Source organism: Ochotona curzoniae, unplaced genomic scaffold (genome assembly GCF_017591425.1).
Source record: "Ochotona curzoniae isolate NIBS_2020 unplaced genomic scaffold, NIBS_Ocur_1.0 contig_2294, whole genome shotgun sequence".
Taxonomy (NCBI): Eukaryota; Metazoa; Chordata; class Mammalia; order Lagomorpha; family Ochotonidae; genus Ochotona; species Ochotona curzoniae.
Genome location: NW_024465405.1, coordinates 804,680 through 945,780, shown reverse-complemented (window position 1 = coordinate 945,780; position 141,101 = coordinate 804,680). Strand labels below are relative to the sequence as shown.

At 50.9% G+C, this 141,101-nt stretch overlaps 3 protein-coding genes across 10 annotated transcripts; 1 reads left to right on the top strand and 2 right to left on the bottom strand.

Annotated features, from left to right (window-relative positions):
- Window positions 1–38,992: 38,992 nt before the first annotated feature.
- Window positions 38,993–65,389, bottom strand: COPS7B (COP9 signalosome subunit 7B). Of its 8 annotated transcripts, XM_040972293.1 has the most exons (8): window positions 58,655–59,097; window positions 54,917–54,992; window positions 53,463–53,551; window positions 51,651–51,853; window positions 47,342–47,455; window positions 45,334–45,362; window positions 44,307–44,322; window positions 38,993–40,086 (listed from the first exon to the last, which is right to left on the bottom strand). In XM_040972293.1, exons 1-8 carry the CDS (start codon window positions 58,859–58,861, stop codon window positions 39,954–39,956), a joined length of 867 nt encoding a protein of 288 aa, XP_040828227.1. In that variant the 5' UTR covers window positions 58,862–59,097; the 3' UTR covers window positions 38,993–39,953. The 8 variants fall into 8 exon arrangements, with proteins under 8 accessions (XP_040828227.1, XP_040828229.1, XP_040828228.1 ...); XM_040972295.1 differs by lacking the exons at window positions 44,307–44,322; window positions 45,334–45,362 and adding an exon at window positions 65,212–65,389 and having other exon boundaries at window positions 47,350–47,455; window positions 58,655–58,832; XM_040972294.1 differs by lacking the exons at window positions 44,307–44,322; window positions 45,334–45,362 and adding an exon at window positions 60,578–61,570 and having other exon boundaries at window positions 47,350–47,455; window positions 58,655–58,832.
- A 437-nt stretch (window positions 65,390–65,826) lies between these two features.
- PDE6D (phosphodiesterase 6D) lies at window positions 65,827–118,735 on the top strand. Its single transcript, XM_040972290.1, has 5 exons — window positions 65,827–66,041; window positions 114,425–114,513; window positions 115,081–115,206; window positions 115,840–115,945; window positions 118,199–118,735. The coding sequence occupies exons 1-5, from the start codon at window positions 65,992–65,994 to the stop codon at window positions 118,278–118,280; spliced, it is 453 nt and encodes a 150-aa protein (XP_040828224.1). The 5' UTR covers window positions 65,827–65,991; the 3' UTR covers window positions 118,281–118,735.
- A 10,064-nt stretch (window positions 118,736–128,799) lies between these two features.
- Window positions 128,800–131,284, bottom strand: PTMA (prothymosin alpha). Its single transcript, XM_040972289.1, has 5 exons — window positions 131,093–131,284; window positions 129,915–129,986; window positions 129,726–129,819; window positions 129,574–129,647; window positions 128,800–129,459 (listed from the first exon to the last, which is right to left on the bottom strand). The coding sequence occupies exons 1-5, from the start codon at window positions 131,135–131,137 to the stop codon at window positions 129,412–129,414; spliced, it is 333 nt and encodes a 110-aa protein (XP_040828223.1). The 5' UTR covers window positions 131,138–131,284; the 3' UTR covers window positions 128,800–129,411.
- Between the last annotated feature and the right edge of the window lie 9,817 nt (window positions 131,285–141,101).

Genomic DNA, 141,101 nt, shown 5'->3' with positions numbered 1-141,101 from the left:
TGAATGCTAGGATGATTCGGAAGCTTGGTGAAGTTCTGCGGAAGGAACAAACCATCAGCAACAGAGCTTTGGAAAGCAACACATGTATAACCAAGTAGAAAAGCAAAAAAGGTAATAGAGGGGACAGCTGTTGTGGCACAGTGGGTTAAATCACCACCTGCAGTGCTGGCATCCTATGAGATGCAGGTTTGAGTCCCCTCTACTCCACTTCCCAGCCAGCTCCCTGCTAATGCACCTGAGGAAGTAGTGGAGGACGGCCTGAGGGCTTGGTCCCTGCATCCACATGGGAGACCTGGAAAAAGCTCCTGGAATTGGCCTAGTCCAGCCCTGGCCATTGCAGCCATTTGGGGAATAAACAGGGCATGGAAGATTCCCTAACTCTGCCTTTCAAATATATATTTGTAGAACTAAAAGCCACTTAAAATTATATATATGTATATACACATATGTATATTATGCATGTGTACATATACATATACATATATATATCATATATAATTTTTAAATATATAAAAATATATTATATATTACAATATATATAAAATATAGTATACGTATATGGCTTTTAGTTCTACAAATCCAATTTTCCTGCACGACCCATTACTCCATGCTCTGTGGCATGGCTGGGCCCTCATGGGCCTGCCTGGGGCTTTACAAACCAGGTGGGGACATTGTTGAGGTCTGAGTCGTCAGTGAAGGACGTCAAAGGCCATGAGGGAGGAGAGGGGAGAAAGGTGGATGTCCCTGGGCTAGAGCTGCCTCCCAGACTCACAGGCCTATGCCTCCGGGAAGGCCTCCAGAAGTGCCCCCCCCCCCCCACTAGGGGCGACAAGAACTGCATTTCCACCTCCCGGCCTTGCAGGCAGCTGAGTCCGTGAAACAAGCTGTCGGTGGCCAGATCCAATCCTTGCCCATTGGACAGCACCCCCGTGTGAGTCCCAGCCGCCCCACTTCCCACCCAGCTCCCTGCGGGTCTGCCCATGTAGCTGAGTCCCTGCCACCCGGGAAGGAGTGCCAGGTGGAGTTCCAGGCTCCTGCTCAGCCCCCAGCTGGCTGTCACCACGGGCATGGCAGATCCCCCCACCTCTCTCTCTCTGTTGTTCTACCTTTCAAACCAATCAATCAATTTTTAAGAAGCAAAGAGGGCAGCCCACAAATCCCTTCATGTGCAAGCACATGGCAGCTACACGAAGCCAGAACCCAAAAGGAGGGGGCAGCCACCTGGCACTGGGGTGGAGACACTGCTCGAGGTAGCCACGTCCCATTCCAGAGGGCCTGGCACATGGCCCGGCCTCACTCCCAATTCTAGGCTGAGGCACACAGGGGGTGACCAGCCGAGCATTTGCAAACCGCATGCGGGGCCTGGATACCATGCCTAGCTTTGGCCTAACCCAACCCAGCTGCTGTGGGCACCGGGGACTGAGCTAGTACACGGGAGAGAACTCCCTCTCCGAAATAAAAGGAGAACTAAACGCTCCTCTGCAGAATGAAAGAAATTCAAGGAGGGGACAGGTGGCTGAGGCTTGAACACCCCTCCCTCAGGGAGGTGGGGGCGCTGCAGGCACCTGCAGAGGAAAAACCAAACATTTTCCTAGGGATGGGGGTGGGCTGGGCGACTCCCTGGGCTCCACGTGTGACGTCCACCCTTGTTTTTCTTCCTGTGAGTTCACCCTGTACACAACCTGGTTTCGAGGAAGGCGGGGGAACTTGAGTGGAAGCCGCTTATCCGGGTGAGAGATAGGCTGCGGGGGAGGCCAGACACCCCGTGGGCTCGGCAGGTGGGAGCGTCACACCCAAGGGCTGTCTGGATCCCTCGCCATGTCCCAGACCCTGCCTGTGTGGGCAGCGGCAAAGCTCGGAGAACCCCTCCAGGGCTGCGCCCGGAAGCAGTCCACAGGCCTGCTAGCCGGACAACAGACAGAGGCCACGCAGGCAGCGGCTTACAGGAAGGCCAGGCAGAGCCTGCTCTGAGTCACAGAGGGGCAAGGCCGGCCTGGCAGAGATGAAAGGCCCACTGGGCAGATGGAAAGACCAGGAACCCCATTGCGACAGCTCAAGGCCCACCCCTAACCTACGGGGCCTCCGTGACTTCCCGCTGCCTGCTCCTGCCGCCCAGAGGGGCAAGACACAAGAGGATGGATCGGGGCTTAGCATCCCGGGAGTGAGCCAGGCTGATGCTCTCCAGAAAAACAAAGATTTCTCCTTTCCCGCAAGTTTTCCGCTACACGCCTATTGTGTGTCAGCGATACCCAGGATAGCTGATGCGAACAGGAAGGGATGACGAGGCTTAGGGTCGCTGAAGGGAGCCCCAGGCTGTAGAGATGAGAAGTCAGGCCTTCTCACCGGAGGGAAAGGCAAGGCAGGGACTGGAACACAGAGAAGCTGTGCCCTGAGCTGTACTAAATTTAACTTTTATTTGGGAATGACATTGTAGCATAACAGGTTAAGCCACTTCCTGCAATACAGCATCCCATATGACACTGGTTTGAGTCTGGGCTGCTCCACTTGCAATGCAGCTCCCTGCTCACGCACCCGGGAAAGCAGCAGATAATCCAAGTGCTTGAGCACCTGCACCCACCTGGGAGACCCAGAGGAAGCTCTTGGCTTCTGCATAACCCAGCCCTGACTGTTGTGGCCATATCTCTCTCTCTAGCTCTGAAAAAACATTTATTTGTTTACTTTGAAAGACAGAATTATACAGAGAGAGAATCTTCCAACCACTGGCTCACTCCCCAAATGGCCGCAATAGTCAGTTCTGAATGAGGCCCATGTCAGGAGCCGGGGTAGGGGCATCCGTGCGGGTTATGGGCACAAGGACTTGGGGCATCTTCCACTGCAGTCCCAGGACATCAGCAGGGAGGGGGATCAGAAGTGGAGCAGTCAGGACACAAAGTAGCACCCATATGATGGGGTACCAGGCACCACAGGGGAGGGGAGGGGAGAGAAGGGGAGGGGAGGGGAGGGGAGGGGAGGGGAGGGGAGGGAGGGAGGGAGGGAGGGAGGGAGGGAGGAAGGAAGGAAGGAAGGAAGGAAGGAAGGAAGGAAAAGAAGGAAGGAAAAGAGGCAGGGGAAGGCAGCATCTGCTGCAAGTCCTAGACTGAAGGCTCAATGGCAGGAAACCACGGCACTCGGTGCCCTCTGGTGGTAACAGCGCAGTAGTACATGCAATTGCAAAGGTTTTGGCCCTGATGGATCTGTTAAAGCAATTTGCCTCCTGCCTGACTTAGAAGGTCTGAGGAATCTGCACTTCTGACAGGTTTCCAGGTGGCACTGCTGCTACTGCCATTCCTGGCACTACATTCAGAGAAGCACAGTTGAGGCGACCTAGCCCATCTTACCTCCTACCACCGTCCTAGCACATGAATGAAACAAATATCTCCCTGCATTCTGTTCTGTTTTCTGCTTGAAAGGCAGAGTCGCAGAGAGAGAGAGGTAGAGACGCAGAGAGATCTTCTATCGCTGCTTCACTCCCCAAATGAATGCAAGTCCCAAGGCTGGGCCAGGACAAAGCCAGAAGCCTGGAACTCCTTCCAGGTCTCCCACGCAGGTGGTGTGGTCTTCTGCTGCTTTCTCAGACGCATGAGCAGGGAGCTGGGTGGGAAACAGAGCAGCTGGGACTCGGACTGGTGCCCACATGGGATGCCAGCACGCAGGAAACAGCTTAACCCCTGCACCACGGCGCCAGCCCTGAAGCAGTGACCTTATGGGTGATTGCTTTGTCGGTCTCAAAAAGCTGTGCAACTCGATTATAACTAAAGCAAGGCCAACACCCGTAACAGCGTGCTCCTGGAGAACAGACATGGCCCACGCTGCATTTCCAGGAGGCCACCACAGACCCCTGCTAGCAAGGCAGGCTGCATGCGTCTGAGTGGACCCCTCTTCGCTGTGTGAATCCAACACAAAGGTGCATCCCAAAACACTGCAGGCTTTTGAGGACTCTGCCTGGACCCCACCCTCCCCTGACCCCCTGTGCCCGGGAAGCCACCTCACCCAGAGCCGGACCTCCTGCCCTCTGTGCAGGGCCTTGCACCTGCCTCTCCTGTCAGTGCAGGCCCAGCGCTTGGCTGCTCCTTGCCTGCAGCCTGGGCCTGGGCCCTGGGTAGCACTGCATGGGAGGAGACGGATGCCCCTGGCTGCAGAGAGCAGAACACAGACTCCGGCAGTGCCGTAGAGGTGAGGGGGACAGGATGGGGGCGGCTCAGTGGACAACAGGTTCCCAACAGCTCGCGCCTGTCTCGCCAGCTCCCTGCTATGACGTCAGGCTATCTGGGAAAAGGAAGTGCCTGCATTCCTGGGCTCAAGGCTGTTAGCACAGTCCTCCCAGCCCAAGCTCAGTGGACAGATATGGGGCTCCTCTCTCCCCTACTGCTCTCCCCTCCCCTCCATGGACTCCCAGGACTCTGAGGTGCAAGACTGACCCCACAGGGCTGGGAGCCTGCAGGACACTGCCCTGTGACATGGGCCATGCACAGCCTGCAGATCAGAAGGGGCACAGCAGTGTGCGGGGCGGAGCTCTGGTGCCAAGGCCAACCCTGTTGCGAGCCTCCTGGAGCCGGCAGTTCCCAGCTGGGCAGCCCTTCCTGCAAGGTGCGCTCACACGCCCGCAGCCCAGGTGAGCCGGCTGCGCTGGAGCTGTTCGGAGACCCTGCTCTGAGAAGCCCCTGGACCTGGGCCATCAGAAGGCAGAGCTCCTGGCTTTGCCCTGCCCCTTCTCAGGGTAAACAGCAGGAGTTCCCTCAGGGATCCAGCAAGGCTGTCAGGCTCCTTTTGAGAAGTGAACTGGGACCATGCTCTGACTAAGCAGCCCAATCCTCCCCTTCCAAGCAGCAGAATCCCTCATGGGCGCCAATTTGTGTCCTGGATGCTCTACTTCCCATCCAGCTCCCTGCTTGCGGCCTGGGAAAGCAGTCGAAGACGACCCAAAGCTTTGGAACTCTGTGCCCACATGAAGTTCCTGGCTCCTGGCTTCAGATCAGCTCAGCTCCAGCTGTTACGGCTGCTTGGGGAATGAACCAGCAGATGGAAGATCTGTGACTCCCCTGCCTTCTCACTAAAAAATAAATCCTTTTAAAAATAGAGAAATGAACCCAGAATTCAACCTCTAACAGCCCTGGACAGCACCGTGAGCCCAGAACAATTCTGGGTGTGCACAGGGCACACTTTAGTGTTGTTTGAACTGCAAGGCATGCTCACTGAATGACCTGCTTCCGTATGCTCGTATAGTTTGAACTGCTAGTGGTGGATTCACATAATTTGCACTTCAGGTAGCACAGATATTACACCAACACAGTTCAAAAACACATTTAGGAAAACCAGTGCTGTGGCATAGTATGTTAAGACACCACCTGCAATGCTGGCATCCCACACAGACATTAGTTCAAGTCCCAGTGGCTCCATGTTTCGATTCAGTTCCCTGCTAAGGCACCTGGGAAAACACCAGAAGATGGCCTAAGAGCATGGGACCCTGCCGCCCACACGGGAGAACTAAACGACATTCCTGGCCCCTGGCTTCAGCCTTGCCTAGTCCCAGCTGTTGGAGCCATTGGGAGACTGAACCAGAAGAGAGAGGATTTCAATCTCTCTCTCTCTCACTTTTCAAGTAGAAATAGGTAAATCTTTTTTTTTTTTTTTTTTTTTTTTGGAAAAAGAAAATTAATGCATCGTATGGCAAGGCAGAGCAAGTACTCTGGTTTAATTCTCTCTCTCCTTCCCCTGAGGCCACTGAGACCTCATCAAATCCTACTTCACCACTCCTGCTCTCCCTGAACACACCCCGCTCCCCACTCCACCACCCGGGAGCTGCAAGTTCTCCAAACTGCAGCGGGACACACACCACGAAGGGCTCTTGCTCTGCACCCCCAAGGGGGTTCATTTCAGATGCTGCAAAGTGAATCCCACAGTTCAGCTGTAAGTCAGCTAGAATTGAGCAGCCTCTGTTGGGCCGTTTCCCGGAGCTGCACAGCTCATGCACACAGCTCATGCAGAAGCGATAGGCTCGCCCCCTCGCCTGGTGTGGCCCCTCACTCCTCACGTGTGGTCCCCCGTGGGAGACGCTGGCCTCCCAAGCCTTGGCTCAGCCCCTGTACCACAGCCCCCTGAACCACAACATCACGCAGGCATTTTTTCAGGATCTTTTTGAAGACTTCTGTAATACAGGGACATATTCAATGCATCTCCCTTTCTGTTTTGCACTAAAGTAAATGTATCTTTTAACACCACTTCGACAAGTGTCTTGGTGTTTAAAGTCTAGTTAATATTAAAAAAAAAAAAAAAAACAAGTACCCACTGGAATTGTGTCTTCTCAACCATTTCTTCGCAACGTCGCAGCTCTGTGAACTATTTCAGCTTTTCCGCAGTCCAAGCACGGAGCTCTCTGCTACTTCCTTTCGCACCCTCTTGCTCCCTGCTGGCACCTGGTGGACACAAGGGGACAATGACATCACCCTGGACAGGAAGCCTTCAGCCAGTGCTGCCCACCCCTCTGGCTGGCAGCCCTGGCAGCCGCTGGCCGTCCAGGTATGCGAGCCTCCGACCTCCGCAAATGCTTTTGCCACCCGCTGAGCGATCCTGACAGGGAGCCTCGGATGCTAGCCTCAGCCCCAGCCAAGAACAGTCCGTTCCATCTTCCATCTTAATAATGACGCGCTGACGGCCCTCTCAGAGATGCACAATTTATTTTAAATATCTGAATAGGATGATTGTTTTAAAAGGAGTCCCAGCTGGCCAAGCTCAGTTTCCTGCAATAACCGCTCCCCCCCTCCCGCACATTCTCTGGCTTGGGCCCCCACCGCTCAAGGTTGGGGGGAAGGGTCGAGCAGAGCGGCTGGTTCTGCACGCTGAGCTTGTGTTCCAGGTTTTTCGGGGCTGCTTTTACTGCCTGTTTAACTGGCTGCGCCGAGCAGACTTCCTCTGTAACTTGAACAATCCCTGCCTAGACCATTCTTACCGGTTGGAAAAGTTTTATTATGTAAAGTACTTGCAGTGAACCGTGCAAAAGCCCCCTGCCTTTGGCTTTTGAGTGTTTTCACTTCTTGGTGCCCCTGCCAGGGTAAGAATGATCTTCAATAGCCCAAAACTGTGGCAGAGGGCAGCCAGGACTCACACCAAGCACGAGGTGGGTAAGCAGAGGTCCGCTCTGATTTGCGCGGGCCAGCTCTCCACATGTATAACATGCAGATGGTTTTTAAATAGCCGGCCTGGCTGAGGAATGAGAACCAGAATAAAATGCATTTTTTTAAATGTTTTCCTAATTCTAGAACCTTCTGGGTTCTGGTGCGTGGTTTGGGAACTATTCTGAAGCTTGTTTTTCCTCTTTACACTTCCTCACTCAGGGCCGGAACTGGGAAGGAGAGCGGAGAAGCAGGTGGGGCCAGGGCAGCACTTTGCCCATCACAGCCAGCTTCCCCTCGGCCTCTTCCTTCTGTCCCTCTGCCTGTCCTTTCACCCAGAGCCCTGAGGGGTCGTGCTGGTTCGGGTCCCACGCCCTGAGGACTCCTTGCAGCCTGTAGTTTGTGCTGGGCTCCGAGACACCTGCTTCCTGAAGACCACACCAAAAGGTGAAAGGCAAGCCCCCCACAAAGGAGCTCTTTCTCCAAAATGGCCCCAAATCTTTAGTTTGTTGTGTACCTGCGTTGTCATGTAATTCCTTTTCCAAGCCTGCTAAAATCTTGTCCACACCTTCAGCGGGTAGCACAGGAATTGCCCAGCCATTTTCTAACTGGCGGAGAGCCCACCAATGGGGACTGCCTTTCTCACAGGTTCCCGCTCAGACAAGGAGGGGTCGGAACACTTGAGATGCCAAGACTCTTCTGAAAGTCTGGGTGTGTCTCCCTGTCTCCTTCAAGAGGCAACGCCCCTCCCCTTCTTTCCAAGTTCACCTGGTCACTTCAGAGGTAAAACTTCCCTGGAACCAATTCCCTGCTTTTTATTTCTGTACTAAGCTGAGGAGAGAACCCACTGAGCTTTTTTTAACATCCGTTCTAGATTCTGCCTCACAATCAAAATATCTGCTGTTTGTTGAGCAATAACGGAGGAACCTCAGTGTTTCCTGCCTTTGTGATTTCTGCCTTATTGCTTGCCTGGGGGCTGTGTGAACTGCAGGTTCATAGTCTACATGACACCGGCAGGACACCTGGCAGGTCACGTAGGCAGAGCAGTCCTCAGGAAGGAGGTCCCTGGTGTTAGATAAGACCCACTGCCCCACAGCCCACCAGTTTGTGCTATTTTGAAGTTGCTTGCTTCAAGGTCACCCATAGAAGCCTGCCAACTTGCTGTTTTTAAAAGTTAACAAATAAACTGACCAATCATGACTGTATGGCCTGAAATGTATAAAAACCCTGTGCTGCTGAAGCTCGCTCTTCTTCTGCCCCCTCTGCTGCAGCTTTGGCTGCTTCGGCCCTTGTGGCGGTGGCTCCGGCTGCTCCCCCGTCCTGCTGGGCTGGGGTGGCTGCTGGGAGCAGAGGTTAATCTGAATAAACCACCCTTATGCGTTTGTGTTGACTTCAGACTTCTGATGATTTCCTGGGGATCTCAAAATCTGGGCACAACATAACTATGTGCCAAACTCTGCTCCAATAATTAATGTAAATCATCTCGTGGAATCAGCCTATTTGGTGATTACTATCTTAACTTGCTAATTTGGAGAATTTTTTTTTAAGATTTATTTATTTTTCTTAGATTTACAGAGAGAAGGAAAAACAGAGAAAGATCTTCTCCCCAAATGACAACAGCCAAAGCTGAGCTGATCCGAAGCCAGGAGCCAGGAGTTTCTTCCCAGGTCTCTCACATGGGTGCAGGGTCCCAAGGCTTTGGGTCATCCTCGACTGCTTTCCCAGGCCACAAGCGGGGAGCTGGATGGGAACTAGAGCAGCCAGGACAAGAACAAGTGCTTATATGGGATCCCAGCACATGCAAGGTGAGATTCAGTCACTGGGCCATTGTGCTGGGCCCTAATTTACTTATTTGAAAGGCAACAAGACAAAGAAATATCTCCCATATCCTGAGTCACTAGCTGGGCCTGGATCAGAGACGTGAGCTTAGGCAGCTAGTTCAGGGTCACAAGTTGGAAGCCATGTCTTCCTCACCCATGGAATCCTTTCTGCCTACCAGTGATGCTTGCCTATCAGCACGTGGAACCTGCATTGTTGCGAACCACTCCGGTCTCAAGCCCCCACAAAGGCCCATGGTAGGGAGGGGCTCACTCGCTTGGTCATGTGCTTCCGTTGCTCTGGCACTCCCCAGCACCTGCTTGCTCTCTGGCTTCCCACAGGCAAGACTCCAAGGACAGACAGCCCCGAGCATGGCCCCTGTGTGTCTGTATTCCTCTGTTCACTGCTTGGGGAGTCAGCGAAGATGTTAATGCTAAGATGCTTTGTATTTTGAGTTTGTGTACTATGGCCTAGCAATAGTGGAATGCGGGCAGAGAAGCCAGGGAATGGTGAATGTCTGCAGCTTTGCAAGTGCGTCCAGGTTATTTGTTGCATGTCTCAGGATAACTTACATTGCTGGGGAAGCTGGGACAAGGTCTTCAGCTTAACAGATGGGTTTCACAGTAATGACCTTTTGTTCCTCTCAGGGTTTCAATTCAGACTGGATTGCCACGTGGACTTGTCATTTCTTCATTTCTGTTGGGTCCTGTCATTGCCAAGCTTGGTTAGACTCCTAATACGTTCCAGATTTGTCTGGCGTGACCTCTCTCATACCCCACAGCACAATGAAACCAGGAGCCAGGTCTCAGTCTGCATCTCCCAGGTGGTTAACAGGGACCCAGGCACGTGAGCCATCATCTGCTGCCTCTCAGGGTGCACGCCGTCGGCAGGAAACTGAATAAGAAGCGACGCTGGGATTTGAACCCAGGCACTGTCATGAGGAATACAGCATCCTCAGCATCACCTTAACCACTGCCCAGCATCTGTCCTGGGTCGGGATTCTTGACCTCATTTTACAGGCAAGGAGACCAAGACTCAGAGGCTTGGAGCACAGCTGGTGAGAATTAGAATGGGGATTCAAATCCAAGTGGTCTGCAGACTTCATTCTTTCTCCTGGAAAAGGCCAAGGTCTGGAGTGCTCTGTGCAAAGTCTTAATCCAGTAAGACGGGGGGCTCCCCTGCAGGTGCCTGGGACAGGAAGTAGCCATGATTCTACAAATACTTACAAATTCAAGGACAGACTGCTCGGCACACCCTGGAGGATTTCTCCGGAATATTGGCTGGTGGTGGCGTAGCAGGAGCTGCTGACATCATCACATTCCTCCTTGGGCGCCCACCTGGCGAGGCCCCGTACGTCCTGTGGGTTCTGGGATGGCTCTGACTCCATTCCCAACTGTCTCCTCCACGGCTCTGCCAGCAAGAAGTGCCAGGTGTCAAGCAGCGTGCAGCTGGCAGAGGCATCTTTAGCCAGCCTAAGGTGACCTCAGCCCAGCGCCTTGACTTTTTATTCTGTAGTTTATGCCACTTGTGCAAATGTGGGACAAAGAAATAAAAAAGAAAAGAAAGCGCGGGTAATAACTTGTGAGTTTTATGTCTAGCAGGAAGTCCGTAGTGTGGGGAAGTTTTCTTGGGTTCAAGAAATGATTGTCCTTGATAGGACTTGACCCACGAAAGGAAGAACCAACAAATCATGTTTGCTTATTTCCACTTTTCTAGCCCGGTTTCCGTCCTGACCACAGGGCTCCTGCTCCCCTGCCTCCTTTCCCCACAGCTGCCCTGGGAGGGTCAGTGTGGATGGAGGCAGGGGTCAGCGTTGTGATGTAGCAGCCAAAGCCACTCTCTGCAACACAAGCATATGTGTGCTTGTTCAAGTCGCAGCTATTTTGCTTTCAATCCAGCTCCCTGCTAATGTACCTGGGAAAGCAGCAGAGAATGGTCCAAGTGCTTGGTCCCCTGCATCAACTTGGGAGATTCAGATGAAGCTCCTGGCTCCTGGCTTCAGCCAGCAGTCATTTGGGGAATGAACCAGTGGATGGCAGACAGTCTCACTCTTTCTCTGTAATGTCTGCCTTTCAAATCATCTTTTTTTTTTTTTAGAGGTAAAATGAACACATTTATTAAAAACAGAAAAATTGGGGTGAGGAAAAGTTACTGCTAACAGAAACAGGCCATTTTAAAATAGATTATTTTCTAAATGTGTTGATGAATATCATTGCCGATGCTCGATGAATAGTTATTAACGTCTGAACTAATAAACTGAGTCATCACAAAGAATATAATTAGACCAATGGACACAATGAGTCACAGAGGTAGTCACGTCCTCACTCAGTCACAAAACAATAATAATTCTATTAAAAATGGACAGTACATCCAAACAAGCATTTCTCAATGAACAACGATGTGTAAATGGCCTACAGGTAAATAAAAAAATCTTCAACATCAAGGAAATGCAAATCTAATTCACAATGAGGGGCTGGTGATGTGGTTTAGCACATCTATGCTGTCTTAACCACCTGGACCCCCCTGAGCGAGTCTTCTTTCTTTTTCAGCCTCTGGCACTTCACAGAGATGTCCTTCCTCAACCAGTCACATCCTTTCCAGCAGCCTCCGTGCCTTTGGAGGCGCTAATAGGCAGTCAGATTCTAAAGAAAACCATCTCCAACCATGAGAAATGTGCCTGCCCTTCCCGAAAGCCTGCCTCGTGGGGCCAGCCCAAGGGCCGCTCACTGTGTAACACATGGATTCTTGGGACCCGTGCTATGGCATAGTGCGTTAAGCCATTGCCTTGCAGCATCAGCGCCCCATGGAGGCCCAGCTGCTCTACTTCCCATCCAGCTGCCTGCGAAGGCACCTGGGGAAGCAGCAGAGGCCAGCCCAAGGGGGAGACTCAGATGAAGCTCCTGGCTTCTGCCTGCCCCAGGCCCCACTGCTGCAGCCAAGTGGGCAGTAAACTGGTGGATAGAACAACTCTCTTTCTCTGCCTTTCAAATGAATAAATCTTTTTAAAAAATAGTCTAAGTAGAATTTGCTCCCTTTGGATTATTTCCCAGTGCTCAATGGGAACCACGGAGCTTTTGTCACTCATGTTCTGCCCTGAATCAACCTTATGTCAACCTTATTTTTGTATATAAGGATTTATTTACTTTTATTGGAAAGGCAGAGAAAGAAAGATATTCCCTCCATTGGTTCACTCCTCAAATGACCGGTAACAGCTACAGCTGGGAGCCAGGAACCTCTTCCATGACTCCCAAGCAGGTGCAGGGGCCCAAGGACTTGGGCCATCCTCTGCTGCTCCAGACCACAAGCAGGGAGTTGGAATGCCGGCACTGGCAGGCTGAAGATGAGCCACTTGAGCCATCGTGCCAGCCCCTTACATCAACCTTCTCACGGAGCCTGCAGATTCCCATCCACAGCAGATACAGACCGACCGCTCCAGGAAAATGTCATGCTGTCCTGCAACTTCGTAAGTCAGACATGTTTGCAGTAAATATATTTCCTTTCTTAAAGCTGCCCAGCCTAGCTCAATGTTGCAGATTGTGAATGTTGTTAAACCAAAGCTTATACAACTTGGAGTTCTCAGAAACGGAAATAAGAGAGTCTACTGAGGGGTCACAGGTGCCAGCCTGAGCAGGACCGGGTCCCTGCATGAGTCTCTCACCTTCCAGCGGCAAGAGGAGCGAGCAGTTGGGAGAACATATGCTCCACCTGAAGCCGGGAGTTCTAGAGCGAAGTCCTAGGGGAAGGGAAGCCTCCGTTGAGCCGCCGACCCCCTATGAGCATGGCTGGGGGGAGGGAAGGGGGAGGCAGGGTAACTGCAACGAACCCATGCAATGGAGGAGCAGCCCTTGTTCCTGGACCCGCAGGTGTGTCCTGTGAAGCGAGAGCTGGCTTCTCAGACTCAGATGGAATTTAAGGTTTTTACCTACCTCCCAGAATGCAAACATCTCCTGTTGTTTTGGGGGTGTAACTAAAAATTAACTTCCACCCCTTCTTCGTCTCCACCCGTGGGTCCTTGGATGGAATGTGAGGACATCTTTTCAACCTGCTAAGCGCACCGCTCCACCAGCTGAGCGTAGAGTCGCAGCTCCAATTTCAGCTGCTGCTATGGGAAGCTTCCATCCTTCCACCTTGCGCTCCCCAACAACCAGCTGCCACCTTTTGCCCCTGCTATTGTCACACAGTTTGCAGGATGCCTACTGCCCAATCCTGTGGTGCCCCTGCTGGTTCTGACCAAGGATGCCTCTCCGACCGCTCCTGGGCCTCGGGCCTTGATCTCCTGAGCCTACTTTTGTGAGTTTGAGTTTGTCCCCAGACCCATCACACGGGCAGGCTGGAACCCACAGGCTCAGCTTACGCTGTGCCAGCCAGGAGATCTTGCCAGAGCTTTGCTGATGACCCACAGATTGCCGGCGGAAGGGGCTCCCCCCACCACTTCCTTGCAGGAGGTTCTGACAGGTCTGGCCAGATCTCAGCTCACCAGGGAGGCCACCACCTGCTAAGCCCCCCATCTGCATCATGCAGTCAACCCCCTCCTTCCACAGGAGGCCTCCCAGGGACCCAGCAGAACCAAATCCACTCCAACATGTCCTTCCTTCCAACATGTCCTTCCTTCGCCCTTTCGAAAGAGCAGCTGGGGGCCTTTTTCTCCGATTAGAAACAACTGCTGCAGGGACACTGAGGTGCGAGGAGTTCGTGATGAGCCCCCGGGAGGATATTAATTTCCATTTGGTTATAAAAACACACGAGGGGACTGCTGAGCAGCTGAGCCCTTCATTTGCTTGTAAAACATACGTTGTATTAGCGTGCTCCTTTTGCCAGAGTACATCAATTTGCATTTGCTCCTTTTTAGAATCTGGCTGGTAGCTTATTAATTTTTTTTTTCAACTGACTGCAGGGAATTTTCAAATAAACACAACGGTTAAATCCTCCAAGCAGCAGGGACACAAAAGACCAACCAGAGGTGGGGGCAGCACCACCAGTATTCCCATGCGGGGTTCCCCTCTGGCCGCCTGCACCCCACTCTATCAGCCTGGGTAGACTGTGGCCTGAGAACAGATTCAGCAAGGACCACCCTTGCCCTCCAACTGGTGATGGTGGCAGGGGGAGGGGGACTAGATTTGGTAAGGAATGTCACCACAAACCAGAGACAGAAGGAAAGAGGCCCTCAGCCCAAAACACTGCCCAGGGCAGGGTGCAGGTGGGAGGCCCCAAGCTTTGCACCGCCTTCTCCCTGCACCCGGCTCTGTGAGGCGCGTTCCTGATTGAGAACAGTCCGCACCCCGTCAAGTTTTCCCAAGGCACAGTCTGGGCGCTAAGGGGCTCCTGAGGTGCCCACAGTCAGCAGTTGGTCCCTGGGTGAGCAGAGCCCAGGTGGCTGATGAGAAGGTGGAGCCGAGCCAGGGGCAGGGTCCTCACCTCTGGGTCCTCACCTCCGGCCAGCCCCTCCCGGCTCCCGCTCTGCGGAGGGATCACTTCCTCCCATGTGCTATCAATTAAGTGCATCAAGTTTCCCTTCTTCCTTCCCTGTATTTGAATTTATTACTTCCTTTTTCTTCTTTCTCTTGGTTTGTAGTTTAAAGGGAACAAAGTTCATTCAGGTATCAACTTGATTTAGCCTTTCTCTTTTTTTTAGCTTCCCTAATGTAACTACGGGGAGCAATAACTCTAAGGACAGCCGGCCTCCCAGAAGCTGTGATGTGTCGCTTTCATGGTGACTCGCTTTAAGTATTCCTGGAGTCTTGAACATCTTCCCTAATGCAAGGCTTCTGCAAGAAACAACCTGCCTGCAGCATGCGTGAGACACAGCCAGAAACGAAGTAGGAAGATTAAAACAATCGTCTGTTGATAACGTTGATAATTTGATATTCAAATAAAAAATTCTCAGAGTTAGTTAGGGTTTAAAAGAAGTGGGCTCGAAATAAACACACACATAAAAAAAAATAATAATAACCATTCCTTCCTTCTATACCAAGAATTAGAGAGCCTGGGGGTGGGGGAGGGAGGAGAACCCTCCCCCTACTCCGTCACAGCAAATGCACCAGAAAAATCAGCCTTGACAATTAGCAGGTGGAGAGTAGGCAAGAATTACAGGATGTTACCAAGCTGAGCGGCTTAAGGGGGGACAACAAACACCTGCTGGAGGTGAGCTGTGCCAAGCCTGGGAGCTGCTTCCTCCCCTCCCAACAGATGGCTATACTTAAAGGAATGTTGATTAAAATGGTGATGGAACTTTTCGGGAAATGTGCCCAGATCTGAAGTCCATGAGCAAAAGCAGACAACTGGAGGAGTGGAGGAGGCCTGGGATCCTGAGGGGGCACAGATGGTGGGCCAGGGGCTGCAGGCTTCCAGGAGGGGATTGAAAGCCAAGCACAGAAGGCCATGGGGACTCTGGCTTGGCAGAGCCGCTGGAAAGGGCAGCTGTGGGCAAGGTCGGCAGGAATTCCTTGGGATGGGCCTGGACCTGCAGGTTGGGCAAAGCCAAGCTCCTCCAGCACCAGGTCAGTGGGAAGGAGTAGGGGAACCATGTAGAGCAAGCCCTCACAGTCATGTCGGGGCCCCAGATTGAGTGCTGGCCACTCTGCTTCCAGCACAGCTCCCCACTACTGTCCCGGGAAAGCAGCAGCAGAAGACTGGAGCGTTGGGGCACCTGCGTCCCTTGTGGGAGACTCCATGGAGTTCCAGGTTCCTGGCTTCAGCCTCCACTGCGGCCATTTCAGGACTAAACCAGTTAATGAATAATTCTCTCTCTCCTTCCCTCCCTCCCGTATCACTCTGACTTTCAAATAAATAAAACTTTTAAGAAAAAAAAGAGCCTGCGTGGGGACAATTTTCCCTCTTGAGATTGTCCACACTCACAGGTGTGAGTGTATATACCAAATAATAAGAGAGCAAAAGAAGGAGGAGGAGGGAGGATCCCCTACAGGTAAATCTGCATCCGCGGGGCACGGAACCAAATAATTATGTATTTTTAAAAATAAGATGGAAATGAAGAGACAAAGAGAGCCACAGGAAGCAGAGATCCACAGACAGACAGGAAAAGGGCAGAAGGCGGCCTTCCAGGGCCCCGACACATCACTATGGCTCTCACAGTAAATCCTGGGGAAGCCATCATCTGTCTGTTGCCACCAGGTGGCCGACTCACCCAGCATGGCTGGCACCTGCTTTTCCAGACACCACTTTGAAGAATATGCTTTTAAGAGAATTTAATGTCCTTTAATAACTCACCAGCCTCTTCAGAAATGCTCACGTTGTTGAAAGCGAGAAAGCCCATGTAGCCTTTTTTAGGACTACGGTCTTATTATAAAATGACACTTCCAATTTATAACCTCTTGTAGAAGAATTGCTTGGTTTATGCTGCTTTCTCTGGAACTCTTTTTAAGAGTCATTTTCTGGTTTGCTAACATGTAGCATTTTTAGCATTCTTTCACTCGTTTCTTTGAATGACCAGTGTGATAAATTTAGCAGAAGTTCAGACGTCACCAATGGACGGCTTCCGCTATTTATAAACTTGACAAGCCATGCGTACTTGATGGAATGGGTTTAGAAGACTGTGCAAGCAGTTTTGATTTTTGTCTTCAGATGACAACTGCAGGAATGCTCCGTTTGTCTGGGGAGTAGAGAAAAACAGACCTGTAACAAGCCCCACGTGCCACCAGGAAACACAAAGTGGGGAGCAAGTCAAACCCACGCACCTACAAGGAAGTTGCTTCTGGGTTCCCTCCCCACCCAGTAGAATGAGGTTATGTTGGGTGTTAAGTAGGCTAAAGCTTTCACCTTGCTTAGAACCTACTGGGTCAGGAAGCAGCCTCTTCATGTCAGGGAAAGAGGCTGCTTCACTCCCCTGTGGCAGCAAGTCACGGAGCTGAGCCAATCAAAGCCAGGGATCGCCCACATGGGTCTCCTAGTGCGTGCAGGGTCCCAAGGCTTTGGGCAGTCCTCCACTGTTTGCCCCAGGTCACAGCAGGGAGCTGGATGGGAAGCAGAGCGGTACCCATTGCAGGGCCCGGCACTTGAAGGGAGAGGAATAGCCAGTGGAGCCATCCCCCCCCCGCCCCGGCCCAAAGCCACTCTTCCTGAAAGGCAGTGTCGTAGATGTTTTTTTCTGCCAATTTTTTAGAAATGTTACCGTTCTTTCTTCCTACCAGGTTCTTTGTCTCACGTCCAGGAAGATCTAGGCAGCCAGGGGGAAAAAAGGAAAAAAAAAAAAAACATTGATGACGCAAACAAGAAAATTCCTGGCAATATCGGGGTAGCCAAGGAAGAGATCTTGTGCATGGGGGACTTTGCTGTCTGTGCTAAAAAAGACAGAGCCCTGTGAGTCACTCAGGAAGAGGCTGCCGGAATCAGGTGCACTAAGGAGATGAAACTCCAGCTCTCAGTCCTGGGCCACTGGGGTGTCAGAGCCAAATCCCCCGCATGCAGAGTGGAGGCCAGGGCAAACGGCAGCCTTTGGCTCCAGTGGGTTCAGTCGCCACCCGCAGGGGAGGCATCCCGTCTGTCCGTTCTGAGTCCTGGCTATTCTACTTCTGAACAAGCTTGCTGCCAATGTGCCCAAGGAAGCAATGGCCTGAGTCCTTGGACCCCTGCCACCCACTAGGAGACCCAAATGAGCTCCAGGCTCCTGGCTTGGGCCTGACCGAGCTCGGTCAGCTGGGGAGTGAAGCATCTCCTTTCTTTCTGGGAATGTGTGACTCTGCAGGACCCGGAGACAGAGCCGTGGAAAAGCAACTGGTAGTTAGCATGGATCATTCCAGGTCACTTATTTTGCGTGAGGATTGAAGCCGAGGAGCTTCATTATCATGTTAATTGAATCGGCCTGTGGGAAATCAGGACGCACCCTATGGCTCTAATCCTCACCATCTCTGGACTCAGAGAAACAGCTTTGTCTCTGCTGAGAAGGTAGAACTTGAGCGTGAGTGACTCCATTTTGACCTTTAGCCAAAGCTCCTGGGATCACGGATTCTGAGAAGGAGCTGGAAAATGGGCTGGAAGACAAGCCAGGGGCCACAGAGCAGGCCTGATTCAGCCAGAAACCCAGCACTTTCCTTAGCCTCAGGTCACCTTGACCCTACTGTAGTGAACTGAAACAGTACAAAGCTGTGTCCCTCTCACCCTCAGAGATGACTCAGTGGGGTCTTTTCATAAAAGTCTAACTTAGCCTCACCTTGGCCCTGATCACGAGCCTCAGCAGGACTGGAATTACAGAAACCTCCCAGTAGGTTAGCTGCTGGACTTGCTGACGGCTCTGGCCCTCTCCTGGGACCCCCTCCCGACTTCTGCAAGTCTCAACATCCAATACTTCCCCTTGGAGAAGGCAATCTGGCACAGTGAGCGAAACCACTGACTGCAACGCTCCGCGTTGGACCCAGCGCCCTGCCTATGGCCTGGGAAAAGCAGGCAAGGATGACCCAGGCACTTGGGCCCTGTCATCCACGTAGGTCATCTGCAAGAAACTGCTGGCTCCTGGCTTCAGCCTGGACCAGTCCTGATTGCCGCTATCTGGGGAGTGAACCAGCAGATGGAAAATTCTCTCCCCTTCTCTGAGGAACCTCAGTGACTTCTGCCTTATTGCTTGCCTGGGGGCTGTGTGAACTCCAGGTTCACAGTCTACGTGACACCGGCAGGACACCTGGCAGGCCACGTAGGCAGAGCAGTCCTCAGGAAGGAGGCCCTTGATGTTAGATAAGACCCACTGCCTCACAGCCCACCAGTTTGTGCTATTTTGAAGTTGCTTGCTTCAAGGTCACCCATAGAAGCCTGCCAACTTGCTGTTTTTAAAAGTTAACAGTTGGGCCCAGTGCGGCGTGGCCTAGTGGCTAAAGTCCTCACCTTGAACACGCCAGGACCCCAAATGGGCACCAGTTCTGGTCCCGGCAGCTTCACTTTCCCATCCAGCTCCCTGCTTGTGGCCTGAGAGGGCAGTTGAGGACAGCCCAAAGCCTTGGGACCCTGCACCCACATGGGAGACCTGGAAGAGGCTCTCGGTTCCTAGCTTTGGATTGGCACAGCTCAGGCTGTTGTGGCCACTTGCGGAGTGAATCATCAGACAGAAGATCTTCTACTCTGTCTCCTCCTCTCTGTATATCTGACTTTCCAATAAAAACAAATAAATTGTTTAAAAAATAAAGCAGCACTTCAAGCAGAGCCACCAACACAGCTCAATAAAGTGAGGTTTATTGAGAAGGTGAGGACTACAGACGCACGTGGGTCATGTGCAGGGCTTGTGGGCTGGAAAGGAAAGTGGGGAGGAAGAGAGAAGTAGCTGCCGTTAGTGCTCAGAGTCCATCCAGAGGGAGAGAGCCGGAGCAGCTCCTCGGCACGGGCTCCTCAGGGCCGTGAAAGGGCAATGGCTCAGTGACACTGCCCCCCTCATGTCCCAGGTAATGGGAGGCATTCACCAGAAAGGTGGCATTTGATTGACAGGTGGGCAGAAAGGATTTCCATAGTGTGGTTTCCAAACCCGTGACCTTGAACCAGCTGCCTGCCTATGTATATCAAACTCATGATGCCTAGAAGTTACCCCCCCCCCGGTCCCCAAAATCAGGTGAGGACCCCGCCCCGGGAGCTCACAGGGTGCTTCAGGCTGTGGAGTGGCTGGCTCTGTCCTGCTTTGTTTTCTTCACAGAATATTTATTTGAAAGGCAGAGTTATATATAGAGAGAGAGAGGAAGAAAGATAAACTGCAAGAGATCTTCTATCTGCTGGTTCACTTCCAAAATGGCCACAACGACCAGGCTGAAGCCAGGATCCTGGAAATCAACACATGTCTCCTGTGTGGGAACAGGGGCCCAAGCACTTGAGCCATCTTCTACTGCTTTCCCCGGGTGCTTTACAAGAAGCTGGGTCTGAAATGGAGCAACTGGGACTCCAACCACAGCCTGCATGAGATACTCATAAGTGACAGCTTAACCATTGTGACCCAGCTCCAGCTCCAGCCCCAGCCCCAACTCCAGCTCCAGCCCCAGCTCCAACTCCAACCCCAGCCCCAACTCCAACCCCAGCCCCAACTCCAGCCCCAGCTCTAGCCCCAGCTCTAGCCCCAGTCCCAGCCCCAACCTTCTCTGTCTGCAGAATCCTCTTGCTTCTTGCCTTGTGGGCTCAAGGTTGCAATCTTACTGTTACCAGGGTAGAACATGAAGAAGACAGCCTCAGCTCTTATCTCATAGGACAGAAAACTCTCCATTTGAACAAAACAATAAGTAAGGCAAGATATTCTTAAATCAGAAAGCCTCCTGCTGCAGCAGCCAGGAAGGGGGCACCAAGCGGGGGGGGGGGGCGGCGGGGGGGGCGTGGATCAAGAAATAGTGACAATGGAATCTTCTAAGCGTTCTAAGCAGGGGGTAGGGGGGAGCTTAATCTGATCAGTTAGAGAGTGGGACAAAACTCAAAAAGACTAGAATTATAGACCTGTCTAATCCTTAGTTCTTGGCTAATCCTCTGCTTGAAAGTTCTGGCACGGGTGCTGGTTTTTGTCCCAGCTGCACCACTTTCAATCCAGCTCCCTGCTTAGGGCCTGGGAAAGCAGGGCTTCTTAACAACAGCATTTTTAAGGCATAAACAAGAGGCAGGGGAAGTTAGGAAGGAAGTGGACTTAGTTGTAAAGTCGATTTCTAAGATAACTTGAAACCGGCTGAGTGCTAACCACAGCCACTGAAGGCCTGGCTTTTACAGCCAGTGGTCACAGCTCCTGCCAGGCTCTGTGTCTTGCAATTTCCCCCACAGTCAGGCCCTGGGGTTCTTAAGCAAGCCTTATTGGTCTGTTTGAATGGATTTCTGATTAGGCACAAGATTAGCCATCCGCTTGGGTTCCTCAGAATGTGTAAAGCGGAGGGCTGAGTTATTTTAAAGAGACAGTGATGGTTCCCTGTGTCTTTGGCAGATTTCAAGTTGGCAATTCAGATATTTGCAGACGCAGCAATGACTCTAACGAGCCGCCCTTTTGCTACCAGGGATGTTCCCTTGGGTTTTCTTGCCTTCACACAGGAAAGAATTCCAGCATGGGACAGAGGACATGGCAACAAGCATGCTAGTGATGCTCAATGAAGATGCTGAAGCCGAGAGCAGGGGGCCTCCCAGGGAGGAGCCGGCAGCCCTGCCTGCCCCGGGACCCAGCATCCATGGTGCTCCTCACTCATACCCTTTCTGGAATATTGCTGAGTGGAGGACTTCCTGGGTGTGGAATTTCAGAAATTCCCACAAGAACTGAACAATGCCCCTCACAGCCCCTTTGTAGGGACAGGAGGCTCTGTAGGTCATGGAGCAAAGACCAGATTTTCACGCCTGCTTCTACTTTACTTTCTTCATTCCACCAGCCATTTTCCTCAAATCATACCCAGTTTTTTCAGCCCCTCTGACACATAGGCTAACATCCAATCAGCTATATGAACACTTAAAAAATTTTATTGATTTTTATTGGAAAGGCAGATCTATGGAGAAAAGGAGAGAGACAAGATCTTCCATTCACTGGTTCAGGAGTGCAGGGTCCCCTGGACTTGAGCCATCCTCTGCTGCTCTCCCAAGCCACAAGCAGGGAGCTGAATGGGAAGTGGAGCAGCTGAAACTAGAGCCAGCATCTGTGTGAAATGCCAATGCTTGCAGGAAGAGGATTGGCCAATGAAGCCATCGTGCCAGCCCCGGCCCTTAACACTTTGGCACGAGTAAGCGTTCATCTCTGTGTTAGTTGAGCAACAAGAGCTGCAGGCACAGACCTTTCTCAGGCCTCCCCCAACCCCCAGATCTCCCACAGGAAGCAGATCGGGGCTGCTGCGGAGACCAATGCAAGCCTCCTCTGCTTGACTAAGCAGGCCTGACTCACAGCGCGCCTCACCCCCGACCTTCCACAGCCTCTACCACCTTCCTTTAAGCATCAGACCAGGGCCTGACACTTAGGTCTTAGCTATCGACCAAAATGGTCACGTCCTAGGGGGAAGAATACCCCTTGCATAACTATATTCTTGGGCAAACAGAAAAGGAGCAGGCTGGGCTGGGAGCAGCCCATCAGAATATTTTCAAAAGCAGCAGGTCTGACAGGGGAGAGGCGACCACCAAGTCTTATACACACAAATGATCCCACAGTAAATTGCACCCCAAAAGATGGCACCCTGGCATGCAGACTATTTTTAAAGAAATAGTTTGTAAAATAGATTTCTGGAGCCAGAAGTCCCTGTGGGCTGCTTTACTCAGCTTTTCTTGGCCTACTGCACAGCAGACCGCAACCGGGTGATGGCAATTACCCACCCTCCTCTCCCTGAAAGGCCTTCATCTTCTGCAGAAAAGCTAGCACCTGCCGGGCCTGGACACAGCACCTGCCGGGCCTGGACACAGCACCTGCCAGGCCTGGACACAGCACCTGCTGGGCCTGGACAGAGCCACTGTCTCTCAGCTCATTCTGATGCTGAAGAGAACCATTCAGAAGAGAAGAGCTGTCTCGCCATCTCCCTGGCTCATTCCGAGGCCAAAGAGAATCACTTGCAAGCTGATTTCTGTCGGCGCTTCCATTCATCTTCGCTCACATCATTTCCTGATTCCCCCAAATTACCTCTGTCCTCGCGTCTCTTGCTGCGTCCTGTGAAGGCCGCCCTAAGCCTCACAGCTGCATGGGCTGCTTCTCACCTGTGGTCTCCCCTCCATGAGAAGTGCCCATGCCGTCAACCCACAGATGCAGCCCACCAGAGAGGCCTGGCCGCAGGTGGGAAGTGAGAAGAGTGGACAGAAACTCCTGCAGTGTCTCTGCACCCAAGGGGAGAACGAGTGCTTAACGGTGCAGGGGTAGGGCTAGACGGTGAGGGAGGCAGGCGTCAGGAGCGGGGAGAGGGCTGGGATCCCGGGGCCTCGGTACAAGCAGCTGTCCTCCGACACACAACGGGCACGTTCAGAACTTACCTGAAGTGTCAAGCTCAAACCCATATTGTTCTGCTTTGAAATGCTCTTCATTTCCTAGACTGATAGAAAATGAGAAAACGCAAATTAGTGTTCAGGCAGTAGTTTTTATCTGAGGCCAGTGTCAACACTGCAGGTTTGAGGTGACTCAGGAGAAACACTCAGTGCAATCCCTGGATCGATGAGAAAGGAGATGCAGGTGCGTGGGGTGGGGGCAGGGAGCAGTTACACACTCAGCCTTGTCACTTGGTTTAGAAACCATCCTTACTGGACTGGGAAGAGGGAACTTGGGGAGGGGGCAAGGGAAATCCCAGAGCCTATGGAATTGTATCACAAAATTTAAAAGAAAAAAAAAATCCTCATGTTTTAACAGAAGGAGAAAATGACCCAGGAAGAGGGCTGGCCCTGTGGCATAGCAGCTAAAGCCACCAACCTTCCAGAGGGCTATCAGTTTGAATCCTAACTGCTCTACTTCTGAAACAGCTCTCCTTTTATGGACTGAGGAAGCAGCAGAGGATGGGCCAAGCGCTCGGATCCCTGCCAGCACAGTTAGACGAAGCTCCTAGATTCAGCCTGGTCCATCTCTGCATCCCTGGCTGTTGTAACCATCTGCAGCGTGAACCAGTGGATGGAAGATTCTCTCTCACATACACACATTGCATTAAAATTTCCCCTGATGCCAAGAGAAAGAAAAGTTCCTTCTTTTTCTAGAAAAATTCAATGGCTTTTGGGGCTCAGCATGATAGCCTAGTGGCTAAATCCTTACCTTGCACATACCAGGGTCCCATATGGGTGCCAAGTCGTATCCTAGCTGCTCCATTTCCCTTCCAGCTCCCTGCCTGCAGCCTGGGAAAGCAGTAGAAAACAGACCAACTCCTTGGGACCCTCACCCACGTGGGAGACCTGGGAGAGATTTCGGACTTCTGGCCCCTGGCTTCAGATCAAACTGGATCAGCTCAACTCCGGCCACTGCAGCCACTAGGGAAGTGAAACAGCAGGTGGACGATCTTTCCATCTCTTATTCTCTCTATAAATCTACATTTTTGATAAAAATAAATAAATCTTTAAAATTTAAAAAAAAAAAAGGAAATCCAAGGCTCTGTCACTCCAAGTTGTATATAGATGTTTATATAAGCTGAAGGAGCCTCTGGCCCCACAGTGCCTTTGCTGGGGACCTTGGAGATGGGAACACACAGAATCCCTGCCTCCATCTTCCCGTGTCTGAGATTTCAGACCTAGGAGCTGGCTGTGGGATGCTGCCTCCTGCCCACTGAAGAGACACAAGGGTCTGAGGCGGTGAACAGGCACAGGCTGGTGGCTTCTGCCCAGCCATAGCCAGGGGGGCATTGTCTGTCTTTGCTTTCTCTTCGGTGGCTTGCCGGAGATGTGCAACAGCGCCCATTTTAATTAGCTCTCTTATCTGTAGGAGACTGGCCAGGAGATCAGAACCATTTATCTAGCTATCACCCTAGCGACAGGGGAGAAAGCCATGAGAGATGGTCGGCCTGGGGCAGAAGGCAGACACGTTAAACACGGCAGGGAATGAGTGTGTAACTAGGATGCAGATAGACCTGAATGGAGGGGGACGAACTCTCTGGACCCTCTGTGGCGGGAGGGTACCCCAAGCCTGCTTCCCTGAGACTGCTCTGGGCAATTGGCCCATCAGTGCTTCTGTGGTAGTGTTACCCAAAATGCAGTGGGACTGGACAGGGAAGCACAAAGAGGGTAAAATTGACTATTGGGGGGGGGTTGGTATAAATTTTATTTTTGACAATTTTTACATATTTGATTAAGGTATGAAGGGTCAAGGGCTAGAGGAAAGTGGGTGAGACCATTGTTTTCACATTCTCTTCTTTCCTTCCTGTATCTGGGGGAAGGGGAGAGATAAGGGCCGGGGTAGTTGATTGGTTTGTTCTGTCTTCCATCCTCTGCTATGGTACCAGGTGTCCTCTGCGGGCTCCAGTGTACTGTCATATCCTCCACGTGCACCTGGATATGCTGCCCACTGCTCCATCCAAGCCACTGAGGAGGCCCAGCTCTGACACATGCACTCCACAGTCAGACCATGGAACCTGCAATTGTCTCCACGGTTGGAGCTCTGGGTTCAGTGGTTCAGTTAGGGGGGTTCCCAAAGAAACTTCATCTGAGGTGATCCCTGACCTGATTCTTGTGTGCACATGCCAATACAGGGCCTGGCACAGTCCATCTCCCAAATCGGCCTTCGCATACATTGTTAGTTGCATTTGCTGGGTCAGTTGTCTTCTGGTGTGCATGGGGCAGGATCTGACTGGACTGCAACACCCACTAGTTTGCATAGAAAGACAAGGCCGGAGACAACTGAAATTGACTATTGCAAGCTGTTGGTGGGAGAAGGAACATACTAAGCAAAGGATGGCGTCACAAAGGAAGAACTGACAGAAATCTAGCTATACCTCCTGCAGCTGTTTGTTTTCCTTACCCACATTTAGAAGTCTCATCCCAGCATGAAAAGCACTGATGCTGCTATTCATCAAAGAGTCCACAAATGTTGGTAGGGAAGACACAAGGCCTTGAAAATAAGTGTATAGGGCCCTGCACAATAGCCTAGTGGTGCCTTGCATGCACCAGAATCCCATACAGGCACTGGTTCTAATCCCAGCAGCCCCACTTCCTGTCCAGCTCCCTGCTTGTGGTCTGGGAAAGCAGTCAAGCACAACCTAAAGCATTGGGACCCTGCACCCATGTGGGAGACCTGGAAGAGCCTCCAGGCTCCTGACTGAAGATTAGCTCAGTTCCAGCTGTTGCAGCCACTTGGGGAGTGAATCATTGGATGGAAGATTTTCCTCTCCGTCTCTCCTCTGTATATTTGACTTTCCAATAAAAATAAATCTCTAAAAAAATTTCAAAAAGAAAGAATAATTGTGGAAGTATATTGTTCACGAAGGAATGTAAATAGGGTTCTCTCCCTGCTTCGCTGTGTAACAGGGCTGCGACTCCGCGGGCGGCTAGCCGTCAGGAGCCAGCGCAGCACTGCGCCATCAACTTGGTAACAGATCAGGGAGTGTTCTGGCGGCAGTGTGAAGGTCTATGCAATGGATTGTACCCCGCAGGAATTCGGATTGAGGCCAGGTTAATTTTTTTTCTGGCATTACCTAGAAATGAGAAAAGGGTTATTTGCATTTTTATGAGGTCACGGAGTGTCCAATCTCGGATGCATCCTTCACTCATGAAAGTTAACCCCCTCCTAGCTGCCTCTTGGATGAAACATGAAACGGGCAGAGCTGAGTGCCACCCACAGGCTGCCATCCCTGCCTAGGGGCCTATGGACAGACTGAGCCCTCGTGGCACTGAAGGACTAACAAACTGCCTCTCTATCCTCTGGCTGCTCTGCTGGACCACGAGAAGGGCACGTGTCCGGGCCGCAGTCACTGTCTGCCTGGGTGAGTGGAGACCCTGCAGGCAGCAGGCACTGAGTCAGGGGGCTGGGCCGCACAGCCAGGCACTCTGATGGGAGATGTGTCCGGCCATTCTGCCTGCCTCCTGGCTCACCACGTGATTGTCCTCCACACTTGTTCAGCCTCCATCAGACACGACGAGGGGGTCGGCTATTCCTGAATGTGTAACCTCCAAATTATATGCCAAAGTAAACCTTGACTTGCCCTGGAAGGGCCTCTTAGGTATTTCAGTGGGAGTAACAGAAATCAGACTAACATAGTGTCCGTTCAGCTTCCTTACCCATTCTTAACGTTGGGTTATCTTTTTATTATTGAGCTGTAGGAGTTCTTTCCATACTCTAGACAACCCCTTTATCAGACATGAACTTTGCAAATATCTTCTCCCATTGGTAGTAGCACAGTTGAAAGGACTATTCTTTCCTCCTGGGGGTGGCAATCTGCAGTTCTAGACATTCATGTTCACGGCCCATGACCACAAAGAATGAGGAGCAGGGACGAAACTGGATTACGGCTGAGGATCCTTAAATCACAAGCCCAGTATCACTATATTATCAGAACTCTGTCTATGAACTGCATCGAATCCATTCTCTTTGCATCAATATTACATTAACATTGATGAGAATTGGGTTGTAATTATCATGCCTTTGTTGTGACATAGAATCTAATGCATTAGCAAATTCCCTTTTTAAAAAAAAAACCCCTAAAATTAAATAAGAAAAAAGCCACAAGCCCTGTAACTTTGAGGTCTGAAGGAAGTCCCAGCACTGTGCCAGCCTGATGAGAGCTGCCCACCACAATCAAGGGCCATTGCTTCCTTTCCAGCGTCCCTCGTGCGCCCCCTACTGACAATGTTTAACATCGGGCCTTCTGGCAAAATCCAGGAAGTCTGATTTCAAGTATAAAAGATTCCAGGAGCAGGTGCTGTAGTGCAGTGTGTTAGGCCGCCACTTGTGACTGCAGAATCCCACACAGGAATGCAGGTTCAAGTCCCAGGTGCTCTGCTTCCAATCTAGCTTCCTGCTGATGTGCCTGAGGTACTTGGGTCACTGCCATCCATGTAGGTGACTAGGATGGAGTTCCTGGCTCCTGGCTTCAGCCCGATCCAGCCCTGATTGCTGCAGGCATCTGGGGAGTGACCCAGCACATAAGCCATTTCTCTCCGAGTCTCTTCTCTTTGTCTTTCAAAAAAATTTAAATAAAAATACAGTTATCTATGAGTAAGATTTCAGGAAATATTTTCCCTTGAGCCCTTCATAGCAAACAAGCCTCAAACACCAGCTGGCAGATAGCATCAAATACACAGGTTCTGATCAAACCACAGTGCAGAGAGGCCGAAAGGAGGAGAATACAGTGTGTGCTGGCTAGAAGCCCCACAGCACACGGATACATGGAAGAGCTTCTTCCGGATCTACACAGGTGCACACCCCAAGGCTCTGGGCTATCCTGTGCTGCTTTCCCAGCAATGAACACAAACAGGGAGCTGGATAGGAACTGGAGCAGCAGGACATGAAATCGGTGCCCTTATGGGATCCCGGCAGATGCAAGGTGAGAATTTAGCCACAAGGCTATTGCGCCAGACCCTACTTCACATCCTTTTAAAACACACTCCTGAGTAAGCGTCTCAAAATTACATAGTTAGATACTTTTACAACTTTTTAAAGGATTCTATAATTATTTTGAAGGAAACATTTTTTAGGAACTTGAACTTTTTTTTTAATTGATACATTTTTTTATTGGAAGGCAGGTTTAGAGAAGGAGATATAGAAACAAATATTTCCCATTTGCTGGTTCAGTCCCCAAATGGCCATAATGGCCGGAGCTGAGCAGATCTGAAGCCAGGAGCTTCTTCTGGGTCTCCCACACGGGTGCAGGGTCCCAAGGCTTTGGGCCATTCTCCACTGGTTTCTCAGGCCACAAGCAGGGAGCTGGATGGGAAGTGGAGCTGCCAGGATATGATCTGGTACCCATATGGAATCTTGTTGTGTGCAAGACTAGGGGACTTTAGCCACTAGAATATCACACTGGGCCCAAAGCTTTTAAACTTTTCAAATATATATGTATTTATTTGAAAGGCAGAGTAACAGAGAGGAAGATCTTCCATCCCCAGTACACTCCCCAGATGGCCACAATGGACAGAACCTGGCCAGGCGGAAAGCTGGGAGCAGGAACTCCATCCAGGCCTCTGACGCGAGCCATCCCCACTGCAGTCAGCCAGGAGCCAATCAGAAGTGGAGCTGCCGGGATGAGACAGCCCGGCCAGGCCAAAGCCTGCAGGCAGTTCAAGCAGCGGCTGAACCAGCTGAGCCCCGGCACTGGTCCCAACACTTTTTATGTTTTTAAATGATGGGAACACATTCTGAGCAATGTGTCATTAAGTGGTTTCGCCCTTGTGTGACCACCATAGCACGTACTTAGACCCCGTGCTGACGTTACGACATCACCACGTAAGGGAAGCTGACGGGATACCTTGTCCGTGTAGCTCATGCCCGAGTGCACACTTGCTTCTGCAGACGTCTTCAGAGGCTGAGCTCGGCCCCAGCTTCACCCGGACTCCTGGAAGGAGAACGGAGCTGCCTTCCCGGCCCTTTCCCCTCCACAGCCCACACAGTTGCCTGACGTCCTAGGCAATGCCTGTGCAGCGGTCTGAGTTTCCCAGAGAGGCTGAACGCCACACAGTTCAAAGACACAGCTTATAGAACCCATATTCTGCTGCCTTCCTGCGCGGTGGGTGGACATTGGAGTATGTGCACGTGTGCACGCGTGGGAACGCACACTCTGGCAGCAGATTGGGACTCACACCTTGTCACAACACGGGATTTGCAGTCCTAACCTTTGGAATCATCTTCTTCGTCCCATCCTGCATCATATGCTCTCAAATAACTCCAGTTTGGAAAGGAAATGACCTGCCTGTGTTTCAGGACACCCGCCACCCAGGCACTGCCCCTGCCCAGAGGAAACCGCGGGCATCAACACACTGGTGCGCTGCTGCCCTCTTCTGGTCACTTCTGATAGCACTTGGAAATCGGTACAAAACAGCAGGGATTAACCTGGAAAGGCTTCAGAGTACAGAACAAGGAAGTTGTGGAAAGAAGGAATACAATGGAATGGTCAGCAAACGAAAACATTGGCCCAGATGGGCATTTGGCCAGTTAAGCCCCTTGTTAGGACACTCGTGTCCATAAGCAGAGTTCAAAGGTTCAATCCCCATTCCGGCTCCTAGTTCCAGCTCCGCGCTGCTGCAGGCTCAGAGCAGCCATGGCTCAAGTGATTCTCTTGCTGCCCGCGGGGGTCACTCCTGGGTATGCCTCCCTACTGAGTGTGCTGCAGACGTTCAGGGAATGAACCAGTGGGTGAGAATTCTGTCTCTGATTTCGCAAATTTAAAAAAAAAAAATTAATGTGACCTAAAATACCAAAGGGATGCTTCCATCAGATTGGTGCAGATGGAAAGGACGACGATGCCTCGTGCTGCTCAGGGCTGGTGACACACACAGGGCCCTGGGGTCAACAAGGCGGCTGCTTTGGCCCAGGAGTGAGAGTGACCACCATGCCCTTTGCACCTGTAACCCACAGCAAGGCTGTGGCTTGCACAGCTGGGAGGAGCGTAAGCTGACAAAGCCTTCTGGGAGAGTAGCTCGGTTCCTCACACACACAGCTTCGAGAATCGCAACTACTCAGCATTCCTAGCATTCCACTTAGTAGGCAGCTTCCCCAGATGGATCACTGGAGACAAATGGTGACCTGGAGATCAACTCTGTGTACCGCATGTTCTGTGAGGAGGTCCTCCATGCGGCTGGCCAACTCAGGCCTGTCCCTGGGCCAAAGCTCACCTCCAAAGGCTGCTTCCACTGCCTGGAACCTTGCCCCCCAGCCCACCACACAGCCACTGTAACGGGGCCCATGTTGCCCCCCTTGGCCTTTCTATTTATTGTCTATTTTCTCATAAAAAACAAGCTCTCGAAGTCAGATGTCACGTCTTGTTCGGCTTTTAGGACAACATCTGATATGATGCTGTGCACCCTTTTCTTGCTGAATGAATGAAGGAGTGAATGAATGAACTCTGGGATTAGGCCCAGCATAGAGGCAAGGGGGTGAGCACTCATGACTTGCCACCCACGCTGGAAGTGTGCTAGGCTCAGGGAAGTATGTCTGTTCATAGCAGAGCCCTCAGGCAGGCAGCACCGTGGACAATGGAGGGCAGAGCCCTCAGGCAGGCAGCACCGTGGGCGATGGAGGGCAGAGCCCCCTGCACCTGCACCTGCACCTACAGCCCTTTGGGAAGTTGTGCCACACCTCTCTGACTCTGACTCCGCACTGCATGACACATGCCTCGTACGGTGAATGTGGGACCTGAGTGATGTGATCCATGGAAAGGCGGAAAGACCAAGACAGTGCTCTGGACACAAAAACCTATGCTGGGACTTCGAGCCTCGGGACCCTCACCTGTGTGGGAGGCCTGGAAGGCGCTCCTGGCTCCTGGCTTCACATTGTCTCAGCTCGGGTTGTTGCAGCCATTTTGGGAACAAACCAGTAGATGGAAGGTCTTTCTCTTTTCTCTCTTAAAATTTACTTTTCCAATACATTTTTTTTAATCTTTAAGAAAATAGTATGATTATAAAGGACAATTCATAAACATTAGGAAAAAAACCCTATACTCAAATGAGTGGGTTTTTCACGATGGTAATTTCTCAGCACACACCACCTTGGGTGTGCTATAATTGAACTCATTTCTGACGCCCACTGTCAGAACACGGCCCCACAAGACACCCTCACTTCAGACGTCAGTCACAGTGGGTCCCACGTGGCTCACACACTTGGACGTGGCTACAACTCGAAAGCTCCCACAGACCCCTCCTTAGGTCTACTAATCAGTTCAGCCAGTTCAAATTCGGGGGGGCACTCATTTATTTTCTTTTTTTAAGATTTATTTTTATTGGAAAGGCAGATATAGAGAGAAGAGGAGAGACAGCGAAGATCTTCCGTCTGCTGATTCACTCCCCAAGAGGCCGCAACAGCTGGAGCTGAGCCAATCCAAAGCCAGGAGTCAGGAGTCTCTTCCAGGTCTCCCACACGAGTAAAGGGCCCCAAGGCTTTGGGCCGTTCTCGACTGCTTTCCAGGCCACAAGCAGGGAGCTGGATGAAGTGGGTCTGCCAGGATTAGAACCGGTGCACACATGGAATACTGCACATACAAGGCAATGACTTTAGCCACTAGGCTATCGTGCTCAGCCCAGTCCACAGACCCCATTCATTTAGTTTTACCAACTTACCATGAAAGATGCAAATGCAAAGTTAGGGTCCCAGGTCTCTGACACTCCTGGAACATGAACCACAGCTTCCATAATTCTTCCACTCGGATTTTACAGAGGTTTCATTGCATAGGCAACCAGAAGTAGGTCACTGGCCATTGCTTAGCCTGATTCCCAACGCCTCGTCCCTCTCTGGTGTCTGGTAGCGGCAGACTTAAAGTTCCAGCCCTCTCATTGTGTGGTTGACTCCTCAGAACACCAACCACCATGCTAAAGATGTCTACGGACTCTCAAGAATCGCATCATTTCATAGCATATTAAACATCAGTCTGCAGTGCCCACAGACAGGAGAGACAAAGAGGGAAAGATTTCCATCTAATTCATTCCCCAAAAGGATGCAACAGCCAGAGCAGAGCCTATCAAAAGGAAGGAGCCAAAAGCTTCTGCCATGTCCCCCACACAGGTGCAGGGTACAAGGCTTGGGCCATCCTCCACTGCTTTCCCAGGCCACAAGCAGGGAGCTGGACGGGAAGTGGAGCAGCCAAGGACACAAATCAGTGCCCATATAGGACACCGACACGTGAAGGATCCACAGCGCTGGCTCCAGTGCTCTACTTCCAATCCAGCTCTCCGTTTATGTGCCTGGAAAGCAGGTGAGGACGGCCCAACTGCTTGGGGCCCTGTACTTATGTGGAAGACCCAGAAGAAGCTCCTGGTTTCAGCCTGGCTCTCTGCCTTTCAAGTAAATAATAAATATTTTTTTAAAAAGAAAAGAAAAGATCAAGTCATTAGCATAAGTCAGACTTAGTTGCAAGGAACCTGGTAGGAATAAAAACAGATGCTTGCCTTACTCCACTTGTGCCAATATAACTAAAATACCCAAATGGACAGAGGAGGTTTGCCTTCACTGCTTCTTTCTTTAATACTCACTTTTTTGGGAAGGCAGAGTTAACGAGGAGAGAATCTTCCGTTGCAGGTTCACTCTCCAAATGGCCACCACAGCCAGAACTGGGCCAATCTGAAGCTAGGAATTTCTTCTGGGCCTCCCATGTGGATGCTTGGGGAAACTTCTGCTGCCTTCCCAGGCCATTAGCAGGGGACAGCACCACAAATGGAGCAGCCAGGGCTCGAATTGGCGCCCATATGGGATACTGGTACTGCAGACAGAGGCTTAGCTTGCTACGTCCCTGCGCCAAACCCTCTGCTCACGGTTTTCTAGAGGTACACAGTCTGAGAGCTGGTGACTCCACTGCCCTGACACACACTTAGTGAGGGCGTGGAGGCTGGAGGCATGATCACATGGCAGGCAGAAAGCTGGGAGACAGCAAGCACCAATTCCCGCAAGTCCACATGTCCCTCTTCACAAAGCCACCAGCGCTCAAGCAGGAGTCCAGTAACTCAGCCCAGTCCACAGATCCCACCAGCCACAACTGGAGCAAGTCTCTGCCCTGGGTTCATTAAAGGATCCAAGCCCCAAACACATGAGCCCCCTGGGGACACCCAACTAATATCCAAACCTAGCAATGCCCCTCTGGGCCTCATTGAGCTCTGAGCCAGGAATCAGCAAGGAAGCCAAGATCACAAGAGCCAATAACAGAAGGGACTCTCCATCCTCCCCAGGCAGGGAACTCTCACGGGACATACCATGGGAAGTCCTCCAGCCTGGCTAGCCAGGTATTCTTCCCGCACCCCTGCATCTCCCCGGGAGGTCAGAGGCACATCTAGAGGTGGGATGTTCACCCTCAGCTCTAAGGTACTTTGGACCAGATGGTTCTTCAACCTGGGAACTGTCCTATGTCCAGACGGGTTTAGCAGCAGCCCTGGCCGAAACCTGCTAGGTGTCGGTGCCCATCCTTACCGTATTCCCAGATCTGACAAAGGTCTACCATCTACAAAGAACTTAAAAAAGTCAACAGAGGCAACTCAACTAGGAAATGGACAAAAGACATGCACACAGTTCATGCAGAAAGGTCTTTAAAGGCACGAGCTAGGGTCCAGTGTGGTAGTCTAGTGGCTCAAGTCCTCACCTTACATGCCTAGGACCTCATATGGGCATTGGTTTGTGTCCCAGTTGCTCTGCTTCCCATCTAGTTCCCTGCTTCTGGCCTGGGAAAGTAATGGAGGATGGACCAAAGCCTTGGGATCCTGCACCCGCATGAGAAACCCAGAAGAAGCTCCTGGCTCCAGATCGGCTCAGCTCTGGTCGTTGCAGCTACTTGGGGAGTAAACTAGTGGATGGAAGATCTTTCTCTTTCCTTCTCTCTGTAAATCCGACTTTCCCCCCCCCCCAAAAAAAAAAAAAGCCAAGCGAGGGGCAAGCAGTCGCTCAGCTCTGCAGCTAACACACCACTGGAGATGCCCACGTTTCAGATCTGAGTGTTGCGTTTGGGCCCAAGTTCCAATCCTGATTCCAACTTCTGGCACAAGCACACCCCACCCTGGGCAGCAGCAGGTGTGGGCCAAGAAGCTTGGTTCCTTCCGCCCACGTGGGAAACCTGGATTGAACTCCTGACTCCTGGCTCAGCCCTGAGCACTGTGGGCATCTGAGGAGATTCAGTGGACAGACTTTCCCTCTCTCTCGTAGATATTCGGGAAACAAACAAGTGGATAAACTTCCTTCTTTCTCCCCACCCCCTTCAAAAAAGCATCTAAAAGCACAGCGGGATACTACCATACGCCTATCATAATGGCTAAAAGCAGCAATACCAAATGCTGGCAAAATGTGCAAAAACCAGACCACACACGCACTGCTGGGGAGAATGTAAAATGTCACTCACTCTGGCAATGTCCAGTAGTGTCCTACAGAGCTAAACAGGACTGAGCAGTCACACATCTGGGCATTTATTCCAGGGTCTGGCCTGGCCCAGCCCTGGCTGTTGCAGCCATTCGGGAAATGAATCAGCAGATGGAAGGTATTTTTCTTATTCTTTCAAACAAATGAATAATCTTTTTTTTTTAAATAAAATCTGATCAGTTACAATGAAAAGGAATCACTGAATCTCTTCATGAAAAAAAGTTCTTTCAGTAAAGAAAATTAATCCTGAGCCTTTGTAGAGGCGCTTTATTATTTTAGAGGTATCCAGGTCTTATTTCATTTTTTTAAAGATTTATTTATTTTTATTACAAAGTCAGATATACAGAGAGGAGAGACAGACAGGAAGATGTTCCATCCGATGATTTACTCCCCAAGTGAGCGCAACGGCCAGTGCTACGCCGATCCGAAGCCGGGAAACTGGAATCTCTTCTGGGTCTCCCACACGGGTGCAGGGTCCCAAAGCTTTGGGCCGTCCTCGACTGCTTTCCCAGGCCACAGGCAGGGAGCTGGATGGGAAGTGGGGCTGCCAGGACCAGAACTGGCACCAATACGGAATCCTGGCGCATTCAAGGCGAGGACTTTAGCCAATAGGCCACGCTGCCAAGCCCATTATTTCATTTTTTATTAGGCAATTCTAGCATTTTCTCTTATGAATTATGATCATTCATATCTTTCCAGAAAATTATATTATCTGATTAATAGTTGGTAGCATTTTAAAATATTAGCTATTCTCTTTACTCATTTATTGCCTTTCTTAATTAGGTTTGGCTGGTATTTTTCTTGTTCATTATATCACAAAACCTTAAATTTATAGTCTTCATTTTGTCAATTACTTTATTTCTGCAGCTACCTTTTAATTTCCTTCCATTCTTCTTAATCTTGCATTTCTAACCTTCTTTGCATCACAAGCACATAACATATATCCTAAGAATTTACAGAATTTGGGAATAAATTTTCAAATGGTCAAGGTGGCAGACAAGATTGGAACGGCTTGGCACAAACAATAATAGAGGATGAAATATGTTCACCTTAAAAAGAAATTTTAAACACTAAAGTTGGGCAGGCATGACGTCTCAGTTGGCTAACCCTTGCCTGCAAGCACTTGCATCCTATATGGGCATTGGTTCATGTCCCGGCAGCTCCACTTCCCATTCAGTTCCCTGGTTATGACCTGGGAAAGCAGTGGAGGACAGCTCAAAGCCTTGGAGCCTTGCATGCATGTGGGAGGCCCGAAGGAGGTTCCTGACTTTGGCTTCAGACTGGCTCATTGAAACCATCTGGGAGGTGAACCAGTAGGTGGAAAATGCTTCTTTCTCTCCCTGTCTATAACTGTTTGAAATAAATAGATCTTCAAATAAATAATTGTCAGAATATGCTGAATTAGGTAAGTGATGAGGAATTAAGAATGAAACTGAATGTCTGGACTGTCAGGGGCTAAGCTGTGGCTCCCCTCCCCCAGTGCAATGTTCAGAGTGCTCAGAGGTACTTAGGTCAATGAGATCAGGACAGGATCTTAACCCCATCTGGCCAGCATCCTGATTAACATAAAGACATTAGAGACAGACGGCCAAAGACCGCAGGGGACTTGGTGAAGACTATGGGGAAAGGGCGGCCATCTTCCAACTCAAGCCACCCAGTCTATTATTTTGCACATGTGGACACACACATTAAGTGACCACATGGTGGACACAGAGAAGGCAACCACAACTCCACAGCTGGCTGTCCTGTTTGGCGAGTGAGCCAGGGACAGATGTGGGAGATAAAAACATAAGTGGAATGATGGGAGTAGACCATATAACCTGTGGGGAATGTGTCTAAGATACAGCCAGCAAGGAACCCAGGAGACACCACTGACAGTCTCAGAAGGCCTTTAAAAGAGGCAGAGAAACACACAAGAACCTGGTGAGATGAGGACCAGGAAAACACAGAGAAAAATGAAGTGTGCTCAACAGGGCCGCCTGTGACATGGTGATGAAGCTGGACCAACACCAGGAGGGGATTGTGGCCTCCTTGATGAGAAAGGAGAGCAGGGCTGGTGAGCTACAGGCAGCACAAGCCAATGGTTCAGGGACAGGAGAGGGAGGAAGGGGAGACGACCTGTAGGAAGCTGGTCATAGAAGCAGGATAAGGAAGCTTGTCGCAGAAGCAGGAAAAGGTGGTGGTTGGAAAGGGACAGCAGGTTCAGGGAGGGTTCCCTGTGGTGTAAAACTCATCACAGCCAGCCATCAGAGGAGAGGCCAAGGATGCAGAAGTGACCCTGTAGGAGAAAAGGCACACCCCCAAGGGGGAAGATGGCTGGATGGGGACACAATCACAGGCAGAACAAACTAAGGGCTCCCTGAGGCCAGTCATCCTTGGAGAGTGAGCAAGGTGGGACAGGGAAAACCAAGGCAGTGGGGAACTTTAGGTACAGGCAGGGCTCACAGCTACAGGATTCATCGTGGTCACCTCCAGGGCCTCCCTCCCGGGAGCTCAGGGACTTGCACAGCAGCTGGATGAAGAAGGGCAGTCCCTGGGTTAGTCCACAGGGCGTGGCCAGGGAGGAGCCATGCAGGAATGGGCAGCCCCAGCCACAAGGCTGTGAGGACTTTCCTCATCAGTTTCATCCTTAACCAACAGTGTGCTCCAATGCACCCTTCTCTTCACACACACCTGTGACTGCCTACCTTTACCGTCCCAAGGTCAAGTCACAGACAACCTACTCAACAATGGTCTTCACAAGATCCACTTAACATGTAGAGAAGATGTAAAATGAAACTTACTACTAAAAATGTATTTCAATCTGCATAACTACAAGAAAAAGATCTAATGAGGCCGATGTTCACAGCTACATGCAGCATCCCCAGGAAGACACAGGTGTGACCACAGAGGACCCAGGGCATGCTGCACTTGACGCTCCAATATTAGGTGTTGTGAATGGGTCCTTCCAAAATCAGTCACAAGGCTGCATGCTTTAAAACAAGCTGTCTCAGCTGTTAGAAACCTTCACATGCAGGTGTGGGCCTCTGTTTTGGTGATTAAGACACCTGTACCAAATCCCGGAGTGCTGGGTCCAAGTCCTGGCTCAGCTCATGATCCCAGCTTCCTGCTAACATTCCCTGGGAGAAGCAGTGAGGGCTCAAGTGCCTGGGATGCCATCACACATGGGAGACCTGGATTGGGTTCCAGGCTTCTGGCTCGGCCCAGTCCCAGCTACTGGGGAATTGGGGAAGTAAATCTGTGTTTAAGATAAACACATACACACACACAAAAGAAAGACTTAAGAATTAGAACATTTTGGTACCTCTGAAATGGAGAAAACAGCAAATATACAATAATATCACAAATAGTTTAACCTCTTAGTTTCTTTGGTCACCATCCCATTTACTAGGCCTCCAAATTTTGGGGAGAAGGGAAGAACCCCACAAGTGACAGAATGCCCTGTAGGGGGATGCTGTGACAGTCATCCTAGCATCCTGGTAATGAAGATGTCTCTTCTACTGAACCCTGTATTTGTGTACATACCACCACTGCACACCACAGCCCTGAGCCCAGCCGTCATGGCACGCCAGTGGGAGACCGTGGCCTAAAGGAGCCGTCAACATTCCCTCTGGGCCACAGGTACCACCATTGCCAGAGTCCCCTGGGTGGGTGCATGCAGCAGACGCCAAGGTGTGCGGGCTGTGAGTGAAAGATGAGCCCCCGAGGAGCAAGTAGGAAGAGGGTCCCCAGGTCAGCATGGAGAGCATGACACGGCCAGAGGGCAGGACCAACAAGGCAGGAGGTCTGAAGTCCTGCTCTAGCCACCTACCTCGGGGTCACTTGAAGTCTGCAAATCCGTAATCACCTATACTCTTACCAGCCTCGGAAGACTGGGTGGAAGGGACCAAAGAGCCCATGGCAGTTTCTGAAGCTCTCTACGTCATGCTGTTACCATCATTTACTATTTGAGCAGAATAGCAGAGCCATGGGAAGGATGGCCCTACAACTCTGCAGGGCCTTGGGCAGGCGAACAAGGGACCATCACACTTTCCATTGAAGTCGGGCTGCACCTCCCAACCTACCTGCTGATGGGAAAAACAAAGCTGAAAGACAAAGCTGCAGCAGCAAGCAGCTGGGAGACGCCACGGGGCTGATGTCTGCTTTCTCTGAGGGTTGCAGAGAAGGCTGTTCCCTCAGGTAGGCGCCAGAGCTGGGGGTGCGGTGATCAGAGTGGTGCAGGCTTCTGAGGCCAGGACTCGCCTCGTTTCCACTGAGGATGTGGGATAACGAAGCACCCCATTTATTTGATGGTAGAACCCCCTTTCCACAGCATAGCTGAAAAAGGTCTTGGAGACACCCTTCGGGAGTGCGCTCTCAGGTGAGCCTGTTGTGTGGGCACATGGAACAGCCTGGAAGCAGACAATGCTGGACACTGTAGAAAGCAGAAAAGCCCCTTCTCACCGCGATACACAGCCAGTGTTCCCCACCCCCTAAGATTCACCTGCTATGCAACTGTACACTCCACAGCCACATACCGCAAATCTACACTTTTATTTTTGTTGTTGTTGTTCTAGAATGTGCTTTTTCCTCAGTGACTTTAGTGTCATTTCAGGACCTCCACCTCCCCTTAAACAAAACAGAACAAAATACACGCAGACACACACATGCCACCCACCAATCAGGTGAGAACCCCGGCGATCAATCTAACAAATACTGACACGAGGGGGGAAAAAGCATGTTGAAATGTATTAGAATCATAACCTGTACAAAAAAAATTAAAATATAACCTGAAACTGTTCAAGTTCAGCAAGTCTAGTCCAGTCCTGTTCTCTCACCAGGAGAATGCATCATCAGGGGCGCAGGGTCACCAGCCAGGGACGGGTGGAAAGGAAGAAACAGAGGCAGCCCAGGCCTTCACCAGAAGGCCCAGCCGCAGCCCCAGTGCAGCCCAGCCCGGAGGCAGCAGCAGAGCCTGGAGGGCTCGAGGAGCAGCCAGCCAGCAGGAGGAGCGGCCAGTAAGGGCCCCAGGCTGGGAGAACCTGTAGCCCCTCTGCATGTGCCCGGATTCCAGCACTCCCAGCAAGTGGAAACCAGACCTGGGTTTAGAGCGCTGAAAACCCGCAGGTTTAGTAAACACAGCACAGTGTCATATCCCTCCATGGCCTGAACTGGGAGCTGCCAACAGGGAAAGGCAGGGAGGAAAGAGGCGTGGGATCGGGCTCTGGAGGCCTGCACCACAGTGGGAGCCATGGGGTTATGGCTGTAGGAGGTGTGTGCCTTCCCCATGCGGAGGGGCCTCCTCCACAGCCATCCTGTGGGGCTGGTTAAAGCTGACTCGGCCATAGCCAGCCTGACAAAACAACATGAGCAAAAGAAAAGCTGCAAGGGAGCCGAGCTCTTCTGCAGAGACAAGAACCTCCTGGAGGGAGGCCAGGCGGCGTCCACTCTGCTCACAGGAATGGCATCCGGGAACCCCTGAGTCGGAGGGAGGGGGCAGGGAGAGGAGTCCCGGTTCTTCTGGAACAGTACCGACAGGGTGGGGAGGCGCTGGAGAGGACATGGGCAGGTCTGGGACTCACTGCAGGTAAGGAGGGGAGGAGCAGGCCCTCGGTGTTCCCGGCCCGCCTGACCAGGCCTGGTGAGTGCCAGCTGCCCCAGCCAGCCCTAGTGGCGGCTGGAGACCAGGCCTTTCACTTTGGACATCTTCTTGGTGGGCTGCCTCTGCTCGGCATGAGGGGGACCCTCCCGCTCAGGCAGCTGCTGCTCCATTTCCTGGGCCGAGGAGGATGCGGTGGCTTTGAGAGTCTTCTTGATGTTGGTAACCTGGAGAGAGACAGGGAATTGGTGTCAACCTGCTCCCGCTACAAGGAGGGTCACAGAGAAGCAACCAGAATCTCATGCAAAAAAAAAAAAAAAACTAACAAACAAAAAAAACCCAGGCAGTTAGCTGCAGAAACCCCCTCCTTCCACTGCAGTTCCGATGCCCTGGGACACCCCGCTCCCACACTGGAGTGCCTGGGTCTGAGGGCCACCCCTGCTTCTGGCTTCAGCTGTCTGCTAATGTGCAGCCTGGGAAGCAGCGAGGGCTCACGGCCTTGGGCTGCTGTCACTCACAAGGGCCATGCAGACGGAGCCACGGTTCCTGACTCTGAACCGGCCCAGCCTTCACCACTGCAGAACATGCGGGGGAGCGAACTGGCAGACAAACGATCTCCCTTTCCGACTCTCTGCCTTTCAAATAGTCAGAATAAATTAAAAGCAAAGAAATCCAGATGAGGAGAAATGAGCAGGCGCCACTCCTGGGGGAAATGTGGAAATGAGTCCTGTAAAGCTGTGCAAACAATGCTTTCTTAACAGCGACCCAAGCAGGAGGTGAGAGAAACTAAAGGCTCCATGTCCCAGGAAATAGAAAGCGGGACCCAGGATTCTACACTCAGCTATGCTTTCCAAAACCTCTGAAAATACAGCTCCACATACTCTTCTTGAAGGAAAAAAAAAAAAAAAAAAAAAAAAAACAAGATTTCAGCCAAAGAAGATACTAACAAACTAACAGCTTTTCTCTTCAAGATCCCAGAAGTGGCCTCTTATTGAGCTAATTATCATCTTTCCGTTTAGCAAAGTAGCTTTACAAAAAGTTTAAAATTACAGCCCCCTAAAATAGCTTCCTTCATCTCATCTTGGCTAACAACAGCTTAAACCTCTGTTGAGTTTCTAACAACTTTGACTGAACAATAGCTCACCCAGCACAGAGCCTGCAGTAGGGACACTTTCACTCTGTCATTGCTACTGACGGCCTAGCTCTGCCCAGGAGTGGGAAAAGGCATTTTCTCAATCCCCACGCTATGGCTTTTATTTTTCCTTTTTTGAAGACTTATTCATTTACCTGAAAAATAATTAGAGATAGAGACAGAAAAGGATCTTCCATCAGCTGGTTCACTCCCCACACTGCTGCCAGGGCCAGCTGGACCAACCCCAAGGCAAGAGCTAGGAGCTCCGCCCGGGCCTCCCAGGCAGCAGTGGCCCAAGCACTCGGGCCATTTTGTGCTGCTTTTCCCAGGCCATTAGCAGGGAGCTGGACTGGAGGTGGAGCAAGTCAAGTCACAAATGCCTACATGGACAGCTGGCATCACAGGCAGCTTTACCCACAATCCCACAAGGCTGACCCACAGTGCTGTTCCCTGCTCTTGCACCTGTGTTTCTGCTGCCTAGAGCTCCAGACACTACCAGCCGGTAGCGGGCAGAGCCATCCACAAAGGCTGTGATGCCAGTCCCTGGACTGCCCCCAGAAGCACACTCTGCCCACGGCTCGTCCCCCAAGGCCACGTCCCCTTGCTGGACCTCAGGCCAGCCAACTCCCACTGCCTGCTGTGTAGACTCCAGCATCATGTCTGATCCTGGCAGAATCCCAGCCTGCTCTAGGTCCTGGGCAGCCTGCCCGTCACCCTCTCCAGCACAGAGGCCTCATTTATCCCTGCTTCCCGCCTGGACCATTTCCCTACCCACCAGGCACAGACCCCCTACCTCATGGTGACTCAGCTCGATGACAAGGCCTTTGGTCCAGGATCCTGGCAAAAGCTTGAGAGCAAACCAGAGGCATGGCCGCCCTGAAGAGGTCACTCAAAGGCCCATTTGCCACCTAGTTTTCTCTGACAGAAACTATTCTTTCAATGAGCCTTTGTGGGTGCTCAGTGGTTTTGATATAAAAGAAAAATATACGGGCTGGTGCTATGGGCAGCAGGCTAAAGCTGTCACCGCCTGCAGTACCAGCATCCCATACAGGTGCTTGTTCTAATCCCGACTTCTCCACTTGAGATCCAGCTGCCTGCTGATGCACCTGGGCAAGCAGCAGCAGATAGCCCAGCTGTTTGGGGCCCTGCACCCACACGGGGGACCCAGAAGAAGCTCCTGGCTTCAGATTTGTCCAGCTCTGGCCCTTGTGGCCATTCAGGATGGAAATAAGTGAATGGCCGATTTCTGTCTCTCCCTCTCCATAATTCTGCCTTTCAAATTAATTCATTCATTTATTTAGAAAGGAAAGAAAGAAAACAAATATCTGGCTCAGGGAAGATCTTTCTTCTCTAGTGTGGAAACACCTCCCTTCCGCATCCCTTAGCCACTACCTTGACTCAAGCCATGCTGGGCCCCTGGACCAAACTGGGAAGCAGACACTCCAGCTTTGCCTCTGTGACTTCCATTAACTTATCCCAGCCCCTCTTCCACATGGGTTCCGACCACTCCAGCCCCACAGACCCACTCGCCTAACTCGCACTGCTGGGCTGGCCTCTCACTCTCCAATGGCCTCCCCCATATACCCTGTCTCCTCTGAGCTTCCGAGCACATGTCCTGCTCCTCCCTCAGACCCCAACAAAGCTAAGTCTGCTCCCGCCATAGCCACTTTGAGGCAAAGCCCTCTGCAAAGAAAAAGGCTTCCTGAAGAAGCGTCCCTAAGCCTAAAAAAAGGAAGCCCTGGACTCTCACAGGGACTCAGCCCCATAGGGGAACACTGCTGCCTCACACTGGGTTCTACTGCCCAGATGCCACGTGCCAAGTCAGCTTTATTGCCAGCATCGTTTCAACATATACAGTACACAAAGAGGACACAGCCGAAGGGATCTCGGGGTCCATCAGCTTTTGCCGACAGCTGGGCAGGTCCATAGGTGGACTGCTCCTGCCAAGACGCACAGCAGCTGCCTGGGTCAGTTTGCCAACTAAACTCGCTTCAGTTCTCGCAACTTTCCAGAGAAGCCACGGGGCTGCCGTTCCACTGACCACTGACACCCTCTCAAAAGATTCATCTTCTTTGGCCTAAACCTGACCCACTCCCTTCTGATTTTTTTTCCAAGTGGCCTGGCTTGCAGGTTATTCCCACCCCCTTACTCCAGGATGGTCTAGACTTTGTCCAACTCTTCAAAACATGAACCTCAGGGATTTTCAAATTGGACTTCACCCACCAGCGAAAGGCTACTTAGCTCCATCAGGGACTTAAGTACTGAGGCAGAAGGAGAGAGGGAACCTCCTAAGACAGCCTGGTCTCAGCCGTGGGCAGAGCAAGCGCGACCAGCACAAGAGCCCTCAGCTGGAAAGGTGCGCCACGGAAGAGGAAAGCTGAGGGTGCATGGGGACGCCACCAAGCCTTAAGACCCATCACCACCTGCACTCCTGTGCGACTGTCTGCTTCATGGAAAACAGAGCTTCCTCTGCAGTCACAGGCGACTCTGTAGGTACAGCAAGAGCTGGATATTAACTTTCCACAGAACATCAAACATTCCAAAATCCAAGGTGCACAAGGAAGTGCTTTGGGATGCTGTGACTAACTGTTCGTCCCCTCCAGAGAGCCTGCCTGGACACAGCATGTCAGCTGGTGCTCCTGTGCTCTCGGCCCAGCATGCAGGGGCTCCATGTGGTACGTGTCCCTTCCAGGACCGGTTACAGGGGGGCCAGTGTGATGCCTTGATTAATGTGCTTGTGCTTGTAACTGCCGGCATTCCACACTGCCACTGGTTTGTATCCCAGCTGTTCCACTTCCCATCCAGCTCTCTTCCTATAGCCTGGGAAAGCAGTGGAGGATGGCCCAAAGCTTTGAGACCCTGTACCTGTGAGGGAGACCTGGAAGAAGCTCCTGGCTCCTGGCTTTGGACTGGCTCAGCTCTGGCCATTGTGGACATATGGGAATTGAACCAGTGGATAGAAGATTTTTCTTTCTGTATCTCCTCCTTCCTATAAATAAAAATAAATCTTAAAAAAAAAGAAAAGGAAAGACTACAAGGAAGGAACTCTTCACCAGACAGGGTGGGCTACGTTCTAAGGAAAGGCATTTAAAGCTACAATTCACTAGAAGAAAGCTACAGTTCTAAGATCTGGGTGGAAGGGCCCGGCACAGTAGCTTAGCAGTTAAAGTTCTCACCCTTGCACGCGCTGGGATTCCATATGGGCGCCGGTTCTAATCCCAGCAGCCCTGCTTCCCAACCAGCTCCCTTCTTGTGGCCTGGAAGGGCAGTCAAGGACAGCCCAAAGCCTTGGGACCCTGCAATCGTGTAGGAGACCAGAAGAAGCTCCTGGCTTTGAATCAGTATAGCACCGGCCGTTGCGGTCACTTGAGGAGTGATTCAACGGATGGAACATCTTCTTCTCTGTCTTGCCTCCTCTCTATGTAACTGACTTTCCAATAAAAATAAAAAATAAATCTTAAAAAAAAAAAAAACCGATCTGGGGTGGAAGAGGAATATCAGAGAGCAAGTTTGGAAACAAGTAGAGAAGGTCACCAGGTCAACTGACAGGCGGAGGCACAGCCCCCTCACTCTGCACAGACTGGTCTGTTCCAGAAACAGGTGTGTGGTGACTACTCCCGTGTGCCAGCAGCATGAGCACCTCACACTTGAGAGCCAGACCATGTGTTCACTAAATAGAAACTGACCAAGTGCAGGGCTCTGGCCATGCTCACTTTTCCCATACTGGACAATCCCCAAACCGCTAGAACACTATTAAAGCAACAGACTGAATGGCGGAAGCAGCCTTGACCTTTGCAGTGGATTTCTCTCAAACTTAATCTTTACTGCCACCTGGTGGCAGCATCATGCTCTGCCAACGGAGTAGCCCCATTTTCATACAGATAAACTTGTGTCTTGGCACACACTCTTCTAAACAGCCAGGATCTAAAACATCAACACTGTTGGGTGAGTGCAAGGTGTGCCACAGCCAAGTGCTACAGCACCTCTGTTCATGCTGGCCTTCCTTTTGTCCAATATACCGTCTGTCACAGAAGTAAACTTGGGCAGCTAAAAATTTTAGAACTGGTAACAGTCATCTTAGTTAACAGCCACATTACCGGTCCACAACCTCATGCAAGCCGCAATGGCCTGGGCGGGCACCAGCCTGCTCTGACAGTCTCCAGCCAGGATCAAGACAACAGGCTCTAGGCAGGCCTGTCCCACGGGGAGGCAGGGGAAGCAGCTGCTTCGAAGCTTCCAGAAGGAGAAGCAGAGGGTGATTAACCCTTGCTCCTTTGCTCACCCCTCCCGCCCAGGTCACAGTCAGGTGGTCACCATTGTTGAGGAGGTGACTGCACTCAACTCACCAAAAGTAGCAGCTTGGATTCCTGTCTCTGGATCATCATGTACCTGGGCCAAAAATGGATGAAACAGGCTGGCCCAAACACCCACAGAGCACAAACATATGGGGTGGGATTCAAAATACGTGCTAGAGTTCACTGGCAGCACAGCTCAGCAGGGCCACTGACACACATCCTGCTGTGTTGGAGACATACAGTGCAACTTCGGAGAGCCTATTGCACACGGGTAAGGTACAGGGCAGGAAGCTGGACTCACAAAGGCAAGTAAGTAACCTAGCAGCTGAAGTCCTCGCCGTGCCCATGCCGAGATCTCATATGGACATCAGTTCTTGTTCCAATAGCCCCACTTCCATTCCAGCTCCCTGCCTGTGGCCTGGAAAGCAATCAAGGACGGCCCAAACCCTTAGGACCCTACACATGTATGGGAGACCCAGAAGAGGCTCCGGGCTGCTGGCTTCAGATTGGCTCAGCTCTGGCCACTGCGTCCGCTTGGGGAATGAATCAACAGATGGAAGATCTTCCTTTTGTCTTTCCTCCTCTCTCTATATCTGACTTTCCAGTAAAAAAATAAATAAATAAATAAAAATTATGCATGAATCTTAAAAAAATCTTTAAAAAAATAAAAATCATGCATGAATCTTAAAAAAAAAAAAAAAAGGCAAGTAACACAGGTTTGATTTCCAAGAGGCAGGAATTCTCCAAATTTCACACTCAGCTCTTCAGTTCCTCAGCTGGAATTCTGGACCTCACTTTGCCACACTCAGACAACTGATGTGTAAAACTCGTGAGACATCGTAACACTTCAAAGCCCCATCCCAAGGTAGCGCCATCCCAGTGTTTCTGATCTGGGTTCCAATCAGACCATGAGGGCACAGCCCTTGTCAGGCTATGGGCACAAGACAGTCACCCACAACACTAAGACTGAGGCCTGCCTCCACCCAACAAGTTTCAAGTGTCCCCAACAACCAGGTGCCACTGAAGCCATATTCACACCCTCCTGAGTCTCATCCACCAAAATTTTTTTCATGAATTATACAAGTCCATAGGACACACTCGCACAGTTTAAACTCTTCTTTCCAGAAGAAGTGAAGAATCAGGACTTTCGGGGCCTGCACTGTGGCACAGCAAGTTATATGGGTGCTGGTTCACATCCTGGCTGCTCCACTTCTGAACCACCTTCCTGTTAGTGCCCTGGGAAAGCAGCAAAATGCCTGGGCTCCTGCACCCCCCATGGAACCCCTGGAAGAAGCTCCAGCCTGGATCAGCCCCAGCCACTGAAGCCTTTGGGGAGTGAACCAGAGGATCAAAGCTCTGTGTCCCTCCCTCTTTTCCCTCCTTCTCTTTCTGCCTTCCTCTCTCCTGCTCTAATTTTGCCTTTCAAATAAGTAATCTTTAAAAAAAAAATCAAATACCAAGGCCTTGAAGCTCATGCACTCATCTCCCCCTACCTGGTATCCACCATCTCTCTCCATTAAAAAAAAAAAAAAAAAAGATATTTCTACTTATTTGAAAAGCAGAGAGAAAGAGACTTCCATGTCATGGTTCCCTCCCCAAATGCCTGCATCAGCTGGGGCAGAGTCAGGCTGAAGCCAGAAGCCAGCTCAATCCAAGTCACTCACATGGGGAGCAGGGAACAGGTGTCTGACCCCCACCTGCTGCTTTCCAGGATGTAACATGAGCAGGAAGCCAAGCCGAGACCCAACCCAACACTGCAATGAGAGGCAGGGAACCAAGCCAAGTCCTAACCACTAACCCCTTGAGTCCATTTCTAAGATCCATTCCTCACCAAACTCATTTTTTTTCTTCTGTAGCAGCAAAGTGCAGCTACACTATAGAATTTCAACTCTCTGCATGCAACCACTGCCAATCAAAATCAGGAGGGAGACTGACAGAGCTAAGGGCAAGCACAGTGCCTGCCCTATCCCTGTGTAGGGGCATCAGACTAAAACCCTGGAAAAAAGGAACAGACTGGACAGGCAGGCCCCCTTAGAGAGAGGACCACACCCCTGCCTGCTTACCTCTGCCTCCACCTGCTGCTGAGTCCGCGTGTGGCTCTCTTTGTACTGGTTGGCTCTCAGGACTTGCTGCTCGATGCCCAGCAACACCGCCTCACAGCCATCACACCTGCCAAGCAGAAAGCCAGCCTCAGTGGCAGGGGCCCCGGAAGGTGTGCACCCAGGCCTCCTTGGCAACCGGTGAGAACTTGGTCTGCCAGAGTTCTTGCCCATTCTTCACCCCTGACTAAAGACAAGCGTTTCTAACTAGGGACCAACAGGTGGTTTGGGGTAGTTTCTTAGAACATGGCTTGCTTTCATGTTCAACCTTGTAACACAGAAAGCAGTTCACAAAATGTAAAAAGAAAGTCAGAGATCGATAAGGTGACACTGATGAGTCACTTTTCTCAACAAAAATAAACTTTTTAAGAAAGTGAATGCATAGTTCACATTTACTTCAAAAAGTTCAGGGAGGATGGAATTACAAGTTTCTTTTAGTATAAAATTTTTTTTGACACATGAGTTTTTTCATGATGTGAATTTCCATGAAATTTTTTAAAAAAAAAAGACTCATTTATTCCCATTGGAAAGTAAGATATACAAAGAGGAGGAGAGACAGAGAAGAAGATCTTCTGTCCACTGATTTACTCCCCAAGTGGCCACAATGGCTGGAGCTGAGCCGATCTGAAGCCAGGAGCTTCATCCGGGTCTTCTACGCGGATGCAGAGTCCCAAAGCTTTGGGCGGTCCTTGACTGCCTTCCCAGTCCACAAGCAAGGAGCTGGATGGGAAGTGGGGCTATTGGACATGAACCGGCATTCACATGGGATCCTGGGCGTTCAAGGCGAGGATTTAGCCACCAAGTTACTGGTACTGGACCTCCAACACTTTTGAAGACCCCACATGTGCATGTTTCAAGGTATTTTTGCATGAAAAAATCTTTTTAATTCCATTTTCCATGAACTTTCTTTGCAGTGCCCACCTATTCCCCTTTCTTTAAAGCTTAAGCTACATTCTAACTGCCACGTCCTCTGCTTGTTCATTCTCTCCACTTCAAAAAAAAATTTTTTTTTAATAACACTTCAGGAGCTGGTGCAGTGGCCAGCATCCCACGTGGCACCTGCCCAAAACCCACCTGTTCCACTTCTGATCCAGCTCCCCGATATTGTGCCTGGAGAAGCAGAACATGGCTCTTGCTACCCACATGGGATATGCAGATGGACTGCCAGGTTCCTGGAGTCAGTCCAGCCCAGCCCTGGTTGTTGCAGTTACTGGGAGAATGAACAAGTGAATGGAAGATCTTTTTGTCTCTCCTCTGTTTAACTGTGCCTTTCAAATAAATAAATCTTAAGAACAAAAAAGTTAAGAGAATAACGATTCAAAATTCAATCAGTCAAGATTCTAAAGTTATGAACACTATATCATATTTCTGGGTACCTCTCTACAAAACAGTTTTGTTTCTGATCTAATTTCAACCCCCTAAATGGGGGTTTTATAAATCTCTCCTAGGGGCAGACAGGCTTAGCGGAACACCCACATCCTGCCTCTCCTGGGCTCCAGTCCGGCTCTGCTTCGGACTCCAGCTTTTGGCTGAAACACACTCTGGGAGGCAAGGACATGTGTCCCCGTCCTCCACGACGATGACCGAGTTCCATGTTCCTGGCTTTGGCCTGGCTCTGTGCCAGCTGTGTGGCAATTTGAAGAATGAACCAGTGGATGGAAGGGCTCTTGTCTCTCCCATTCTTTTCTCTTTCTGTCTTTCAAATGTAATAAAGAATGCCTACTGCTGAGCAGTCCAAAACTCTCTTGACCAGGGGTCAAGGTAGCACCTGGGTTTGGTATGTTGGACCATTTGTACATTAACAGGACTTTTCTAAATTTCTTTCCTGTTTATTCTAACTGAATTCTTTTACAGTCTCCTGAATGCCTGTGTATGTATCAGACACTGTGAAGGTAAGGTGTCCAGGGCTCTATTTGGGACAGAATATGAGTTGAAGGTTGGGGGAGAGTAACAGTCACTAAGTGAGGAAAGGCAGGGGCATCAGACCCCACAGAGCCAAAGTTGGGCAGCTCTTCCCCAGATTAATTCTTTGCAGGATAAGGCAGAGACACGTTGGTTTCAAAGAAAACAGCAGGACCCAGCGCAATAGCCTAGTGGTTAAAGTCCTTACCTTGCATGCTCAGGATCCCATATGCCCTGCTTCCCATCCAGCTCCCTGCTTCCCATCCAGCCCTACTTCCCATCCAGCTCCCTGCTTCTGGCCTGGGAGAGCAGCTGAGAACAGCCCAAAGATTTGGGACCCTGCACCTGTGTGGGAGACCCGGAAGAAGCTCCAGGCTCCTGGCTTCGGAATGGCTCAGCTCCAGCCATTGCAGCCGCTTGGGGAATGAATTGTCAGACGAAAGATCTTCCTCTCTGTCTCTCCTCCTCTCTGTATATCTGAATTTCCAATAAAAATAAATAAATCTTAAAAAAAAAAAAAGAAAAAGAAAACACATCCCCAAACCTCTGCACACATCTGCCATGCACCTGCCTAGGAAGACAATTCCCCCAACTCAAAAAACTGTCCGAAGTTCAATGGCTTTAATAGTCCCAACTCTTAAATAAATCGCGTAGCAGCTGTAACAGTTCTTGGAAACATCAAATTCTGTTTCTAGCATTTATTTATTTGAAAGAGTTAAAGAGAGACAAAGAGAAAGATCTTTTATTTGCAGGTTCACTCCCCAAATGGCTGCAACAATTGGAGCTGGGCCAGGGTGAAGCCAGGGGTTTCATTCAGGTCTCCCACATGGGTGGCAGGGGTCCAAGAACATGGGCCATCTTCCACCTTCTGCTGCCTTTCCACACACTCTAACAAGGAGCTGGACCAGAAGTGGAGGAGCCAGGACTCAAACCAGCATTTGCTCATATACAGTGCCAGCACAACTAGTGGCAATTTTATCCACTTGCACCACAACACTAGCCCTTGGAGTTCTATTAACAGATAAATATAAATATTCCAAGTCTTTTAAAAAGTGTTTTCTTTTGCATTTATTTTATTTGAAAGGCTGAAGGGAACGAGAGAAACAGCCAGCCAGCCAGCCAGCCACATAGACATCTCCCATCCAAAGGTTATTGCCTAACGCCTGAGGCTGTTTCAAAGCCAGGATCTGGGAACTCCATCCGGGCCTCCCCTGTGCATGGCAGAAACCCAACCTCAGTCATCACTGCTGCCTCCTCTGGTCCACATTAGCACAAAGCTGGAACCAGGAGTTAAGAGTCAGAGATCAGATCCAGGCACTACAGTGTCTTAGCCAACAGGCCAAACATCCAGCCCCAATTCTTTTTATTGACACTCATCCTGCACCTCTCCTTATCACTCATCTATAGACAACCAAGATCTGAAACTATTAAGCAGAAAACCCCAGAAATAACTAAGTTTTAAGCTATGCACCACTCTGAGCAGCCTGATGAAATCCCATGCTATCCATTGAGGTGAATCACCCCCTGCGCACGCTGCCCACGCTGCCTGCTGGTAGGCACCTAGCAGCTCTTGCAGCTTCACAGCGCTTGTAAGGCACCCTACACTACGTCCCAGAGCCGGGTCATGCACCTTGCTCACAACAGCCTTGGTTTATCTCATATCAGAGGAAACACAGGCTGAGTACAGACAGAGAGAAGGCAGTCATGTGACTTTGACAGTACACTGTTATAATGTCTGCTTTATCAATTGTTGATAATCTTTTTTGCCTACTTTATAAATTAAACTTTATCACAGGCATGTATACACTGGAAAACCACAATGAGTATGCATATACCTGCATATACGGGGTTCAGTACAATAGTGTAAAGTGTCCTCTACAGTCCTGAAGTGGATCTCCATGGAAGAGCAACCACAGAACCAGAACAGACTGATGGAATACTCCGTGTGGACTTGTGCTCCAATTAACTAACCCATTCCTTGTCTTCAATATTTCTCACACTGTTTCCCAACACTAGCCCAGTAAGTCACGGATTCTGAACATGGGTTCCCTTTTCCACAGAATCTTACCAACAATACTTCCCCTGAGCTCAAACTGAGTCTGAGTCTGGAGAGGACAGGACTGGCGTCACCCAGCTGGGCTGCACAGGCTCCAGCAGCTACCACTGGAGTTTTACAGCTCACCACTGAACAGCCCCTAGCTGCATTCAGTACAAGCACCCTTGGGATTCCTGGAACCACAGGGCTGAAGTCACTCTGCTTAGGTCCCACCCTAAGGCTCCAGCCTCCAAAGACACCAACAGGGTTCGTTTCTGCAAGCAGAGGCTCAAAGCACCTGTTAGATACCCCATCTTTTCAGTCTCACCATTCGTGTAAGGTCTTAACAATGTTATTGATATCCTTCTTTCGGATGTCACGGCCAATGCAGAAATCCACTTCTAGCAGCTGGTTTCGCTGGTCCAGCTTGCCCTGGATGATGTCAGTGTAGACAGCCTCAATTATGAGGTCTTCTAGTTCCCGAAGATTCCGCATCTCCAGGTCTTTCAGCAGCACAGAGTAGGGAATACACTGCAGATAAGGTCATGAGAGAGTTACAAAGACTACCTGGTAAACATTAATCAAAATGCAGGCATTATCCACACACCCAATAGCTGCCTCTGGACTCGAGCAATGCAGGTAGTGGCAATTATTAATATCTAGGACACAGAGGGAACCATGAAGCCCATGAGGCAAACAAGCCCTCATGCCATCCAGGGAGGTATCCTCCTAATCCTCTACCTCCTGACCCAGTGGCCCTTGGCCTTCAGGTCCTGGAGCGCACTCGTTCAGAGTCCAGACTCCTTCCAAAGCAGAGAAAGGCGAAGGAATACTCAGAACAAGACACTCTGCAACCATCTGGAAAGTGCCAGATCTTCATCCACCTACAGCAGACCCCAGACACTGGAGAGCAGTGGCTGTTTGCCCAACACAGTGCCAGCTAAAAAACATGCATGCCAGACCACCACATACAGGCGGCCAGCGGGGACTGCCAGAGCAAAGATCATCATCAAGCCTGTACCTATCTTCAACAACCACAGCTATCTGAAAGGCTGTACTACATCCTGCAAGACACCAGGACAACAGGAGAGCAAAACAATAAACTGTCTGCAAATCCTCTAACACATTACTGCTGATTTGGACATTAACACAGCGATCAACTCTGTAGAAACAGGAAGAGAATGGAATAACATCTAGAAGGGTTTTCTAAGGCTGAAGGTGTGACACCCAGGGTCAGTGGGGTGGCTTACAATGACAGACTGCAGCAATGAGGAAAAAAGTCACTCCCAATCTTACTGGAGGGCCCATAGTCAGGACGAGAAGTGAGACCAACTCCTCATTTCCCAACAGAAACAGGCCTCCCACCAGAAATGCCAGGCTGAGAGCGAGAAACCTCTGATTAGACCAGGTAATTTGAAACAGCAGTCCCGGCACAATGACACAACTCTTCAGGCTCCAGCACCAGGGAAAGTGCAAACAGCAACCTTCTCAGCAAGCGCCACACAATTTCGGCAGGGCTGAGATTAGGCAGCGAGCCAAACTCTACTGCTCATTAACAGAACGTGGCCCTGTTTCTGAATGGCTGTGAGCAGCTGGCTGTGGCGCGCCTCTCAACGGGCTGGCCAACGCAGAGGTGTTGCACAGCGCATCTCACAAAGGGCGGGGTCCAGAGCGAACCACGAGACCTGTGAGATCCAAACAGAACCTCTTGCCATCTAAGAGGGCATCCCACGTTCTCTGCCTCCACTTAAGGGACTAACTCTGAAAATCTCAGAAAGAGGCAGCATACTAAAATCTACTTCTCAGTAAGTCCCTTCAGTAGGGCACAAGCCACTGTGCACCAAGCAACAAAGATGTGAACTTGCCCCGAGACACTGGGTTGCCTGAAAACCAGCAGCCTCAGGGGAGCACAGCCAGAGGCCCACACACACCCCAGCACACAGGGGCCGAACACAACAACCCTGCATGCATTTCTTGGACACACTGTGGAGTCACTGGCCACCCGACTTTAGCTGGTCTCAGTTTTCTTCCCTCCCACCCCCCTTTGACTGCTGTGCACTCAGGGTGTGACTGCCATGTGCTACAGGAGCGCCCTCCCTGCCTCAGGCTAGGGGCAGACAGGAAAGGGTCAGGACTGTACCTTCATTCTCGACGCCAAGCTCACGATGGTCAGGTGCTTCAGCTTGTTCTGCTGAGCTGTGCTCAGTTCTGGCAGGCTCTCCTTGTTGGCTGCTCAGTCCCACCCACCACAAGAATCAAGACACAAAACAAAATGAGCACTTATTTTATGGACTCAGCTCTCCAATTCCCCAAGCCAAATCTCCTGATACGCCACTGCCATTACACGGCATTGTTTTCCCTGAGCAGTCATCTCACGCCCCTCCTGCTTCCAAAGATGAGACTTCATCTTGCACACACTAGTCCCCTGAAACTCCAGGCAGGCATGAACAGAGTGACCTGACAGTTATCTCAACCGAGGCCTAGCTGTGCCCTTTGGAGTAAGCTCAGGTGAGCCACCTCACAGAGCGACTGCTGCACTCAACGCACTGCCTTGCAGGGATCCAGGATGCTGGGGACGGGCTTGGGCAGGACTGCTGCTCTGCACACCACCAAGCACTTGCACCAAGTCAGGGCAGGTCTCATCCTTGTCCCTGCCCTCATCCTTCCAATACTGCAAATGCAAGACAGAACTACCAGGAGAAAGTATGGAGTACCAGAGGAGAAGGAAAAAGGAATGTGAGCCAGTCAGGGTGGGAGAAGGGAAAGGCAGAGAGGAACAGAAGAACTGGAACAAGCAAGCACAACTCATGAAAGAAAGATGGGCTTTCGAGTTCAGAATGAGCAAAATGTCGGCACTAAGAGGTTAGCAGCTGCAGCCAGGGCTGCAGCTGTGGGTAACAGCGCAGGATTCCTGCAGCTCCATCCGCACACATTCCAGCTAATCCTCATGACCCCATCACGAGACAGAGCTCAATCATTAGCCACGGTTTTGGCTATTGTCATAGCACCAAAAACATCTGGGGACGTCAGTAAAAACAGTTGGGGCAGAAGGTAATTTAGGTTTGGACTTCCCGTTCCCTGTAAAGAGAATGGGCTTCAGGAGATAACAGCTTCAAATGGGAGGGAGAATGATTGTAAGAGGGAGAAGCAACATGTGAACCTGCCCATACAACATGCCTGCACTCATGTAACCCAACACACAGGCCTAGGGGAACAGGCCCAGCACCACACGGGAACGGCAGCTGAACAGGCCGCCAGCTGGGGTCACTGGCTCAGCTATTTCCCAAGTGTACTTCAACACAACCACCATGTTGATAACACTAAATGCTGAGAGTTTACACATGGCTATTCTGACCCTTCCCAGCATTCCTAGTGCCCTCCAAACCCAGGTCCTCAAGAATGTCGCCTGCAAAGCAGTCACGTCTGAGCCCACAGCCCCACCATGCCCACCGCACAAAATAAAAGGGACACTCCTGCGGGGCACTGCAAAGCCTGTGCACTGGCAAGCACTCCGTTTGCCACACTTAGTCTCACAAGCCTCAAGGATCCTCACACGGAGCAGTGCGATGCCTGTGAGAGCTCCTACCACCTCACCTATGTAATCCGGGTAGGTTCCATAGGCAAACAGGTTCAGCAACTGCAAATAGGCAGCATTTGCTCCTTCCGCCAGCTGAGGAGAAGAAAACAGCAGTCACCACAGATCGCCCTGTGCACCTGTCACTGCGGGGCTCAAACAGAAGGGGGTGGCTCCCGAAGAAGGCACCCTGGCTGTTTATTCGCTACTGCTTGGTTAGGCTGTAGCCCTGCCATCTTTCTGATTGTTCAGTTAAAACACAAAACAAGAGTCCAGTGCAGTGGCCTGGTGGCTAAAGTCCTCACCTTGAAAGCGCTGGGATCCCATACAGGCACGGGTTCTGATCCCGGCTGCCCCGCTTCCCATCCAGCTCCCTGCTTGTGGCCTGGGAAGGACAGCCCAAAGCCTTGGGACCCTGCACCTGTGTGGGAGACCTGGAGGAAGTTCCTGGCTCTAGATCAGTATAGCACCGGCCGTTGCGCTCACTTGAGGAGTGAACCATCAGACAGAAGATCTTTCTCTCTCTTTCCCCCTCTCTGTATATCTGACTTTGCAATAAAAATAAACTTAAAAAAAAAAAAAGATTCTTGGGCCCGGCGCGATGGCATAGTGGCTAAAGTCCTCGCCTTGCACACCCGGGATCCCATGTGGGCGCCGGTTCTAAACCCAGCGGCCCTGCTTCTCATCCAGCTCCCTGCTTGTGGCCTGGGAAGGCAGTCAGGGATGGCCCAAATCCTTGGGACCCTGCACCCAGGTGGGAAGTCCGGAAGAGTTCCTGGCTTCGGACTGGCTCAGCTCTAGCTGTTGCAGTCGCTTGGGGAGTGAACCATCGGACAGAGGATCTTCCTCTCTATCTCTCCTCCTCTCTGTATATCTGCCTTTCAATTAAAAAATAAATAAATCTTAAAAAAAGAAAGAAAGCTACAGGCTCCTTTCTTAAAAAAAAAAAAAAAAAAAAAAAAAAAGATTCCTGAAGCCCCAAAACTTTCCCCACCAACAGGTCATCTGATACTCCACATGGCAGGCCTGAAAGCTGCCTTTTCTCCATCGCACACACACAGCATGAAGCACTGGAAACAGTTCAAGTTTTCTCAGGATCCCCTTTGCACTAAAAGTCTGAAGCAGCCTGACCACACGCCAGCTCAGCAGCTGCAGCATGAGTCACCGCGAACACAAACTGCAGCAAGCTGAGGGTCAATTCCAAGCGTTAGGCTCGTGTGGACTATAACCCCTGGGAGATCAGCACAACATAACCTGTGGCAGAGAAGCCAGGCTGCGATGGAAACCAGCATGTCAGGCTGCTGCTCTCAACAAAGTTCATGAAAAGGACTTACTCTTCGCCGGTGCTGATGGCAAGCAGCCATTCTGTGGAAGAAAAACCACCTACCCGCTGCCCTGCCTGGAATGGCTCTGCCATCGCCTACCATAACTGAGTACCTCCTTCTCTCACAAAAATGCTCCCCTCCTCACCTAACTAGACACGCTCCACAGGGTCCACACAGGACACCGAGCGGGGTTCTGCAGATACCATCAGCAGTATTACTGCACTGTAGCCATTAAAAAAGTCCCAAGAACTGCAAGCATAATTTCAGACCCTGAAAAAGCAACTAGTTGTTTACTTCCAGTTTACATATGGAAAAGAAGTGTGATGAGACAAAGGGGATTTGCTAAGCATCTCAACAAGAGTTCTGGCTTCCTGATACCTCTGGCTGCCTTTCCAAGAGACCACAGACCTCAAGAAGCCCCGGATGAGAAGCGGATGAGAGCTGGCCAAGAGCACCCAATCCAGTCCTCACCTTTCAGGCAACATTACTAAGCCAGTCTAGGCAGATCATTAATTATAGCACACACATTCTAGAATTTCTTCTAGTTGTCTAAGGCAGTAAGGTCTTTCCAGATTTAATTTTTTAAGAGATTTATTTATTTGAAAGGCAAAGTCATAGAGAGAGACAGACAGAAAACTTTCATCTGCTGGTTCACTCCCCAAATGACTGCAAAGTCCACAGCTGAGCCGATAAGAAGCCAGGAGCTTCTTTAAGTCTCCCACACAGACACAGGAGTCCAAGCACCCGGGCCATCGCCAGCCACCTTGCCAGGCACAGTAGTAGGGAGAGGGAGAGGGAGTAAAACAGGGCCCAAAACAGAGCCCAGTGGGGTGCAGGTGCCAGAGGCGGCAGTTCTATCCATTGTACTGGCTGCGCAGTTTTAATTCTCAATTGTTTCTCTCAGCAAATCTTCCATTTAAAAGCCTGTGCAAATTCAATCAGGCCTTTTATGAATATGAAGGAATATTACTACCCCCTCTGTCATTTCTGTTGAACAATGAACTCATGTTCCTCAACTGCTTCTCAAAGGAGTCATTTCCCATCTTTGGTAAATTGAATTTTTATTGAAATTCCCATTGTGTGTCAGGCACAACAGATCTTATCTGCACAGAACTCACACCTTAGTAAGCAAGACTAATATATTAAATAACAATTTACCAAGCCAGCACTACGGCATAAGGGTTAAGCTGCCACCTGTGACACCAGCATTCCAGATTGGAATGCCAGTTCAAGTCCCGGCTGCCCATTTCCGATCCAGCTCACTGCTAATGTGCCCAGGAAAGCAGCAGATGATGATCCTCGTACCTGCACTCCCTGCCCCCAAACGGAAGACCCAGACAGAGTTTCTATCCCCAGTCCCAGCTGTTGTATGTTGGGACTCAACAAGTGGACGGAATTTCTCCCTGCCTTTCAAATAAAGAAAGAAAATCTTTTTTTTTTTTTTATAAAAAAGTAACAATTTAGAAGGAAAGTGCCTCTCCCCACCTCCCAGGGTGAGCAGGCTTGGGTATGTCAAGAGGAAGCAAGATACAACCCAGAGCCCAGACAGACTGAAAGTCCACAGGTTGTAGCCACAACCAACTGTGGGCTAAGGCTGACTGCTGGTCCTGCAGGTGACGGACTGCCCGGCCGAGGTCAGCCATCTCCCACATGGACGCAAACTGCTCCTCCGCCCTGCACGGATGCCAGGACCACTGTCAGCGCATCCAGTTCACGATGCGCGGAAGAAGTGCAACCTGCTGAGTCTGGGCCTGGCGGCCAGCCCACATACACAGAGACAACAGCCACACCCACCAACACGCCAAGAACCCCTGGCACCACCTCCCAAGCAACAAAGACGCCTGTAGTCTTCTCTCAAATAAACAGACAAACCTAAGTCCATAAAGTGAAAGAGGCTGGAAGTGCAGTACAGGCTGCTCTGCCTCATCTCATCTGGTCATTTTTAACTGGGACATGATGACCAAGCCTGGAAACTCAAGGTCTTAACAAAAATCAAATAAGCCAAGAAACCCCAACAGCTCGTCAGCTTGGCCTGTTTTATCTTCCCAACATCTCCTTTAGCTCGACAGCCCAGCTCAACAGCAGTAACCTCTGCTACATGTGTCCCAGAACAATCTTCCTTATCTAACTTACACTAGAGGTACAACTTTTGTCCACAGAATCCCTGACACTCCCCATATTAAACATCACTCCATGCTTAGGGCACTTTATCAGGATTTATCAGGATAACTGGGTCTTTTCATTCTCTTTCCAATTCCTAGCAACTCAATCTAACCTTTCCCAAGTTCAGATGAAAACATTCAATGACACAAGCCCAAGACATCACCTAGGGTCCTCCCCCAGCCCCCATTCCAACCCATCCCCTAGGACTCCAGCACTGAAACCCCTTGCAAGTTGAGAGATAATGAAGAAGCTGTCTGGGAGCACACCTACCTCTTGCACATTGGCCAGCTCCAGCAATTCTCCAAAGACATACACTCCAGGAGCCTCCAACACCTGGCTTATGAGTGCAGTGAGGGCTGAACCACTGGTCCCCTTGGCCAGCAAGATGAACTGCTCCAGGAGGTTACTTGAAGGTTTTTGTTCACCTGCCATTCTCTGGCGTTGAGGTCTGTCCAGAAGAGAAAGTGTGTAGGTCATTCTGCATCTACTTTGCAATCTGCACCTACTTCCCACGGGAATCTTTGATTTTCTAGCATTAACACAGGAGAAGCAGCCCTTTAGTCCGGGGATGCCCCCACTTGGTAAGACAAGGAAGGTGTGATCTGTAATTCAACCTCCATGCTGAGTCTGGAAACATTCCGTACAAGTCACTGCACCCCCATCCGCCCCGCCTGGAGACACAAGGGGAAAAAGGAGGGGTGGGGGGAGAACAGGGGAGAGGAAAAGTGAGGGGAGAGAGGGTAAGAAACGGACATCTATGTCTGCTGGTTCACTCCCCCAATGGCCACAACAACCAGAGCTGGGCTGGCTGAAGCCAGGAGCCAGGAGATCCCTGGTGTTGAAGAGACACCACCTTCTTAAGTGCTTAAAATTGCTGCAGCAGAGCAGGTTAAGCCAGGGCTCGGAAAGCCTGTGCGCCATGATGGAGGGCCGGGGGTTGAGTCCCCACCTCGACTTCTCATCCACTTCCCTGCTGACGCACCTGGGAGGCAGCCGCCCAGGGCCCACGTCCTTGGACTCCTGCGCACAAGGGACACGCAGCTGTTGATCCTGACTTGTGGTCCCCAGCTGGTCCAGTTCTAGCTTTTGCAGATACTTGGGATGTGAACCTGCAGCACGAACACTCTCCCTCCGTCACCGCCTTTCACGTAAACAAATGGCTTTCAAAAACCAGAAATAATCAAAAGAAAAACAAAGGAGTTTCTCAACAGCTGTCCTACACCCTCCTCACTCCCAGTCTCTGGGACCACCTGCCACACAGAGGCAGCAGACAGAAGCAAAAGGCATCAGTTCTAACTCCCAGTACGCCATCAAGGTCACATCTACATCCCGCACCGGTAAGCAGCAGACCAGAAAGACATCTCGTGTATCTGAAGGGAATGCATCAATGCTCAATGCTAAGCAGCAACATATTGACACTAGCAAAGCCTAAGCTCCAGGGAGGAGAGCCACTTGGGGAACACCAAGAAGGTGCATGGCTACCCTGAAGTCAGGTTCCCGCACCTGTGCAATCCAACCACACGCTGCGCGTAAGAGGACACACGTATGACGATTCTACAGGCGTCCAGGATGGCACCAGCCGGGGTAATGCAGCAAAATGAAGCAGACAGCAACCCAAGCAGGGATGTCTGGACGTGAGAGAAACCAGGTTTTCCCACGGGTGCGTACACAGAAATTCACAGTGCTAGAGAAATACGTTTGTTGCCTCGCTTAGGGTCACCTGAGAGATCCCGGCAGAAACCGGAAAAAAAAAAAAAAAAGAAAGAAAGAAAAAGTGACGTGCAGGGAAAGCGGAGAGAGGAGAGAGAGGGAGAAAAGACGAGACAAGCGGAGGGCAGCAGAAGACGCCTTTGCAAATGGACACAGGGGACGCTGGGCCGGCAGTCAGCAGAGGGTAGCGACCTGGAGGGCCACTTCAGTCCTACGGAGGGGTAGGCGGGGACCAGCTCCCGTCCGGGGACGGTGCTGTTCTGAGGGACGGGAGCAGGGCACGGGGGCAGCGTGGCGGCCAGGGCCGGCCCGGCGCGGAGGCCGAGGGTCGCGGGCTACGGCTGCCCTCGGTGCGGCGGCATGCTCCACGCCTGGGCCGCGGGCGTGGAGGGACGAGCCGCGGGGCGCGCTCCTCGGCGCGGGGGCTGGGCGGCCGGCGCGAGGTCGAACGGTTCTGCCGAGACTGGCACGCCGGACCCCTACCTGTCCGCGCCGCCTTTCGGTCCCCTTCGTCCCTGGCTCGGCCTCCGGCGCTTCCCGCAGGTTGTCAAGCGTCCATGTTCGGCCCGGCGTCCGGTACTTTTCTGCCTCCGCCGACCCGTCGCCCTGGCTGTTCCCCCCGGAAGCCGCCCGCCGCTGTATTAGAGTTCCGCCCACACAAGGTTCCGCGGGCCGCCGCTCACAGCCTTGGGGCTTCCAGCGGAGCCCGGGGCCCGGGAAGAAGGTCCTGGCCGGCCGGCTGGACCAGAACCCTGGAACTGGACAGAGCTGGGATGCCAAAAGGCCCTCAGGTCAAGGAGTGCGGCTTAGTTAGCAATGGAGGCCAAATCGTCATTCTCACCATCCTGGGCCCAAAATCCACAAGTTTTCTGAAGCAACTGGTCTACCCCGGTTATGGCACTATTAAGACTAATAATATGTATGGATGCTTTGTTTCACGTGCTAAGTATTGTACATGCATTGAATGTCTGTTAACTCTAGGGGCTGTAATATTATTTCCATTTTTCAAAACAGTCCCTGTCAGTGTGGCAAAGCCCACACTGGAAGGCGGGTCTGTCTGAAGTCCAAGACCGTGTTCTTAACCTGGATTCAGAAAACGCCTTCAAATAAGCCAGGTGGGCTGAGCCAGCAATGGGTCTGTGACCAAAATGAGGTACACAGCACTGCACCTAGGCAAATGGTCACACAGATATACGGCCAACTTGCTCATCTGGAATGTGTGACAATCAGACAGGCCTGAGGCTGGGGAGCCTAGAACCCAGCATGCACTGCTGCATCCACTGCCTGTCATGTTCAGATTAAATAAAGATGAAATGAGAGTCCTGGGCTCCAAAAACTTCCTGAGAGAGACACAAAGATGATGACACTTTCGAAGCACAGAAGTGAACAGGAAAGCAAAGGGTGAACATATTCAGGGGAGTAGTGACCACAGGCCCTGAGGCGTGCAGGGGACAGTCTGCGCTGATGGAGGAAGGAGACCCCAAGCGAGTGGGACCCCGGCTGCAGGAGTGGGAGCTGGGGGGCACCGAGCTTGATCCTGGAATCCCTGGGCCAGGAACAGGGACCTGGAAGGACCCCAACACTGTCAAGTGCCCACCCTGAAGGGCTGAAAGACAACGTCACCACCAGCACCCCAGGGGTACACATAAGGCTCCTGACTGCGCCCTGGGGATTCCTGACAGGTGTCTGGAAAAGACCAAGGCTTACACTGAATCTGGGACAAGAAGCAGGTGACCAAAGGCATGAGGGAGGGCAGGGAGGTCTCTGCTTTCTGCTAGGGCACTGGGGAAGTATTTAGCCTTTGTGACCCAGGAATGATGACCCCAGGAATGGCTAGAGATAGCCGCAACCAAGAAAACCGCTGAAGTGAACAGTGTATTCTAGATAAAACACTGCGTGACCTCCAGCACACACAGGAGCCATTGAGGATGCAAAGGAATGAACGTTGTAGATGTGGAAGCCACAGAATCTGTAAGACTTGGGCACCCCCTGAACCCAGGGAGAGAGAAGGGAGATGTCACCCAGGAATCTGGACAGGGAGGCCAGAGCTGTGTGGATGTGTGGTAACTAAACAAGGAGCCAAGTTGGCGGTGAGAGGAAGACGCCCAGGCTTCCTTTGAGCTGTGAATGTCCCAGCAAAGCCTCTGCTTCCATCAGAGTGATGGCCAGATGCCAAGGCTCCTTCGCAGGATCCCCCCACAAACCCTCCCAGTCGTGTCTCAGGCCACCTTCTTCACAGCCCAAGCTCCACGCCTCCAGCACCCGGAATGACTTAGACCTTCCCTGTCCAAACCAGTGCTCTGGCTGCTCACTCGCTCTTCTTTTCTGCAAAGCTTTTCTCTCACATTTGTGTGTCAAAACTCCCACCCATGCCAAAAGCAACAATCTCTTAAACTGGAGGCAGATCAGAATTTCTGTTTCAAAAGGCACCAGTAAGTTAGTGAAGAGGCAAGTCACAGGCTTGGGAAAGCCATTACATATGCCAGACAACAAAGTCCTCTAGACAGCAGAGAGAACTGCAAGTCAACAGGAAAGCAAACAGCCCGATTCTTACCTGTCAGGCAAAACGCTTGGGAAGGCACTTCTCAAGGAAGACATTCAAGTAGGAACAAGCACAGAAAAAGGGGCTAACCTCAGGGGAGGAAAAATGAGACACCACACTTAACCAGAATGACTATAACCAACAAAACTGACTACAAACACACTGGGTTGACAAGGACATGAGGCCACCATCATCCTCTTGTGAAGGCATAAAATAGTTACAGTCAGGCCTGGCACAGTGGCTCAATGGCTAGATCCTCCTTTGTATCCACCTGGATCTCATATGTGTGCCAGTTCGTGTCCCAGCTGCTCCACTTCCCTTCCAGCTCCCTGGAAGAGGCTCTTGGCTCCTGGCCTCGGATCGGGTCAGCTCCAGCCACTGCAACCATTTGGGGAGTGACCTAGTGAATGGAAGATCTTTCTTTTTGTCTCTCCTTCTCTCTGCAAATCTGATCTGCCTTTCAAATAATAAATCTTTTTTTAAAATGGAATTCAAGTTTATTTGGTGCAATGAGTTTTTTTTTTTAATTTATTTTATTTTTATTGGAAAGGCAGATATACAGAGAGGAGAGACAGAGAGGAAGATCTTCCGTCCGATGATTCACTCTCCAGGCAGCCGCAACGGCTGGAGCTGAGCCAATCCGAAGCCAGGAGACTCTTCCGGGTCTCCCACGCGGGTGCAGGGTCCCCAAGGCTTTGGGCCGTCCTTGACTGCTTTCCCAGGCCACAAATGGAGCTAGATGGGAAGCGGGGCCACCGGGATTAGAGCCGGCGCCCATATGGGATCCTGGGAGTGCAAGGCGAGGACTTTAACCACTGCGCCATCACGCCGGGCCCAAATAATAAATCTTTTAAAATTGTTCAATAACTTTGCTAAATTAGCAGTCTTTCCCACCCTTGGCTGTGTGTCTACCCTGCAAGCTAGCAGCTCTTCTAGAAAAGCAGGCATATCCACAGAGAGGGCTCAGAATGCCCACATCAGCTTCATACCAGTCAAAAAGAAAATAAAAAGGATAAGAGAACAGTAGGATAAATTGTGGCCTAGACATACTCAGCAATTAAACATGAAACAACATGACAAAACTCACAAAAATGCTGATGACAAAATAAACCAGACACAAGTTGTGTGTATGGTATGATTACGTTTAAACCAGAACTCAAGAATGGACAAAAGTGCCCCATGGTAAAGTGAGAGGAGGGCCTTTCTCCAGACGTGAGGATGCAATGCTGACTGGAAATGGCTGGAAGCATTCCTGGGGGTTAGTACCAGCGGTTTTAAGAATGTGGAAATTGTTCCTTAGTCTATGTATCTTATACGTCATTAACAGATATTTTAGATAAAATTTTTAACATAGAAAATTCTACCCTCCCTTCCATAAAGGCCACCCCTCCATAAGTATCTGCCAGGTAAACTACATCCATCAGGGCCCGGCGGCGTGGCCTAGTGGCTAAAGTCCTCACCTTGAACGCGCCCGGGATCCCATATGGGTGCCAGTTCTAATCCTGGAAGCTCCACTTCCCATCCAGCTCCCTGTTTGTGGCCTGGGAAAGCAGTCGAGGATGGCCCAAGGCCTTGGTACCCTGCACCCATGTGGGAAACCAGGAAGAAGTTCCTGGGTCCTGGCTTCGGATCCGCACAGCACTGGCTGTTGCGACTCACTTGGGGAGTGAATCATCGGACAGAAGATCTTCCTCTCTGTCTCTCCTCCTCCCTGTATATCCTACTTTGTAATAAAAATAAATTAATTACTTTTAAAAAATACATCCACTAGAGTCCTCTGTGACATGCTGATGTCACTTTTATGCCATGCGTCACACTCCATCTTAAATCTCAGCAGAATCTCCCTGTCACCCTAAGTACAAATAGATGGCAAGCTTTGGCATGGCCAGAGTCCCATCTATCTGCTTCACCCTCTGTCACAGCAGCAGAAAGAAAACCTGGGTGAGTACAGAAGAGTGAAAACGATGGCAAGAGGAAGCAGGTCCTGGGAGAGGACACGGGACATCCCTAGTAATCCTTGGCTCACCCTGCAACACTTTCACCTACTTCCTGAAATTACAGTCAATGTCACCTTGAACAACAAAGAAAGAACAAATCCAAAGACCACTTCCTACCCAAACCGAAGGTAATAAAGAGGTGTCACACACACTTCGTCATTCGCTAGAAACCCCAGACACAGGCTGACCTATCCTCAGGGTCAGCCCTGCACAGGACAAGTGTTCATGGAGAACGGTCATCACATTGCCACCCTGCTAAAAATATCACCTCTCCAAGACAGCGCAAACGGCCGGCCAGCAGACTCGGCTCCCACCTGCAGTGAGCTGAGGCCCACCCCTCGCCTCTCAATTTCCTCTTCTGCAAAGACAACAGGGGCAGGCTTAGCAAATTCTGTCCACTCCCTCCCTGGATTGACAGTCAGGGCACACAGCCCGTAGCTCTCCAAAACAGGCACACAGCAGAAACCTCGGTGGCCGCGGAAACGACTCCCCAGAACAACACACAGGCACGATTTGAAGAAGTCATCTGGTGACATTCGTGCGTGGTTTCATCAGTGTTTTGTTGTTTGCATCCTTACCATGATTTGCAGGACGTTTCTGAGTTCCGTGTCAACAGAAGTTAATTCTCCGCGGGCTGTCATCTTCTCCGACGGGGCCGAGCCTGTCTTTCCCGCCTGGTTTCAAGTCTGGCGATTTCAGAAACCATCGACCTTGCCGGCAGGTGGACGAATTTGCGCACACTGCGCGGCACACTGGAGCCCAAGTTACAGAGGAGTGGGGCGCGATGGATGCTGGGATGTGTAGTCCCTGGGCCTCTGGGCGGCGTGCTGGGATCCGTGGTTCCCCTGGCGCTCTCCTGGAATTCTGGGAAATGTAGTCCTGTGCCCCCTTCGCACGAAGCAACCTGCCGTGGTATCAGGAGACCAGTGTGCCCAGCGGCAGGAGCAGGCCACTAGAGTCTCTGCAGCTCTCAAGTCAAACCCCCACTGGAGCAAACTCTAGGCAACGACAGCGGTCGAAAATGTCCTGTGGGACTTCTTGGGGAGGGCCCTTCCCATGGATGCTCTTCGTCGCCCCCGCCCGCGAAGCCGCTAAGCGTTTCTATTGGCTGAGCAGGATGCCAATCGCTGAGGTTGGCTTTCTATTGGCTTAGGGGCGGGCGCTCCGAGGCCAGGGGAGAAGGAGAAGGGATCAGGAGCGGGAGCTGAGGGGAGGGAGAGGCCGGTCCGGGTCTGGCCGCTGCCGCTGCTCGCCTGAGGTGTCCAGGCCGGTCCGCGGCTCTGTCCTCTGCTCTTGGGCACGGTCCACGAGGCTCCGCAGGACAGCGTGAGAGAACCGCGGGCGGCGGCCGCCGCATCATGACAGCCAAGGACGAGCGGGCCAGGGAGATCCTGAGAGGCTTCAAACTGTATCCGCCCGGGAGCGGGGCGGGGCCGGGAAGACTTGGGAGGTGGCCGCTCCCTGAGGAGACCGGCCGGGGACTGGGGCGCCAGGTGGGCACCCGGGAGCGGGGTAGGGGATAGGAAGGGAACGGGGTCCCGGGCCCCCGGCGGCACCGGGCGCGGGAGGTGGGCACTGGGTGTCCTGAGGAAGGAAGGGGACGTTGGAGGAAACCCCGGGTCTCTAGGAGGCGAAGGAGCCCCCCGGGGGTCGGGCTGCAAGGGGCGCTGGGCGGCGGAGAGGCCGGGCTGGGGTCGGAGCTCCGGCCGGACCCTGCTGCCGCGGCCCGAGGTGAAGGGCCGAGGGGGTGCAGCAGGCTGGCCTCGCAGCCTTGGAGGCGTCTTTGGCGGGAAGCCCACCCAAGGGGAGCAAAGTGGCTTGGAGTGAGTGACCTTGTGTGGAACCAACGCCCGGGTTAAACTCTACCCTGTCTTGTTGCCACAACTTGTGCTGCTCACTCACTTGTGGCTTGCACGGCTGGAGTTGTGGCGGACGGTCCAAGAAGGACCTCCTCTTTACTCTCGGTGGGCCCTGAGAGGTGGGGTGGTCGCTGCTTGCTGCCTGGGCTCCTCAGTTTCCTTGCGGGATGCCTCGGAGCCGGGCTGCCGCCTGCGCTGGGGTGGCTGCCTGGCTGTGGGGGCGGAGCTGTCCAGCAGGGCTTCCAGGGCTTGGGGGGGACCCCGTGGGGTGTGCAAGTGGCTGCCGTGGGCTCTGGTTTTGCAGCCTTCTGTCCCTAAGGCAGTGCTGGAGCTTCGTGCTTGAGTGAAGGGTTCGCCTGTCTGAGGTGATCTGCTAGATTCCTAATTTACATTCTCGCATTGGCCTTAATCTCTTCTTAACGCCCTGTCCATGCAATATGGAACGTTTTAAAATATCTTGTTCCGGGAGCCTGTGGCCATCTCTTCACGGCTCCTGGCTTGCCTTTCCAGTAAAGTGCTGGTCCCCGACCCCACCCCGCCTTGCCCTGGCGGTGTCCACGTTCAACCCCGTATGAATTGTATTGGCGTTATCATAGTCAGAAGCCAAGTTGGTAGGAAATTTTACAGAAAGTACAGGAAGTTTGGGAGGTATCGATGGAAATCTCAAAGGGAATGAGGTTTTATCCACTTTGCAAACCAGCATTCCTGATCAACTTCCGGTACCTGAGTGTGAAGTTTGCAACAGCTGCTTCTCTAGCCAGCAGGGTCCTTCTGTGTTTCTCTTAGTAAACGCGGCCTTGACGTGGAGATAACCAAATATTAGAAAAGCTACCTCTAGTTTTTTTTTCTCTTGAGTACTTTATATTTTACTTCATATTTACTAAACAGGTATTGTTGACAGTAAACCAGGGAATTTGAGGTTTCAGAAGCAACTATTTTTTATTGCAGTTAGTATGCTGCTAAAACTCTGAAAAGTTTTTAATGGCTTTTGAGCAACAGGTCTGAGCTTCTCATCTTCGGGCTTGGCCCTGGAAGCTGTGGGGAAAGAAGCTGAGAATAGATCTGAGGAAGAGTAGGAAGCTGACCTGCATCAAGGTCAATCAGCAAGCCGGTGATGGTGTCACTGCGGCCAGGAGCAGGCTTTGGGGCAAAACTGCAGCTGAGCTCATCGGCTGCTGAAGCGCAAGGGAAGCGGGCACAGGACGTGAGTGAGGAAGCCATGGGGTGAGAGCTGGCACCCAGGCGGCCTTTATTGGCATCTGAGTGTGAAAAGAAAAGCAAGAACTTCAGGATTGGTTGCTAGCTTCAGGGGAAAAAAAAGAAGTGAATGTTTTGGAAAGAGCCTAGCTGCCTCCTGACCACCTGTTGGAGAAGTGAAGTGGTTCTGCGGAGCTTTGTCTCAGAGTATTGATTTCTGTAAGAGTAGTTTAGTACTACAAAAAAAAAAAAAAAGCACCATTATGCTCTCCACCGGCAGGGCTGACACCACTTAATTCTGCACTGTGACTATGTCAGGTGGTGTTGGTTGTTATTGTTTGGCCAGTGTAGAGAACAAATGAGACCTTGCTTTAGTGGTATGTTCCTGGATGTCTAGTTCAGTGGAGAGGTAACACGGCCCCGTGTTTGTGTAAGAGCCAGGCTGGAGTGTGGAGCAATACCATCTGCCGTGGAATTCTAGCCTTGGGCTCCTGATGGTGTATCCCTGCACAATGAACTCTGCTGCCTTCTCATCTGTCACGATGGGGTTAGGAATAGTTTCCAGCTAACGGGGTTGTTGCGCCATTTCTGATTGATCCCTGAGGTACCCGGGACGGGCCTGGTGCAGAGTGAGCGTTGTCTGTTAGCTATTGCTGTCAGTAACAAGTTACTGATCTCTTACAATTGGGCGTTTTCTTCGGTGAGCTGCCTGTTAGTTCGGGTTTTGCCCATGTTACGGAATTGCTCTCATTTTTCTCATTGCTTGGTAGACGTTCTTTCGTGCTTTAATATTAATACTCTAGCTATGAAGTACGTTGCAGATATTTTCCCAGTGAATTGCTTGTTCCCATCTTTTGTTGAATAGAATTTTGAAGTCATCATGTCAGATCTGTCAATATTTTCCTTCTGCATGTTCCGTTTGTCCTAAGTGTTCTGTTTTCGGGGTAGCGCCTCAGTCGGCCTGCAGTATGTCACAGGTGTGGTGGGTGGTAGACCCTTAGTACTGCGTTCACAGTCGGTGCCCCTGGACTATTTGCACTGTTTGAGAATTCTGTCTTTGTCAGTGTTTTCTTTCTGTTACACATGGGTTTGTTTTTGGAATGTTTCTGTTTCATTGATCCGTATTTAGTTTATTTACAGTAGTTTTGTGGTATGATGGAGTATACTTTGCAGTAGGATTGATATTTCATGAACAGTAAGTGTATTTAAAGTCATATTGTAAGAGTCCTATAAATACTTGTATTCCTTTTATTCACACAGAACATTGCATATCTATTATACAAGTAGAGACCAAATAAATGTGATTAACAACTTACATAAATCAGGGCCTGGCATGATAGCGTAGTGGTTAAGGTCCTTGCCTTGCACGAGCTGTGATCCTGTGTGGTCGCCGGTTCTAATCCCAGTGGCCCCGCTTCCCATCCAGCTCCATTTGTGGCCTGGGACAACAGTTGAGGATGGCCCAAATCCTTGGGACCCTGCACCCGTGTGGGAGACCTGGAAGAGCTCCTGGCTCCTGGCTTCAGATGGCTCAACTCCAGCCGTTGCGGTCACTTGGGGAGTGAATGATCAGATGTGAAATCTTCCTCTCTATCTTTCCTCCTCTCTGTATATCCACCTTTCCAATAAAAATAAACAAATATTTTTTAAAAACCACAAATTACATAAATCAGATATAGTCTGAGAAATTTTAGTTGAAGTGTTTTTTATTTGCCTTAAGTTACTTCAAAAGCATGCATAAATTTCCTTTCATATCATCTGCATCCCATTGTTGTTCAACTGATACAATATTATTTTGTGTTTCTTTCCTGTTTGCTAAAAACATAATATGTCCTAGCTGTAAATTAAAATATGAATATTACTTGGGGAATAAGCTCACTCTACTACGAAGAGTTTGGATTTGGATGCTTCAAACAACTTAGAGTGATGCTTATAATCCCATATGCTCCACAACACTCATTCAACAAAGATGACTGTTAAGAAGGGACTCTACATGAAGAACACAAAAATTAATTCTTTCGGGCCCGGCAGCATGACCTAGCGGCTAAAGTCCTCGCCTTGAATGCACTGGGATCCCATATGGGCGCCGGTTCTAATCCCGGCAGCTCCACTTCCCATCCAGCTCCCTGCTTGTGGCCTGGGAAAGCAGTCAAGGACGGCCCAAAGCCTCGGGACCCTGCACTTGTGTGGGAGACCAGGAGAAAGTTCCTGGATCCTGGCTCCGGACTGGCATAGTACCGGCCGTTGCGCTCACTTGGGGAGTGAATCATCGGGTGAAAGATCTTCCTCTCTGTCTCTCCTCATCTCTGTATATCTGACTTTCCAATAAATAAATAAATCTTTAAAAAAAATTAATTCTTTTCAAAAGCTTAGCTATTTTTATGTCTGATTAGAGGGAGCATCTTAAAAAGCATTGCATTTTGTAAAACAGTTTTTAACTTGACTGTTTTAAATTCCAGCCACCTAAAAAATTACCTTTGTCATTATTTTAATACAGCTATTGTTTAAAGCATTTGTTTTTATAAAAATGTGATTATAAAGATTAGTTTGTATGTTTTTAACGTTAAATTACTATGTTCATAATCCTTAAGTTATTGCCAGTTGTTTTCTGTCACATAGATGTGGCATATTACTCTTCAACAAAAAAAGATTGACTTTATTTTTATTTGAAATGAGATTTACAGAGAGATCCTCCATCCTAAATGTTTACTCCCTGATGTTTGCAATAGCCAGAGCTGGGCTGTTTTAAAGCCAGGAGCCAGGAGCCTCCTCCAGGTCTCCCAACACGTGAGTTCAGGGGCCTAAGGGCTTGAGCCAAACTTCATTGTCTTCCCAGGGCACTGCAGGGATCAGAAGAGGGACAGCCAAAACAAACCAGTACCACGAGTGGAGGCCTAGCCTACCGCACCATGGCACTGGCCCCTCTTAAAAAAATTATAAATCAGAATTACAAAAAGAGAACGAGACAGTGAGATCTTCCATGTGCTAGTTAACTCCCCAGATGGCTACCCACACAGTGTGGACTTCACTAGACTGAAACCAGGAGCCAGGAGCCTCATCAGGGTCCCCCACATGGGTGGAAAGGCCCTAGAACTTGTGCCATCTTCCACTGCTTTTCCCAGGCCATTAGCAGAGAGCCGAATTAGAAGTGGAACAGTAGGGGCACAAATTGGTACCTGTATGGAATGCCAATGTCACAGATGGCAGCTTTACCCGCTATACCGTAACACCAGGTCCTGACACATTACTTTTTTTTTTGAAGATTTATTTTTATTGCAATCACCAATATATGGGGAGCAGAGACAGAGAGGAAAGTCTTCCATCTGTTGATTCACCCCCAAAATGACCACAATGGCCAGAGCTGAGCCAATCTGAAGACAGGAGTCAGACGTCTCTTCAAAGTCTCTCACAAGGGTGAAAGATCCCAAGGCTTTGGGCCGTCCTTGACTGCTTTCCCAGACCACAAGCAGGGAGCTGGATGGGAAGCAGGGCAGGACATGAACCGGCGCCCATGTGGGATCCCAGCGTGTGCAAGGCGAAGACTTTAGCCGCTAGTCAACTGTGCTGGCCCCTGATACATCTTTCTTACAGTAGCTTTTTCCTATCATCTGCAACACACTGTTCTGCTTGTACAAATTACTTTTTCTATAAGTCTATACCTTTATTAACTTAATATGAAGAAACTGATAGATGCCTTAAGGGAAGAGTCTACCTTTATAATTTAATTATCTGTAATCCATCTGGAATTTGCTTTAATAAAGGAAATGTAATGTCATTTATTTTTTAAAGTTTTTTTTTTTTAATTCAAAGGCAAAATACACAGAGAGAAATCTTCCATCCTTGGTCCATTCCCGAGATGGAAGAAACAGCTAGGGATGGGTCAGGCCAGACCCAGGAACCTGGAACTGCCTGCTGGTCTCCCATGTTGGGGCAGAGATGCCCATCTGCTTGGACCATCAGATGCTGCTTTCACAGGCTCATTAGGGAGCTGGGTTGGAGGTGAACAGCCAGAGCTCGACCTGGCACCCATTTGGCATGCTGGCACTGCAGGTTGTGGCTTAACCCTCTGCACTACAACGCCAACCCTTAACTATTTTTTTTAGTGGTTAGTTAATTGTCTTCATTTATTTGTACTTCATAAATTCATCTAATATCCTCAATAATAAATGAATGCCTACAGATCAATAAAATAAACATCAAACTTATCATAGCCAAATGATATGAGCAGTACCCAGAAGGGCAAAAATGAATGAATAACAAGTAAATGAAGAGGTGCTCAGCCTTACTAAAATAGTCCAACTCTATTCTAAATTAATTGATAAGTGAAAATCATGATAATATTCAGTATTAGCAACTTCTGCTGGAGAACTGTTGTTTGCATAGTGCAGTCAGATGTGTGCGTGGGCTCTGTGGTGAGTACTTAGGACAAGAGAGCTAGGACACAGTGGCACACAGCAGGGACCCCGGGTGCACCACTGCTGCTCCAGGGTGAACTCCCCAGAGCCTCGCTGCGCAGTAGCTCCCGCCTGCCGATGCTGGCACGAGAATTCCCCGAGTCTGCCTGGGGCAGAGTAAATAATCAATGTCAGCTGCTGTCATTTATTTATTATTAATATTATGATTCATGATGTTACTGTAATCATCCAGCATTTCTCTGAGGTACAACTGAAGCCTCGTGCTCTTTCTTCTCTTCCTGAGGAACTCTAGTGCTTCTGCTTGGTCACTGACAGTGACTTCGTTAGGAAGCGCTGAGGTATGCCTTGTTGTCTAGGAACAAATCTCATTCCAGCACACGGCAAGTTCACAAAAAGAAAGAATCTGTTTGTCCCAGGAGATTTCTGAAAGCAACTTTCCGCCGTCTTGCATTGCCTGTCCTATAGCTTGATCCCCAGTACGCTCTTCCTCATGGCATTTTTACTCTCAAGTCCACAATTGTTGGCTCTAGTTTTCTATCCACTTTGGTCTGGAAAATAATAGACTATTGAAATCCTCTTGAATGTCAATATCACATATTGGTCAAGTGTTAAGAAATGGATATGAGGTCTCTGTTTTCCTCAAATGGTGCGTTTGTCTCGTTTTTGTTCCATTTTATTCTTTTTTTAAAGATTTATTTATTTTTTATTGGAAAGGCAGATATACAGAGAGGGGGAGAAACAGAGGGGAAGATCTTCCGTCGATGGTTCACCCCAAGTGGCCACAATGGCTGGAGCTGACCAGATCCAAAGCCAGGAGCTCTTCCAGGTCTCCAGCACAGGTGCAGGGTCCCAAGGCTTTGGTTCATCCTTGACTGCTTTCCCAGGCCACAATCAGGGAGCTGGGTGGGAAGCAGGGCTACCGGGATTAGAACTGGTTACCACAGGGGATCCCGGTGTGTGCAAGGCGAGGGCTTTAACCACTATGCTACTGTGCCAGGCCCTCCAATATCTCAAAAAAAAAAAGCTCCTGTCAACCCCAAATCCCAATTTTATGGGGGTTATCTGGATGTTTAGACTGGCCTATTCCTGAGCTTTAGCATCAATTGAAGGGATTTTTTTAAAAGAGATGTTTATTTTTATTGGAAAGTCAGTTTTACAGAGAGAAGGAGAGTCAGAAAGGAAGATCTTCCATTTGCTTGTTCACTCCCCCAGTGTCTACAATGGCTGGAGCTTAGCCTATCTGAAACCAGGAGCCAGGCGTTTCTTTCTGGTCTCCCTCTCAGGTTCAGGGTCCCAAGGCTTTGGGCCATCCTTGACTGCTTTCCCAGGCCACAAGCAGGGAGCTGGATGGGAAGCAGAGCAGCCAGGACATGAACCAGTACCACGTGAGATCCTGGCGTGTGCAAGGCGAGGACTTTAGCCGCTAGGGTATAGCACTAGGCCCTGGAAGGAATCTTAAAGACCTGCCTGTCCAGCAGCACAAGTGTTCTGATCATTGTGTGAATGCTTAAAACTGCCTTGCCAAGATCCCAAGAACAGCGGTCTCTTTTTGCTTTTACTCTGCTGATAGTTTTGACACTGAGAGGAAAAACAAATGTTCTTTACTGCAGTATCCATGAAGCACTCAGTGGGGTGGGTGAAGAAAGTCCAGCTTATGGCAGAGAGGGTGCTGTGCTAGAGGAGCACGCTGAGAGCCCAGCTAGTCCTCAGCAAAGGGGACCGGGGACTTGGAAAGGAGCTGGGGAGCGGGGGCTGGAACCTCAAAATGGAAAGAGTCCAAGGCGAGGGATGGGAGTGTTCTCATCTACAGCTGGAAAACCTCTTCTGAAAAGGGAGAATTAATTAGGAGCTGTGTGCTCTCAGAGCTCAGGGCTCAAGGACAGAAATTGCAGGGGACAGAATTTAGCCTAGTTCCTAACAGAGTGACCCCAAAAAGGACATTTTCTAGAAAGTATTTTAAGCAGCAGAGATGTGGCTATCCATCCAGAGTACTGCAGAAGGGATTTATGCATGTGTCTGATATGTGTTCCTGAGAAAAGGATTTCCAGAAGGTCTCTAATCCCTTCCCCGTTGCACTGCCTTAGTGCCAGCCTTCCTCAGTTGACAAGGATTCCCTTCAGCAAGTTTTCTACTGATATAGGTTCTATACTGGAAATAGGCAAAATACTTTTTGTGATCTGTTGTAATTAAAGCATATATTATTGCCTCTGTGGTTTTTTTTAAGAGATTTTATTTATTGGACCGATACTGTGACTCAACACGTTAATCCTCTTCCTTCCTTTATCCCATATGGGCATAGGATTGTGTCCCAACTGCTCCACTTCCCTTCCAGCTCCCTGCTTGCGGCCTGTTAAAGCAGTCAAGGACGGCCCAAAGCCTTGGGACCCTGCACTCGCGTGGGAGACCCAGAAGAGGCTCCTGGCTCCTCCTGGCTTTGCATCAGCTCAGGGTGAATCAGCAGATACAAGATTACTGTCTCTGTGCCCCTCCTTCTCTCTATGTCTCAGCCTTTCTAATACAGATAAACTAAAGTAACTATTTTATTAATTGAAAGTAGGAGTTACAGAGAGCAGAGGCAGAGAAAATCGTGTCATTCCCCAGACTATTGCAGCAGTGGGGTTGGGCCAGGCCAAAGCCAGGAGCCTGGAGCTTCGTCCACACCTCCCATGTGGGTGCAGAGGCCCAATAAGGTGGGCCATCTCCTGCCTTCCTAGTCACATTAGCAGGACTCTGGAGTAGAGCAATGAAACTTGAATCAGTGCCCTCGTGGGATGCCAGCACAGCAGGTGGTGGCCCAGCTCACTGAGCCTCAGCTCTGGCCCACCTCTGTTTTTGAAACAGCTCTTTCCTGAGACATTCAATACTGATGAAGCTTTGGTTGTTGATTGCATTGTGTATACACTGATTCAAGAAGAGCATTTTTGGTCCTGAATATGAAGTCCAGAGCACTTAACATAGAGAGAACATAAATAATACTACAAATACAGCCACTAGAAACAAAGGGGCGGCCTAGTCATAGTCCGTATTCCTATAGTGAGCTTGTCTTCAAAGCACTTTTGATATATTTTAATTGTGTTATCTTTTTTTAAAGATTTATTTTATTTTTATTGGAAAGTCAGATATACAGAGGGGAAGACAGAGACTTCTGTCCAATGACTCACTCCCCAAGTGAGCGCAACAGCTGGAACTGAACTGATCTGCAGCCAGGAGCCTGGAGTTTCTTCCAGGTCTCCCACCCGGGTGCAGGATCCCAAGGTTTTGGGCCATGCTCGACTGCTTTCCCAAGCCACAAGCAGAGAGCTGGAAGGAAAGCAGGGCCACTGGGATTAGAACCATCGCCCATATAGGATCCTGGTGTTTGCAAGGCAAGGACTCTAGCCATGAGGCTACCGCAGTAGCCAGTAGGTTACCACACCAGGCCCTTTCCAGAAAATTTGTAAGAAGCAGGTGAATATATTCTTGCTTTTTAACCTTTTCCATCTTAAACATAGTCTTCTGTGGTCAAGAAGTAGCTGTTCCTAGGAGTTTGATTAACAACGTTGTGCTCAGTCATAGGCATTTGTCTCCCAAAGGTTGATAAGCACAGGATGGTATACGGTACGGTTTTGTTTAGCAAAGCTACTGACATAATTGATCCCACAGGGATATGATCTTCAGATAAGAAGTTCTGATCATCTCATTAATAGGAAAGGGTGAAAGAATATCTCCTAAGATCCGTTTCCAATATCTCCTGGCCTTTGTAAGAACAGACAAAGCTACTCTGTAACCAGCTTACATTATTTCAGTTTTGTTCTGGAACTTTCCTTAAATTTCTTCTGAAGTTTCCAAATAAGGAAACGAACCCTAAATGCATGATATTCTGTAACAGGAACCTTTAAGTTATAGCCTCTACCTTTTTCGTCATTTGGGGAGTGAACCATTGGATGGAAGATTTCTGCTTCTCTCTCTCTCTCTCTCTCTCTCTCTCTCTCTCTCTCTCTCTCTCTCTCTAAGTCTGCCTTTTAAATGAATCTTTGGGGAAAAAAATGTAAATGGCCAAATTGTAAGATGCTCATAACCATATTGTATATGGCACCACAACCTAGGTGACAGTTCTGTTTGCAAAGTATGGTTCTTCACCAGGTCACTGTAAAATGAAAGATTCAGGAACAGGGACTGAATCTGAGAATCAGAGCCCACTTGAGTGAGTCATGGAACTGTAAGGCCTCATTGCTTTTGAACCACCTTCTGGGCTAAGAGCAAAGGGGAGGGGGCTGCAAAACCTGGTCCTGGACCTGGTACTGCCACGTACTGTCCATTCATCCCCATGTTTGTTAGCCGAGTCGGTAAGGAGATATCTAAAGTGATAAGCTGGTTTCTTCCTCCAAAGGAACTGGTAAGGAGGACGAACAGGAAGCCAGGCGAGGATCTGATAAGCACCTGGTAATCCTAAATGCCAAGGAAACTGAGAGAAGGAATGACAGCACTTCTGGGGCATTATGGAAGACTTCAGAACTGTCATCTGTGTAGGAATTGGAGAGGTGAGCAGGTGTTGGGTAGTTGAAGATGTTGGAGGACAACAGGAGTAGGACAGTGACTCTGGGAGGGTTTAGAGAGAGAGTCTAAGTCAAGACTGAGGAAGGAGGAATGTCCAAAGAAATTCTGCAATGACAGAAAAGTCCATTCGTCCTACCAGGGTTTAAGAACCAACTGCAAGTCCCATGGTACCTTCCTTGTAGGTCACTGGAAATCTTTTAAAGGAAAGTAGATGTGGGCCCGGCGTGATAGCCTAGTGGTTAAAGTCCTCGCCTTGCACGCCCGGGATCCCGTAAGGGCGCCAGTTCTAATTCTGGCAGTTCCGCTTCCCATCTAGCTCCCTGCCTGCCTGTGGCCTGGGAAAGCAGTAGAGTATGGCCCAAAGCTTTGGGACCCTGCATCCACATGGGAGACCTGGAAAAAGCTCCAGACTCCTGGCTTCAAATTGGCTCAGCTCCAGCTGTTGCGGCTGCTTGGGAATGAATCATCAGACAGAAGATCTTCCTCTCTGTCTCTCCTCCTCTGTCTATATCTGACTTTCCAATAAAAGTAAAAGAAAAGAAAACAGGTGTAAGTATTTGAAGAAGCTAAATAATTATAACCTGCTAAGTATTGTGGTGCAGTGGGTTAAATCACCACCCGTGATCCCAGCATCCCATATGGGTGCTGGCTTCAGTTCCAGCTGTTCCACTTCCAACCCAGCTCCATGCTAATGTGCTGGAGAAAGCACTGGAGAGATGGCCCAAGTACCTAGGCCCCCACAGGGCCTGGATGGAGCTGCAGGCCCTTTGCTTCAACCTGGCCCAGTGCCTGCTATTGTAGCCCTTCGGAGAGTAAACCCACGGGTCAAGTCTCTGGCTGTTTCTGCCACTCTGACTCTTGCTTTCATATAAATAAACATTTTTTTTTTTTTAAATGGGTGATAGATGATGGAATTGAGTCAATGAGTATAGGTTACTCTTTAAAGAAATCTGGTAACCTAGGAAAGCAGAGATTAGGGAAATAGCTTGAGTGGGTAGAGAACATTTTTTAAAATAATGGAAATCACTTATTTAAAACAACCAACTTCATGCAGATTGTTTATTTGTAAAACAAAGATGATGCTCTGATTTACATAGATGTTATGCAGTTTGAATGAAATATTGTATGCCAACTCACTTCAAAAACTGTAGGCATTTCAAATGCATCATGCTTGCTGTTGCATTATTAAAATTGTTGATCTTTGCTTTGAAGCTCAGGATTGCTTTATTTTGCAAATTTGTAGCTTGAGTGTTTCAGGATGTCAGAGAAGCCAGTATCAGGGCCCGCGCAGGCTAGGCTGCTACCTGCAGTGCCCGCATCCCGTATGGATTCCAGTTTGAGATCTGGCTGCTCCACATCTGATCCAGCTCCCTGCTGAAACACCTGGGAATGTACTAGAAAATAGCCCAAGTGCTGGGCCCCTGCTACCTGCATGGGAGATGCAGAAGAAGCTCCTGGCTTTGGTCTGTCCAGCTTCACCCTCCCCACCCTTGCAGCCATTTGGGGACTAAATCAGCAGCTAGGCCGTGACTGTCTCTCTCTCCCTGTCTCTCTCTTTCCCTCTCCCTCTCTCTTCCTTTTTCTCTCTCTGGCTTTCAGATAAATAAATTGTAAAAGAAGAAGGAAAACCAGAGTCTTAGTGATTCTTTGCATTCCTGAGCAGACATCGGAAAGCCTTTTCCCCTCCACAGTTTTGGAAAGTAACTATGGCTGTTGGAGTGACAGAGGAAGCCCCGTTGGTGTCACCTAGTTGGGTAATTTTTTTTTAATAGTCATAATTCATAATTTAAGGAAGGTGATTTACCTCTCAGTGTTGAAGTATTGGGTTTTTTTTTAATATTTATTTTTATTGGAAAGGTTTACAGAGAAAAGGAAAGACAGAGAGAAAGATGAAGTATTGTTTTTTTAAACTAGTTGAAATTCAGGAATCTGTAAATGTAGATTTTGATAGGACTTAAGGCAGTGTAATATCCCTGTACCTCCAGATACCCTGAAAGGAAACATTGTGGGGAAAGTGCCTTAGTGTTATCTCCTCAGTCCGGAGATGCTGAGAAGAGAAACAGTCTGAGGAGGGAGTCTCTAAGAATTTGCCTGGGTATCAGTTCCGGGTGTGTAACTGCACGTGTGGGGAGAACGATGGGCCCACTGGAAGAAGTAAGGCTCGCCTCATTGTCCACCTTTGCTAGACAAAGCCGTCTTATGTTTCATTAGTGATCTGTTCCTCTTTACTGAATTACTTGCCTCTGCTGTTTCCCAGGCCAGTCTGCCTTTTGATTGTACGCTTTCCAAGCACAGTTAGCTTTGCCAGGACCAGAGGACTGTCACAGGGCTGTCACTGTTGATGACCGTCGGGTGTCGTATATCAGGAATACTTATGCCTGCTTTCTCCAAGATCCACTACTGTTTCTCACTTTGTTCCCCCATAATTGAGGAAGGTCTTTAGGAAATTAAGTGGGATCTCTAGGAAATTCACACACTTAAATATCTGTGAGTTAGAACTGGGGTCTTAAGAATATTCTAAAACCAGATATTTTGCATAATCCAAAAGGAGGGCTCTGACAGAAGTGGTCTTTAAGAATTAATGAAGGTTGGGCCTGGCAGCATGGCCTAGCAGCTAAAGTCCTCTCCTTGAAAGCCCGGGATCCCATGTGGTTGCCGGTTCTAATCCTGGCAGCCCCACTTCCCATCCAGCTCCCTGCTTGTGGCCTGAGAAAGCAGTAGAGGACGGCCCTATGCTTTGAGACCCTGCACCTGTGTGGGAGACCTGGAAGAGTTCCTGGCTCCTGGCTCCAGATCAGCACAGCACCAGCTGTTTCGGCCACTTGGGGAGTGAATCATCGGACGGAAGATCTTCCTCTCTCTCTCTCTCTTCCTCTCTGTATATCTGGCTTTGTAGTAAAAATAAATAAATCTTAAAAAAAAAAAAAAAAGAACGAACTTTTAAAAAAAATTAATGAAGGTGGAAGAGAAGGAAATGAATTCAGAAAATGAACAAGGATGGGAGTCCGAGAGGGGCGGGATCACGAGGGCACAGTGTGGGAAGACAGGAGAACAGGAAGAAAAGCCACAGCCCACAGCAAGCAGAGCCGAGAAAGGCATTCCTTGATGGAAATGCCGCTGTCGGATGCTTGTCAGCGCAGCTGCCCCTGCCCCAAAGGGGACGAGAAGGGAGCCTGTGACCTTGGCATGAGACTTCCTCACCCTGTCTGCTGTGCTAGGTAGACATTAGCATATATCATTATATGCTGAGTCAGCCATTTTGCCTGGGAAAACCTACTTTCCTTAAAATTACTGAGAGTCCCATGCCCATATATAATTTACAGACAGTCTGCCAAGCCGTGAATCTACACTTAATGCAGAACAGCGTGTAAAAGCTGACGGTGTTGCCCGCGATTCAGCTGCCTGCCCAAGCTGTGCTCCTTTGTGAGTTTTTGTTTTGTTTGTTGTGTGTCTCCAGCACCAACGTGACCTTTCTGGAGCCCACAGCCCCCGGCAGGAGCAGCTCTGCAGGTCGGCTCATGCTGCTTTCCCTGAGCCTTGCTGGGTGGCTGCTGCTCTGGTGCTCCCCATGGTTCAGCGAACACTTGAGTAGTGTGGGTTACCAGCCTAGCTGAGAAGAGAAGGAGCAGTGTGGGTGGGATCTGGCTCTGGACAAAGTGGCTGTGGTGGGAGGGTTATTGCAACAGAGTGCTGCCGTGGGGGTGGGTGGGGGTTAGACCCTCCCCTCAGCCTTGATTTGCTGTCTTGACATTTTTGTGCAGAGCTTATAGCTGTTTGACAGTTTGCTGGCATCCTGCTTGCCTGTTGATGTCCTGTTCTATTAGTAACTCATAAAAAAAAGTCACTTTCCAAGCCTGTTTACAAATTCTAGGCCTTGAACATTCCTCAGAAATGAATATCTGAGGATGGAAGAATTTTAAGATTATTTATTCATGTGTTTATTCAAAGAGCAAAGTAACAGGAGGGCATTGGCCAGGCTAATCTTCTGCCCATATGGACACTGGTGCGAGTTCCAGCTGTTCTGCTTCTCATCCAGCTCCCTGCTTGTGGCCTGGGAACGCAACAGAGGATGACTCAGAGTCTTGGGACCCTCCTCCTGCTCGGGAAACCCAGAAGAAGCTCCTGGCTTCAGACTGGCCTATCTCTGGCCATTGGAGCCATTTGGGAGTGAACCAGCAGATTAAAGATCTGTCTGTCTGTCTGTCTGTCTCTCTCTCTCTCACAATCTAACTCAGTAAAATGCATCCTTAAAAAAAAAAAAGCAACAGCAGAATAAGAGACAGAAAGATTTTCCATCCACTGGTGCGGTCCCCAAATGTGTGACTGTGCCAGGCTAAAGCCAAGTGCTAGAAACTCCAGATCTCCCACATGGATGGCAGGAACCTAAATCCTTGGACCATCATCCATTGCTTCCCAGACATATTAGCAAGAAGCTGGATCAGAAACCTGGAAAAGCCAGAACTCAAATCAGGCACTCTGATAGCAAATGTGAGCATCTCAAGTAGTGGCATTACACACTGCACCACAAAGCCCACCCTGTGCCTATTATTGTTGTTGTTGTTATTCAAAGACAGAAGTGACAGAAATCTCCCATCCACTGGTTTACTCCCCAAATGCCTACAACAGCCAGGGCTGAGCCAAGCCTGCGGGACCTGGAGTTCACTGCAGGTGTCCCCGATGGATGGTAGGATTTTACCCAAACTACTTGAGCCAGGACCTGCTGTCCCCAAGAGTGTGCACGGGGACGCTGGGATCGGGAGAGGAGCTAGGAATGAGATTAGCACTCTGCCATGTATGGGTGTCTGAAGGAGCAACTTAACACTGCGCCAGCACACCCACCCTGGAAGGACCTTCTGGGAGGAAAAACACAGCAGACCTTGTCCACAGCAGAAACCGTTGTCCTCCAGTCCCGTGGGGAATACAGCTGCTTATACCTCTACTGTTGAAGAACCAAATTTTTATTCCAGTACTTCACAGACTAATATTTTTTACCTAAACACAATAAAATTAGAAAAAATGACATAGAAAATAAAAGTGTTTAAAATTATTAAGGCTGAAAAAAAAATTATTAAGGCTGGAATGAGTACAGTAGCACAACAGGCTAATCTTCCACCTGCAGGCACCAGTATCCCATATGGGTGCCAGTTCATATCCTGGCTGTTCCACTTCCCAGTCCAACTCCCTGCTTATGGCCTGGGAAAGCAATGGAGGATGATCCAGGTCCTTGGAGCTCTGCACCCACAAGGGAGACTCAAAAGAAGCCCCTGGCTTTGGATTGGTTCAGCTCCAGCCATCACAGCCATTTGGGGAGTGAACCAGTGGATGGGAGATCGTTCTCTCTGATTCTTTTCTCTGTAAAATCTCTCTTTCCAATAAAAAGTAAATTTTTTTAAAAAGGATTAATTTGTTTTTCTTGGAAAGGGTGTGATTATAGTTTTAGGCAAAAGGGAAAAGAACAGAAGATGCTGTCTTTGGACAGTTGCAGGGAAATGATTGAGAAAATGGAATCTTAGTTACTCTTTGAATAAGACTTCTCATCACTAACTCCAAGCATCGTTCTTCTGACTCGAGAGAGGCAGGTGCACTCCCTGTGTGGATTTCTTAGACGTGGGGTTTGGTCTTGCTGACTGTCTTCAGCAGCACGTATCACCTGCTAAGCTGAACTTTCTCTCACAGGCATAGCTGAGCTGGCTGACTGAAGTGAAAAGGTAACCTTACCTATTCAGATCAGTGTGTGTGTTTCCACATTGCACTGCAAAGTACTTTTCCCTGCCTGAGATTATTTTCTCACATTAGCTGAAGGGCGAGCATTGTGGCATAGCAAGTAAAGCTGCTGGCAGTGATGCTGGCATCCTAAGTGGGCACTGCTTTGTGTCCTGTGTTCTCCACTTCTCATCCATCTCCCTGCTCATCATCTGGGCAAAACAGCAAGTGTTTGAGCCCCTGCCACCCATGTGGGAGCCCCAGATGAAGCTCCTGGCTCCAGCCTAGCCCAGCACTGGCTGCTGCAGCCATCTAGGGAACAAGCCACAGATTGCTCTGTTATGCTGTAAATCTTAAATTCTTAGAAGCAAATTCTAAGTTCTTGAATCCTCTTCAAATAAACCAATTCATGATTTCATTCAGTAGATAGAAAAGCAGGGAGTCAAACATACAGCTGCACTCAAAGGAGGCTGTTATTTTGAAACATTTAAGCTTGATTTAATATTCAAAATAGAATTTTGTTTCCAGTGTGGACAAGTAACTCAGAGTGTAACCTCATTGTCTGCCAAGCACATCCTAGAAAATATACCCTCATGGTGTACTGGGGAGTCTAGAACCATTCTTCTCATTTCCCCCAGCAGCTTCCCACTCTGGACACATGTCCTTCCGAAAGGCCCCAGGTCCTGCAGCTGCCTGCTACACTTGCCAAGAATATGCAGTACAGCCAGTGAGATCAAACTTTACTACTTCTGGCTTGGCCATCTTTGAGCAGTGTGTGTAACACCTTCAAACGCTGGCGCCCTCATCCATGTAGGGACTGCAGTAACTGCCCATCCCATGGGACTGCAGTAATTGCCCATTGCTTGGCATTGTGAGGATTCACTCAGGCTTAGATGTCAATCAAGCACATAGCATCTGGCTCTCAAAATGTGCCAGCCATCGTTATCATACAGCAAGCTGATGCCGACTACTTTCTTGCAAAAGATTCTTTTTTTTTTCAAAGGTTTATTTATTTTTATCGGAAAGTCAGATATACAGAGAGGAGGAAAGACAGAGGAAGATCTTCCATCTGCTGATTCACTCCCCAAGTGGCCGAAACGGTTGGAGCTGAGCCAATCAGGAGCCAGGAGCCAGGAGGTTCCTCGCAGTCTCCCACGTGGGTGTAGGGACAAAGGCTTTGGCCAGGCCACAGGCAGGGAGGAAGCTAGATGGGAAGCAGAGCCATCAGGATTAGAACTAGCGCCCATATGGGATCCTGGCACGTTTAAGGTGAGGACTTAAGGCCATGCTAACACACTGGACCCACAAAAGATTCTTATAATAAGAGGTGTGGAATGATTTCCTGTTTGTTTCTGGGGAGAGTCTTCCCTTTTAGTTTGTTCTGTTCATTTAGTTTTGTTCATATCATTAGATAGGCTCCATTTGATAAGAATTGTCTAATAAAATATGCCAGCCCATTTATAGAATTTCTTCAGACAATGTTATATGAAAGTTTCCTATTTCATTGTCTTTCGAATTATTTTGGAGAAATAAAGATCTCATAGTGACTTATAAATATTTCTATTTAAAGTTCTAGCTCTCAGAGGTATGTCTGGGATTTCATAGTCCCAGGAAGCTGCCACGGGACCCTCACGTGAGCGTCTTGGTGCTCTTTTTGTGCACGAGAAGCACTCGGGCAAATCATGCACTGTTTGTTGTTGGTTCCCAGAGCATTGCCAGGGGACAGTTATGCTCCTGGGGTCTCTTCTGTCCCCAGAAGGGAGTTGAAGGAAGAGTTTCTAATCGGCACCAGTCTTAGTTTATTGACTGTACTGCTTCCCCAACATGTTTTTGGCAAAGGACTAGATCCTGCAGGCTCCTTTGGTACTTCCTCAGCCCTTTGCTGCATCGTGACCTCGGGTCTCATTTTTTTTCATTGTGTTTTTAGACACTTGATCATCTCTTCTCACTGCTCACTTCTCTTCTTCCCCGTGTTTGTGTGCCCTGCTTTAATTGCTGGCCTGGCCTCTGTTCCTCTGCTTCTGACCACACTCCGCTGCCTGCGATGGAAGCATGGGCTTTGATGGCTGTCATTTTCTTCTTTCTGTCCCTTCAGAGGGCTTTCTTTCCCAGCACCCTAAAGCTACTCTTGTCTCTGAATCAGTCACAGTGATATTGTCTGGGAGCTGCAGAAACACAGCATCTAAGCTCCTGTCCAAGGCCTGCTTGAACCCAGGGTGTATTTTAGCAAGATCCACTGGAGGTTTAGGAGAACACTGCTAGACGTCGGGGGAACTGTCAGGTTGGAGTCTTCTACACTGGCTTCAGAATCTCCCCTGGGGAGCTTTGAACACAATTGATGCTTGAGCTCCACCTCCAGAGACCCCGGTTTGATTGGGCTGCATTGGGAGGCTTAAAACTTCCCCAGGGAGGCAGGTGTTTGACGCAGTGGTTGGGATGCCACTTGGGACATCAGCCAGGGCCAAAGAGCCAGGGTTTGAGTCCCAACTCCGCTGTCGTTGTGTGCCCTGGGTGCCAGCAGGCCATAGGAGACCCAGATGGAGGTCCTGCCTCCCTGATCTGACCCAGTGCGGTGAAGATGTATCTGGTATTAGAGTGTTTGGGAACAGTACCCTCCTCTGCTTCCTGATCCCAGGTTCCTCTAATGTGGACCATAGGAAGCAGCTTGATGCTTCTAGTAACTGGGTCTCTGCCCCCTGAGCGGGAGACCTGGATTGAGCGCCAGGCTTCAGCCAGCACAGAAACGGCTTTTGCAGGAATGTGGGGAGTGAACCAGTGAGTAGGAATTCTCTATATTTCTCTCTTTCTCTTTGTCTCTCTACTTTTTAAATAAATAAATATATAAAATTTCTAAAGTTCCACTAATAATTCTGGTTTGCACTGAGAGTCACTGTTATATATGAATGTTATAATTTGCCTTAGTTTCTTATACTGTCATGTAGACAAGTTGATACTAGGCTTAAAATCTTCAGAAAGCTTTTTCTTCACATTTAGAGGATATTATGTTAAATAGAAATATATATCAATAGCCAATCAAAAAAGGTAGAATTAGTTCTCTTACTGAAATTAATTTTTAAATTAAAACATTTCAAACAATAATATATATCAAGAGTAAATTGTAATCTGTGAGTTATAGGATTATATCTACTATATGTATTTTTGTCCTCTGTTTTCCTAATTTTCTGTAGTAGTCCATGCTATCTGGTAGAGAATTTTTACATGTATACATGTAGTTTTTTTCAAAGATTTATTTTCATTTGAAAGACAGTTACAGAGAGGAGAAGAGACAAAGAGAGCTCTTCCATCTGCTGGTTCACTCCTCAAATTGCCAACAGGGCCAGAGTTGAGCTGATCCAAAGCCAGGACAAGACTTCCCCAAGATTTCTTGTGTAAGTGCAGGGGCCCATGGACTTGAACCTTCCCCTGCTGCTTTGCCAGGCCATAAACAGGGAGCTAGATTGTAAGTGGAGGAGCCAGGATATACACCAGCACCCAAATGGAATGCTGGCACTGCAGGTGGAAGCTCAAGACCCCCACTTGTCAGGCACTCTTTTTTTTTTTTTTTTAAGCCTATTAGGAGTAGGAGAGTGTTATTCATTTTTATTGGAAAGGCAGATCAGATTTTTGGAGAGAAGAAGAGAAAGAGGAAGATCTTCCATCCACTTTGGGCCATCCTCTACTTCTTTCCCAGGAAACAAGCAGGGAATTTGATAAGAAGTAGAGCAGACAGACAGGAGCCAGCACCCATATGGGATCCTGGCACTTGCAAGGTGAGGATTTAACCACTGAGCCATCACACCAGGCCCAGGAGAGTGTGATTTTTAAATTTTTAATTTTATCTGAGAGCCAAAGCAGAGGAACTAGGGAGATATCATCCATCTTTTGGTGGTTTGCTCCCAAAATGTTCACAACACCCAGAGTTGAGCCAAGCCAAAGCCAGGAGCCCAGAACTCAGTCTAGGCCTCCCTTATGGGTGACAGGGAACCAAAAACCCTAAGACACACTTATCTGAAGCAGAGGAGTCCCAAGCAGCAGCTTAACTGCTCCACCAAACAACCACCCATCCACCCCTTTTAATAAATGTAATCACATTATACATGTTTTATAAGCTTTTTAAAGAATTATTTATTCAAACCCAGCATGGTAGCCTAGTGGCTAAAGTTCTTACCTTGCATACACCAGGATCCCATATTGGCACTGGTTTGTGTTTCTGCTGTTTCACTTCCCATCCAGCTCCCTGCTTGTGACCTGGGAAAGCAATTGAGGACGGCCCAATGCCTTGGAACCCTACACCCATGTGGGAGACCCAGAAGAAGCTCCTGGCTCCTGGCCTCAGATCAGCTCAGCTCCAGCCACTTCTTGGGGAGTGAACCAACAGACAGAAGACCTTTCTCTCTGTCTCTCCTTTTCTCTGTAGATCTAATTTCCCAATAAAAAAAATATAGATAGAAAGATAGATAGGTAGATAGATAGAATATTTACTTTACTTATTTGAACACCTGAGTTAGAGTGTCTTTATAGTGGGAAGAGAGCTGAGAGTCTGCAGATGCACAATGGCTTACAGGACAAAGGCTTTATTTGTCATAATTTTATCCTTTTTTAGTACAAGAATCTGAGTTTTAGAGAAATAAGGCTAGTGCCTATCCCCTGCAAGCTGAAGTTGCCCCAGAGCTTCTAAACTCAGCCTTTCTTGCAGGGAGGAAGACCATAGGCGCTTCATGACCTAAGACTTCAGGAGCCGTTCTCTGTTGAATACGCTCATGCCAACGTGTGCGCTTCTTTCAGTCGTGTTTGAGTCTGTCCCTTCACCTGGGCCTGGAGCCTTATCTAGTTGGGCTATCTTGTCTGCGTATGCAAAAGAGGAGAGGAGACACCAGAGGCTGGCCCAGTGCTGAAAGAAGATACCATTTACTGAGTGTCTATTCAGCTTAGCAGACATGCTTTGTATGGGGATGCTCTTCCCACAAGACATTATCACAGGCAGGCTGAAGCTGGTACTCTGAACAAGCTTCCACCCTAAGTGGGCCTTCTCATAGAGCATTGTCATTGCGTTTTCACCTGGTGGCTTTCCCTGCCTGGAGGAGAGCAAAGGCCATTGCAGAGGCCGTGTCTTTAATTCTTGCACGTCTAGCCCTGAGCCTGCCATTCCCAGGTGTTCAGTAAATACTGGACATGTGAAAGGTGCAGTTTAGTCGTGTGATGCAAAACCATTTCGTTATATTTAAATCTGGATTAGCCTGATTTTTTATTATAAGTTGATCACATGTAGTAAGTTAATATTATACAATAATGCATTATTATTATTATATTATAGGATACTATAATAAGTTAACAATATGTGACAGCTATAACCTAGGTAATTATCATATGCATTCTGCAGAGAAATGAAGGAGAATAATTGCAAAACTTTATCTAAAATTATGTTACATTTGTAGATTAGATTTTTAGGTAAAGTTTATTTCTGATAAGCTTTGAGTCATGTACTATCATCATAGTGTGGTGACTCTTGGGTAATTTCTGAAAGCACAAAAACAGGAAAGCATGTTTCCCTGGCCACTGAGGACCAAATGTTAAGTGAGTAGATGAAGACACAAGATTGACTTTAGGCTGTCCTGCAAAGTTACTGCTTTAAAGAATTATTTTGACTTCTTAATCATTAGTCAAAAATGATCTGTGGTTGTCATCTTTGAAATTTGCTCAACTTGATCAAGTTAAAAAGAAAAATATGTAATTGAAATAAGTATGAAATATGTGCTATTTCAGTGAGTGCCAAAATGTTAGTTAGAATGAATTCCAAGGAAAATTTGCCCAGAAAAAAATTGTCATAAAATAAAGATAATAATCTGTACAGAAAAAAAAAAAAAAAAACAATGTCATGTACATGGAAGGAAGCCTGGCCTCCGCTACCCGGGAAATCAGGGAGAGGCTGTTGAGTCTCTGAGTTTGTTTTGTCATCTTTAAGTGAGGGTGACTCCACTTATTTCAAGAAGTTCAGCTGAAAAAACACATGTATAAGTGAGTTACAGACTTAGTGAATGATGGATATTGTGATGTGCTTATTAGATTTGATAGATCACTTCTTTCTTTTTAAAAAATACATTTTTAAAAAGATTTATTTTTATTGGAAAGGCAGATATACAAAGGAAAGAAAGATCTTGCATCTGCTGGTCCATTCCCCAGGTGGGCTCAGCTAAGTCAATCCCAAGCCAGGAGCCAGGACCTTCATCCGGTCTCCCACACGGGTGCAGGGTCCCAAGGCTTTGGGCCATCCTCGACTGCTTTCCCAGGCCACAAGCAGGGAGCTTCAGGGGAAGTGGAGAATCCGGGATATGAACCAGTGCCCATAAGGGTTCCATGCACATGCAAGGTAAGGAGTTAGCTACTAAGTTATTGCGCCGGGCCCTAAAAAATATTAATTTTATTTTACTTAATTTTTTTGAAAGGCAAAACTGGGCCCAGCAAAATGATCCTTGCTAAATCCTCACCTTGCAAGAGCTGGCTTCCCTTATGAACACCAGTTTGTGTCCTGGATACTCTACTTTCCACCAGCTCCCTGCTTGTGGCCTGGGAAAGCAGTAAAAGATGGCCTAAACCTTTTGACCCTGCACCCATGTAGGTGACCCACAAGAAGTTCCAGGCTCCTGGCTTCAGATCAGCTCAGCTCTAGCCATTGCAGCCATTTGGGGAGTGAACTGCTGGATGGAGGATCTTTCACTCCTCTCTGTAAATCTGATCTGCCTTTTCAATAAAAAATAAGTAACTCTAAAGAAAGAGAGGAAGGAAAGGAGTGAGAGAGAGAAAGGAAGGAAGGAAGAAAAGAAAAGAAAAAAAAGAAAGGCAAAGGTATGGAAAGTTCTTCCATGCGTCGATTCATTCCCCAAGGGACCGAGTGAGTGGGCGGGCCAAGACCAGGAGCTAGGAGCTTCGACTCTCCTATGTGGGTGCAGGAGTTCAGGCAGTTGGGTAATTTTCCACTGCTCTCCCAAACTCATTAGCAAGGAGCTGGATCAGACATGGAGCAGCTGGGACTCCAACCAGTACCTATGTGGGATGCTGGCTCTACTGGCTTAGTGGATGACACTACAGCACCTGTTCCTACCAGTCTGTTTTTGATTATATATTACAATATACAACATAGAAAGGTAGAACAATAATGTTATATTCTCTTTAATGTTTTTTATAAGATTTATTTATATCAGAAAGGTAGATTTAAAGAAAGAAGGAAAGACAGAGAAAGATAATCCATCCACTGGCTCGCTCCCTAAATAGCCACTATACCTGGAATTGAACCAGTCCTAAGCCAGGAGCCTCTTCCAGGTCTCCCATGTGGGTGCAGGATCTCACGGCTTTGGGCCATCCTCAACTGCTTTCCCAGGCCACAAGCAGGGAGCTGAATGGGAAGTGGAGCAGCCAGGACTCAAACCAGCAATGCCAATAAGAAACACCCAAGTGCTTGCAAAGAATTAGCCAACTGAGCCGCTGTACCAACCCCTTCCTCATGTTTTTATTGGCTCATTTTTCAGAAAAAAAAATCTGGATCAGGAATATATTTCATCTTTGTGCAAGATCCTTTCTATCCATCCAGACTTCATTTTCACATGAATAACAAGTATCTGTCATTCATTATTATCTGTAATACTTAAGACCCCTCTTTAAGAAAAAAGATTTATTTTTTTATTGCAAAATCAGATATACAGAGAGGAGGAGAGAGAGGAAGATCTTCTGTCTGATGATTCACTCTCCAGGTGACTGCAACGGCCAGAGCCATGCCGATCTGAAGCCAGGAGCCAGGACGAACTTCTTCCGGGCCTTCCACATGGGAGCTGGATGGGAAGCAGGGCTTCTGGGATTAGAACTGGTGCTGGTCTGGGATCCCAATGCATCAAGGCGAGGACTTTAGCTGTAGGCCCCTGCGTTGGGCCCCAGGTCAGCTTTTAAGAAGAATGTTTTTGGGGCCCGGCGCGGTGGCGCAAGTGGTTAAGGTCCTCGCCTTGCACGCCTGGGATCCTATATGGGCGCTGGTTCTATCCCGGCAGCCCCGCTTCCCTTCCAGCTCCCTGCCTGTGGCCCGGGAAAGCAGTCGAGGACGGCCCAAAGCTTTGGGACCCTGCACCCGCGTGAGAGACCCGGAAGAGTCTCCTGGCTTTGGATCGGCATAGCATCGGCCATTGCACTCACTTGGGGAGTGAATCATCAGATGGAAGATCTTCCTCTCTGTCTCTCCTCTCTGTATATCCGCCTTTCCAATAATAAAAATAAATCTTAAAAAAAAAAAAGAAGAAGAATGTTTTTGAATCTGATAATAAATTTAGAGAGTGTTGCCTCTAAAATCATGTTAATTAGTCCAATCTGTGTGACTTTGATTTTTTTTTTAAAGATTAGTGGTGTGAAAGGCAAAGTGACAAAGACATCTTCCCTCTGCTGGTTCAGTTCCCCAAATGGCTGCCAGAGTCAGGACTGGGCCAGACTGAAGCCAAGAACTCCGTGCTGGTCTCCCATATGGTGTCAGCAGGCACAGACACTGAGGCTGTCTACAGCTGCCTTCCCATGCATATTAGGCATGTTAGCAGGAGGCTGGGTTGGAGTCAAAGCAACTCGTCTCAAACTTGCTCTTCAATACTAGATGACAACATTGCAAGCAACAGCTTAGTTCCTTGCACCACAGCTATGCAGTTCTTTAGAAAAAAAATCAGGCCTGGTGCAATAGTATAGTGGTTAAGGTCCTCACCTTGCACGCCTGGATCCCATGTGGTTGCCGGTTCTAATCCAAGCAGCCCTGCTTCCTATACAGCTCCCTTCTTGTGGCCCGGGAAAGCAGTCGAGGACGGCCCAAAGCCTTGGGACCTTGCACCCATGTGGGAGACCTGGAAAAAGTTCCTGGCTCCTGGCTTCGGATTGGCTCAGATCCAGCCGTTGCAGTCACTTGAGGAGTGAACCATTGGACAGAAAATCTTCCTCTCTGTCTCTCCTCCTCTCTGTATATCTGCCCTTCCAATAAAAATAAATAAATCTTTAAAAAAACATCTATTTTGCTGTTAAGAGGCAGAGCTGCTAAGAGAGATCCTCTGTCCACTGGTTCACTCCCCAAATGGCCATAACATCCAGAGCTGGATCTTATTCCATGTCCCTCACCTGGGTGTATTTGTCCAAGGACTTGAGCCATCCTCCACTGTTTTCCCAGGCCATAAGCCAAAAGCTGGATTGGAAGTGGAGCAGCTGGGACACAAACCGGCACCCATGTAGGATGTACTACATGGAGTACTACAAATGGAGTCTTAGCTATACACCATGACACAGGCCCCTGTGTAATTCTTTTTTAACCTAGATGAGAGACTAGCAAAAAGCATTTTTTTAAGGAAAAAAGCAATTTGGCCCCCAAAGAATCCCTGAGGAGAATTTGACAAGTGAAGGGACAAATGGGAAGACCCCCAGGCCCCTGTTAGCCTCAGTCCCAGTCTCCCAACCCTGAGAGTGGCAACACTCAACCCAGGGTGTTGCCAGCCACTGGCACCCCTCCTGCTGGGAGTGTGTATTACACTTCTGTGATTAGAGACAGCAGAGCCAGGAAAGCATGTCTTTATTTCCTGGGTAGATAAACCTGTTTTGGTTTCTTTGTTTGTTTGTTTTGTCCCCTTTAAGTCTAATTTCCCTGGTTGTGAGAAGTTGGCTTCTTCACTAGGCTGTTTTGGAGTGGTTCTTTAAACTGTGGCAGCCAGAACAGTAGGGGAGTTGGGAAGTCCGGGTTAGCTCAAAGGCTGGGCTTTTTCACAGTTGGAAAGCTATGATGATGTGACTAAAAATCAACCTGTAAGCATAGTTATGATGCCAGGTAACTTTTGTGTTCCCTCAATTAAAAAAAAAAAAAGGTTCCATTGTGTGCAATTGCATTACCATTTAATAGATGAGACAAAAGAATAATAGTGGGGTTTGTCCTCTTGTGCCCCAAAAAGATTTTATCTTTCTGACTGCTCATATCATACTCTTCTAAATGCTGCCTTTTGGACAAGGTGGCCTTCTGACCTCAGGAGGGTTGGCTTTTTCTCTGAAGAGCCTATCTTTTTTTTTTCCTCCCATAACTAAAGGAGGATAAAGGGTACTTTTTGCTGGTAAAAACTTGGATTTTACTCTTGACGCCTGACAGCATGCTTTATAACTCTGAAAATGAACTTTCATATAACAAACCACAAGGCTTCGTTCCGAATGCCAGAGGGTAAGGACAGTCCCAGGTGGGAAGCCCAGGCTCTGGCTGTCTGGGGAGCGATGTTGAAACCCGACCGAGTGACGGTGCTCGGTTCTCCCAGGGGGACATCTGGTAAGGAAAGAGCCAGAGAACTGGTCTCTTAGCACTGCCCAGTGAGAATTCACAGAAACCCTAGGAAATGCTGCAGTTTTAAAAGCAATCCATCAAAAATAGCACCTGCATCTTCATTCCCCTGTTTACTGGCTGCATAATTTTAGGTCAGCTGATTTTTAATGTTTGCAAAACTGCATTTTCCCATCCAGGTAGTGAAGGAATTGAGACATAACATGTCAGGGTCTGTGTATGTGAAACATCTAATACAGGGCTTGGCAAACCTGCTGTTAATGTTGTGAAATACATGACTTGTGAGCAAAGCAAGACCTAAGTATAAGAGAAAAACAACAGGGCACCCAGTCTAGTAAGAAAAGGACCACCTGTGGGCAGGTAACACAAATGCCAATCTGCTGAGGCCTCTGTGTCCCAGGCACTCTGTTAGTTTGCATACATTACATCTCACTGAAGCTTCATAGAAATCATGGAAATATTCATTATTCTTTGGAGTAAAGGCACTTTGAGCCCAAGAAACTCAGTCCAATGTCACAGAACTACTAAATGGCAGAGCCATAATCATGCCAGGGTTGGGAGTGTCCATGCTTGTGGTCTAACCACCTTGTGTAGTGATGGGAGGAGACAGCATGGGACAGACCGACCAGAAAGGAGTGCTGGCATATGGGGAATAAAGTGGGAAACTAGGATTGGGAACAGGCGTTGGAAAGTTTGGGAGAAGGTGTCACCAAGTAGAGACCATTCAGCAATTGACCCACTTTGGTGAGAGCAGGTGTTTTTATGAGGTGTAATGACAGCCAGAAAGGGAGAGCACTGAAAAGTGTGACAGAAAGGAAAGTGGCCTAGTGCAACTGAAGAAAGACTCTTTCAAGTAAATAAATCTTTAATAAGTAAAAATAAGATTCCCCTAGCATGGAAGTAGGGAGGTAGCAAAAGCATTTAGGAAGTTCTTGCCAAAGTCCGGTGACATGGGAACACGACAGTGCACTCAGATGGAAGAGCTACCAGTGGCTATGTGGAAAGGAAGTCAAGAAGGGCAATGTTGAGAGCCAAGACCCATTTTGATACCAAAATGATTTGTCCTCCTTTGTCAGACTGGGAATCTCAAAAGAGTTTTTTCGAAGTGGCTCCATGTACCTCCCCGAACACGAGATCCTACAGGAATCAGTCCTTCTTGAGTGTCAGGGCCTGCCTCAACCCCATCATGGCAGCTCTCAGCACCACTGCAGCCACAACATGCCTCAACCCCACCCTGGCAGCCACGACATGCCTCAACCCCACCCTGGCAGCCACGACATGCCTCAGCCCCACCCTGGCAGCTCTCCTTAGCAGCACTGCTGCCATGACAGAGAGCCCTTGTCGATTTTCAGCAAAACCCCCCTTGGAGCTGTCCCAGAGCTTCCGCCACCTCAGAGCCCAGTTCCCGCCAGGCACAGGGGGCCAGCTTGACAGGTGGAGATTTGTATTTCCCTCATGTTTTAACTGGTGTCCTTTGGAAGTGTTTATTTCATTCATTCTTTTCCTTTAAGAAAATTCATTTACATATTTGAAAGGCAGAGTTAGAGAAACAGAAGGATGTATTTGCTGATTCACTCCCCATTCCCCAAATGTGTGCAACAGCCAGCCAGGAGCCAGGAACTTCTTCCAGGTCTCCCACATGAGCAAAAAAGGACTTGAGCCATCTTCTGCTGCTTTCGCAGGCACATTAGCAGGGGGCTGGGCAGCAAGTAGAGCAGCCAGGACTTGAACCAGCAGGCAGCTGCTTATCCCAATGCATCACAGCACTTGCCCATCATCCTTGTCTTATACATGCTCCTCGCATAACAAAGACCTTATCCTTTTGCTTGCTGTATTATATTTTTCCAGCTTTTCATTTGACTCAACTTTGTTTATCATGATTTGAGGATTCAGAAGATTTTATTTTTTCTTATTTTCTGAAGTAGAAACTTTTTAAATTGAATTGGGAGCCAGCATTGTTGTAGTGCAAGTTAAACCACTGCCTGCAACATCAGCATTCTATCCTATATCCTGGCTGCTCTGCTTCCATTCCAGCTCCCTGCTAATGCACCCAGGAAAGCAGTGAAAGACAGCCTGGGTGCTTGTGGCCCACTCATGTGGGAGACCTGGAAGCAAGTTAGGATCCTGACTTCAGCCTGCATCAGCTCTGGCTGTTGCAGCCATTTGAGGAGTAAACCAGCAGGTGGAAGATTCTCTCTTTGTCTCTCTCTTCTCTTCCCTCCCCTTTCTGTCACTCTACCTGTCAAATAAATAAATGTTAAAAGTATAAATAATAAAATTAGGGGACATTGGCTCAGCTGACTAATTCTCCACATCCAAATGCAGGCATCCCATGTGGGCGCCAGTTCTAATCCCGGCAGCTCCACTTCCCATCCAGCTCCCTGCTTGTGGCCTGAGAAACCAGTGGAGAATGGCCCAAAGCCTTGGGACCCTGCACCCGTGTGGGAGACCGGAAGAAGCTCTTGGCCCTTGGCTTTGGATCAGCTCAGCTCTAGCCGTTGCAGCCATTTAGGGAGTGAACCAGCAGGTGGAAGTTCTTTCTTTCTGTCCTTTCCTCTGTAAATCTGCCTTTCCAATGAAAATAGGTAAATCTTTTAAAAATTATTAAACTTACAAAATTAACTACTAGGGTAACATACAAGTATATCCTTCTTGTAAAAAATTAAAACAATTTTAATTGAATCTGTCTGACCTCCATCCCTTTGTACTTGAACATTTTTTAAATTGATTTATTTGAGAGAAGAGAGAGACAGAAAGACAAACAGAGCTCATATCCACTGGCTCACTCCCCAAATGCTGCAACAAGGCCAAAGCCAGGAATCAAGAACTCGGCACATGTCTCCCACACGGGCAGCAGGGTCTCGGCCTCAAGAGCCATTGGGCTGCCACCCAGGTCCTGCGTTATCAGGAAGCCAGGCTCAAACCCAAAGTACTCAGATGTGGGATGCGGCATGTTCGCACCCAGGCTGTTGCCACCCCCAGTAGCTGGCACTTGAGGCCCTCTCAGTGTATTGTAGTGTATAGCGAGAGATAACCGTTTTTCTTCATTGATTGGGAATTTCACACCCATGAAAGCTGTCATGGGCAGGTGGGGCACTTGCTTGGGTTTGAGTCCAATCCAGCTTCCTGTAAACACACCTGGAAGGAAGCAGTTGATGGCTCACATGGTTGGCTCCATGCCTCCCAGGTGAAACCCGGATGGAGTTCCAGGCTCCCAGCTTCAGTCTGACCAAGCCATGGACATTGTAGCATCTGGGAAGTGACAGATCTGGCTGGCTGGCTGGCTGGCTTTCTCTGTTGCTGTGCCGCTCAAATAAATGAGATTTTAAAAAGTAAAAAATCTTAATATATGCTTATGTCAGACCTAGATTTTCTGATATGTAAATCTGCCTATTGCATGCCAAGTATTGTAGCTTGAAGAATACTTGAGTATACTTGGTACCTGCCACTACCAACTCCGAGTTCCACATTTGCCTTTTTCCATTTCTTCCTTGAGATTCTTAAAGGGCCTCTCTTAGCAGTAATGCTTTGCCTGTCCTCTCTGAAATAATAGCAGTTTTCTCTCTTGAATGCCTGACTTTTTGTAAACAACGATTATTTTCTAGCTATCTGGATTCAAAACAATCGCCCTCAGCAGTTTGCGCCATGAGTAACACTCGTGCGTCTTCCCCCTCCCCAGACTTTTACTTCCCAGGATGAAGATAACCAGCAGACAGAGAGCATGAAAGGCTTTCCAGAAACTCTTCTGTTGCTTTTAGCAGTTTCTCTTCAATTCTACTTGCTCTATCTCCCTGTTGAAATCTTTTTATAATGTTACAGAATACTTCCCAAGTTCACAGAAAATTAGATTATAATTTTACTTTGGTGCTAAAACTTTTTGGAATCTGGGTGTTTGTTTTTTTGTTGTTTTTTTCATGATATGCACTTTCCATCAACTTTTTGAATACTCTGTATTTTGGCACCAGAATAACCTTGTGTTTTAATTCCACTTTTATGAACTTTTTAAGGTATCCTGAACAGAAATATTTTCCTCTAATATAATTTTTCAAAGATTTATTTACCTGTATTTAAAAGTCAGAGTTGGAGAGAGAGATCTTCTATTATAGGCCAGGACTGTGCCAGGCAAAAGCCAGGAACCAGGAGCTTCTTCCAGGATTCCTACATGGGACAGGGGCCCAAGCATTTGGGCCATGTTCCACTGCTCTCCCAGACACATTAGCAGGGTGCTGGATCAGAAATGGAACAGCCAGGGCTTGAACTGGCACCTGTATGGGATGCTGGAGATGTAGATGGTGGCTTAAAGTGCTGTGCCAGAGCACCAGCTACTTCTCTGATATTAAGGGGAAAAGCCAAGTGGTTAGGTTTAAACATCTGATATGACTTAAGCATAGTGGTAATGGTTAAACTTAAGCACATAAAGAGAAGCACAGCCTCAGAATAGAAACATCTTAAAAGCAAGTGACCTTCTGATATTGATAGAAAAAGGAGTATCTTTGTGGATTTTTTTCTTTAAGGCAGAACAGTGGAGAGAGGGTAAAACAAATTTCCTCTGGTTCACTGCCCAGATGGTTGCAAAGGCTAGCGCCAGGCAGGACTGCAGCCAGGAACCATCCAGGTCTGCCACGTGGGTGCTGCCTTGCCAGATGTACACTGGCAGAATACAGGAGGCAGGTGTCCCAAGCTGTGGCTTAACCTCTTGTGCCACAATGCCCACTGTACCTTATCATTTAAAAAATATTTATATAATTGATGGGCCTGGCGGCGTGGCCTAGCGGCTGAAGTCCTTGCCTTGAACCCTCTGGGATCCCATATGGGCTACGGTTCTAATCCCGGAGGCTCACTTCCCATCCAGCTCCCTGCTTGTGGCTTGGGAAAGCAGTAGAGGATGGCCCAAAGCTTTGGGACCCTACACCCGTGTGGGAGACCTGGAAGAAGTTCCTGGCTCCTGGCTTTAGATTGGCGCAGCACTGGCTGTTGCGCTCACTTGGGGAGTGAATCATCGGACAGAAGACCTTCCTCTCTGTCTCTCCTCCTCTTTGTATATCTGACTTTGTAATAAAAACAAATAAATAAATAAAATAAAATAAAATAAAATGTATTTATGTAATTGAAAGGCAGAACATCAGAGAAAGGGATCTTCTAAGCACTGGTTCACTTCCCTGCTAGCCGTAACCACCAAGGCTGGGCCAGGCTGGAGCCTGAAGCCGGGGGTTCCTGCCAGGTCTTCCACACGGGTAGCAGGAACCAGGGAACTTGAGCTGTCATCCACTGCTTCTCAGGGGCTTCAGCAAGGAGCTAGATGAGAAATAGAGCAGCCAAGACACTGACCAGCACTCTGATATGGGATATAAGTCCCAAACAACAGCTTAACTCTGCCCCAACACCAGTCAGTCCCACAACTCTTAGATCTAGTTAGATCTACAAAGGCTGCTACAGCAGCATGGTGAGGTTCCATGTACCCTTGGTCCTGTGCCCCTTGATGATAACATCTGACACAGCTGAGGTCTGTTATCAAAACAAGGGAGTCACCATTAGCCACTGTTCTTGTTGGACACAATGTTCCAGAATGATCCTGAGCCTCACTGTGCCTGTGCTTCTCAGCTCCAACCAACAGGAAGTAGGGAAACAAATCAGGCAGAGGCATCCAGGGCACAACCCCACCTAGGGCCACGCTGAAGAATGCCTTTTGGTTTCCTTCTTGTGACATACATGTCAGTTGCCAGCCAGCTATTCCCTGGTACAGCAGATGGCTCATTGCATTTGGTGTGCTCCGTCTGCAGTTTGGCCCTGTCTCGAGGGGAGGAGCAGAGTTGGGTTAGGCAGCAGAGGGACTCCTGTGGCCTCTGCTGTTGTTACCAGTGGAGGCCCTCCCCAGTGGCTGCCAGCAGAGTCAGAGGTTCATAAGGTCCACAGAGGCTGCGGCCCGCCAGCGCCCACCAGTGCCCACCAGCGCCGTGCAGAGGTCCACATTCTTTCTAGTACTGCCGCGGGAGTTGTTTTAGATACAGATAGTTTAGGCTTCACCTTTGCTTGAAGTAATAGTGACCCCTCCTGCTTCTTGTAAAGTGCCCTTGATAACAACCATGTTGCATTACAGATGTTTTGGGTTTTAAAAAACATGAAGGAAGTATTTTGTGTGAAGTTATCAGAAATATTATAAAAAAAAAATCTTGAATCCAGTGTTGTGATGCAGGAGTTAAGCCACCACTTGTGAGGCCAGCAGCAATATGAAGAGTTCCAGGGGCCAGTGTGGTGGCATAGCAAGACAGAATCCTCTGTCTCGTAGCACCAGGAACCCATATGATGCCAGTACATGTCCCAGCTGCTCCACTTACCTTCCAGCTCCCTGCTGTGGCCTAGGAAAGCAGTGGAGAATGACCCAAAGCCTTGGGACCCTGCACCTGAGTTGGAGACCCGGAAGAAGCTCCTGGCTCCTGGCTTTGGATTAGTTCAGCTCTGGCCATTGCAGCCACTTGGGGAGTGAACCAGCAAATGAAGACCTCTCTATCCTTCTCTCCCTGTAAAATCTGCCTGTGAAATAAAAATAAATGAATCTTATAAAAAGAGTGCCCATCCAGCCAGTAGTTGGTGGCCCAAATGCCTGAGTCCCTGCCACCCACACAGGAGACCTGCTGAGCTTTCTGGCTGTGGACTTGTCACCTGGCTTAGTCCCAGCTGCTATAACCATTTGGAGAGTGAACCGGTAGACGGAAGATCTCTTTTTCTGTCTCTCCCCCTCTGTGTGTCTATTGCTGTGCCTTTTAAATATTTTTTTAAAGATTCACTTTTTTATTGGAAAGGTAGATGTACAAACAGGAGGAGAGACAGAGAGCAAGATCTTCCATCCGATGATTCACTCCCCAAGTGGCCACAACGGCTGGATCTGAGCCAATCTGAAGCCAGGAGCCTGGAGCTTCTTCCGGGTCTCAAGGCTTTGGGCCATCCTCGATTCCTTTCCCAGGCCACAAGCAGGGATCCTGATGGGAAGCGGGGCCACCAGGATTAGGACTGGTGCCCATATGGGATCCCAGTGCGTTCAATGCGAGGACTTTAGCCACTAGGCCACCACACCAGGCCTGTATACATGTATTTCTTAAATTTATTTTTACTCATTTGAAAGGCAGAGAGACTGATCCATCTCCCACCTGCTATTTCAATGTCGGAAATCCCTCCAAGCCAAGACTGGACCGTGCCAAAGCCAGAAGGCAAAAACTCGCTTGCACATCTCCCACATGGGTGGCAGGGATCTAAGACTTGAGCCCTCGCCTGCACCCCCTCACGGTACACATTTGTAGGAAGCTGGAACAGCAAAGCCAGACCTTGATCCCAGGCACTCTGAGATGCAGCTGCCTCAAGCAGCAGTTTAACCACTGCACCCTAACACCTGCTCTGACCTAACAGAGATTTCATGTACGTAATAATATATAAATAATATACAAATGGATGGAGTGTTTTGATGCAGTGCAATACACTGCCACTTGCAATGACTGCATACCATATCAAGAATAGTCATTTGAGCCCCAGCCACAACAGACTTCCAATCCAGTTTCCTGCCAATGAGCCTGGGAAGCAACAGCTGATGGCTCAAGGGCTTGACCTTCTGCCACACACTTGCGAGATGGGAGGAGGCTCCTGGCTTCGGACTGGCCCAGTTCCAGTCGTTGTGGCCATTTGGGGAGTGAGCTACAGATGGAAAAATCTCCCTGTCTCTCCTATGCTCTCTGTCAATCTGCCTTTCACATAAAAATTAAATAATCCTTTTTAGGTAAGATTTATTTACTTTTTATTTGAAAAGCAGAATTACAGAGAAAAGGAGAGACAGTGAGATCTTCGCATATTGGTTGACTCCTTCAGTGGCTGCCATGGCCAGGGCTGGGCTCTGCCCTCAGAACCAGTAGCCTGAAACTCCACTCCTATATCGGTACAGGGACCCAAGGACTTTATCTATTTTCCTGTGCCTTCCCAGGCACATAAGCAAAGAGCTGGGTCTAAAGTGGAGCAGCCAGGCCCAGTGCATTTGCCTAGAGGCTAAAGTCCTCGCCTGGCATGCTCTGGCCGGGATCCCATATGGTTACACCAGTTGGTGTCCTGGCTGCTCTACCTCTCTTCCGGCTCCCTGTTTGTGGCCTGGGAGGGCAGTAGAGGACAGCTGAGACCTTGGGACCTGCACTTGCATGGGAACTCGGAAGAGGCTGCTGGCTGCTGGCTTCAAATTGGCTTAGCTCTGGCTGTTGTGGCCACTTGGGGAGTAAAACAGCGGATCGAGGATATTTCTTTCTCTCCTTATCTGTGTAAATCTGACTTTCCAATAAAAAAAATAATAATCTTTAAAGAAAAAAAGTGGAGCAGCCAAAACTAGAACTCTAGAGCCGGTGCCTGAAGGGAATACTGGCACTGCAGGTGTTAGCTTCACTTGCTGCTATACCAACATGCCCCACCCCCAGCCCCGAGTAAATATTTTTCAGCAAATTACTTAGTGTTGAAATATCTTCATGTTGGAGATAAAAACGTAAATGTCAGTCATTGATTTAAAAAAAAAATTGGGCTGTTATAAATATACAGTTGGATAGAGACAAGCTTAACAAGGTTGGAGTGCTCGCTCTTCCTGCTTCTCTGTTCCTCAGTTTCTTTTTTTGGGGGGGGGAGGGGTTCCTCAGTTTCAAACCATCCTGTGAAAGCCACCAAGACGGCCATGCAATATTAAAGGAGGGAAACGGAGGGCCTCATCTCCAACCTCCTGGGCCCTTGTATTGCCTCCTCTCCTGGCTCCGTCTCTTGGTTTAATTTATGTGTGCATTTCTATGCTGTTTCTTCCCTGTGTTTGTCCTGTGTTGCTTTTCTCTTTGCTTTTCCTATTCCATCTTACTCTTTTTTGTCAGCAACAGAGGGTGGCCCAGGTATGTGGGCCCCTGGCTCCCAGTTTCAGCCTGGCCCAGCCACAGCCATTTGTGGTCATTTGGGGAGTGAACCAGTGGATGGAAGATCTCTGTCATTTTGCCAAGAAGAAAGGGAGTAGAAGGGAGGAGGCAGAGAAGAAAGGAAGAGAAAAAAAAAAAAAAGAGAGTCTTTTTGAAAGTAAAAACTAGTGCCCTGCATGGTAGCCTAGTGGCTAAAGTCTTCACCTTGCAGGTGCTGGAATCCTGTATGGGCACTGGTTCATGTCCTGGTGGCCCCACTTCCCATCCAGCTCCCTGCTTGTAGCCTGGAAAAGCACTAGAGGACGGCCCAAAGCCTTGGGACCCTGCACTCGCGTGGGAGATCCGGAAGAAGCTCCAGGCTCCTGGCTTCGGATGGGAACAGCTCCAGCCATTGCAGCCACTTGGGGAGTGAATCATCAGACAGAAGGTCTTCCTCTGTCTCTCCTCCTCTCTGTGTATCTAACTTTCTGATAAAAATAAATCTTTTTTTTTTTAAAGTAAAAACTAAAGAATTTAAGTAACCTTGTGTGTCAAGCTAAGGAGCTCCCATTCTGCCATATGTTTAGGGAGTTTTCACTTCCTTTTCTGCCTTTCCCTGGACTTAATATTCTGCAAACTTGATTGTTCTCTGAAGCCGATTTTCAAGGTGTCTTACTTTTACATATGCGAATGCTTCTTTACGTGTTTCTGGTTCTAAATTAGAGGGGACAGGGACTGCCTTGCTAAGCGTGAGGCTTCCCCTAGTCTAGAAGTGTCCTTTTGTGCTCATCACCAGGGAGCTTTTAAATGAGAAAAGACCTGGCTGACCCAGACGGTGGTATTTATAAATAGTGTCCCAGCAAACACCCCCCCTTTAAATCTTGTCCACCTAATCCTTCTTTCGTGGGATTGGAAGTGACTTGACCTTTGAGTCTTAAAACTCAGGCTCCCTTTGTCCGAAAGATCTTGCCAGCCAAAAGCTGTTAAAACAAAAATGTTTTCAGCCAAAGGGTGAGACACCAAAGCTTGCCTTTGGGTTTGAGCATTTTCAGCCAAGTGTTTTCTCCTGTGAGGACCAGCTGTTCTTGTTATTTTAAGACACCTGCTTCGATCATTTCTGTTTCTTTTTACTAGTAGGCTATGAAGGGTTTGCATCTTGATGGTTTATGATCTTTATGTCTCCTCAAATGGTCACATCTCCCCACTGAACCAAGAGCCCTCACTTTGACCCCTTCAACTGAAGAACTTGGAAGGACAGTAGGGAGCCAACGCTGTGGCTGCAGCTCTCAGTAGTTCTCATTTTGTAATCTTTATTGAGGATAAAAGCTTTCAAATCAAAGTCTCTGATGTAAATATTGACAGGTGATTTTTCCAGATTAGGATACATGCAGGAGAAGTGAATGGCTGAGCTGTCCAAAGATGCTGGCCTGAAATGCCTTTCCTGCAGCCTTAGCATGACGGTTTATAAAAAGGGAGACTCCCATGTGATAGCAATCCCATTTTTAGCTGCTTCTCTCCCCTGCTCTGACCTAAAAAAAACCCTAAATTCACTGTCTACTAGATATCAGAAGACTGACTTTAAGCCTTCTTAATCTCGCATCATTGAAGAGCGAGTCTCAGACCCAGGCTTTCTGTTTGCTGCACGGGATCATGGGAGTTGTGCGCAGTTTGGTTTGGTTTGGTTTGGTTTGAAACTGTTAGGCCCTGATCCGGCTGTGGCTTTGTGGGGGCGGGGAGAGGAAACCCCTGTTTCCTGTAGCACCTGTGCCAACATGCCTGGCCTGCCCAAAAGCCTGGAACTGTATGAGTAGTTTTTCCTTCTTGTTGTTGCTTAGTTTCAGAGTCTGATAACCTGTATCGCTGTACTGGGTAAACAGGACTCTGAATAAATGCAGAGCCAGCGCTGAGCCAAGCAGGTGAGGCCAGAGTCCTCTGGGGACCCTGAGCTTAGTGGTCTGTAGGTTCCAGGCAGTCAGGAGCTCAGACTGAGTTGACCGGGAGGTCTGTGTGTTGGTTTCCTTCTCCACTTAGTATATAGAGACATTCAGGATGGGTAGATATGTTTGTAGCAATGTAAATAGCAGAAGGGGCCAGTGCTGCCAGCTCAGTGGATGAATCCTTTGCCCATGGCGCTGGCCTCCCAGATGGGTGCCAGTTCGAGTTCTGGCTGTTCCACTTCTGGTCCAGTTCCTCTGGGAAGACACTGGAGAATAGCTCAAGTGCTAGGAGCCCTACATCAATGTGGGAGACCTGGAATACTTTGGGCTCCGGGCTTCAGACCAGTCCAGCTCTCGTCATTGTAGCCATTTGGAGAGTGACCCAGGAAATGGAAGATCTTGTCTCTCTGCCTGTGTAACTGTCTTTTATTGTATTTTATTAAGATTTATTTTATTGGGCCTGGCATGAAGGCTCACTGACTAAACCCTTACCTTATAAGTGCCAGGATCCTATATGGGTGCTGGTTTGTGTCCTGGCTGCTCCATTTCCCATCCAGCTTCCTGCTTGTGGCCTGGGAGAGAAGTGGAGGACAGCCCAAGTCCTTGGAACTCTGCGCCCATGTGGGAGACCTGAAGAAGCTCCTGGCTCCTAGCTTTGGATCCGCTAGATTTCCTCCCCTTTCTTATTTTTAAACTTTTTGAATTTGTATAAAACAAGTAGCTCTCACATTTGTCATGATACAGATACATGAGGATTCCAGCCTCCTCCCTCTCTATCTCACCCCATTATTATTTGTTCCCAATTTATTACAAAAGCATATTCATTCACTTTACAACAACAAGCTTAATTTTCTGATACTTAAAGTTGTCACGACATAGCAAGTAATGGAAGAAAAAATAAAATTATGTGTAATAAAAGTAAACAAAATAAGTTCGAACACCTGCTATTATTCATGAGTAAAGACACTATTGCACACAGTAGTTGATTCCCAGCATGCTATAAGATTTTTTTTTTATTTGAAAGAGAATGACAGAGAAAAATCTCCCTGTATTAATTTCCTTCCCAAATGGCTATGACAGCTGGAGCCAGGGCAGGTCAACACAGGAGTCACGTGGGTGGCAGAAGCCCATGCACATGGGCCATCTCCCACTGCTTTTCCTGGATGCCATAACAGGGAGCTGCATCCAGACTTGAGGCAGCCGAATCAGTGCTCTGTTTAGGAGTTTTGGTTAACCACATTGCCAGTCCCTCAGAGAGAACTAATACCTGGGCTTTAGAGCCTGAGTCTGTACTTGTCCCCACTCACAGCAGAACCAAGAGAGAAGGATCCGGCCCTTCTGGCAGCTGGGGTACCAACCTGCAGGGCATCTTTAAGAAGTGCTTGGTTGGGTCTAATATAGTAGCCTAGTGGCTGAAGTCCTCACCTTGCAAACACCAGGATCCCATATGGGCACCAGTTCTAATTCCAGTGGCCCCGCTTCCCATCAGGATCCCTGCTTATGGTCTGGGAAAGCAGTCAAGGATGACCCAAGGCCTTGGGACCCTGCACCCACGTGGGAGATCTGAAATAAGCTCCTGACTTCTGGCTTCAGATTGACTCCGCTCCAGCCATTGCAGCCACCTGGAAAGTGAATCACCAGACGGAAGATCTTCCTGTCTCTCCTTTCTGTATATCTACCTTTCTAATCAATCAATTAAACTTTATTTTTTTAAAGACTTATTTATTGTTATTACAAAGTCAGATATACAGAGATGAGGAGAGACAGAGAGAAAGATCTTCTGTCCAATGATTCACTCCCCAAGTGACCACAACGGCTGTTGCTGTGCCAATCCGAAGCCAGGAGCCAGGAACTTCTTTCTGGGTCTCCAACGCGGGTGCAGGGCCCCAAGGCTTTGGGCTGTCCTCAACTGCTGTCCCAGGCCACAAAAAGGGAACTGGATGGGAAGTGGAGCTGCCAGGATTAGAACCAGCACCCATATGGGATCCTGGCACATGCAAGGCGAGGACCTTAACCATTACGTTGTCGCGTCGGGCCCAAGAAGCTTCTCTTTATCTTTGATTTTTTTCCCCCCACAAATCACTATGATATGACCTGGGCATCTGCTGGACATTTTCACGCTGGGAATTTTTCTTGAGGGTTTTTTTAAATTCTCTCTAAAGGCAGAGTAGTAAACAGAGAGAAAAAGATCTTCCATCCTCTGGTTCACTCCCCACATAGCCACCATGGCCAAGAACAGGGCTGGTCCAGACTGAAGCCTGAATCCCCCGCAGGAATGGCAAAGGCCCACATTCCTGGGCCATGCTCTGCTGCTTTCCCAGGCTCATTGGTAGAGAGCTGGGTTGAAGGCAGAGCGGCCAGGACTGAACTGGCTCTCCTGTATGGATCAGCAGTGTTGGAGACTTAGCACAGCGCTTCCCTGTACTGGCCCCGTGAGTTAATGCGTTGACGACATCTTCGCCTTGGTGTTCTCTGTTCTGTCGTTCTAGAGCCTCTCTTAGTTGGACTGTGGACATTTTGGACTGATCTGCAGATCTTGTATATTTACTTCCCCATTATTATTTTTGTCCTCAGAGCTTTTCCTCATTTGGTCTTCTAACTCTTGTTTGTGTTCTTTAGTCCCACTAGCAAACTATATGTTCCTTTTTTTTAAAGTTTTTTTTTTTTTTAATTAGAAAGTCAGATATACAGAGAGGAGGGGAGACAGTGTGGACAGGGAGCTAGAAGGGAAACAGGGCCACCGGGATTAGAACCAGCGCCCATATGGGATTCCAGCGCATGCCACCGTGCTGGACCCTGGTCTCTGAATGTTTAAGATTTGATATTGTTGAGGCTGATATTGTGGCATAACAGGTAAAAACCACCACCTGCAATGCTGGCATCATAAATGGGAGCCCATTGGGGCTTGGCTGTTCCTCTTCCAATACAGCTCTCTGTTGCTGGCCTGGGAAAAACAGCAGAGGATGGCCCAAATGTCTGGGCTCTTGCCACCCACATGGGAGACACAGATGAAGCTCCTGGCTCCTGGCTTCAGCCAGGCCCAGAGCTGACTGTTGCAGCCATCTGGGAAGTAACCCAGTGAGTAGATTGTCTGTCTCTCCCTCTCTCTCTCTCTCCTTCCCTCCCTCCCCCGGCTCCCTCATACCTTCTTTCCCTCTTTCTCTGTGGGTGTGTCTGTGTGTAATTTGTTTAAAATAAAAAATTGTATTATTGATTAAATTCATTTATTCAGTTGGGCAATGTAGAAACCAGGAAATATAAATTCTTAGGTTGGGGCCCGGCGGTGTGACCTAATGGCTAAAGTCCTCGCCTTGGACATGCCAGGATTCCATATGGGCGCCGGTTCTAATCCCAGCAGCTCCACTTCCCAAACAGCTCCCTGCTTGTGGCCTACAAAGGCAGTCGAAGACGGCCCAAAGCCTTGGGACCCTGCACCCGTGTGGGAGACCTGGAGGAGGAGGTTCCTGGGTCCTGGCCTCGGGTCGGCGCAGCACTGGCCATTGTGGAGTGAATGATCGGACGGAAGATCTTCCTCTCTGTCTCTCCTCATCTCTGTATATCTGACTTTCCAATTAAAGTAAAATAAATCTTTTTTAAAAAAATTCTTAGATTGACACTAAGAAAATATCAGTTAGTTAGCTTTATAGCTATAATCTCAAATCGGGGGAAAATATACAAAGCTCAATTATATATAGTCTGCAAGGGCTCTAGGATATCTTTGCCTCTTAAAATTCCTATTTATTCATTTACTTGAAATGCAGAGGAGGTATATATCTCGAGATGTGTGTACATGTGTGTGTGTGTATATATATATATATATATATAAAGAGAGAGAGCTGCTAGATCACTCCACAATGCACAGTGGCTGAGGCTGGCCCAGACCGAAGCAGGAGCCTGGAACCCCGTCTGGGTCCCCACACAGGTGCAGGGGTCCACATAGGTGTGGGGTCCACATAGGTGTAGGGTCCAAGCACTTGAGCCTTCCCAAGCACATTGTCAGGAAGCTGAATCACAAGTGGAACAACCAGGACTTGAACCAGCCTTCATGTACAGTGCTGGCATTGCAGTCACTGAAACTGCCACTCACCAGCCCCAATACAACCTTTTAAGTCTGTATGTCTATAGTTCCTCTTTTCCTCTAGATTGCTTTTTTCTTTTTTTTTTTTTTAAGATTTATTTTATTTTTATTGGAAAGGCGGAGAAACAGAGAGGAAGATCTTCCATCTGATGATTCACTCCCCAAGTGAGCGCAACGGCCGATGCTATGCCGATCCGAATCCAGAAGCCTCTTCTGGGTCTCCCACGCGGGTGCAGGGTCCCAAAGCTTTGGGCCGTCTTTACTGCTTTCCCGGGCCACAGGCAGGGAGCTGGATGGGAAGCGGGGCCGCCGGAATTAGAACCGGCGCCCATATAGGATCCCGGGTATGCAAGGCGAGGACCTTAACCACTGTGCCATCGCGCTGGGCCCTAGATTGCTTTAAAAAAAAAAAAAGATTTATTTTATTTTTATTGGAAAGGCAGATATACAGAGAGGAGGAGAGACAGAGAGGAAGATCTTCCATCCGATGATTCACTCCCCAAGTGAGCGCAATGGCCAGTGCTATGCGGATCCGAAGCCAGGACCCAGGAACCTCCTCCAGGTCTCCCACACGGGTGCAGAGTTCCAAGGCTTTGGGCAGTCCTTGACTGCCTTTGCAGGCCACAAGCCACAAGCAGGGAGCTGTTTGGGAAGTGGAGCTGCTGGGTTTAGAATCGGAAACCATATGGGATCCCGGCGTGTTCAAAATGAGGACTTTAGCCACTAGCCCATGGTGCCGGGCCCTAGATTGCTTTTTTGTTTTACTTTTGTAATTTTAAATATTATTACATAAGAGAGGGATACACATGCATATGGATCTCTGATTAGGATGGGGCATGTAAAGGTGTGGAGGAAGGTGAGCGAGACAAATGTTTCCATTTTTTTTTCACTTGTGTCTGAAGGAGGGTAAGGAGAGGAGTCACTCCTTTTTTTCCAACTATATCAGCATCGAGGATGGGGGATAGTCATTTGATGACGCTTAGAGACCCGGCGTGGGAAAGAGTGTCCCAAGGGTGTTACTTTAGTAGTTTTGGTAATTCTGAGATGTCAGCTCTGTTGCATCAGGGTTGAGAAAATCTTTCCCAGGTCTACTGGCTCACCAGGTCCACCTTAGTGCATCCACATGTTACAGAACCCGGCCAGGAGAATGGTCCAACCTGTTCTGCTTTCCATCTGATGAGGCATTTAACATCCTCTGCTGGCCTAGAACAGCCACTTGTCTGTCCTCCATGTGCATCTAGGCATGCTGTCCACTGCACAGGTATCAGCAACTGAGGAGGCCCAACACATCCCAAGGTTGGTTCACATTCATTGTGAGTTTCCCTGTGGCTGGGGTTTGAGTCCAGTGATCTAACTGGGAATTCCCCCAAGAAGCCTCACCTGAGGTGACCTCACACCTGACTCTTGTGTGCACCAGCTAGTGCAGTGTCACGTTTGGTCTCAGCTGCACCAGCCAATGCGTATACCCCATCCCATCCCAGCCCACCATAGGCCTGGTCTGCAAGCATACCAGCAGGTGTCGCAATCTAATCAGGATGACCCAAAAAAAACCCCACCAGGGCCACCCCCAGCCCTGGCTTTTATGCATACTACCATGTGCCAGAGCCTACCCTGGTCATGTTCTGCATCCTCTCTGGCTCTCATGCAGCTTAGCTCAGCCTGACCCACCCCCACAACCAGCTCACACATATGCCGATGGGTGCTACCAGTCTGTTCAGCCTGGTCCATTCCCAGCCCTGGATCTCATGCTCACCAGCTGGAGCTCAAGCCCAATAGGGGAGCGCCCAGTCTCCTACCAGACCCACTCCCAGCCCCATATCTTGCACTTGCCAGAGGGTACTGTAATGTAATCTGATATAACTTGCACCCAGTCATGGCACTTGCAGGCAGGTACTGTGGCTTAGCCTGACTGGCCCACACCCATTCTGGCTCTGGGGGTAGGCCAGCAGGTGCTGGAACCCAGCCCAAACCCCAAACCCAGTCCATGCACATGCTGATGTGGGTACTGCAGCCTTGCCCAGCCCAGTCCATCCCCAACCCCAGCTCTAACACTCACCAGTGAGAGCTACAGCCTAGCAGGGGAGTCCCCAAAATTCCCCTGCTGGGCATTCCCAGCCCCATATCTTACACATGGTGGCAGGTGCGCACACTCAGTCTCAGTTCTCACTGGCTAGTATTGTAGCACAGACCAATTGGGCACAACCCATACCCTATCTTCAATCTCATGTGCACATCAGTGGGTACTGTGACCTGACCCAACAAGGCTTATTCCTAGACCAAACTCAGCCTTGCCTGATTTGGCCCAGCCCCAGCCCTGGTACTTGATCTGCCCAGCGGGAGCTGCAGCCTAGCAATGAGTTCCCCAAGTTCTCCATCCAGGCTTGCTCCCAGCCACAGATCTCATGCATGCCACAACCCTGTTTGGTATGGTCTGCCCTCAGTCCCCACCTTTGCATGTGATGGCAGGTGCTGCAGCCTGGGCCAGCCCTGCCTCCTTCCAGCCCTGACTTCTGTGGTCCAGCCTGGCTCATCCTGTCACCACACGCAGCTCTCTGCACAAACCAGAGAGTGCTGCAGTACCACACAGGAGAACCCACAAGTTCCCTAAAGAATCTGCCCCCAGATGTGTTCTGATGCGTGCTGCAGCCTAGCCCAGCTAGGAACGCACCCCCCCCCCCGCCCCAGCTTTTGTGCGTACCAGCCGGTGGCAGGCAACACCATTTAACCCAGTCCAGGTCTCCCATGTGGGTAGGTACCTTGGCCAGACGTGCGCTCAGCTCCCTTGCCTGTCTGTGAGTGCAGTGGCCCAGTCCATGGAAGCCCCCAGAAGTCATTCCTACCCTGTGAAATATGCCCTCAGCCGCTCCCACTCTAATACATCCTCAGGTCTCCTTGCTCAAGTAATCTGCAGCCTCCCACCTGGGGGCTAGGTGGTGTGTCCCCAGCCCGGTATTCCCCACCTTCCCCACGTATTTTTTTAAAAATAAAAACTAGAACAAGCAGCTGTGCTGGCATACTGGTATAGTTAGCACACATCTGGCTTTAAGCAGGCCCTGAGTGCCTGTCAGCTGTTGGCTGCTTTTCTCCCAGCAGTGTAACACTTGCCTAGGTACCAAGCAACCTAGGCAGGTGCCTACAGCTGGAGTGTCTCATCTACTTTGGCCTGTCCTTCATAGTAAATGCTTTCTTGAGTGCCTGGCAACACTTGGCTGTCTTCTCACATTTGAAAGTGGGACACTAAAAACCTATTGAAAGTTCTGCATTTGCGAGTGAAGCTCACAGACCATGGTCTTCACTGTTGCCTTATTTCCTATTCTTTTCCTGCCATTTTTAAGTACGTACAGTCTTTGAACTCTTACAGGGAGTCCTCAAAAAGTTCAGAGGGTCAGGAGTTTGACCTAGTACTTAAAATACCCATGTTCTATGAGGAGGGCATTTGACCCTGTGGTTAAAATTCTACTTGCAATATTTGTGTCTTCTATCAGAGTTCAGGTGCTGGCTCTGCTGCTGATCCCAGCTTCCTGTTTCTGCACACCCCAGGAGACAGCAGGTGACAGCGGATGGACTTGAGTCTCTCCATCCTTGTGGCAGACCTGGATGGAGTTCAGGGCTTCAGTGTGGCCCAAGCCCAGCTGCTGCAGCCATTTGAAGTGTGAACCAGCAGGTGGAAGATCTCTCTTCATCTATGTCTACCTCTCTTTGCCTTTTCAATAATTATTTTAAAGATTTATTTTTTGAAAGATTTCTTTATTTTTATTGGAAAGTCAGATACACAGAGAGGAGGAGAGGCAGAGAGGAAGCTCTTCCGTCCGATCATTCACTCCCCAAGTGACCGCAACGGCCGATGCTGCGCCAATCCGAAGCCAGGAGCCCTTTCAAGTCTCCCATGCGGGTGCAGGGTCCCAAGGCTTTGGGCTGTCCTCAACTGCTTTCCCAGGCCACAAGCAGGGAGCTGGATGGAAAGCAGGGCTGCCGAGATTAGAACTGGCAACCATATGGGATCCCGGCACATGCAAGGCAAGGATCTTAATTACTACACTATCGTGCCAGGCCCAGATTTATTTATTTTTATTGGAAAGGCATATTTATAGAGAAGGAAAGATCTTCTACTTACTGGTTCATTCCCCAAGTGGCTACAACAGCCAGAGCTGAGCTGATCCAAAGGCAGGAGCCAGGAGCTTCTTCTGGGTCTCCCATGCAGGTACAAATGACTTGAGCCACCTTCCACTGCTTTCCCAGGCCAGCAAAGAGCTGGATCAGAAGTGAAGCAGCTGAGACCCAGTATGGCATCCACATGACATCCCAGTATGGCAGTGCCATAGACGGAGGAGTAACCTGATATGCCACTGTACTGTTCCTCCAATAAAACTTTAAAGCTACCCACATGCTAACTCAATTCCAAGTCCCTGCTTCCAGTTCTAGCTTCTGTCAGTGCAGACCCTGAGGGGCCACAGTGATGGCTCAGATGGTTGGGTCCCTGTCACCTCTATGGGAGACCTGGATCAAGTTCCCAGCTCAAATCTTCAGCATGACCCAATCCTGGCTATTGTAGGCGTTTGAGGAATGAGGGGGGGGGGGGAAGAACATTGTCTCTCTCTCTCTCTCTCTCTCTCTCTTTTTTTTTTTTTTGTCTTCTTGCTTCAAATAAAAAAAATTTTTAAACTTGAGAAAATGCAAATTATGAAAAACAAAACTTGCATGTATCTCAAAATCTTGGGTTTTTCCTAATAATAAATTTGTTTTATTTTTGCTGATGTTCACATAGTTAAGAGGGATGCATGTCCATGTGGACCACTGAGCAGTGTGGGGAGGGACAAGAAATGGGGGAAAGTGGATGAGACAACTATTTCCCATCTCCTTTTTCTTTCTATATCTGGGGAAAGTGGGGAGGGAAGGGGAGAGAGCCGCTCCCAACAGCTCAACTACATCAGTATCCACAGATGTGGGACAGCCACCCAGTGTCATCCCAGGGTTCCCAGTGTGGAGCATGTTCCGAGGATACTGCTTCAGTGGTTTTAATAGTTCTGAAATGCTGTTGATTTCATTGCTCCAAGGTTGAGGAAATTCTTCCGAGGTCCATTGGCTGACATAGTCCACCTTAGTCTCCATTCACCCAAACATTTACTGTCAAAGCTTGGCCAGAAGAGCTGTCCAATTTATTCTGCTCTCCATGGTATTAGACGTCCTCTGCGGGCATGGTTGTCATGGCATGCATGTGATCTGGGCATGCCATCCGCTACATGGACTTCAACAAACATGGAGACCCAGTTCTGACATGTGCACTCCGTGGTCAGACCACAGAGTCTGTGCTTTTCACCGTGGTTGGAGTTTTGAGTCCAGTGGTCCAGTTGAGGGGTCCCCAAAGAAACCTCACCAGAGGTGAATCTAACCTGACTCCTGTGTGTGCCGGCCAGTGTGGGTCCAGCTCAGTCCATCATCCACATCACACTGCACACACACTGGTGGTTGAGGTTGCCTGGTCAGTTCTGTCACCAGCCCCATCTCATATGCAAACCAATGGATGCTGTGGCCCAGCCTGATGCTGCCCACCACACTCGGCCCTGATGCACACCAATGGAAACTGTAGCCTTACCAGAACAAACCCAGTAACCCCGCCCCCAGGTCTCCCACAGCCCCGGTATATGCTGGCATGTGCAGCAGACTGGTTCAGTCTATCCTGCATCACTTTTGGCTCTCTTACTCATTAATTGGTGTTGGAGCCTAGCTCAGCCTGACCAACCCCACACTCATGCTGGCTGGTACCACTGCCTTGTCCAGCTAGGCCCACCCGAAGCCCTGGTTTTCATGCTCTCTGATGGGAGTGGCAGCCCATCAGAAAGGTGCCCACAGTTTTCCCTACTAGGTCCACTCCCACCCCAGATATTGTGCTTCCAAGGTGTTTCTGCAGTCTGGCCTGTCAAGACTTGACCCAAATTTCAACACCTGCTAGCAGATGCTGTGGCAAAGCCCGACCAGCCCACACTTACTCTGCTTCATTAATGCCACAGCGGATATGGTCACTTAGGCCAGCCTGGCTCTTCCCCTAACCTGGCTCACATGCAGACCAGCAGATTTTGTAGCTCTGCCCAGCCTGATCTGTCTCCAGTCCCAGCTCTCACACTCATACTCACCAGCAGGGTATTCCTCGCAAACCCCCCTACCTTGCTCGCTACTCCCCACCCCCTGCCGGATCTTACATATGCTGGTGGATGCTGCAGCCCAGTGTGGCAAGACTTGCCTCATTGGCATTCACCAGCGGGTGCTGCAGGCTGGCTTGGTCCAGTCTACCCCCAGTCACAGCTCATGCTCGTAGGTGCTGGAGCTTAGCCCAGTCCAGCCAGCCTCCAATATATGAACCAGCCCTAATGTGAACTGGTTGGTGTTGTGGCCCAACCCAGCCTGTTCTGTACCCAGTCCTGATTCTCCCATCTGCCAGTGGGTGCTATGAACTGGCCCACCCTCAGTCTTGAGCCACACGTATGCTGGCGGGTACTGTAACCTGGTCTGGGCCAGGCTGCTCCCAGCCTTGGTTCTTGTGCTCACCTGCAAGGACTGTATCCTGACAGTGGAGTGCTCCAAGCTGCTCTGTCAGGTCACCTCCCAGTCACAGATCTCATAAACTTGAATTTTGATACTGTTTTCCAAAGAGTGTCAGCAGCACCCTCCTTGTGTGGCATAGAAAGAGCATCCAGTTTCTGCGTGCTCTGTAGCAGGTCTGCTCTCCTTCGTGACCCTCAGCAGTGTGGCCAGCCTGCCGGGAGGTCGGAAGAGCAGATGTGAGACACCTGCGATACAAAGCGGGACCAATCTTGGAGCCGCAGTTCTGCTTAACCATCCTTGATCAGAAATTGGATGAACCTGCGGGATGCGGAGACAGGCAAGATCCTCTGGCAAGGCACCGAAGACCTATCTGTCCCAGGCGTGGAGCATGAAGGTACTTGACCACTGCCAGGACACATCCTGGACCACAGGGAGCTAAGGCAGCACTGCCCTGACACGTGGGTGAGCCCCCAAGGCACAGCTATTGAGTCACGTATCATTGCCATTTTTGTTCCTTTCACCCACTTCCCAAAACCCATTTTGTGCTGAAATTTTAGTCTTAGAACAGACCTACATGTATAAATCAAGACCTCAGCTTCTCCCCATCCTCTCCAAAGAAAACCACATTTTTAGCTACCTGAAGGCAAAGAAAAACTAAGAAGTTAAAACCAATAGAATGAGCTAGAAGGAAGGTACCAGCACAAGGCCCTGGACCTGAGGGCAGTAGCAATGAGAACCAGAGGTACCCTAGCCTGGGCTTCAGCAGGTCATTCAGAAAGGAGTGGCCCATTAGAGGGCTCTGCCTTCAGCCACAGTAAAACACAGCTGCCAGGGCGCAATCAGAAACGTCACGCGCAAGCTGTGTCGTCTAAGACAGATGTAAGAAACACCCAGAAACGAGGCGTGGTATCCACGCGATTTTCCCTGAGCGCAGCTTCACCAGTTCTTTTTCTCTCATCAGCCCGTGTTCCCAAGAAAATCCTCAAGTGCAAAGCAGTGTCACGAGAGCTGAACTTCTCCTCAGCAGAGCAAATGGAAAAATTCCGCCTGGAACAAAAAGTTTACTTCAAAGGACAATGCCTAGAAGGTATCGTGCTACCCTGCATTCAGAGTTAGGGTGGCAGGGACGAAAGACAAAGCAGTGCTTCCAGAACTTTCTTGTCATATCAGTTTCTGATAGGACTTCAACACCCTGCAGGATCAGGAAACCTGCTTTTCCCCCACCAAACAAACCAAGGCAGGCCCTTGCTGGGGGCTTGCAGGTCCCTGCTGCCCAGAACCTGGCTGTGTATGCGTGGATCGGCCCTGCTGCAGTGTCACCATGTGGTCCTGGAGGAAACTGGCCATGATCAGGGCTGCGATCAGAGATCTACATGCCGTATTCCAACATGGGAATGGCTTGGCCACCCTGTGTTGAGTCCTCACCATGCAGTGAAAGGGGGTTTGAGCTAAACTTCCCAGTGAGAAAGAGACTTGTGTTGTAGTTCATGTCTAGCCCCCACATGGCAGAACACTGCTGGCACAGCGGCCTGCCAGCTAATCCTCACCTGATGTTAGCCTCGGGGCTCTGTGGGATTCAGAGCAGGCAGCCTGAGGAGGCTTCGTGTCCTTTTCCTAGGTCTCTAATCTGGGAGGTTTCTGGCACCTTTGGAGGGGGACACAGATTCCCCTACTTTACATGGGTGCACCTGCTCACCCCAGCTTTTCCTTCTTCCTTCAGAATGGTTCTTCGAATTTGGCTTTGTGATTCCCAACTCCACAAATACCTGGCAGTCCCTGATAGAGGCAGCACCCGAGTCCCAGATGATGCCAGCAAGCGTCCTAACGTGAGTGTGCAGGTTGCAGGGACCTGGGAAGTGTGTCTAGCAGCAGGCATTGTAGGCAGGTGGGGCTCCTAGTTCTGTCAGGGAGCCAGCAGCCAAGCTGAGACAAGAGGGCAGGGGAGACAGGGAGCTGAGTTTATAAGTTGCTGAGCATCTTATGAAAGAGGCATGATGATAAAAAGGAATAAAAAAATTTAGATAAGAGGGCCTGGTGCTGTGGCATAGCAGGTTCTGCAGTGCATCCCATATGGAAACTGCTTCAAGTCCAGCCGCTCCGATTCCGATCCAGAGCCCTGCTCATGTGCCTGGGAAAGCAGTGGGGAATGGGCCTCTGCCCCATGTGGGAGACTGCTCCTGACCCAGTCCTGACCCTAGGCACCGTTTGAGGCATAAACCAGCGAAAGGAAGACCGTTCACTCTGCTTCTCTCTATCTCTGCCTCTCTCTCTGTAGCTACAAACGTGGTCAGGAACTGTGCAGCTGCCACTTTCCTCAGGCAGTGACAACAGTCTTTCTGTGGCATCTCCGTGGCAGGGCCCCATGAAGGAACCACACGGACGCCCGCCATGTGGGGGCAGCCCTTCCAGGAGGTTCTGAATGAAAGCCAATTCAGGACCTGGCAGCGTGGCCTAGCAGCTAAAGTCCTCGCCTTGAACGCACTGGGATCCCATATGGGTGCTGGTTCTAATCCCGGCAGCTCCACTTCCCATCCAGCTCCCTGCTTGTGGCCTGGGAAAGCAGTAGAGGATGGCCCAAAGCCTTGGGACCCTGCACCCGTGTGGGAGACCTGGAGGAGGTTCCTGGGTCCTGGCCTCGGATCAGTGCAGTACTGGCCATTGCGCTCACTTGGGGAGTGAATCATCGGACGGAAGATCTTCCTCTCTGTCTCTCCTCCTCTATATATATATATCTGACTTTCCAATAAAAATAAATCTTAAAAAAAAGAAAGCCAATTTAATTTGTAAATGAGATATTTCCTTTTTGTTTGTTTCTTCTATCTTTAAGATTTTTTTTTTTTTTACTTAAAAATCAAAGTTAAAGAGAGAAAATAGTTCAGAGAGGTGTTCCATCTGTTCGTCCACTCTCCGGATGACAACCAGAGCTGGGCTGGTCCAAAGCTGGAAGCCAGGAGCTTCTTCCAGGCCTCCCACATGGATGCAGGGGTCCAAGCACTTGGGCCATCCTCCACTGCTTGCCCAGGTCATTAGCAGGGAGCTGGATCGGAAGTGGAGCAGCCAGGACTCAGTCTAGCACCTGTATGGGATGCCAGCCCCAGGCAGAGGATGAGCCTACCACACCACAGCACCATCCCCTAATGGTTTTCTCTTCACGAATCTTGTTTTAATTTGAGAGAGAGCAGGCGTGCAGGCAGGTTCATTCCCCGAGATGCTCACAATGGGCAGAGCGAAGCCAGGCTGGAGCTTGGAAGTGGGAACTGAACCCAGATTTCCACGCAAGTAGCAGAGACCTAGCCCCCTGGGCCATGAGCTGGTGCCTCCCGGGACATGCTGGCAGGGGGCTGTAACGGGAGCAGTGCCAGGACTCAAACCCAGTCATTCTGGCCTGTCAGCAGCCTAGGGATTGATCATTTATTTACCACTGGAGTAATTAATACTAAGCAGAAATGTATCTACTAGTTAGTAATCGTGCTGGGAAAATACAGGACCGTATAGGAGGGCATTTAGTTTTTATTTTGTTTTCAGATCTTAATAACCTTCGTTGGACTTCTTGGTCAGGCCCGATTTCTTTCAAGCATTAAAACCAGGCAGTGTGTGTTAACATCGTCAGGCTAAGTCATATCTCACTTTGCAGGGTCCCCAGAACAGCTGCCTTGACCTCAGCAGCCCCCGACCAAGGATATGGACTCTGTCTGGCCCCTAGTGTGCAAGCCACAGATGCACGCTCCGGCTTCCGCTGGGCGGCGGGGGAGGGTGGGGGCTGGGCCTGCGTGCAGCACGCAGGGCAGGAGGCCGTGGAGCGGGCCCAGGAAGGACCCTGCTCAAGGGCAGAGCGCAGTCCCCAGCTGTCCCCCAGATCATCCCGTTAGGTCCGCAGGCCCCCCTGTGTGGCCCAGCCAGGGGTGTCCCCAGAGGCACACCCTCTGGCTCCCAGCGTCCTGGCAGGAGTGCAGCCGCACGTAGCCTAGCGTGTCAGCGTCCCCAGCCACGGCTCTGGAGCACACGCACAGAGAGCGGGTGGCACAGGGAAGTGGCGCCTGACCCGCTCACACTCTCGCCCTCTGTCTCCCTGCTTGCAGTGGGAACGTTATCATAGAAACCAAGTTCTTTGACGACGATCTTCTTGTCAGCACGTCCAGAGTGAGACTGTTCTACGTCTGAGAGAGGAGCACGCGCACCTTTCAAGGATCTGGGGCTGTGCGAGGGAGGGAGAGGAAGCCACCTCTGCTCTTTTTTTTCCTCCAAATGTTTGAATTTTGGCACCTCACTCCCTGGCAGACCCCACCTGCGGCCACCAGGGACCAGATCTGTGTAGATAACCAGGTGGTTTTTTCCTCACTGACCAGACTAAATGCCCAAACCCACGCCGAGGCGGGACCGGTGCCTCAACTCCTTCCTGGTGCAGACGTGGGGGCCAACCATCCAGGGCAGAGGCGCCCGCCCGGGGCCCTGCAGGCCCCACGTCTTCCTTCGGCCCCTGCTTCCGGGAAACTTTATGTTCCCGACCCACGTCTAGTTTTTTCCTATCATTTCTATTTCATACATGCTCACACATTTAACTTGTAAAATAGACTGATATTATTATTACATAATGTAATTAAATGAATTCTAAAATTCCTACAGTCTTTAGCATGGCATTGCTTTCATATCTGTGTGTGTACACATTAGAACCTGTGAACCTGTCTCCAGGACCGGAAGAAACATTCCTTACAACGTGGGATCCCCTGTGTTTCAGTCTGGTCATCAGCTGTCACCAACGGTTCCCCACTTGTACCTGAACAAGGCCCATGACCTTGACGTTTGTCTTTGAGGTATGATACGGGATGGGCCTTTCCACAGTGCACACGCACTCATGGCTGTTTGTTTTAACTTTATTCCTTCACAGTGTGTTCAAGAGGTTTCCAGAAAGAGTAGAAGTTCTCGGGGGTAGAAAAAGGACTTTTTGTATTGCATCCCCGATTGAGAGATGAGAAGTTAAAAAACGAACCTGATGGGAAGACAGTGAGGGCTGAGGCCCCAGAGGAGAGGCCGGAGCAGACAGCTCCCTCTCTGGCATGGCCCCTTCTCTCGGAGCGGACCGTCTCCTTCCTTTTGCCTCAGCCCTGCCTACCAGAGGGACTGGACACATTCTAGGAAAGAAAGACAATCTCCTCAAATGAACGCTCTTGAGCACCCACGTCTGCCAGGCTCTGGCAAGCAGGAAGGTTTCTCAGCAGCCAGCCACCTCTGAGGGGAAGGGTTCCGAGCTCAGGGCAGCATCAGCATCTCACCGAGAGACAGGCAGCACCAAAGACCTGTGCTTGGGCAGCGATAGTGCTGAGCAGGGACTCAGCGCAGGATGGGCTGACGGCCAACAGCGAGAGGGACACAGGCAGACCTGGGAGCTGCAGGCACGAGGCCCTTTGTCAGGTCAGGGCAGCTCCCGATGGGAGGGTGCAGACTGAGGTATGCCTGGACTCAGGCCCAGCTGCAGCAAGACCTGCATGTCTCCATGTGTTAAAGGCCTCAGTCCTCGTGTGGCAGCATGTGCCTACTTGTTTCCTGATACTAGAGGCACTGGCCACAACCGCAGGTGCAGGACCCTTGTCAGCAGGTGTCCACATGTCCGTAGGTGATGAACCAGATGGAGAAATCCTGGCTGGGAGAGGCAACTGATAAATTAAGTAGAGACCCATGTCTATCTGTCCAAGTGGATGCTGTAAAGCTGCCTAAGGTGTCCAGGGTGGACCACAAGTGGTCCCATCCTTGACGTGTACAGGCTGAAAGTCACAGTTCAGCTCTCAGGACCCTATGCAGGACCCTGTCACTCACCCCCCTGGGCTGTTACCCTGCAGAAGGGCCAGGGGAGAGTGGTGAAGGCTGGAGTCTGGCCGCACTTGGGCAAGGCTGCCCAAAGGGGGCCTTCCCACAGGCCGTGCTTCTGTAAGATCCAAGATGCTTGCAGAAACTGACAGGTGGAACTCAAGGAGGGAAGGGTTGCACTGGACAGGAATGGGGGGTCTCCCTTCTCCTCTGGGCCCTTCATCTCAGCCCTAAATCATTCAAGCAGTCCAGTAACCCAGGTCTGTGTCACAAGCCCTTCCTTCAGTCCTGTACCCCCTTCAGCTCTGGCCCACCCTCTCTGCCTTGATTTCCCTCCCAATCCAAACTTCTTGAGGTTGCTCTCACCTCCCACCCACAGCCACTCTGCCCTGTCTGGCTGTCCCCTGTCACCTCCCTGGTACCTGCCCCACCCTCGAGCTTTGTCTACAACGCTCCATCACTTCTCCCTTGTGTTCTGGGAGTCCTGCTCCTGTCCCCCTGTGTGTGGTTTGATGTGTTTGTGGCATGTGCAGGTGTGTGTGCTGTATGTAGTATGTGGTATGTACAGGGTATGCTCAGGGGTGTGTGTAGCATGTACAGGTGTGTGTGCTGTGTGTAGCGCGTGGTGTGTATGTGGTGTTTGATGTGTTTGTGGCATGTGCAGGTGTGTGTGCTATGTGTAGTGTGGTGTGTATGTGGTATGCTCAGGGGTGTGTGTAGCATGTACAGGTGTGTGTGCTGTGTGTAGCGCGTGGTGTATATGTGGTGTTTGATGTGTTTGTGGCATGTACAGGTGTGTGTGCTGTGTGTAGCGCGTGGTGTGTATGTGGTGTTTGATGTGTTTGTGGCATGTGCAGGTGTGTGTGCTGTGTGTAGTGTGGTGTGTATGTGGCATGCTCAGGGGTGTGTATAGTATGTGCTGTGTGGGTGGTGTGTGTATGTGTGCTCTGTGTGCTGTGTATGGATGTGTGTAGCATGTGATGTCTGTGGTATGTGCAAGGGGTGTGGTAGAGTGTGTGCGTGGTGTGTGCTGGTGATGTGTGTACATATGAGTGTGATATGCATGCGCTGTGTGCCTGTGTGTAGTATAATATGTATGTGCTATGTGCAGGTATATGTGGTCATGTGTGTGGTGTTTGTGAGATGTATGTGTGAGTGTGTAGTATGCATGAGGTGTGTGTGTATGTCTGTGTGGTGTTTGTGTGGCTAGCTCCTGCTTGCCGAGTATGTTCCACATGCCAGTCCTTGCAGCCCTGCGCCCTCCCACATGCGTGCCCTCCCTCCTGGCGGGAGGAGGTAGAGAGAAGTCACTCACATGCCAGTCCTTGCAGCCCTGCGCCCTCCCACATGCGTGCCCTCCCCTCCTGGCGGGAGGAGGTAGAGAGAAGTCACTTCAGAGGACAGAGGCATTTGCTTCTCCCCACAAGCTGCCCTCACCTCCCCCTTCCCTGGGTAGATGAGGCCGTGTCCCCTGCCTGGGAGGTGGGGGGCCACAGCTTTCTGCGGGAGTGGGGTTACAGGCTACGGCAGACCAGCCCATCAGCTTGCCAAGCTTAAAGCTGTCGGACTAGCTGTTGTGAGGAGCAGGGCTTGGGTGCACACGCCTGGGTCCCCAGATGCTGCCACACACACCCACAGGGTGCCACATAACCCACAGGGGTGCTGCACACTCATGGGGTGCACACTCACAGGGGTGCCCCACATCCACAAGCTGTCACCCACCCACATGGTGCCCCACATCCACAAGGTGCCCCACATCCATGGTGCCCCACACCCATGGGGTGCCGCAGGAGCTTCTGATTTTCACAAAACGTCCATTTGGCTATGCCTAGAATAGTGATGCTTCGGCATTGGCCTATGATCCTGTTTTTGGATGAAATCAGTTTTGCAAACTAAGCTTTTCTGGTGGTTTGGTGGGGAGATGGGGCGGAGTGGGGCGTGCTGCGCCCTCTGGTGGCCGTCAACAAGCACCCCCTCATCTGTAAGCTGCTCATTGTCATGAAAAGGGAAAAATAAATTATTCCCTCCATGTGTATGGCCAAAAATAATAACAGTGGCTACCCACTTAGGACCAGAAGTACATAAGATGGTTGCAACATACCCCTTCATAGAGAAGTTGGGCATTTATTTTGGCCATGAAAAGCTGACTGAGACCCCAAGATGGCTGCAAACAAAGTGTGGGTACTCCTGGGGAGTTCTCCAGTGGAAGAAAAACACACTTCACGCCCATCCACAGTGGCAGACAGCCCCAGGCAGGAGCTGGCCACACACCCTGAGTTCCTGCACATGTTACAAAGGAAATGCATTCAAAGACGGCATCTCCCAAAATACCTGAGACTGGCATCAGTGACAAGGTGCTCTGGTCAGCCCCGCCCCCAACTACGAGAGGACACAGCAAACCACAGGGACCCGGACATTTCACCTCCATTACGGTCACTGCTCCGACTCGGGGTCCATGGAATACAGTAGAGGATACCCAATTCCACCCTGAGTACGCCATGGCACAGGGCACCCTGTGGGTGACGATCTTCCTGTTGGCAGAGCTTGAAGTTCTGTTTCGCCACTTGCTCTTAGGATGGGGCTGCCCCCTCTCCTGGGCGCTGCCAGCTGTGTGTTACGTATTGGGGTCCAGCTCTTGGCCACGGTTAGCATCCAAGTCTCTCCTGGCAGGTGTCTGAACACCCAGTTCTAACTGGAAACTATCATTCTTCTGGTCAAACTGACCGAGGAAATAGCATTTGTTGTGGAGGATTCTGAGGAAGTAGAAATAGGTGTCCCTAAAAATAGACTTTTTGGGACCCTGCGAGAAGCTGCCCTCTTGCTACAGCTCTGAATTCAGGCTACCAGTGATGGATTCTAGGGTTTTTGGGTTAAGTCAACTCTTTTTATTAATGTATTTCTTTACTTGGGTTTATTTGAAAGGTGGAGAGACTAGCATGAATCCACCCTTCACTGCTTCCCTACCCAAATGCCATAGCGGCAGGGGCTGGGCCAGGCCACCTGCACAGTGAGGGGACCCAGTTCTTGAGCCTCCACTGACACTTTTCAGGGCTTGCATTAGCAGGAAGCTGAGAGCCAGCCGCCCGACCCGGGCACTCGGCCACGTGGGGTGTGGGGGCCCGAGGCAGCAACTCCAGCACCGTGCCATCACCCACCCTTCTTACCTGCCTCTGGGCACTTGGCATGTCTCTAATTGTTTTTCTTTTCTTTCTTTTTTTTTAAGATTTATTTTATTTTTATTGCAAAATCAGGTATACAGAGAGAAGGAGTGACAAAGAAGATCTTCCGTCCAATGATTCACTCCCCAAGTGACCACAACAGCCAGTGCTGCGCCAATCTGAAGCCAGAAACCCCCTCCAGGATTCAAGTTGGCACTTTGATACGATGCCATTGTCACATCTAAATGAGTCTTAGCTCACTGCCCCGCAATGTTGGGCCCCTACGTATGACCTGAAAATTCCACATCTGGGACACTTTCCCTGGGAGACTAAATAGGACAGTGCAATTGACAAGAGGAATAATTAGAGGGCCCAGCGGCATGGCCTAGTGGCTAAAGTCCTCACCTTGAACGTGCCAGGATCCCATATCAGCACCAGTTCTAATCCTGGCTGCTCCACTTCCCATTCAGCTCCCTGCTTGTGGCCTGAGAAAGCAGTCAAGGACAACCCAAAGCCTTGGGACTCTGTACCTGTGTGGGAGACCCGGAAAGAAGTTTCTGGATGCTGGCTTTGGATTGGCATAGCACTGGCCATTGTGGCCTCTTGGGGAGTGAATCATTGGACGGAAGATCTTCCTCTCTGTCTCTCCTCCTCTCTGTATATCTGCCTTTCCAATAAAATAAGTAAATCTTTAAAAAAAATTTTTTTAAATAAGTCTTTTTTTTTAATGTATGCATGTTGAGGCCCAAGGTGGTAGCCTAGTGGCTAAAGTCCTCGCTTTGCATTCACTGGGATTCCTTAGGGACGCCGGTTCTAATCCCAGTAGCTCCACTTCCCATCCAGCTCCCTGCCTGTGACCTAGGAAAGCAGTGGAGGACGGCCTAAAGCCTTGGGACCCTGCACCCATGTGGGAGACCTGGAAGAAGCTCCTGGCTCCTGGCATCACATCGGTTCAGTTCCGGCTGTTGCAACCACTTGGGGAGTGAATCAGCGGATAGATCTTTCCGTCTGTCTCTCCTGTGTACATCTGCCTTTCCAATAAAAATAAATAAATAAATAACTCTTTTTAAAATGTATGCATTTTTTAGAAAGCAGGTGTGTACATTCTGGGGGTCTTAATATCTAGGGTCATAAAATGCTTTCCAGAAACGTTCACACTCACTTCCATGCCTCCTGGTAACCCCCATTCTCATACCAGGTGTAGCCTCTAACAGGGATGGACACAGGGCTCCAGGCTTGCCTGCGGCCAAGGGAAAAACCCCACACAGTTCCCAGAGCCACACACTGGCAGCGGCTCCCAAAGGAGTCCACGGAGTGCTGAGCTCAGCAACTCCTGCCTGACTCGCGGGAGGGTCCATGCTGTGCAAGGTCAGCCCTTTTTGGACGCTGGTGTCCTTCACTCCGGTCACACCGAAAGGAAGTCGGGTCACACAGATTCTGAGCAATGAGCAGCCTGGCGGGAAAGTCCCCACCCTTTGGCATGAAAGGGCACAATGAACCCAGAGAGCAAATCCTTGCAGCAGCACCTTACCCAGCCCCAGCACCTCGCCAACCAGTACAGGTCACAGGTGCACCTGCAGCAGTAAGACAGGTGGGCACAGGGGGGTGGGCTCTCATTCCTGGTTCATGAGCATCTCGTGCCACAGAGCTTGGCCACCAAGCATGCCCGACCAAGGCCCAGCGAGAGCACACGCAGGTCAGATTCACCATGGGCAAGGAGGCCCCCACTGTCCCATCCAGGCAGGACTGACTGCTGCCTCTTGGGTGGCCTGCCCACTTCTCTGTGCCTCTCAATCTTTCTCCACAGAAAGCAGATGTAGGGGCTGGCGACATGACAGAACAGGTACACCCGCCACCTGTAATGCCAGCATCCTTCCGGGGCACTGGTTTGAGTCCTGGATGCTTCAATTTTGGCTGGCCCAGCTCCCTACTAATGCACCTGGGAAAGCAACAGAGGATGGCTCGAGTCCTTGGGGCTTTATTACCCACACGGAAGACGCAGAGGAAGCTCCTACTCCTGACTTCAGCCTGGCCAGCCCAGGCAGCCACCTGGGGAATGAACCAGCAGATGGACTCTGTGTCTCTCTCCCTCTATATATAACTCTAACTTTCAAATAAGTCAAACTTCAAAAAAAAATGCAAATGTAATTCTTCCCAACAATTGGGTCCAAAGCCCAAGGCTCACTCGGATTGGACGATTAGGATCTCGTTCTGAACCTGTGTGGCTGAGGGGCAGGAGAGGCTGGGGCACAGATGAGTCACGCCAGAGAAATGGTGTCCTCACCCGAGTCTCGTCCCCACACTGTCAGTTTGGGAGCCTGGGGCCCTGCAGTGGCCCTTTACCAGCTGGGACTCTGGGCTGTGGAGGACAGAACGCACAGGCCGCTGCAGCTGAGGCCGGGAGGGAAGTGGGGGAGGGGGCCCACCATCTGTGTAGTCACACCAGCAGCTTCCATCCCTTCACAACACCCCCAAAGGGGCTGGCACACACAAACACCACGATGTCACCAGGCAATGAAAGCTCAGGGGACCACCGTCCCCACACACAGTCCACTGGGCATGGGGGGACTGTCCCCACAGTATCCGGGGATCTGCTCACAGGCATAGCTGGTCACGAGTGCTCCAGCAGCAGCCTGAAAAACCGGGGTCCCCACTCAGCTCTGCTTCTCTGCGAACAGCTTGGAGCTCAGCCCGAGGGAAGCAAGTCATGCATGGCCTCTTGCCAGCAGCCCTAATGTCCCAAGGCATGGCCTGACTGGGTCATGCGCCTACTCAGGCTGGAGACGGCCTCGAGGCACCTCAGCAAAGGGCTAGGAGGAGCCACCTGTTCTGCGCCCGGGTCTTGCCTGCCAGTGGGAGAGGGATTCTGCAGGCGCCTGCTGGGGAGAGTTAAGGCTTAGGGGCTGAAGGGATGGCTGCAGGGGCCAGCACCACCGCTCGCTGCCCAGTAGCTTCTGGACTCCTCGCTGGTGGCTCTTTGTAAGCGCACCTGGTTCTTGTTGCCATGGGCAGCAGCCCCATGCACGCCGCCTCCTGGCCGTGATCGATATTGCATGGTAGACACGGGGCCACCAGGCACCAGGCCACCGGTGCACATTAAGCACGGGACCACATAGCCTCTCCCATCGCCTCTCTGAACCCCAGCCAGGCACTGCGAGCAAAACTGAGGGGTCCAGGGAGGAGGGGCCCTGGGGACAGCTTCGCCCACTCCCTGTCAAAAAGGGCTTGGTGGCACCAGCAGCCAGACTGCCAGCATGAACCACACCTGTGTCAGAGCTTGAGCTGAAAGGCATGGGGGCGCTAGCCCAGGTGGGAGCTTAGGAGAAGGCAGACCTGTGGGACAACAGGCTGAGGAGGGGCCCAGGATGTCCACTCCTTAAAGCAGTCCCCACCAGGAGTAGACAGCGAGGGTGGGGAGGAGGCTCCCTAGGGAGCAGGGCTGACTGACACTGAGGACCCATGCTTGTGGCCCACAGGAGGCCTTCTTTTTTTTATATATATTTAAAAAATTTTTGTTTATATAGATTTATTTATTTATTGGAAAGTCAGATATACAGAGAAGAGGAGAGACAGAGAGGAAGATCTTCCGTCCAATGATTCACTCCCCAAGTGAGCGCAATGGCCAGTACTGCACTGATCCGAGGCCAGATCCAGACTTCTTCCAGGTCTCCCACACGGGTGCAGGGTCCCAAGGTCCTGGGCTGTCCTCTACTGCTTTCCTAGGCCACAAGCAGGGAGCTGGATGGGAAGTGGAGCTACTGGGATTAGAACTGGCGCCCATATGGGATCTGGCGCGTTCAAGGCGAGGACTTTAGCCACTAGGCCACTGCGTCCGTCCCCACAGGAGGTCTTGCAGCAATAGATTAAATGACAAATCCTGGGGGCCCTGGATCTGCGAAGGCTCGGGAGAGCTGGATCCTGGGGAGCCCAGGTATAGCTGCAACCCAGGGGAGGCCAAGACCACACAGGAGTCCCCCCTCCCTCCCGCTCCCCACAGGCTGCAGCTCTGGAAGGCCTAGGGTCTCCCCTCCGGGAAAAGACCAGGAGCTGGCACCATAGCATCCCATATGGACACTGATTCAGGTCCCAGCTGCTCCACTTCCAGTCCACCTCCCTGCTAATGTGCCTGGGAAATCAAGGAAAGAACGCCTAAGGGCTCAGCCCCTGGTACCCACGTGGGCAACCCAGAAGAAACCCCTGGCTCCTGGCACAGCCCCGAGCATTGTGGCCATTGGACAGAAGATTCTCTTGAATGAGTAAATCTTAGAAAGGAAGAAAGAGGGAGCAGGCAGGCCACGGGAACCGGGAGGCCCGGGAAATGGCCACCGGCTCTCAGAGTGGGGCGGGAGGAATGCTGCCCGGGAGGAGGGCTGAGGCTCCGAGCTCCCGGCACGGAGAAGCCAGGGCGACCTCCTGCAGTTACCCTGTGTCCACCAGAGGGCACCCGTTCCTCGCACATCTTGGAAGATTCGCGAGCCCCGGGCGCCCTTCCAAACTGGACTCGGGCTCTGTCCTCGCCCGGCGGAGGCGGTTCAGGAGACGGGGAAGGTGACCCCGAGCCCTCGGGGCAGGTCTCTAGGCGGGGGAGGGGGATCGTGTGCCAGGCTCAGGACTGGGGCAAAGTGTGTTCTGCCGGGGCAGCGAGGCCTGTGCAGGCTGGGTGGGGGTTGGCACGGGCTCAGCAGCGTCAGGGCATCCAGGGGCCCCAGCCCGGCAGCCCCGGACCTTCAAGTTTGCAGAGTGGGAGACGCAGGCCCAGCCAGATTCATCCCCTCGTCCCGGTTTGATGCATCTGCCTCGTCCGAGCCTGCCGGCTGAGCCTCTGACCTCTTTCCTGGGGAGTGGGCCGAGGCAGGGCTGCAGCCCGAGGGTCAGAGGTGGGTCCTTCACCGGCCGCAGACCTGCCCTACCTTGGATGTGCCAGGTTGCAGGGGAGGGGGCTGGGTGCCCAGTATGTCCCAGGTCCTAGAGACCCTCTCAGAACTGATAGCAACTTCAGGGTGGGGAGAGGATCCCAGCCCTCCCCCAGCCTTGCCCTCAGCAGCCCCCTTGCCAGCCTCTGGCCCCCGAGTGCCCCCGCACCAGGGAAGCCCTCCCCGCTCCCACAGCCCAAGGGCAGTGGCCGACACCTGCTGCTGCCACAGGCACTTGGAGAGGAGCCCATGGGGCGACGGGAAGGGCTGGAGCCGGGGTCTGTCCCCGTCCCCTCCCCCTGCCACAGCCCACTATGTAGACGATTGTGGGGGACAGGCACCAACACTGCTCCTGCTGTGGGCAACACTTGAGGGCAAGCAGCAAGGGCCCCACGCACACCCTCACACGCCCTTCTGGCCTAACGGGGTTCCCAGGAACCCGAGGCCTGCCTGCTCCAGGGACCCCAAGGGCTCCCATCACCTGCAGGGCCTTGAACCAGAGGCTCCCCGTCCCCAAGACCTCTGCACGCCCACAGGCCGTGGGGCTAGCTTCCCCACCCAGGGGCCCAGCTCGGCGTGGACGTGCAGGCCAGCTCCTAGTGTCCCTGGGAACCAGCCGGCGCGCCACCAGGGGGCACCACAGGAAGAGGCCACCAGCCACCCAGCACTGCAGGGACCTCCAGCCAGGGTCCCCCAAGCCCGAGAGCCCCCAAAGCCCAGGATAAGGGTCCTCCAAGCCCGAGACCCCACTGCAGCCCCCCCAGGACCAACGCCATCACACACACAGAAAGTACAGGCCCACGCAGCTTTGTTAGAACAACTCAGCAAAATAAAATTCCGGTTTATTGTTGGACAACATTGTTTCACACATACATCAAACAGGCCAAAAAAAATAAACAGCAACTTCATAGACAAAAAAAGGAAAAAAAGAAACCTTTATCTTTGGCCTTTTTAACCATCTCATACAAACCAACTACTTATAGTACAGCTAAGTACATACACAACGAAAGTTACTGGAATGCTCGGAATAAGATTGTTTTTTTGTCGTGGTTTTTGCTTTTTTTACAAGGTTTGCTTTCTCCTTTGAGATCAGGATGGACATGGTCACACCACAAGTAAAGGTGGGAGGACAGAACGCTCGAGGCTGGGCTGGTCATCCCCAGGTTAAAAATGGCTGACCCCTAACAATATGTACAAAAATATAAAATGTAAATAAAAAATACAAACAAATTTTCCTTTTTAAAGTACTTTTAAGAAAAAAAGCAGGGCCTGGACGTTTTGGTTCGTTTGCCCCCGTGTCGGCGAATTCGCGTGGGTCTGTGGTGGGGTGCGGGGCGCTGCCCGGGCGGGCGGCCTCTCTACTCGCAGGTGACCACGTGGGGATTGCGCGGGAAGGAGGTGCGGGCGGGCGTCCCGCGCCTAGTCGTCCTCGTCGGTCTTCTGCTTCTTGGTGTCCACCTCGTCGTCCTGGGCAGAGGAGAGGCTCAGCCGCCGGCCCCGCACAGCCCGCCCCGCACAGCCCGGCCCCGCACAGCCCGGCCCCGCACAGCCCAGCCCCGCACGGCCCGGCCCCGCACCCACCTCGTCGTCCTCGGCTGCCCGCTTGCCCGTCGCGGCCTCGGCCTCCTCGTCCTCGTCGCCGTCCTCCTCCTCCCCTGCGAGCGGAGGCACGCGGTGACCGCACGGCGCTGACCCGCCCGCCCGCCCGCCCCAGGCCCCGGGCGGCCACTCACCGTCGCCCTCTTCCTCCTCCTCCTCTTCCTCGCCGCCTTCCTCCTCCTCCTCGTCTACCTCGTTGTCGGCCTCCTGCTCCCCGTTCTCCTCATTCTGGGGTGCAGGGGGGCGTCAGCTGGGCCCTGCTCTCCCGCCCCTCGCCCCCCGGCCCGCCCGGCCGACCCCCGGCCCACCCCCCGCGCACTCACCGCGTTGCCGTTGGCGGGAGCGTCTCTCCCGTTCTCGGCCTCCTCCACCACCTCCTTCTTCTCCTTCAGGTCCTGCGGCAGAGCGCCGGGGTGAGCGGCGGGCCCCGCGCCCCCGACACCTGCCGCTCCCGCCCCGCAGCCCGCGCGCACACTGTCGCCCCCTGGCGGCGGAGCCCGGCGCGCGGTGGGGGCGGGGAGGCCGCGGCGCGCAGGCGCAGTCCCCCTCCCGCCGGCGCCCTCGGCGGGGCCTCGGCCCGCACCGCGCAGCGAGCACGTGGCCCGGCGGCCGGGCACCCCGCGCACCCGGGCCCCGCACCAAGCCCGCGGCCCGCGTGGAGCACGCCGAGTCCCGCGGGAGGCCGCGCCGGCGCCCCGAGCGCCCCCCACGCGCCCGCCCGGCACGCGCCCGCCGCCCCCCGCGCCCAGCCGGCCGCCCTCCCCAGGCCGGACTCCCGGGCGCTGGCCCCGCGGGGGCGCCGAGCCCGGCCGGGCCGCTCGGGCGCGCGGGAGGCGCTCCGCCGGGAAGGGCGCGCCGGGGCCACCTGGCTAAGGAGACGCCAAGGTGACACGCGCCGATGCCCGCAGGGGCGCCGGCCGGGCTGCGGGTGCAGGGGGAGACGGCGCAGCCCGAGGCGCCCCGGCGCGGGACCCCGGCCCGCCCGCGCTCCGCCCGCAGCCGAGCCCTTCGCACCTCGGAGGCCGGGGGCCGGGCGCCCTATCAGCGCGGCCTCAGATAAGCCGCCAGCGCCGCCCGTGCGCGCCAAGCCCGGCGTCCCGGCGCCTAACAAAGAGCGCCGCCGCCGCCTCCCGCAGCCGGCCCGCGCCCGCACACGCGCCCCGGCACTTCCGATCCCCCACGCGCTCCACTTGCAAAGTTATTTCCGTGCGCCCGGAGAGCCGCCGGCCCCGCGGCCCCGGACCGCCCCGCGCACGCCGCCCGCCCAGCGAGTCGCAAACAACTTCCGAGGGCTGCGGGACCCGGCGCCTGCCGCCCGCGCGAGTGCCCCCTCGGCCTCCCGTGCCAAGCGGCCGCCTGGCGCCCACACCTCCCGGGCCCCGCCGTCCCCTCCCCCGCGCACCCCAACAAAGGAGCGGGTGCCCCGCGCCGCTCCCCGCTGCCCCGTGGGGGGAGCAGTCCCGCCGCCGGGAGCCCGACCCGGGGGCCCCCCGAGCCTCACCTTGGTGGTGATCTCGGAGCTGGTGTCCACGGCCGCGTCGGACATGGTGGAACGCGCCGGAGAGCGGATGCAGCGCACTTGGAGAGAAAAGCGCGAGTTCGGGGACTCTGGCGCGAGAGCTGCCGGAGCGGGCGGCGGAGAGCGAGGCGGGCGGCGGAGGCTGCGGCGCGGGGGAAGCGGAGCCCGGGAACAATGCAAAGATGGCTTTTCCGAGCCGCCAGTGGGGGACTCACGCGGCGCCGGGACCTTTCATATAGACTAGTGGGCGGAGCTCGCGCTCCGGGGCGCGGACCCCATTGGCTCCGCGCGGGGAGCGGGCGTTCGCTCATTGGCTCCAATCCGAACAATGGGCAAGCGTGCTTAAAGCGCCAGTGCCTCGGCGCGGCCCGCGCTGCGCAGTCGCCGGCCTCCCTGTCATTCAGAGCCCCGGGGTCCGCGGCGGCCCGGCGTGGGGGAGGCGGACGCGCGCCCCCGCCGCGCGCTCCCGGGGCGCGCCCCCGCCGCCTGGCCGCGGCTGCTGACGCAGGAAGCCCGAGCGCGCCAAAGCCGCCCGCCCAGCCCCCCGCCGCTCGGAAGGCGGGAGGGGGAGGGGAGCGGCGGCCGGGCTCGACGAGACGCCCGCCCCGCACCCCGCCATCCCGGGCCCCAGCTCCCGCAGACGGGACGCGCCACGGCGAGCGGCGGGGTCACGAGGCCGAGACCCACGCACCCGGGGCGCGCCGTCCTCGCCTCACGTTCCTCACACGCACAACCATAACACTCCCGGGCGCGGGTGTCCCGAGGTTGCGGGACGAGGACCGCGTCGCCCACCGCAAGTGCTAGCGCCCGCCGCCCTCGTCAGCCGACGAGTGGGCTCGGGAACGGACGCACCCCGGGGGCTCGGGGCCCGGTGCGGGATCCGAGCCTCGAGCGGACGGCCCGGCTTCGCCCCGCACACGGTCCGCCCGCCGCACAGCTGGGCTCCGCGGCCGTCGCGTGAGCCCCGCGGCGATCACCTCAGGGTCCCGCCCGACCCTCGGGGCTGCCCCCGCCCGACCGCTTCGGGGCTGCGAGGAAAACAAGAGCGTCGCGGGGCGCGGGAAGGACAGTCGTCCGTTAGGCTAGTCGGGCTAGTCCCTGGGGGTGCTCTTTGGGGCGCTGTTCAAGGGGCCATGTGGAGCCCCGACCCAACGTTTAGCCACACTCAAGATGGCGCCGAGCTCTGCAAGCGTGGCGTGACGTGGCGTTCCAATCCACGCATACGACCCGAAAACCGAAAAACACCCACTCTTTATCGCCACCGCAATTGACTATCGAGCTAAGAACTCTGCTCTGTGGAAGCAAACACTGGAATAGGTGGAATGCTAGTCAAGAAAAACGACCTGTGCCACACACAAGATGGCGACAGATGGCGTTCGTCCGTGTGTTGCCAGAAGGGGGCGCCCGACACGGTAGGCGGGACTCCGGATGAACGAGCGCTCATTGGCTGAGAGTGGCGGGCGAACACAAAGTTGACGCTTTGCGTCCAGCCATTGGCGGATGCCGCCGTCTGTCTCCTGGGCCGCCTGATCTGGGAGTCGGGAAAACCCGGAGTCAGGGTTCGGGGATAGAGGACGTTTGCCAAGTTGAGCAGAGCTTGAAGTCGGGGCGAGATGAGGAACTGAATCGCCCTTCTCTGTTCCCTAGGGTCTTTAACCCGCTCGTCCATCCCCACCGCGAGGTCTCCTTGGCTGAAGGGCCCGCGGGAGGGAGGGACGCCACCGGGCTCATCCCCCCCCCGCTCCCCTGTCCCGCGCGCGTCAGTCCCGCATCCTTTGCTCTGTTAGGTCCATCTGGCTGCTGGCCCGTGGGGTTCTCCCTGGGACGGGGGCTGAGACTTGTCCTTTGGGGAGATGCCCAGGCTCGCGGGGCGCCGCGCCCCCTTCCCGCTGCACCGGGCGCCCTCTGCACCCGGCGAGCCGGTTGGCTGAGCGGACGCCCGCGGGGGTCTCAGCCCTGTCCCGAGGGGCCTCCTTGGCTGGAGCTGGGATTCTGCTCTAGGGGGGCGCGCGCCAGCCCCTGGGGACGCTCGCCGTGAGGCCGCCGAGCACCACGCGCCCGACTCTTTGTTCGGCCCCCGCCCCGCCCGCCGTCGGCGGCCTCACTGCCGCGCCCAGCCGGGGCCGCCGTTTCCAGATGGGGAGAAAGGGCCCCGGAGCGGGGGCGGCTTCTCCCCGCGCTGCCTCCACGCAGCCCCAGTTCCTCGCCGAGGCATCGTGGGGTTCCCAGGACCCCCCACACGCGTGCGGTGAGAGCGTGCCCTGCGCCAAGTCTCAGCCATCGAGGCTTCCTCCCACGCTTGGGGGTTGTTTGGACTGCGACAAACAACGTGACTGCCCTGGATCTTGGGGGTGGGGGGATGTGAATTTCCCTCGAAGAACTGCTTTGCCTGACGTTGCCCATGAACCTAGCTTTGCTCTAAATAAATAAGTGAATTAATAAATAAGGGGGGAGACGCAGAAAGCTCAAGCCCACTCCGTTGCAGGAACACCTAGCATTCCCTGGCCATGACCCTGCACTCATACTTGGAGTCTTCTCGATTATTCTTGTGACATAGGTCGGAGCATGACGGGGTTGGATGGCAGCAAACAGACGTTTCTGTATGTGAAAATCACATTCGGGTTTCCATCTCTTACCACCGCGTTTATAAATGGAAAAAGTAGACGTGACTATGGCAAGGGACTTGGGGGTTGGAGGGCTACAGCCCTCGAATGGAGAGATCTGCACGGGTCGCTGGAGCCAGAGTGGACACCAGCTCCCTGGGTCTCTTACTCACTCGCGGGGAGTGTGCTTTCTGGGACCCAGGAGTGGTAACTCCTGCCTGGCAGCTGCTGAAGGGGCAGTCCGTCCAGTTACTTCCACTCCCGGGAGGCGTCTCTGCTGTGTCACAGGTCAAGGAGCCTGCGTAGCTTTGTCCTTCAGAACCTCTCAGGACTGGCCTTCGAGCCTCGGGGGCCCTCGTTTTCTCAGCTGGCCCAGTGCCCAGCCGTGGGTGTGCAGGAACTTAGAGTTGCCCCTGCACCGCAGCCTGCAGACCCTGCCCGATCCAGACCCTTTTAGTTCATCTGCCACTACCTCGTGGACACTCAGATTTACAACCTGAGCCTCATTGCTTATCTCACACACAAAACCAGCAGAACAGCCAGGGTTTCAATCCCAGCCCTAATTGAACTACAAAATATATATATATACTAAAAAAAAAAAAAAAAAAAAAAGAATCCCAGCCCTGCCAGAGCCACAGGTAAGCTAATCTCCTAGCAGGACCTCCTCTGCACCGCTGTGATGGGCATGAATGGGTTAAGGAAACACTTAAAATCGCGGCGGGCACGTCCAGGAAAGCCGTCGTCCAGCGGGGGGCGGGGGTGGGGTGGTGGCTGTGCTAGCCGCTTTTCCTGTGCAAGGTCTACAGCGGGTTCTTGCCCTGCTCAGAGGCAATAGAGGGCGCTGGCCTCATGGAGTTTCTGGAAGCCTACGATTGGTGCCCACCATGTCTGGCAGCCCCTCTGGCCTCAGCTGGAGCGGAGCCGGCCTCCAAAACTCCCGCCTTTCCGCCCTACAAACCCCAGAGTTTCAGGCGGGCGGGTGTAAGAGCAATTGTGTAAGAGCCATTCTCTGCCTCCACCCCCCACCACCACCTTCCCTCCAGCACGTCCGGGCCTGCCTGTTCTCCCAGAGAGTTGGGCCAGAAGCCCGCTCCTGGTCCCCACACAGGTCTGGCCCCAGCTGGAGGCGCCTGCCTAGCCTGCAGAGGGTGAGGGCCGGCTCTGACTGTCCAAGTTGATGCCAAGGCTGGTGGCCCCCCGGGGGGTGCTAGCCAGGGAAGGTGAGTGGGACCCCTTTGGCAGCTATGCAAGTTGTTTGTGCCTGTGCCACCGGCTGGCTCTGTCTCCTGCACCCCTCTGCACGGCTGCACCCAGGGCATGGTTTAAGCTTTGTGGGGGGGAGTTTGGCTGAAACTTGGTCCCGCAGTGGAGGAACCAACGGACCCTCGGCCAACAGGGACACATTGGTCACTCCGATCCAGTCCTTACTTGTGCTGGGAAGAACGGTGCCTCTGAAGGAATCTGCCACCGCAGCCAAGAAGGGTCCTTGTGGCCTCCAGGCAGATGCTGCCGGCTCTGCCCTGGGACCCCCCGGGGGTGGAGCCGGGAGGCCCCCAAGCATTTGGCCTGCACATGGCACAGCAGAAGGATTGAGGGCTTAGCCAGATCAGAGAGAGCTGGGCGACCTCAGACCTCCCACGTGCTCCGGGGGCCTGCAGCTGCCCCCGGGAGGTTGGCTGCAGCCTCACTGCAGGGAAACCGCTTGTGTAGGAAAATCCCCAACAGCACGCAGCTTCACCCCAGAATCCAATCTCCCCTGGCTGGCCCCTGCAAGGCAGGCACTGTGCAGGTACGTGTGGCCCTGGTGGGGTGGCTCATCCTCGGAGATGGGAAAGCTGGCACTCCCACACCCGAGGAAAGGCTGCCCCGGGGTTTCCCCAGGGAGCACTGCTGATCTCACAGGCAGTTGGGACTAGGCCCCGACACTGGAACCCTCATGCAGATTTTGACCTGGCTGTGTTAGGATGCTCCAAGTGTTAGTGCAAGGCCCTAGTCACTCACTGGGGACAGCTCTGCCCCCAACTCCAACTTCCTAGCCTGCGCACCCTGGAAGCAGCAGGTGGTGGCCCAAGTAGCCCAACTATTACACTCGTTTAGGCAGTGTCCCAGCAGACGGGAGGGTCTCTCTCTGCCTTTCTAATCTATTTTAAGCATTTAAATTTTAGTTAGGGTCCAGCACAGTAGCCTAGTGGCTAGAGTCCTCGCCTTGAATGTGCCCTGGATCCCATATGGACACCAGTTCTGTCCTGGTGGCCCCACTTCCCATCCAGCTCCCTGCTTGTGGTCTGGGAAAGCAGTCAAGGACGGCCCAAAACCTTAGGACCCTGCACCTGCGTGGGAGACCTGGAAGAGGCTCCTGACTCCTGGCTTCAGATTGGCTCAACACTGGCTGTTGCGGTCACATGGGGCGTGAATCAGTGGATGGAGGATCTTCCTCTCTGTCTCTCCTCCTTTCTGTGTACCTGCCTTTTCAGTAAAAATGAATCTTTAAAAAATATTTTTTAGCTTTTAAAAATATATCAATTATTAGCGCCAGGAGAAGAGAAAAAAATGGACATAGCTCCATCCATTTTACTAAGAGAACCCTTGCAGAGGGAGAGGTGCCGGACCGCGCAGGCGCGACCTTGGGCAAGAGGCCTTGAGGAGACCCCAACTCAGTGAGCAGAAAGAGCCTGGTGTGAGCAGGGCCAGCTCTGAGCAGAGACCTCACCAGTCTCGTGCCAGGAGCCCTGCCCCAGCCCCACGTGGTGGGACTTGAACCTCAGTGGCTGCCAGCTGGAAGTGCCACTCTCCTTCACTGCAGTAAGTCAGGTGCGGTTCTGGATGCGAGACGTGTTGATTGCTCAGTCCTAGGAGGTTTGGTGGGCTGCGGGCGAGGGAATCTGAGGCACGGAGTGTGCAGGCAGGCAGGCTCTGGCAAGAGTCACGGTTAGCAGCAGCACTGGGTTTGAACCTCGGGCAGCCTGGCCTTGCGGCTGTTGCTTCCTCTGTAAGCAACTGCAGCGCCGCCTGCGCTTGCTCAGGCTTCTGCTGGCGTCTGGAGGAAGCCGGCAGAAGGTCCTGGGGCCTGTGTGCAGGCCAGTGTTGCCACGGCCTTGCTCTGGTACGGACCCTGGGGGTACACAGCACTGCACGGCACTCCTTATTTTTTATAATTGACTATCTTAAATTGAATTTTTAATAGTGATTACACAGTTGAGAGGGCTGCATACCAGCGTGGGCCTCTGGTTGGCTGGGGAGGGTTAAGGTGTGGAGGACGGTGGGTGAGATAAATGTTCAGGCTTTTTTTTTTTTTTTCCAGTGCCCACAATGGGGAGAAGGGACGGGAAGGGACGGGGAGGGACGGGGCCTCACTCTGCGGTCAAGTTACATCAGCCGTCAGAGATGGGGGACAGTTGCCTGATGACGCCTTAGAGACCTGGAGTGCGGAGCGTGCTTATGTTAAAGGGAGCCCTGGGCCCCAGCCCTTGGCAGCACAGGCCCTTCACCTACCCTGAGGGCCTGCTGTCACCCCGTCACATGTAAAATCCACTCCATGGCTGCCAGGAGTCCCACCTCCTTCCCATCCAGCTGCCTGCCGCAGCCAGTGGCCCAAGTCCATAAGTCCCTGCCACCCGTGAGGAGACCCTGAAGAAGCTGTTGCTGCTGTTTTCTGCCTGGCCCATATGGAAAAGTGAACCAGTGGATGAAGATCTCTTTGTTACTCTGCCTTTCTAATAAATAAGCAAATCCTTTTCTTGAAAAAAATAATTTCACTAGGGCCTAGCATGGTAGCCTAGTGGCTAAAGTCCTCCCTTTGCACGACTGGGATCCCATATGGATGCTGGTTTGTATCTTGGTGGCCCCGCTTCCCATCCAGCTCCCTGCTTGTGGTCTGGGAAAGAAGAAGAGTATGGCCCAAAGCTTTGGGACCCTGCACCCACGTGTGAGACCCGGAAGAAGGTCCTGACTCCTGGCTTCAGATTGGCTCAGCTCTGGCTGTTGAGCTCACTTGGGGAGTGAATCATCAGACGGAGGATCTTCCTCTCTGTCTCTCCTCCTCTCTGTATGTCTGACTTTGCAAAAAAAAAAAAAAAAAAAATCAACAACCCCCCTGCCTGTTCCCAAGCACTCCCCGCCCCAGCATTGACCCAAACAGTTAAGGTTTGGTATTCTCAGATAGGCAGGCACATTTTGGGGGAGCAGCACCCTGAAGGAAACCTGCCCCACATTCCCAGAACAAACAAGAAAGGAGCAGGAGGTCCTGAGACCCCTACAGCCCCCACCCCAGTCCTTCCCTCTAGGTGCAGACTAGCCTCAGAGACACCAAGAGAGGCTGGGCAGAATGCCTCAGCTCCCTGGCAATCCCTTGCCCACAGAACAAGCTCCCAGGGGGGGAGCCTCATATCCCAGGGCCTCACACATCCCAGCAGGACGAAACAGAGGCACCCTAGAAGGCTGGGGGCGCTTGTGGTGACCCCAAGCCAAGCAGGTAGCAGGCAATGCAAGCATGAAGCCAGGCATTCCCAGGGCTGCACCAGGGGCCATGGGAGCCCAGCTACTCTGCAAGAGAAAACAGAAGCTTTGGGACTTTTCCAGGAAACGTGTCCTGTCTCCATGACAAAGACAGCCAGGATTTATAACCGGCCCTTCTCAGAGCTCCTGAGTGCAGCTTTCCAAGAAGCCATGGCTATGGGCAGGCTCGCTGGCCTCACGCCGTTCAAGCCAGGGCTGCTGCTTGCATCTGGCTGCTGGGCACAGGGAGCTGGTCTGGCACAAAGGCCTGCAAGAAAGGCTGGGCAAGAACCAAGCCTGGAACCCCAGGAACTGGTTTTTGGGGCCTTGAGCCTGCCTGCTTATTTGCAGATACCTCATGGTTGAAGGATTATGCCCAGGCAAGTGTTTGACACCCACACCCCGTATCAGAGTGCTGGGTTCAAGTCCCGGCTCCACTCACCCCAACCTGACCTGCTGGCTTCAGGTGGGGCAGACAAATGAGCCGTGAACCAGTAGTGTAGAGAGCCTTCTCCTGTCGTCCTTTCAAATAAACAAGAATAAAGAAATTTTTTTTTAAGATTTATTTATTTTTATTGGAAAGTCAAATATACCGAGAGGAGAGACAGAGACAAAGATCTTCCGTCCGATGATTCACCCCCTAAGTGATCGCAATGGCCAAAACTGAGCCAATCTGAAGCCAAGAGTCAGGAGTCTTTCCAAGTCTCTCACAAGGGTGCAGGATCCCAAGGTCCTGGGCCATCCTTGACTGCTTTCCCAGACCACAAACAGGGAGCTGGATGGGAAGCAGGGCCACCGGAATGGAATATGAACCGGCACCCATATGAGATCCCGGGCATACAAGGCAAGGACTTTAGCCACTAGGCTACTGTGCTGGGCCCAATAATTCTTTAAAATGGAGCCATGGAGCCAGCATCATGCCACAGTGCGTTCAGCAGCTGCCCATGACACCAACCTCCCACACTGGATCACCTGTTTTCAGTCCTGGCTGTTCAGCTTCTGATCCAGCTCTCTGCTAATAAGCCTAAGAAGGTAGGAGAAGATGGCCCAGGATCTTGGGCCCCTGCAACCCATATGGGAGACCCAGATGGAGTTGCAAGTTCCCAGCTTCAGCCTAGCCAGCCCTAGCTGTCGTCTTCATTTGAGAAGTGAGCCAGGTCTACGGCCATACCACCCTGAACGCGCCTGATCTCGTCTGAGAAATGAGGCAGGGCCTGGTGCGGTGGCCTAACAGCTAAAGTCCTAGCCTTAAATGCACCAGAATTCCATATGGGCACCGGTTCTAATCTGGCGGCTCCACTTCCCATCCAGCTCCCTGCTTGTGGCCTGGGAAAGCAGTCGAGGATGGCCCAAAGCCTTGGGACCCTGTACCCGTGTGGGAGACCCGGAAGAGCTCCTGGATCCTGGCTTTGGATCGGTGTAGCATTGGTTGTTGCAGTCACCTGGGGAGTGAGTCAGCGGACGGAAGATCTTCCTCTCTGTCTCTCCTCCTCTCTGTATATCGGACTTTGTAATAAAAATGAATAAATCTTAAAAAAAAAGCGAACCAACAGATGGAAGTTCTCCCCTTAGCTATGTTACTTTGCCCCTAGAATAAATACAACTCTCTCTCTTTTTAATATCTATTTATTTTTATTGAAAAATCAGATTTCCAAAGAGAAGGAGGGACTTAGAGACAAATCTTCCATCTCCTGGTTCATCCCCCAAGTGGCCATCATGGGGGCCATCTGAAGCCAGGAGCCAGGAGCCTCTTCGGGTCTGCCAAGGCTTTGGGCCGTCCTTGACTGCTTTCCCAGACCACAAGCAGGGATGGGAAGTGGAGCTTCTGGAATACAAATTAGTGCCCATATGAGATCCCAGTACATGCAAGGCAAGGACTTTAGCCACTACGCTATGGTACTGGGCCCTCTCTTTTAAATCTTAAACACCAGGACTACCTCCTGAGGACACACTGAAGCAGAATTAATGGTTTGGTCTTTTTTAAAAAGACGTTTACAGAGTCTTTTTTAAAAATTCATTTTTATTTATTTGGAATGCAGAGTTATAGGCAGAGGGAAACAGAGATTTCTATCCTGTGGCCCGCCTCAGTGACACAACGGCCTGGACTGTCCTAGGCTGAAGCCAGCAACCCAGAGCTTCGTCTGGCTCTCCCACACAGGCGCAGGGGCCCAAGCACCAGAGCCATCCTCCACTCCGTCAGTAGGGAGGTGGATGGGAAGTGGAGCACTCAGTACCTGGACAGGATGCTGGCCTCACAGGTGGCAGGCAGCCCAACCCACCAAGCCATACACCCTAAATAAAATCGTTTTAAAACAGTAACTAAAAAAGGGCATGTCTTCTTGCCTGCGCAGACAGAGGCATAGTGGGAAGCAGGCCCACACAGGTGGAGCCAGCCGAGGCAGAGAGGCACACAGGCACACGGCAGCACCCTCTGCCTGCCCTTGGCTCACTGCTCTTCCGCAGCAGGCTGTTTCCTGAACCTGCCCCGGTCCCTGCATGATCAGGAGACCTGACAGCTCCTGGCAGGTGGCCAGATGTGTGTGCCAGGACAGGCCTGAGCACATGCCTAGGACCCTGACAGCCATTGCATACCCTTTCCCACCGAGAGGCCAGGCCCTTGTTGTTAGCTTTACTCTCCTTTGTGCAAGGACTTCTCTGTTTTTAACTTTTGAAAATGTCAGCGCGTGCACACACACACACGACACACACGAGCCCTGCCATGTTAAATGTGGGCCATGTTACATGTGCAGAGGGACAGAGCTGTCAGGGTTCTGTCTGAGCAGTTCTGGAGGGCTTCCCAGAGGAGGCAATCTCCAAGCAAGGTCTTCAAAGATGGGACGTGCAGTTCCAGGCAGAGCCATTGGCTTGGGGCTCCAGGGTAGAAGATCCACGCC

What these genes read in the sequence shown, in the direction of transcription:
- COPS7B (XM_040972293.1), bottom strand. Translation starts at nt 58,861, where the DNA reads ATGACCTACACACTTTCTCTTCTGGACAGACCTCAACGCCAGAGAATG. An exon ending in AACCTACCCGGATTACATAG is followed by an intron (nt 53,552 to 54,916) that starts GTGAGGTGGTAG and finishes GGGACTGAGCAG; the next exon opens with CCAACAAGGAGAGCCTGCCA. An exon ending in GTGGAGGCAGAGGTAAGCAG is followed by an intron (nt 45,363 to 47,341) that starts GCAGGGGTGTGG and finishes GATGATCCAGAG; the next exon opens with ACAGGAATCCAAGCTGCTAC.
- PDE6D (XM_040972290.1), top strand. Translation starts at nt 65,992, where the DNA reads ATGACAGCCAAGGACGAGCGGGCCAGGGAGATCCTGAGAGGCTTCAAA. An exon ending in ATCCTGAGAGGCTTCAAACT is followed by an intron (nt 66,042 to 114,424) that starts GTATCCGCCCGG and finishes ATCCTTGATCAG; the next exon opens with AAATTGGATGAACCTGCGGG. An exon ending in CAAAGGACAATGCCTAGAAG is followed by an intron (nt 115,207 to 115,839) that starts GTATCGTGCTAC and finishes TTCTTCCTTCAG; the next exon opens with AATGGTTCTTCGAATTTGGC.
- PTMA (XM_040972289.1), bottom strand. Translation starts at nt 131,137, where the DNA reads ATGTCCGACGCGGCCGTGGACACCAGCTCCGAGATCACCACCAAG. An exon ending in GCTCCGAGATCACCACCAAG is followed by an intron (nt 129,987 to 131,092) that starts GTGAGGCTCGGG and finishes GCTCTGCCGCAG; the next exon opens with GACCTGAAGGAGAAGAAGGA. An exon ending in CTCCCGCCAACGGCAACGCG is followed by an intron (nt 129,820 to 129,914) that starts GTGAGTGCGCGG and finishes CCTGCACCCCAG; the next exon opens with AATGAGGAGAACGGGGAGCA.